The sequence below is a fragment of the Hippocampus comes genome, unplaced genomic scaffold (genome assembly GCF_001891065.2).
Source record: "Hippocampus comes isolate QL1 unplaced genomic scaffold, H_comes_QL1_v1.1 scaffold66, whole genome shotgun sequence".
NCBI lineage: Eukaryota > Metazoa > Chordata > Actinopteri > Syngnathiformes > Syngnathidae > Hippocampus > Hippocampus comes.
The window spans coordinates 357,675-495,708 of NW_017805003.1; the positions used below are offsets into that span (position 1 = coordinate 357,675).

At 41.3% G+C, this 138,034-nt stretch overlaps 12 protein-coding genes and 1 long non-coding RNA gene across 23 annotated transcripts in view; 8 read left to right on the plus strand and 5 right to left on the minus strand.

The window, feature by feature from the left end:
- The window catches only part of gabrb4 (gamma-aminobutyric acid type A receptor subunit beta4), a 148,392-nt gene extending 121,523 nt beyond the window's left edge, over positions 1 to 26,869 (minus strand). For both annotated transcript variants that reach the window (XM_019858658.1, XM_019858647.1), the window contains exons 1-2: positions 26,648 to 26,869; positions 26,367 to 26,461 (exon numbers count right to left, since the gene is read on the minus strand). The gene's annotated coding sequence lies outside the window, so the exon portion shown is untranslated. The remainder of the gene's footprint in view (positions 1 to 26,366; positions 26,462 to 26,647) is intronic.
- gabra3 (gamma-aminobutyric acid type A receptor subunit alpha3) lies at positions 6,129 to 16,775 on the plus strand. 2 transcript variants are annotated; one of them, XM_019858666.1, is made up of 7 exons: positions 6,129 to 6,604; positions 7,543 to 7,625; positions 7,762 to 7,905; positions 9,354 to 9,506; positions 10,359 to 10,564; positions 16,007 to 16,045; positions 16,185 to 16,775. In XM_019858666.1, exons 1-7 carry the CDS (start codon positions 6,450 to 6,452, stop codon positions 16,506 to 16,508), a joined length of 1,104 nt encoding a protein of 367 aa, XP_019714225.1. In that variant the 5' UTR covers positions 6,129 to 6,449; the 3' UTR covers positions 16,509 to 16,775. The 2 variants fall into 2 exon arrangements, with proteins under 2 accessions (XP_019714225.1, XP_019714228.1); XM_019858669.1 differs by lacking the exon at positions 16,007 to 16,045.
- A 132-nt stretch (positions 26,870 to 27,001) lies between the features above and the next one.
- tmem164 (transmembrane protein 164) lies at positions 27,002 to 38,471 on the plus strand. The gene is made up of 6 exons (XM_019858688.1): positions 27,002 to 27,759; positions 31,315 to 31,364; positions 32,740 to 32,806; positions 34,496 to 34,574; positions 36,014 to 36,114; positions 37,052 to 38,471. The coding sequence occupies exons 1-6, from the start codon at positions 27,322 to 27,324 to the stop codon at positions 37,256 to 37,258; spliced, it is 942 nt and encodes a 313-aa protein (XP_019714247.1). The 5' UTR covers positions 27,002 to 27,321; the 3' UTR covers positions 37,259 to 38,471.
- Positions 38,472 to 41,222: 2,751 nt separating this feature from the next.
- On the minus strand, positions 41,223 to 51,525 carry ammecr1 (AMMECR nuclear protein 1). 2 transcript variants are annotated; one of them, XM_019858675.1, is made up of 6 exons: positions 50,061 to 51,522; positions 46,240 to 46,350; positions 45,100 to 45,214; positions 44,900 to 44,990; positions 44,072 to 44,168; positions 41,223 to 43,390 (listed from the first exon to the last, which is right to left on the minus strand). In XM_019858675.1, the coding sequence occupies exons 1-6, from the start codon at positions 50,543 to 50,545 to the stop codon at positions 43,276 to 43,278; spliced, it is 1,014 nt and encodes a 337-aa protein (XP_019714234.1). In that variant the 5' UTR covers positions 50,546 to 51,522; the 3' UTR covers positions 41,223 to 43,275. The 2 variants fall into 2 exon arrangements, with proteins under 2 accessions (XP_019714234.1, XP_019714239.1); XM_019858680.1 differs by lacking the exon at positions 44,072 to 44,168 and having other exon boundaries at positions 50,061 to 51,525.
- LOC109508692 (uncharacterized) lies at positions 46,407 to 48,552 on the minus strand. Its single transcript, XR_002166739.1, has 2 exons — positions 47,898 to 48,552; positions 46,407 to 47,811 (listed from the first exon to the last, which is right to left on the minus strand). It is a non-coding gene; the product is annotated as an uncharacterized LOC109508692 (long non-coding RNA).
- Positions 51,526 to 54,849: 3,324 nt separating the features above from the next.
- kif4 (kinesin family member 4) lies at positions 54,850 to 67,651 on the plus strand. Of its 2 annotated transcripts, none has more exons than XM_019858983.1 (31): positions 54,850 to 54,947; positions 55,076 to 55,135; positions 55,578 to 55,719; positions 56,697 to 56,811; positions 56,901 to 57,091; positions 57,220 to 57,309; positions 57,768 to 57,934; positions 58,156 to 58,250; positions 58,374 to 58,493; positions 58,806 to 58,981; positions 59,087 to 59,148; positions 59,241 to 59,373; positions 59,539 to 59,597; positions 59,688 to 59,793; positions 59,919 to 60,026; positions 60,204 to 60,386; positions 60,689 to 60,792; positions 61,162 to 61,306; positions 61,517 to 61,627; positions 61,705 to 61,788; positions 61,902 to 62,015; positions 62,187 to 62,342; positions 62,446 to 62,543; positions 62,742 to 62,871; positions 63,188 to 63,358; positions 63,455 to 63,577; positions 63,654 to 63,722; positions 64,123 to 64,200; positions 64,392 to 64,517; positions 66,949 to 67,038; positions 67,145 to 67,651. In XM_019858983.1, the coding sequence occupies exons 1-31, from the start codon at positions 54,931 to 54,933 to the stop codon at positions 67,358 to 67,360; spliced, it is 3,639 nt and encodes a 1,212-aa protein (XP_019714542.1). In that variant the 5' UTR covers positions 54,850 to 54,930; the 3' UTR covers positions 67,361 to 67,651. The 2 variants fall into 2 exon arrangements, with proteins under 2 accessions (XP_019714542.1, XP_019714549.1); XM_019858990.1 differs by having other exon boundaries at positions 60,701 to 60,792.
- Positions 67,652 to 74,360: 6,709 nt separating this feature from the next.
- adssl (adenylosuccinate synthase, like) lies at positions 74,361 to 79,530 on the plus strand. The gene is made up of 13 exons (XM_019858950.1): positions 74,361 to 74,640; positions 75,069 to 75,171; positions 75,513 to 75,581; positions 75,662 to 75,712; positions 75,787 to 75,853; positions 75,971 to 76,078; positions 76,548 to 76,629; positions 77,174 to 77,300; positions 77,388 to 77,542; positions 77,706 to 77,830; positions 77,905 to 78,002; positions 78,534 to 78,683; positions 78,805 to 79,530. The coding sequence occupies exons 1-13, from the start codon at positions 74,419 to 74,421 to the stop codon at positions 78,855 to 78,857; spliced, it is 1,410 nt and encodes a 469-aa protein (XP_019714509.1). The 5' UTR covers positions 74,361 to 74,418; the 3' UTR covers positions 78,858 to 79,530.
- A 3,577-nt stretch (positions 79,531 to 83,107) lies between these two features.
- Positions 83,108 to 89,224, plus strand: kcnk4b (potassium channel, subfamily K, member 4b). Its single transcript, XM_019858593.1, has 8 exons — positions 83,108 to 83,644; positions 84,939 to 85,059; positions 85,199 to 85,475; positions 86,659 to 86,773; positions 86,850 to 87,010; positions 87,097 to 87,283; positions 87,799 to 87,941; positions 88,015 to 89,224. Exons 3-8 carry the CDS (start codon positions 85,287 to 85,289, stop codon positions 88,585 to 88,587), a joined length of 1,368 nt encoding a protein of 455 aa, XP_019714152.1. The 5' UTR covers positions 83,108 to 83,644; positions 84,939 to 85,059; positions 85,199 to 85,286; the 3' UTR covers positions 88,588 to 89,224.
- A 4,138-nt stretch (positions 89,225 to 93,362) lies between these two features.
- On the plus strand, positions 93,363 to 104,008 carry esrra (estrogen-related receptor alpha). 2 transcript variants are annotated; one of them, XM_019858937.1, is made up of 8 exons: positions 93,363 to 93,627; positions 94,921 to 95,002; positions 98,892 to 99,275; positions 100,746 to 100,862; positions 100,981 to 101,094; positions 101,563 to 101,730; positions 102,062 to 102,331; positions 102,907 to 104,008. In XM_019858937.1, the coding sequence occupies exons 3-8, from the start codon at positions 98,897 to 98,899 to the stop codon at positions 103,158 to 103,160; spliced, it is 1,302 nt and encodes a 433-aa protein (XP_019714496.1). In that variant the 5' UTR covers positions 93,363 to 93,627; positions 94,921 to 95,002; positions 98,892 to 98,896; the 3' UTR covers positions 103,161 to 104,008. The 2 variants fall into 2 exon arrangements, with proteins under 2 accessions (XP_019714496.1, XP_019714500.1); XM_019858941.1 differs by lacking the exons at positions 93,363 to 93,627; positions 94,921 to 95,002 and adding an exon at positions 96,305 to 96,498.
- Positions 104,009 to 106,983: 2,975 nt separating this feature from the next.
- prdx5 (peroxiredoxin 5) lies at positions 106,984 to 109,343 on the plus strand. Its single transcript, XM_019859007.1, has 6 exons — positions 106,984 to 107,264; positions 108,156 to 108,290; positions 108,376 to 108,507; positions 108,624 to 108,662; positions 108,739 to 108,803; positions 109,009 to 109,343. Exons 1-6 carry the CDS (start codon positions 107,169 to 107,171, stop codon positions 109,112 to 109,114), a joined length of 573 nt encoding a protein of 190 aa, XP_019714566.1. The 5' UTR covers positions 106,984 to 107,168; the 3' UTR covers positions 109,115 to 109,343.
- A 1,261-nt stretch (positions 109,344 to 110,604) lies between these two features.
- banf1 (barrier to autointegration nuclear assembly factor 1) lies at positions 110,605 to 112,759 on the plus strand. Of its 2 annotated transcripts, none has more exons than XM_019858998.1 (3): positions 110,605 to 110,725; positions 111,862 to 112,021; positions 112,386 to 112,759. In XM_019858998.1, exons 2-3 carry the CDS (start codon positions 111,896 to 111,898, stop codon positions 112,530 to 112,532), a joined length of 273 nt encoding a protein of 90 aa, XP_019714557.1. In that variant the 5' UTR covers positions 110,605 to 110,725; positions 111,862 to 111,895; the 3' UTR covers positions 112,533 to 112,759. The 2 variants fall into 2 exon arrangements, with proteins under 2 accessions (XP_019714557.1, XP_019714560.1); XM_019859001.1 differs by having other exon boundaries at positions 110,624 to 110,791.
- Positions 112,760 to 115,278: 2,519 nt separating this feature from the next.
- gng3 (guanine nucleotide binding protein (G protein), gamma 3) lies at positions 115,279 to 118,666 on the minus strand. Of its 4 annotated transcripts, none has more exons than XM_019858576.1 (3): positions 118,565 to 118,666; positions 117,685 to 117,784; positions 115,279 to 116,516 (listed from the first exon to the last, which is right to left on the minus strand). In XM_019858576.1, exons 2-3 carry the CDS (start codon positions 117,781 to 117,783, stop codon positions 116,388 to 116,390), a joined length of 228 nt encoding a protein of 75 aa, XP_019714135.1. In that variant the 5' UTR covers position 117,784; positions 118,565 to 118,666; the 3' UTR covers positions 115,279 to 116,387. The 4 variants fall into 4 exon arrangements, with proteins under 4 accessions (XP_019714135.1, XP_019714140.1, XP_019714137.1 ...); XM_019858581.1 differs by having other exon boundaries at positions 118,558 to 118,651; XM_019858578.1 differs by lacking the exon at positions 118,565 to 118,666 and adding an exon at positions 118,410 to 118,551.
- A 4,601-nt stretch (positions 118,667 to 123,267) lies between these two features.
- The window catches only part of LOC109508512 (uncharacterized), an 18,910-nt gene continuing 4,143 nt past the window's right edge, over positions 123,268 to 138,034 (minus strand). Inside the window, exons 1-4 of one of the 2 annotated variants that reach the window (XM_019858556.1) lie at positions 132,050 to 132,623; positions 126,867 to 128,947; positions 126,408 to 126,710; positions 123,268 to 125,495 (exon numbers count right to left, since the gene is read on the minus strand). In XM_019858556.1, the coding sequence (XP_019714115.1) occupies positions 125,230 to 125,495; positions 126,408 to 126,710; positions 126,867 to 128,931 (2,634 nt within the window). In that variant the 5' untranslated portion in view covers positions 128,932 to 128,947; positions 132,050 to 132,623 and the 3' untranslated portion in view covers positions 123,268 to 125,229. Of the gene's footprint in view, positions 125,496 to 126,407; positions 126,711 to 126,866; positions 128,948 to 132,049; positions 132,624 to 138,034 lie in introns of those variants that run through there. The other variant, XM_019858549.1, reaches the window with a different exon arrangement.

Here is a 138,034-nt window from a genome sequence, read left to right on the forward strand (position 1 = left end):
TGATAATGGCCAATGGCCAAGTTATTTTTACCTTTTTTCATTTGATTAAAGTGTAGTAGGCTATGGAGACAATGAGCGTTTAGGCACTCACAAGCAATCGTTTCTTTTCAAAGACAATGCATAAAAATGAAAGAAATTGTTGGCTGCAGCATTCACACTTAAATCTCAATGTGGAAAGTATTTATACAAGGCTGCTTTTTTAAAAATAAACATTTATATACCAGTATGTTCCTCTACTGCTTTAAAAACAAGTGTATATTGCCTGGCATTTTCTCCCTGAACACTCGATGCCTTAGATATCTGAAAATCTGCGCGGGCTTTTTGCTGATGCGGTGAATTTCCATCGTATGTCATATTCCACTCGGCGTTTCCATTTCATTTCCATTTGCTTTATTACTGCAATCTTTCCACCTGAAGTCAACAACGATGTCGCAGTTTCATTGCTACGAATCCAGAATGCTTTTTTTTTTTTTCCCAGTATTTGTGGCACCTTCAGGAACAAAACAGAAAATGGCCCTGAAAACAATTGTGGTTAGACACAAACATTTTTCTGGCTAAGCGAAAATGTCATTGCGCTTTATTCAAGGATTCATCCTCAAGTGCACTATGACCGGTTGTACTAAATGGAACAATCTCCCTCCAGCGACACAATGCCAGGCATCAAACGCTTGCAGAAATTGTTGAAAATGAGCTCCGCAAACAGAATAGTCTTTATCCCGGGATCTCTTTTTTTAGGGGGTGGGGGGGCATGGATGTACAGTACGTACATCCACTGATCCAATTACCCATCCCCAACCTCAAATGTTCTAGAAATGCATCACTTTGCACCCGTAGCCTTCACCGACACCCCAATATGTCACACGTCTCTTCTAAAACAAACCAATCATATCATGGCGATGAAAGTGGCTCTGCAAATAGTAACCAATGTTGTTGAAAGTCGGGGTCCATGAGCTTCGGGTTTACGACCATGCCAAATCTCTGCCTTATGTCAGAACAGGACCGGGAATGTAGGTTATGATCTTGACACTGATCTTTCCTAAGTAGTCAGGGGCGTGCTCCTTCATCTCTAGAATCTATGTACGTTTCTGTCCTCCTCCCTCCCGATACACATTCCATACACAAGTATGCATGTTGATGCATGCTGAGTATATTAACATTAATATTATCTCCCTTCTCTGTTGGGCCAAATCATATAATTTAAAATTGCGTTGTGACTGACTAAAATGATCCGGAAAAGTCTTTTTTTTTTTTTTTTTTTCATAGTTGCCGTACAGTGCCAGTCATTGTTGAGTCAGTGTTGCAACTTTTCTGACCCCTCTAGCGCCAACTTTGATGGAAAAGCAACATTAAACTTTACCGACCACTAAGAAATAAACATGAGTGGTATCGATTTTGAATTGTTGTCCGTTTGACAAGAAAGGAGACCAGTGGAAGCAGACTCAATCGCGTTGAACATTTTCAAATAGACGACGCCCATTTACTGTATGCTTTGCTAACTACCAAATAGACGGACAACCAAATGGAAATGCGGAGTGGCATAGACAAACCAATACATTTCGAACAGCACGCTGGGGGGGGTGGAGCAATTCTCTGTCAATTTCGCCAGTCTCCAGATGTCTAATTCTACCCTTCAGGTACAGTTAGCAAGGCAGCTTTACTTATATAGCATGTTTCATACACAAGACAACTTAATGTGCTTCACACAAGCAAAACCACAGCATGTAAATGCTGATACAAACAACCAGCTATCGACATTCAAAAGCCAAAGACGAGAGAAGAAACGTAGCTTACTAAGAACTACACGTACATTGACAACAATTAAACACATTTACAGACAAGTCTTACAGGCAATCAAAAACACAGTAAAGACATGAAAAGTAGCTTTCTAAAATTACTGACAGTGAAATTGATTGTGATGTTCAAAATACCTTAATCAAAGGTATCAGGAAAAAATAATGGTTTTTATCCTGGATTTAATAGCATTTACTCTTGGGGCTGACTTCATTTTTGCAGCTATTTGATGTTTTTTTTTTTTTTTAAATAAAAATCAAGTCTGCGGGAGATAAAAGCATAGATAAATGTCTCCTGTTCTGCTGAGAGCATCCAACTCTTCAGTTTGGATATATTTTTTCAGCTGGTAAAAGGCTTAAAAGTTTTTTGGGTTTGTTTGTATTTTTCAACAAAAACGATTGGAGGCTAATCAGGCGGCGGGGTAATGACAGGAAAATGCGTAACAGAATATTGATGCAACCAAAAGACCATCATTCATTTCTAAATCTGAACTTGCATTACATTTGAATGTCTTTGTCAATCGATTGGTGTTGATAGTCAGCCCCTTTTCTCCTTTTAGCCCATGTGCAGGAATCATCAATAATACTTTGCTCTGTTCAGTTGGGGTTTTTTTTTTTTTCCTGGAGCACAGAAAATGTTGCTCTCACTTTTATGATCAACATTCCGCTTCAGACTCCCTGAGCGGTTCAAGGACTTCTCAGAATTAATAGAAAAGTTGGTGTGCATAAAATTTCAAAATGAACCGAGCATTAAATTAATGACGGAACTAAAGGCTTTACATGCTGCAGTACGTTTTTTTTTCCCTCAAAAAGGTAGTTTTGCAAGGATTAAAAAATGGAATTCTGTAGAATTCCTGATTGTTAGGGTATTTTTATTTTTATTTTTTTTTAAATTATTGCGGAAGTACACGCAGATAGTAGAACATGACGCCCTCATTCTTGTGTGTGATATTGAACCTAATTTATATGATGCAGTTCTATTTTGCAATCTAACCAAAGCATGTTATGACTAAGTAGGACCAACTGGAGAAGTCATAAAAGAGTGATCAAACCAAACAGGATGTGTTTACTTTTACGGTTATTCATGACAACAAGTTTTAGGAGATGCCGTTATGGACATTGTCCTTCATTTGTTTACTGCGTTGTGATTATATTTGTGGAGCAAAACGCGCCTTTGGCTGAACACAGTGAAGTGCTAAATGTGTTTACGCCTCAGAGCAGAAAGATGAACACTGAAGATAATTGCAGTTGGAAGGCGTTTCACAATTAGTTGCGACTCGCACACAGGTTTCACACTCGGCGGGGGAAAGATGAATTCAGCGAGAGAATTAGCTGCGGCAGAAAGTCGAGATTGACCACCTGACATCAATCAAATCTTTGACTAATCATCGGTGACGCTCAAAGGAAGGGAGATAACGGATGTGCTGCCTCAAGGAAGTGGTGTGTGTCATTATCACGCTGGCGAATGTCATCTCTGGCCTGCTGCGTATTGTCAAGAAGACGACATTGTCACATATTTCACCAATAACAGTGCACAATGAGTTCTAGGGACAACAGATCTTTTCTGGGCAGTAAATCACAACTGCCCCATGAGTTCATTAACGCAGATAAACAGTGCTGTGTCAAGTTGTCATTTTACACCGAACAATACATTTGCATTACCGTATTTTCCTTTACCGTAAACTCACTTTTTGCCTGTATTAAAAAGAGAAAGGAGGCTGACTATCTACACCCATCTATTGACAAAGACATTCAAATCCATCCATCCATTTTTTGAAACGCTTTATCTTCACAAGGGTCGCGGGGCGTGCTGGAGCCTATCCCAGCCGTTTTTTCGGGCAGTAGGCGGGAGACACCCTGAACCCGTTGCCAGCCAATGACAGGGCACACAGAGACGAACAACCATCCGCACTCACACTCACACCTAGGGAGAATTTTGAGTGTTAAATCAGCCTGCCATGCATGTTTTTAGAATGTGGGAGGAAACCGGAGTACCCGGAGAAAACCCACACAGGCCCAGGGAGAACATGCAAACTCCAAATGTTACAGTGGAAATACCTTGCAGTGTGCATTAAATGACGCTTTGGCTTTTGAACCTCTTTTTGAACCCAAATATAAGAGACTGAGTGAGGTGCGATTTTGGAGATGTTTTATTTTTCCATCAAAACCGGGGAGTAATACCTGACAGGCGTGCATTACGCCTGTAGAAAAGGCAGACCAAACTGCAAAACAAGTCTGACAAGAAGCAGGCAACAATCAAAAATCCAATAAATGTAGGTATTGCCTCTTAGGTAGCAGAGGTGCAAGATATGGAGGGTGGAGAGCAAGTTGTAGCAATATAACTATCAGATTAGAGTTGCTAGGTCCAGGGGCTGTAAATGTGGGTGGCAGGTTCACACAATAAAAAAAATAAAAAAAAAGCATACGTGCATTTTCATTAAGGCAAGCTGCCAAAACGATTTATTGCACACGTGTGAACTGGCTCTCTGCAAACTAAAAGATGATAGAAGCTAATAAACAAACAGCAACATAATAAAAGGTGCATGAGAAGACTAGAAAGGCGCAAATGAACAATTAGGCAATCCTCGGTTAATTCTGTAACAGGATAAGACTCACAAAATGTTTTCGCAGAGCAATCCCGACGTTACTTTTCGTTCAATTTAATTTGACGGTAGGAAGTAGCGCTGGATAAAATGTCAGCTTTTAAAATGGTTGAAAACGGCTTGACCGATCTGTTTAATTCTTATTGAATACTCTGTATGGATTGGCAGGGCCATGGAGAAGTCTTATTAATACTTTCAGAACTTCAATCATTTCTACAGAGGGCACGGCACCAAATAAATTCCGTTTTTGATCGAACGTGTGCTATTATGTAAATATATGTACGAATGCAAAACTGAAAGCTCGCATTGACAGGCAGGCGAAAGGGAATGTTGTTTTATGTGGTTGGCCCAGTTCTGGAATCATAGCTGAATTGAATGGGGGGGGGTGGGAAAGCTGGCAGATTATCAACCTCCGTGAGCTGTGAGAAAAATAGCCTAACAGGGAAGGGAAGTTACAAGTGAAACGGGGGGGGTTGTCAATTTATTCAAAGAGACACGGTGACGAATGTTACCTTTTCGAGATACTGTAATAACTGCAAGTTAGTGTGATTGCAATTGGGTTTAGACAAGTTACACAGTACTTATGCATACTAGTCCAAATAATTTTTTTTCAAGATTCATGCCTCATGATTTGCAGACGTAGGGGAAAAAAAAACTTTTGTAATTGAAAATAATTTAATCTAGAAAGAATCTAGAAAAAATCATTAGCACAACTGCCCTCTGGTGTCAGCGTGTGCTCATCTGTTTCTGCTGGCCTGTAGCCATCGCTTGTTTGCGCTGGGCCAACAACCCTTATCTTAATCTGATGTTATTATCATAATAATTGATGGATTACGTTTGCTTTTTATAGGTATACATGAAGTGATTGCAAAAAAAAAAAAAATGGATTGAAGGTTTAAAGCCAACATTTATCACACTGTTCTTTTTTCTTCACTTGGCTCGTAACACCAAATTCATGAACGTGTTATTTTAAAGGCTCGGTATGAGACAAAGCAGTGTAACCGTTTTAAATTGGTTGGCAGGGCGACGCAAGGTCAGGCACAGCAATTAACATCCATCCCGCACTGTTTAGAGAGGCCATTCTGATGTGTTGAGTAGAGGCTTTCCAAATCCCCCTGCTGAGGACGGCCTTGTTTTGAAGCCACTTGGAAATGATGGCCGTGTTTTTTGATTTTTACCCACGGAGTAGTCAGTTCCGCATCATTGCTCACCAAGAAGCCTTTGAATGTACCAGAAAAAGCTAAATTATCGATCTCCCGTCTGCACAGCTGCTATACACAGCTAATGAGCGGCTCTGTTGCCAGGACACCAACTCCTTTAGATGGAACATGAAATACATTGCCATTTCCAGTGGCTCTGTCCTACTTTGTTCTTATTTTATTTGGAAATTATATTCACCAACACATTCAGACATAAATTGTTTGCCCCCCCCCCCAAAAAAAAGAACTGCAACGTGTGGAGCATAAGGTGAAGAGCAACTTGTAATGAATCAAATGACCACCAGGGCAATACTGAAAACTTGGGCAAGCTAAGCAGCCACCGCCATCGAAAAAATATGACGTTACATTCATCAGTGTGCACCGCAACAAACTTGACCGATAAAGGACGCTTCAGATACACCAACATTGGTCAGGTTATTGTCATTTTAAGAAGATCATGTGTCAAGCCTCTGCTGAGTGATGTATCACATGAACATGGCGAGGCCAGCAAATGTTATTGGGTCGGGGTGGGGCATTCCTGATCGGTATCAGTTTGGAAAAGCAAGAAGGTATCCGTTATCGGTATTGTTATTAAATAACCATATCAAAATCCTTTGCAACGGCCTTGCAATAAACAAAATGGTGTCTCCATCGTTGCTATGGCAATAACCTGGCTGCGTGTGACACTGTACCTTGTACTGTATCTCTCAAGAATCCGTGCCAGACCAGCGATTGTCTCACTTCAGTTGAATGCTTCGCCTGATTAAATCTTTACTCTCCGCTCCCCACAGGAGTACACCATCGATGTATTTTTCCGTCAGAGTTGGAGAGATGAGAGACTGAAATTTGACGGGCCCATGCAGGTGTTGCCCCTCAACAACCTCCTTGCCAGTAAGATCTGGACACCTGACACATTTTTTCACAATGGAAAGAAGTCTGTGGCCCACAACATGACAACCCCAAACAAACTTCTGCGACTAGTTGACAATGGCACACTTCTCTACACGATGAGGTAAGACGCTATGTTTACATATATATAAAGCATTGGCTTCATCGACATCAATTCTTACAGTATATGAATGTGAGGTTTAGTTATTCTCTTTGTCCACGTGTGGTTGTCATTCACACATTCTTCTACATCATGGTAAAGAATGCGCCTGTAGTCTGAATGATGTGGAAGTGAGCGTTAGGGATTTACTACATCTTGGCTATTTCCTGGCTGCATTAGCCACTGTGGTATATGGTGACGGTGCCATTTGAGGTTACCTTTTGATTGCTGTATTTTGTTACTATTTGATTCATAATGCGAATTCAAAACAGCAACAGTGGCTGTCTCCATCTGCCCTCTCTGTACTTCCTAGATTCCAATTCATTATATCTGGTGGTGATAGGCTATATTCAATTAGCAAGCAATGTTTACTTTTACTTGAAAAGTGCAGCTGAGTAATTGTCCAGCACTGTGCTGTGCTGTATTGTAATGTACTGTACCGTACTGTACTATCCGATAAAACAAATCCATGATGCAATGAATAAGTGCATCCCAATACAGCGAGGGGCGATTGTGTATTTTTAATCAAATATACACTACCGGTACGTTTGTTCCAAAAACAATGATTTAACACTCATTTAATGCAAACTTGATTGAAGCCAACACCGCTTCTAAAAACTAAAACGTGGGATGCTTTATTTTATAAGGATTGTTTACTTTGATGAATTGTTCCATAAACGGATTGACACATTCCTGACACAGCGTTACAAGTCTTGCCAGTGTGTGTAATCAGTAAATAGCGCATTGACTTGTTTATATTGATTCCCATTAAACTTAAGGTTGACAAATAAAAGTGACCATAAAAATGCACAGCAGACATTGTATATTGACGAGTGCGTATCTTCTCAACCCCTCTCGACTTCACCCTTCCTGCCATCACCCCCCATCCTTCGTCCTACAAGGTTGACCATTCACGCCGAATGCCCCATGCACCTGGAGGACTTCCCCATGGATGCGCACGCCTGTCCCCTGAAATTTGGAAGCTGTAAGTTACACTCACAGCAAAAGCTATTGCAGTCAGTATACAGTGTGCGGACTATCTGGGTGTTTTCACATTCAAGTCCATTTGAAAAACAAACTAAAGTCAGCCGTCTGTCTCTTGACTCTCATCTGCTTCCCAGATGCTTACACCAACAATGAGGTGATTTACCTCTGGACACAAGAGGATGAGCGCTCTGTTTCTGTGGCTGAGGATGGTTCCAGGCTCAACCAGTATGACCTACTGGGACACGTTATTGGCAAAGAAACCATAAGTTCCAGTACAGGTACAGTGCAGAGAATGTAAGGAATATACAGCACTGGTTAGCACGGTGCTGTGGTTAGTAGTCACTGCCACATCAGGGTAAAAAGCTTTGTGTGGACCGTGTTTAAAATCTAAAGGCCGTCTGGTTAGCGGCTCGAGATTGCCAAAAAACGTGACGTTTCTCTGTGTTATTTCAGTAATCTGTAAATGTCAGGATGGGGACTGATTGTTGAAATCTGGCAGAGCACACCGTCAACACTTCAAAGATGGATTGCGCTGATGGGAAATAAGTTCCAATTTCTTTCTATTTTCCTCCGCGATCCAAAAATCAATCCATATTTCCGTCCAATAACGTGCAATTCTTCCTCAACCCTTTGACAACCTCTGCAGGACGGCAAAACTATTTTTATAATCGAGGATACTGCAGTTTTCAGTGGGCTCAGAGTCCAGCCTCAGAGCTCAGGACTGATTCTCACAAATGGGAGAATGACCATAAAATTTGCCCAGAGTTCATCAGTGGATAAACAATCAACAGTAAACATGATTATGGTGAACAGTATACAGTTAAAAAGTCTTACTGGAATGCCTACATAAACAAAATTGTTTTGAACTTTTTTTTTTCAACAGAAAACAATATCAGGCTCTGTTTTGAATTGTAGCCTAAAATTAACAATTCCAAGGACAACAGAATTGGCATTATGTAGCTTAACCAATGGGATCTAGACAAAAAGCCTTGCGGCGGCACTCTGTTGTTATCTGCGCTCGCTCTGAAGGGGCCAACAATAAGTCAGATAAACGGTATAAAAATGGGAGGGATGGATGGATAGATGGAAGCCTAACGTCACAGACAATTGTAAGATGGGGAAAGTTTTTTGCTACTTGTGACTCTCAGGAGGCAAGTCACTAGGTTACGGAGCTGCGGCAGGTTTCACTGGCGCTTTGAGACTAAACTAACAATGAAACCACTTTCTTGCAGTGCCCTCTGGCCTGTTTTTCCTTGAAGCAAAAGCTGTGCTGTAGGTGGTCAGAAATTCTACTGAGAACTCTTTTGTTTGAAATTATCATTATTGTTGTGCTGTATGGTGGTTTGAAGGTAAGCTACACCGAGTACAAAGGCTTGTTGAAAGAAGAAAAGTGTTGCTACTAAAGGCCAGCGTGAAGGTGGATGTTAAATGATTGCTTTAATAAACATTGCACAGGCCAAGAAATGCTTTGCTCTCACAAGGCTTTAAAAGAAAAGTCAGCCAGATTTCTTCTCTTAAGTACCTAACGGGGAAATAGGGAAGTGAGAATGCTATGGTAACCACGGCATTAATATACTTCATTGAATATGTAGAAATGTTCCCGAATTAATGAAGCAGCGTGTCAGCTTGTGTTGCCCGACTATGTCATATAACAGTTTTTAATGATGATCTGCTATGTCTTCATTTCTCTTTTTTCCGCTCTCTCTCTCTCTCTGTCGCTTCTCAGGGGAATTTGTAGTGATGACAACATATTTCCATTTAAAAAGGAAAATTGGCTATTTTGTGATCCAAACCTACCTTCCCTGCATCATGACAGTCATCCTGTCACAGGTGTCCTTCTGGTTAAACAGAGAGTCGGTTCCTGCACGCACCGTATTTGGTGAGTGCCATCTTGTTTTTTTATGCAACTCAGAATGCACTAAATAATAACTGAAGTCTGAGAGGCTGATGGCCGGGTGAGTATGGGGCTTCGAAAGGGTGAGGTAAGAGCAAAACAAATGTGCAGGGATGATTTAATTCAATAGGTGGCAATGATCACATTATACAGTCTCCAGATAATCAATCTAATCGAATCCAAACATTGTCATCACTGTCCCAGACTCAAAGATGGGATGCAATTTTCTAATCCCACTTCCTTTCTGTTGCTGTTGTGCTGCTCCTATGCGCGAATTACTTTTATTTTTTATGTTTTTTTTTTGTTTTGTTTTTTTTAATAAAGTACAGTTAAATCTGCAATGCATTATTCTGAACAGGGAACAATATTTGGTCATTATTTGGCACAACAGCTGACTATAGTTACCAGAATGATGACATTTCAAAATAAAACATCACAAAATATAATGACAGTAACCAGTGGAACTGTCGACCATGTGGCGAGCACGCCTGCCTCACAGTCGAGGGTTCTGTGTCGGAACCTTAGCTCGGGAACTCTTCCCTGATGTTTTTTTTTTTTTGCAGCTCGGGAGCTTTGCATTTTCTCCCCTTGCTTGTTTTGTGCAGGTACCGCGGTTAGTGAAGGCTCTAAATTGCTGATACTTGTGGGTGTGAATCTTTTTTTAAAAAGTCTGCTCGGTGGGAGGCATTGTTTTTGATGATAATGAAATGTTGATGGAGACAAAATTGCAACAAACGAATTTTTTTCAAATAGAATAAATGTTATTCTTTCCCATTTGAGTGTTTCCCTTAGTAGGAACTCTTCCCTGATGTTTTTCTTTTTTAATTCTTTCCTCAGGGGTCACCACCGTCCTCACCATGACGACCCTAAGCATAAGTGCCCGCAACTCCCTCCCTAAGGTTGCCTATGCCACAGCCATGGACTGGTTCATGGCAGTGTGCTATGCCTTTGTCTTCTCTGCCTTGATTGAGTTTGCCACAGTCAACTACTTCACCAAGCGCAGCTGGGCGTGGGATGGGAAAAAAGAGGGCATGGAAGTCAGGGTGAGTGATTGCTGTTTGAAAATTACACATAGATATGATAGTGATGAACGTGTACAGCAAAAAATGACAGAATTTAGTCTTCTCTCCTCTCTGGGTCCCCACGTTAATTCCGCCTCGAGTACTCCCATCTTTTACCTTTATATTTTTGTTGAAAACCCTCTCAGAGCTGCTGAGAATGTTGTAAGTTTACACTGGTGGAGGAACAAGGGCAAATTGGAAACTCGGAGCTACCCCTTAAAGTAACCCAGACTACTCTATAAAGGAGCTTTTATTTATTCATTAACAACCAAATGGAACAAGGACAAGTTGGGCGGACCATGGAGAGCAGAAACAGAGGTAAACTCCCAAAGACACTAGCCCCAATTTAGGATGGCAGCATATGTTCAAGCCCCATTTTAGTCCGCTTAAACCCATTCTGTCAAGATGAGACAGCATCTTGCCGTACAGCATGCTCATTAAAACAAAACGGGATGCTGACTAAAAAAGTGAGAGTGCATCGAAATGAATCCCTGGAGGCCAATATTACTTTCACGCACAGATTTGTCAATAGCTTGCGCTCTTTTGTGTGTGAGTGAGGAAGACGGGAGAAGTAATTGGATCAGAGCAAGAAAGTTGAAATATAGATGAGTGGAGACCATTTTGCTGGAAATAGTTAGCCGGGGAATGCTTTTGTGTTTCAGTCCATTTAGGAATAAGGACTCTGTTAATGCAAATAACATGGATGCAAATAATAATCATAATAATAATAATAATAATAATAATAATAATAATAATAAGAATAATAATAATAATGATAAATAGGGTTCAGTAAAATTCAGAACAAAAACAGGAACTCAATAATAATAATAATAAGAATAATAATAATAATGATAAATAGGGTTCAGTAAAATTCAGAACAAAAACAGGAACTCAATGTAAGTAATTGGCACCACTGTTCCAACACTTATGGAGAGGAGTGTATTTCTTCAGTCACTAATAACAATAATAATCATAATAATAATAATAATACACAAACTCTTTATCTGACCTCATCAGTTTAGACCTTATCAGTGTGTTATGAGTTGTCATTTGGTGCTCTGAGAGGTTGGCAGGAGATAATATTGTGGCAGAAATATTTTTTCAGTTTTTCGGAATGAAGCAGAGATAAGGAGTCGGGCATGGGGAGAGCTGTTTCTTGTTTTCGTTCTGGGGCTTTGTCTTAATGGCAAACGTCTGCGCTCTCTGGGACAATGCTGAGAATGTAGTTGTCATCATAGATAAACAAGAACAGGGTCACAATGGTTGACAAGACACGCTCACCCTTAATGCCCCACAAGAATACACTACTGGAAAGCAAAATGCTCAGACTACTACTATTTTTTTTAACCATCTTACAAAAAAAAAAAATTGAAACAAAAAAATTGTACAGGGGGGGATGGGGCTGTAAGGGGAAAAAAAATACTGTCCGCAGTCATCAGAAGCCGAGTTTCAGCCAACGGAACCAAATGATGACTTCATTTGCCGCAGGCTCTTTCTTTTTTCGGTCTGATATGGTGAGCTATAGTCGAGTCAGCGTGTACTCATTTACTTTAGAGGTTACACAGCTCCAGTGGCATGTAATTCCCTGTGGGTCGCTAAACAATCTGTTTAACCAACGGGCTAATTAGCTCACCTCAAGCCAGCGGACGGTGTAATATGGCAGGATGGAAGTCTGCGTATTCTTTGATGAAACAAAAAAAGCAACTTGGGATTCATCAGAGCCGATAGGCGCATTTGGCCATTGTGCAATGGGGATGTCCAACTTCAAGCTAGTCTCACATTCAACCCTTGGGATGTCAGACGGGCGACGAAGACATCGATGCTTGTGACCGCTTCGGCTAGTTGGCGCCGTCGACACTCTTTTGCTGAAGCCTTTGTTGCTGCACGTCCTTCTACTGACATTGTACGGGAATAACCGACAAACTCAGCAGACCACGGACGCTATACTGTAGCTACAGACAGCAATACAAATTGTAAAATGATGTCTATTTCACCAACATTCATTGTTCAGTAGGAAAGCTTTACTTGATGCGTGTTGAAGTTAAATTGCCTTATTTAAAAAATGATAAACGTGACCTGATAAAAATACAAAAAAAGTCGAGAGAAATCACCATTCAGTTTTTTTTTTAAACCAGAAAAATGTCAAAGGCTCCACAGCTACCAGCTTTCCAATAGCCTAAAATACACCAAATTAATGACACAACCTACACTTGTAGATCAGTACTTGAGGCAATCAAACATGTCAACACGTCATCTCGAATCATAAAGAAGGTCAGACGATCGCGAGGCTCGGTCTAACACGTCCACACAAAGCCTTGCAAGCAACATGACATCAAGTGGCACAATCGCCCCCAGGATGCTTAATCACCCCGCACCCCAAAAAAAAAAAAAAAAAATCTGACATTTGCAGATGCAGATGCATTGGATTTACTTTATGTGCCAGAAAACAACCAACGTACAAGTACACAAGAATCGTTGGCTGAAAATATGTAGACTAATAAAATCTATAATGTGTCGAATTCCGTAAAGCTCATGCGGTATCACCAAATGATGACATTAGTGATTCCCGACTAGGGTGCCATTGACTGCACACCCATCGTTAGGGGTGCCGTGGCAAATTATAAAATGTCACTTAATTTGTCCCAAAATTATCATTCCTTTACCCATTACAAATGTGTTCATCTATCTATGCCAGCGACATAATGTGACAGGCAGCGCAATTTAATTCTCTTCCGTCAGGTGGCAGAAGACAATAAAATAAGTCCTGTCTTATTGCGAGTATATCAACTGTACATGTTAGTTTGTGGCTAAAACTGCGACAAGATTACCGTTTTCCCAGGATTCAAAATTTTGTGGTATTTTTGTGAGCTCGTTCGGATGAATTGGGTGCTTTGATTCAATCATGGTTGGAAAACACTGGATTAGATATCCAGTAAATTACAGCAGAAGACAACCCGGATTTACAGAAGCGGAAAAGGACTATGTGGCTTGTCTGCTAATTTATTGTGCAAAGAACATTTCTAATGCCGTAGACTTTCAGTTATCTACGAATAGAGCCATATACTGTATCATATTTCAGTGCCATTAGTTTTGCTGCTGAGTAAGCCATTTTTGTGATACTCCCCCACACCTCAAAAAAGGCACTGCGGTGCTTTTAGGTGTAGTGGAGTCAATGTCCTGGAAACGACATTGGTTATCTGGAGGGCACCGGTGTGACTTTTGTCTTCTTGTCCAAAATTGACTTGAGTTAGACCCCTTTTGGCCTCCTCACTTTTCTTGTATTCAGTGTTCTTCAGTTTTGCAGAGGAAAGTGGAGGGTCAAAACAATGGCAGCGTGAAGGGAAAACAACAATTTCATGGCATGGTGATGTCTACTGCTGATAGGATTGTCACAACAGCCATTCGAAAGCGGTCTATTTTTTATTCCCCTCCCGGTTGATTTCGGAGTACAGTTTAGAATAGTAAACCCCATCGTGTGGATTTCAATAGCTGTGTCATGATTATTATGTTAAGCACCGCCCCATTACCTGACTCTAAGTACGCTGCACTCACACTGACAGAAGGGTGGGCTGAATGCATACCTTACAGGTCAGTTGTTGCGGTACCCTTTATATTTTTCAGCAATGGGAATGCAAATATTGTGTAAAGAACTTTATTGTTGGTAGAAAAGGGGCTTCAGTTTTATACATGATGGTGAAACTTTGTGGCGTATCGTCGTGGCCGCATTGTGGCTTTTCAAGATTAAATCTTTTGAGTCTATACGAATATTAGGTCGGAACAAAACATTCAGTGATGAGAACCGCATAAAGAGATGCGCCATGAAGCAATCGGCAGCGGAAGCAGGGGACATCAGTTATGCTAATGAAAAAGATGGAGTGAAGGAAGGAGAGGGGGTGGGAGGGAAGGAAAGTCAAATGAAGCTGAAAAAGTAGAGCAAAAATTAAAGCTGTGGCCTCAAAGGAGACAAAAATAGGGAGCACTGAAACACCAATGTACCAGGGACTTTCTTCACAAATGGCAAGAGTGGGGAGTAAAGGTGTGGATTGAATGGCCACCTTATTTTATGGGACTTTTGTTTCTCTTTTTTGGATGCCATCTGTTATGCCTTGAACACTCCATACAGTACTAGCAAATTTACCGTTAATGCATGTACTTAACATGAAATAGTTGCATCGGAATGTGCTGTAACCCTACATAGAGTGTTGCACATCTGCCATGTTGTAAATATTTAATATTTAGTACATGGTCATCAAGAAAGTTGTAAATGTTCTTTATTGCATAGCATAATTCATATGACACACAGTACAGTGGAACTGTGGTAGAACACGATCCAATTCAAGGTCGTTGTTTGACCTCCGATTGGTTCAGGCCAGCTTGTGTCCATTGTATAACTTGCATGAACTGGACAGGCGATGTTTTGATTCTTGTAAAATGTGAACTTTCTCATGTTGCTGCATAAAAGCAGTTAACCAGTGTTAACAGTTAGCATGCGAGACATAAACACTCAGCTGTAACTGTAATGATGTCGGTGTGATGCCCTTGGTGACTTGCAACGCACGTCACTGGAGAAGGACGTACATTCAGCAGGGCTGAGATTTTTTTCAATGTTAAGGCACAAATAAGATGTTCTTCAATTGAAATTCTCATGGGTGTGAGGTGCGAGGATATCCTGAGACTCAGTTACAGCCTCACACACACACACACACATGCACAAGCACACACACACACACACACACACACACACACACACACACACCCACTGTATTCACTATAGAAAAGTAAAACTTGCGCCGCCATCAATCTTGCTGCCCTACTTGCCCCCCCCCCCCGACGGTGTGTGCAGCCCCTTTTTAGGGCTGCAAGGATGATGAAATCATCCTATGCTAAAGGTTTGGTAAATAAGTGTATCCGTGTGCAAATTCATCATGACAGTCTGAAGCTTTCTTTCAACAGAGAGTGTAATGGTTTCTCCGTACAAGTACAAAGATGTCAGCTTCTTCTCTCATATAGCCTGTGCCATGTTTGTTTTATCGTGAGTTGTTTGCCTGAAGAGGCCTAGCTGCGTTCATTGATTTGTCAGACATGACTACAGGCATTGTTATCCCCCCGCCCCCATTCCTCCTTTTTTTTCAACGCTCTATGCTGCAGCTGACAGCAAAGTCACACGCCGGCCGACCCAGTACAAGTGATGCAAGCGTTTTTTTTTTTGTTTTTTTTTCCCAATGGAAGCACTTTTTAAACCATTTCACAGCTGAATAATATGGTCATGACCTCTCTTTTTTTTCTGCAATCAAACCTTGTGTGATGCAGATTTAATGGACAATCGTGGAAAATGTACAAGCTAGATTGATGAATAGAGCATGTCATTTGGGTAACTTTTAATATAATTGGTAAACTTTTTTTCTTTTCTACTTTTCTTTTCAGGAACCGTTTCAGGCTAACATGGCCAGGATTAACGATATGGTTAGGCTTTTGTTTTGCTCTTGTGTGTGTCGTGTCTCGTGGTGTTGCTTCTATTTCCTCTTTATGAGTTCAAATGGAAGTATTGTGGAGTCCGCTGCCTTTTCTCCTGACAACTATTGCTGCTTTCTCTTCTTTTCAGAGAAGAGAATCTGCAAGTCTCTCCAAAAAGGCAAACAACACTTTCAACATTGTTGGAACAACCTACGCCATCAACGTAGCAAAAGACCAAGGTTTAACAACCATTTCTAAGAGTGCCGCTACCGGGGCATCGGCCAAACACTCCTATCTCCATAAAATGGATGATCCCTACACAGAAGCCAAGAAGTCTTACAACCGAGTCAGCAAAGTGGACAAGATATCGCGCATCATTTTCCCCATCCTTTTCTTCATCTTCAACTTGGGCTACTGGGCCACATACGTGAACAGGAAGCCGGCCATCATAGAGGCAAACAACCCCAACTGAATTTGATCCAAAATCAATCTTGAATGGGTTTGTCAAGGAAGGAGAAAGGTTTGATGGAAGCCATGAAAATCTTAACGTGTACGTGTGCGTGTGCGTATGCATACAGTGGTACCTAATTTGCGAGTGCCCTCACTTAAGAGGGGTTCCAGGTTGGAATGTGGCTTGGTTGATTTATGTTTTTGTTTGTTTATTTTGCTTTGTGTTGAGTGTCAAAATTTCCACGATATGTGAGCTTCAAACACACTGTCACTCAAGTGAAGTGGGAATTAAAAAAATAGAACATTTGAGGTACAGTAATGCCCGCAAAGCTTACATATGTGAGCAAGGGGGGAGGGGGGCACAGTCACTTTCTGTCATTTATTGAACATAAAAATTGAACATACAAATACAAAATGTCTCATTTTCAAAACTGACTCTGGCTCCTGACGTCACTCACGAGGCCGTTTCCCTTCAAGGCCGCATTCGACACACGAATACTGCAGTGCGTACAGTAATTACACTTCATAAAGCGAGTTTGTTTACTTGCCTTGTATTTTTATTATTTTATCCCATACGGGGGTTAATTAACGTGCTTTATTAATATCACGTTCAAAACAAAATGTGATTTTCATTTAAAATTCATGTCAAATACAAGATGCAAGTCAATTCAGGTGCAAGCTTGGTCACGGAATGTATTGAACTCATAAGTCAAGGTACCACTTTATATATGTGTATACACACACACACAATATATATATATATATATATATATACTGTATTATATAGAGTGTGTGTGTGTGTGTGTGTGTGTGTGTGTGTGTGTGTGTGTTTAATCTCATCAAATCCAATAGAGGAGCTGCCTTTACGAAGATAATCTTGCAATTGAGGGTGGTGGTTATGAAGATAATTGTGCAAAGGTTTGTAGTGGTGGCAACATGCTCAAATTGTTTCCCCCAATTTTGCTGCTGTAGACTGCAAATTTCCCCAGTGTGGGACAAATAAAGGTTATCTTATCTTATATCATTTCTCTCATGTATCTTAACTCATTCACTCCCAAAGACGTTTTTAAACGTCTTTTCAGACTTGGTCTAGAATTGGCTTTGAGAAAAAAAAAAAACATCTATTTTGCATCACAGCAAACAGTAATTGCCGACATGTTGGTGTGTGCTATCACCTCTGATGTTGTCAATTCAAATTGACCTAATTGCCTCCGACAAGCATGAAGGCTTTTAGTATGGTTCTGATTGTAATTTCTTGATGAGTTCGTTAGCGCCATTATGACCCCCCCAAAAAACCTGCACAAAATGTTCTGTTTTGTTTTATGGAGTGTTGCTACACAAACTCTACAGCATCATGAAACATTTTGATGCTGACCAGTTTTGTTTGAACAGTACTCAGTCAATATGTCATCGAATGGAGCCATCTTCTGGGGCATCCAGGAAAAAAAATGTCACTGCCCATTATTTGTACAGTGTCACGTCACTGCCATGAAGTGGGAATTCCCATCCTAACTACCAGAAATTAGCATGCTAACTAACATACGGGCATACTAGTAGATATCTCTGTAAAGGCAGCATTTTTAAGATTGAGAATTAACATTCCTGTGAGTGCACATTCTGTGTTTGTGTTGTGATATTTTGCTCGTCCATGAACACGTTGGGGCAAATGCTCACATGAAGCTACCTTGGCTGTTATTTTCACGATACCCTCTTTTACACAGTTCACTAATTTGCTGTTAATGTGTTTCCAAGAGAAAGAGGCACGATGCCAACAAAAAGGGAAGGAACAATACCTCTCGGTCTGTGTAAAATTCTACAAAGGACAAGTGGAATGAGTGGAAATATACAGTACGCAATCTAAAGCCCCCCCACTGGTGTGGCATCACGCTAGCTTTGTTCCGTTCCGTGTAAACAAGCAAAGCGGCGTTGCGGCAGACTCATTTCTACTGCGATGTTATGCAATCTCTGCGTCAAAGAGGTTGGTGTTACATTTGTTTTCTTCTCTCGTTTACAGTAGCTCTGGCCCTGTTTCCTGTTGTGAGTAACAAAGTAGTCCATCGCTGTATCTTGACTGCTTGTCATTTTGTAAAATAGTGAAAACTGTTTTCTCTTTCTCTGTTTTGCAAGCTCGTGGTTTCAGGTTGTCATCGTTGCGCCCCGGTGAAAACAGGAATTAATAACATGCATGCACATACGCTTAGATTATGCAGGGGATGCAATCGAAGACATCCAAGGAGTTGTTCTATGGTTGCTTAAGTGTGGTCTGGGAGCAGGGGGCAGCCCCAGTATAGTTCCATATAGGAACATCATTAATAATCTTCGGTGTCTGGCCTTCAACTCAAGCTGAATCTCATCAGAGCCAAAGTGGTATCATCCAGAATTGCTTTCGCATCCCATGCGGTAGCCCGTGCATTTTCACATCCAGTGGCTCTAGCTTGCTGATTATGGTTTTGGTTAAAAAGGGAGCCAAGTGCCTTGGTGAAAATACGGACAACATAAATGGGGTGGGGGGGATTATCTTTTTGTGCTTTTTTCACACATTCATAACAAAACGCCATCATTAGCTAAGACTGTAGCCCAGGGTTTTTTTTTCTGTTTGTCATAGAAATTAATACAATTGGGTGTTTTATACATTCAATGTATATTGAGAGCGAGAGAGGAAAAAATATTGAGTATATTTTTCCTTATAGTTTTACAAAATTTCATCTGCTTTGTCAGTGGTTACTTGTGTTTTTCTGCCAATCCAAAAAGCAATGTTTTTACTCATGCGAATTCTGTACTTGTTGAACAACGTTTCTTTTTTGTCATAGACAAGCGCTTGCCAAATATACAGATAAGGACTATAAATTTGTATCATAGTAGTGACGCCAGACCTAGTGGGGGAAAAATACACGGTAGATTGCTCATGTACTCCACTTTTTTTTGTTTCAACCAATAGAACTGAGCAGCAAAGTTGCCTTTATGTTGATACTAAACACATATTATGATCCACTATCAGTTTTTCTGGAAATGTTGCACCATGCTATATTTCAAGACATCTTTTGAAACAATTTTCAGGAGTGAATGAAAGAATAATTACAGTAGCAGCCTGTGCTATGCTCTCTCTTAAAGGAGTCTTACTGTCGCAAAAAAAAAAAAAAAACAACTACAGTGTCTCAGTTAAAACTTCATGCAATCTGTACATGTGTGTCCTCAAAATGCAGCCTCACCTAATGTTATATGCAGTATTCCGCTCAAGCAGCTCTTCGTGTCTGTGTTCTTGTGGTTCAGCCAATTTACTCGCCGCTGACCCACTCACAGCCCCCGAGACACCGTCATAAATGAAGAATGCATATTTATGTGATGTTCATTTACACCAACAAGGTTATGAAAGTGCTTTTACCCACATTTGCCAGCATGCAAATTTGATGAGTCTGCTTTACCTGCAGCTCGGTAACAAATGTAATCCCTTCATGAAAGTTCGTTCCTAGGTAGCGTCATTCAGAGCATATTTTAATAAGTGACTACAGGGTCAGCATAAATACAACATAGAAGATATTGTCAGACTACAGTGATCAATGGCTGACTTAGATTATTTACCAACATTTTTTTTTTTTTTTTTTGGTCACATCATGTTGTGTCAGGTGGCACTGGTTTCAGCAACTCCACCCCTGCAGGGATTTTAAATTATTTGACTGTGGTTAATTATGCATTGCGGAGGACTGAAATGAACCATTCCATCTCGGAGAGCAAGTGTCAAAAGTCTCTGTCCTCCAAGGGGATCACAGAAGCCTGTGAGTAGTAGTAGGAGTCTACGTATTCATTTCCAGACAAAACGGAGTCAAATAGAACAGCATAAAAAAATCATTGTAAACCACTTTTGCATCATGGGGGTGATTTAAGAAGCTGTTCAATATTCGGGAAATGCCTGGGAAATAAGTCATATGTGTCGAACATAATCAAGACTTGCATTCAATGATATATGACAGCCCGAGAAAAATAATATATGACAGGGATATACGGATCGACGCTTGTTAAACGTTGTCACCAAATGTGCATTTACATCCCACCCCCAGATGCTTATTAACATAAAAAGTAACAAATTGTGACTCTAACCACTGACAGCTGTATATATAGCTTTATGCATTCCTGATATTTTATGCAGTATTATTTCCACGGATATGAAGTGGCGTATCAAGAGACGTGTTCAGTTTGCGATGCACTTGTTGACCGAGCGTAACCTTCGTTATGATTGCAGTCTTAATGAGATCTAAAAGCAAACAACTGACCTCTACAAAGATTAGAGTTCCGCGTCATATGTACCTGGACCTTATTTGGCTTCGTAAGACGGGAAAAGGTGAGCGGTACCTCTCAAAAGGCGGGTGAATAAATTGAGAGAATTTATAGATCGACTGGGCAGGCAAAGAAAGATACCGAATGAGGACTTGGTTAATACTCTACATCACAGAATATTCAGGCAATCTCCAGATGCTGTACTATGCAAACATGCCCCCTGGGGATCACAACAGAAAGAGGATGGCATCGGAGCGATCTCATTTGACACGTGGTACATTTATAATGACAATGACATCACTTTCATTTTAAAACATGTGGAAGAATAACATCTTTTGACACCCACTGATGTGTGAAAATATCATTCTTTGGTAGGTTTTTTTGATGTACAGATGTTGAATTAGAGATCTCACTAGATTGTGCCAGTACACCAAAAGATGGGTTGGCAAATGTACCCTGATATCTGCAGTATGTATGTCTGTATGCAAACACACAATTATGACGTAATTTTGAATTGGTCCAACTGAATACTTTTTGTTTTTCCTCAGTACAGAATCCCAGATTAGCTTTTGCTGCAAATCGTGTTTGTCCATCTGTGCACTGTGTTGCAACACTCACTCAACATTTGATTTTTTTTTTTTACATCTTTTTGCACGCAGTACACGTTTGCTTTCGACCATGGACATGTTTAGCCCCCGAATTATTGTATTGATTAACATTGAAATGTCCAAACTGAACTGAGAGTCAGCGTTCGTGATCAACTGGATTCGACTGCACTGTTGACATGCTACTTTTGAGTTTGGTGTGTTTTGTCATGTTATTTTCCCAATAGGGCCAGAGTTAACTATAATGAAACCATGTCATTGCACCGAGACATATATGAAAAGTATATGAACATATAGAGATATTTATGCTATTTAGTGCCGCTTACGGGTTACACGACCTAACCTCTAAAATGTTGATGCAATTCCGTGGATGGGTAGCGCAAATACAGTATACAAATACAGTATATCAAATAACAATACCGGATAGCTGAGAAAAAAAAAATGTTGTGAATTTGTAGATATTGTGGACTCAATTCCAATAGTTTGTGAATATGGATATGTCACGTCATTTATTTTTGAATCGGATAACCGTAGCGCTGTCTCATGTTCAGCTCTGTAACACTGGGTGTTATAGTGTTTTTTTTATGACGTGCAGTAGATACGATTCACGAGTCTACTTACAAGATCGGTATCTTGTGTGCACTTTTTTTTTTCAACACTTAACTGTGAATTAGCAGCTGTTTGCAAGCAGAGTTGTACATGCTGTGTTCTCTCTCCTGCAATTCCACTGCATGTCTCTACGCATTGAGCGATATAAAGACTTCCTCCACAAAAGACAGCTCCAGGAACATACTGTGGTGGACTCTGTATTGCTGTTGGGAAGTGGCTCTGTCTATGTGCTCAGTGACTGGACTCTGTATGTTGACTTTTCTCGTTCATGTGCTTACTGTTATGAGATGTAGCAAATGGAAATTGAAATAAAAGGATGTTGTATTTTGTCTTGGAGAACCCCTTTTTTGGTCACTATGAACACTTTTGAGTCATGCGAAAGGTACAGTATATATTTTTTTCTGCTGTGCATCACGAGCATTTTACCACCTGACATCGATTAATTAAGGAAAACTATACAGTGTAAACTGAAAGCTTCCTACATGGAACACAATATGTAGTGTACATTTTTCATGAATAATATAAATCTTAAATTATTTATGGTGATTCCCTCATACACTTGTAAAATAGGAACAAGGTGTGCCCGTTATTAATCATGCTTTTACAAATGAAATCGTAATAGAAGCACAAACTAAAGGTGGCGCGAGATTTGATTTTCATGACTTCACACGATAAGATTTGATCACAAGCTGCTGCATTTTAAGTCAAAACTACATATTCTCGACACCTTTTCTGTGACAAGTATGGATGAAGTCAGGGCAAAAATTGGGCTTGGTCCCAGTTAATCACTCCGATATTGAGACATATGGAGGCACAGCTGTCACACTTCACACCCAAATTCACATCACTAACATCCATCCATCCATTTTCAACACCACTTAGCCTGAACAGGGTCGAGGGAGTCGCTGGAGCCTATCCCAGCTGATTTTGGACAGGAGGCAAGCTACTTCCTGAACTGGTCGCCAGTCAGTCGCAGGGCACATATAGAGAAAAATGACCATTCACAACCACACGCACACCGAGGGAGAACCGATCCCACGCTGCCTGCACACAAGTCAGGTCAGTGTACCACTACGCCATCAGCAACCACATCACTAATACTTCCCACTAAATACGAACTGAACCCATCAAGCAAGAGAACTACTGCACTGTGATGGACAGCATTCAAGTAAATGGCAAAAATAAATTAAACCTTTGTTGTCATTTTTTCACAGTAGAATGTTATAATTGTATTTTTTTCATTGCTCAGAGTACAGATGACTACTTTGTTCCAAAAGCAACTCATGAGCCAGGTCAGACCAGAGCGTGGACGTAAGAAAACTGACCTGATCGCTTACAAAAGACCAACAGCATAGGTTCAAGATCCAATTTCATCAACAAATTGGATTTGCCTGCAGAGTGGGGCGACGGGGGCGGGACGAGGCAAGCCAACAATAACAGCTAAAATTCAGAACACAACAAATCAGGATCGACAGGACTGAATGCCTGGCAAACAGGTGAAAATAATGAGACAGTGAGCTGCGTACAAATGAATGAAAATTGTGACGACAAATAGCCAATAGTCGTGATAAACCAAAAAGTGTCCCACTGTCATGGGCTCAATGACACGTGACTTTGAAGGAGAAGAAATGAATTGTACTATTTCAGTTAGCCAATGGAAGCGTAGTCAGACTGTACATGCTTGACATTTACCGTGTAATTTCCTGCAAGTAATGCACACCAGGGGGAAAATGTCAGTGAAACACAGTGCTTCTAAAATCACATTATACACAGCGACAAGACGTGCTATAACCGCAAATACTGCCTCCAAAGAGGCTGCAATCTCATCGAACGTCGTCAAGAAAAGTAATGGCATGACTCACACAGGAAATTCACATGAAGAGAGATGGCCGCTCTATCACTTTGTGAAGCGCAACAATGTGGCATCTACTTGAGCAAATGGGTAATAAGTACTAAGGAACAAGAAAAAAAAAAAAGTTAATGTTGTCAAATCATCACCGGAATGACTATATGAAGTAGGCATTCAAATATTAGTTTATGTCACACTTATCCTCCTTACTCGCATTCCGTCCCCCACTCATTTTTACCAGCTCATTGTTCTGAAGGTACCGATGCAGAAAAAAAGGGCTTGAAACTGGCCTGCGGGTTTGCCTTCTTCCAGGCTCGCATCAGAAAGCAGTGTATGTGAGAGTGAGCTAGTCGTTCTTCCAAAAAAAAGATTTGCATAGAACGACATGAAGACACACAGCAGACAAAAATGACAAAGAAGGCAACAAATCCGTGAATCAAAAATTTGTGCCCCTGACAAGTGGAAAAGGGAAATGCTCCTGAATCACATTCTTGTAAGTTGATTTGAGTAAATTCTGAACTTTGAATCGTATGACAGACAAGGAAACTGAAGTCTTAAATCTCAGTGGTCACCCTCAAATTGAGATAAATGTTCCTCTGATTTTGTTTATTGAAGAAAACTGGCATACTTCACTGCATTGCTATTAGCTCGGCAATGGGATTTTTTTTTAATTCTTCACTTCTTTCATGTCAAGAGGATGATATGTCAATGCAATAAACAGTCCTGTGGGGTAATCCAGTGCAAGAAATGAATACATTATTGTTGAGTAATAGTAGCAATAGTCGGAGTAGCAGTAGTTGGAAGAGTCGTGGCCTGTTGGCAGTTATTTACCACACCGGTTCTCTTTGTCCATGAGGTCTGTTTGAATTGATAACTTTTTTGTTTCATTTCCTATACCCCACCTCAAATGAAACAACTGTCTGGATTATCATTAAATTTAAAATAATTGTCTCATTGAAATTATTTAATTCTCTCAAACCTACTCGAACGCATGTTTGATGGCTTCCCATTATGTCTGCCTGGAATTGCCTCATAAAGTCATAACCATAAACCAGGGAAATAACTGGAGTGCAGGGATCATGCAGGAGATGACAAGTTCCCAATGAAAGTAATTGCTGGAAAATAATTACTTTGCACAGAGGGCCGGCAGTAAGCAGTGGCAAAGAGTTCAAACAAGAGAAGAGAACCGGGAGAAGTCCGAGGTGGGCAGTCACTTCAGAGAGGAATTTTAAATGAAAAATATGAATGTTAATACAACTGGCATTGTTTAGGTTGCGTTGACTAATGAAATGTATTGTTTAGTGTATTGTATACAGCACTCGATATTAGTACGTCAATCCACCAAATGCAGCTAAATTTCAGCAGTCGCAGCTCTACCGACTAGCCACTTCAAGCAGGTTGAATTTTATGTTCATATTTAATTCTAGTGTAAAAGGCTCAGCTAATCGATAAAATAATCGATTCTGAAAAGATTTGTTAGTGACAGCAACTACTTCATAACAAATTTCTTGGCTGGAGTTTGAAAGTTTCAGCCATGAGTATATACAGACTGGGATTTTAGTTGCCGGCACATTTTTAGCTCCTTGGGAAGGGAAAAAAATACACCTCTTCAATTGATAAATTGCATTTCACCCTACAGAAGCCATGTTGTTAATTAACTAATTAAATGAAGATGTTAAAAACATAAACTGCATCATGTTTGCTGTATGCTACAATGGCTCGTCAATGCTGCTGATATGAGATACAATGACACGTCTCTTCAAATTTCATTACAATCACTCACATTATATATATATATATATATATAATATATATAATGTGAGTGATTGTAATGAATATATATAAGATAAGATAAGAAAACCTTTATTAGTCTCGCAATGGAGAAATTCCCAATTCACAGCAGCAAAGTTATGAAATATATATATATATATATACACATACATATACATATTGTATACAGTATATATGCTGCCAAGACACAATTTAGCAGTGCCATGCCACAGAGGCTAGGCACGAGGTGGGTCCCACAAGGCCCACGTGTTGTCTGGGTTTTTGTCGGGTCAAGACGTGTTTATCAGGACTTGTTTCCTTGCCAACAAAACAGCCTGTTAGTCTGTTCACTGACAGTTTTAATTTTCATTTTTCTTTTCGGAACAGTGCGCATCTTTTTGACAATTTGCCAGGTGTCAGAGCCTAGATTATACAAAAATGGCACGTTCCATATTCACTGTTTAAAATTTTTAAACTACGACAACAGAGGAATAATTGAAGTGTGCCAATTTAAAGTTCTCTTGATGTTAAGTTTTGAACCATTCTGTTTTCGTCATTCGTGTGGGTTGGCATGTTGCACCATACAAGTTTAACAGGGCTGCAAGCAGACTGCCTAAGCAATTCATGAGTGATAGTGTACTTTTAAAGGTAGAAAAATATTTATTTGAGGTCATGTTTTGTTAAGCAGGTAACCATGTTGAATAACAAAATGTGTGTGTGTACTTAGCTATGGTTTATGCTGGTATGCTATGTATGTTTGCATTTTCACTTTTACCTGTTAAATTATTGGTGAGTTCTTAAAACTCGGCCTGATGACAGCACACTTGTTTGGCGAAAGGTCACCAGACGGGGCATCTGTATCTTCTGTCTCTAATAAAAGTAACATCACATGTTACAAGTAAAGTGAAACTTGCATCTGCATCAAGACTTTCAAAATAAAGCTTTACATTCCATGAGATGTATTTTGTTTGCATCTCATATACATGTAATTTGATGAAATCACGAATGGTTTTCTAATACATTTGCTAACAAAGTAGCAGTGGTAGTAGTACATACCTCTTCCATTTCCGGAAAACCCAAACGCAACACCCGTTGCGTTAGGAAAATAATTTATGCCCAAGATTTTGTCTCTCAGGCTAAAAACAAAAAAAAAAATCGACTCATGTCGAAGTCAGTTTTACACTTCTCAATCACATTAAGAAATGTAACAGATTACAACTCGATTACGATTTGAAACCGAGGGCACGGCACTGATTAACAGAGAGAGGGATTGAAGTTGCCTCGGGTTTACGTAATCATATTGCAAAAGGGCAATGAACGCTGCACAGCACGCCATGGTCAATGGGATTGTAGCTCAGTCTGAGAGCTAAAATTCAGGGTTTACTTTATTTACCATTGGTGGCTAAGCTAGCTCGCTACCTGCCGCTGATGATGTTGCTAACTCGGGCTCAGACTTTCTGAGAGCAAGTAAGCATGCTTGCTTCAAATAATGTCGACGCCATTTAAGGGAAGGTGAGGTGAATGAGGAGGCAGGCTTCCCGGTTATCCCGGCCGCACAACTATTAACCTTGATGTGATCAGCCGCCTCCTGCAGCTAGCTGGAAGTTTGTCATCCGCCCCAGGAGGAGGAGGAGGAGGAGGACTTGGGGGGTTCGACTAATTAGCTAGCTGAGACAGGGCAAGTACATGTCTTCCTCTCCACTTACTGCCAAAGAAAAATCTTGCAGTTCATGTTTCGCCAAGAAGTCAGTGTGACGTCTTTCATTCCGTCTTGTTCGTATCTTTTCCACCACGAGAAGAGGAATATGTCCAGGTATAACATATACAGCCTGTTAGACTGGGTCTACGGCGGGGTGGACCCGAAGTTTGAAGGCAACGGGGGCCCAGAATGTGCCGCCTTCCTCGCGCCCCAGCAGCGCATCAGTGAAAGTCTGGTGGTGCTCCTCATTTCCATAGTGGAGATTGGCGTGGCATTGAAGAAAATAAACATCTCCAAAGAGCTCAAAGTGGTGGGGAAAGAGTGCACAAGATCAAAGGAGGATAGCGTAGGCAAGAACTTGTTGCTTGTTGCACTCTGCATGACTTTTGGAGTAGAGGTGGGGTTCAAATTCGCGACCAAGACTGTGATCTACCTGCTCAATCCGTGCCATGTGGTGACCATGATCCAGGTAAGGATAACACTGCTGGTCAGTAGCTGACTTCTGTGATCAATGCATACTTACATTTACGTTCATGTAACACATAAAGTGTGCAGTGTGGTGGTGTCCAGTACTTGAATTCAATCACCCTACAGGTATTTTAATATTTGGTTACCTGATTTAGAAGACTGAGTATCACAAACACCCCTCCATATTATTCATTGCAAAGCCATATATAACTGTATTGTTGATTGATTTACCGAATGTTTTACCCTCTGTCGGAGTTCCTCCTTCCCCAGAGTGAAAGTTTCCACAAACTTCCCTTCTCATTGACATCGTTATGGTCTTTTGCAATTGCTCTTCTTTCTTTTTTTCCACTTCCTTGTGATTTACTGTAAATGGGACTCATTTGAGTCCTCTCAAAAAATTGTGATCATCAAACAACAATCCAGACTATCCCTCGACTGAAGTATTGTTTGTTTTGTAGGTGTTGGACAACATAACGTGGGGTGTAGTTTGTACCATCTTTGCCTTTGTATGTGGATAGCAATGATTCATAAAAGGATTATGCATCGGGTTTATATATTAAAAGTGGTAGGATTTTGTACTGCAAAAGGTAAATGTTGTCAGGCCTGTTCTCAAGCCAGCTGTTTTCTATGCACTGTTGCCATGAGAATGGTTTTCGTTGGTTCTACCTGACTGCCTGGCCTGAACCGTACATGATTGCATTTTGTTGTGAAAGGTCATGAATATAACACATTACAGTGGTAAATGAATAATGTGGTTATAATTTCATTGAAATCGCACATAGTGATTGATTGATAGTGTACAGTGATCAAATAGTCAAGAATGTTAGTAGGCTTTTAACTTTGAACAATGCGACATCATTGACCGGATCTGCAAAATAAGAAATTATAGCAAACACAATTTCGTTCACTCCAGGGACATTCTGTGCTGCCCATAATAATCCAAAATTTATCATCTTATAGAGTGACATTTTTTTCCCAATTTTTTTGGGGGGGTGGGGTTGTGTTGTTTATCTTGTATTTGGCAGATTTTTTTCCCCACTGTATTTCAGTGGACATCAATTCTACTCAAATTTTGGCTATTCGTGCATAGGGTAGAGGTCACATTAATTGTTGAAATCAGTTCTGGATGGATTTATTCTGTTTTTGTTTTTTTTTTTTGTTTTGTTTTTTGAATCATCAAAAACATTACATTTTGTGAGAGGTGTGTAGACTTTTTTTATATTCAGTCTAATAATTCAGCTACTAAAATGAAAACGTGAAGTATTCCCCTTTGTGCAAACCAGAGTTATGCTCTCTTTTCATTTTTCAGATTGTTTGGGGTGCAGAGCTTCACCATGTACAGGAACAGAAACCCAAGCATTTATATTTTAGCTGTAAAATTGGTTCGGGGGATGCTACTATTAAAGTTAATTGTATCTTTTATGCTACATCAACAGCGCCACGGATAGTTTGCCAACCCTCACGCTTGTGGACAAAACGTGGTCGAATTGTTTACTGGAGCTGCTGATGTTCATGCGCAGTCGTGATAGAGTTGGTTAATGGTTGCTGAGATGCTGATGGCTTTTTCCTGAGTCCTGCTCGTGACTTTTTTTCAAAGAAATGCCGGCGAAGTTGTACCATTTGGAATCTGACACAAACATTTATTATTGGGTGTTATTTATTTATTATAATGTTCAATTAATATTTCTTGAATATCTGAGGGCATGGATATATTTGACTCTCTGTTGCTCTTAAAAAAACAAATGTACATCATTTTATATGTTGGACAAAACGTGAGAATAGCCTCTCGGGAGAATATTCTATCAAGGTCATGTGATTCACAAGGTTAATATCAAGGTCAAAGTAGAGGTCAAAAGGTGACTAAAATATACACAATTCTTCTCAATGATAGCCAAATTGGAATCCTTGTTGAATTCCTTTTCCAACAATATCTGTTTGATGAAAATTGACCCGGTAGTGCCATAGAGCTCAGGCTTCAAAGGAAGGTGGCCACACCCCGATTTGCTAAAAATGTCAAAATGCGGCGGGCCATATCTTCCATACCCCGGCTCCGATTGACCTACAATTTGAGATTTCGTGTTGTGCCTTCGCTATCAACAAGTACTCTAAGTTTCATTCAAATCAAAATCTGCTTGGTTCAACTGGCTGTGTGATTTGGCATGCAACGACCCCTTGGGGATTGCGGAATTCCAGGACAAGACAATGAAGTTCAAGGGGATATGTGGTGGGAAATGTACTTTTTGATTGCTTTCACACAGATTGTTGGCTCAGTGGAGTGCGAGCCAATCTTTTGTGTGCCGCATATTTCTGAAAATGTCTCTGTGAGCAAAACCGCATGAAAGTCATTCCATTTGAGATTTTTTGTTTTCGGTTCTCAAAATTGTCGCATTGTGTTTGAACGCAGTGGTTTCCATGTATTAGAAAAATGAATAAAATAGCACCCACACATCAATGTTCAGTCAATCCAATGACTTCACTGCAAACAAATACCACATGTGGGATGTACCGGTATTCATCCTGACAAATCACATCCAAATATCACATTCACACCTGTGGACCATTTTGAATTTTCCACTGACCAACCATGTATGCTCTTTGGAGAAAGAGAACTGGGGCGAGCATGCAAACATCCACAAAGGCGTCCCGAAACCAAGATGCAAACACAGAACCCGTGAGACATGCTAACTAATCCGCCATGCTGCCTACTGACAAAACTTTACATGAAAATCCCTGACATCGATATTCTCGTCTAAGCATTTGTTTGACTTAGAAACGGTGTTATCCTGTGAGTGAACACACACACACACACTCACACACTCGAAGTCATTACAACTTCATGCGACAGCAGCCTCGTCGGGGATTAATACAAGCTATCACATGATCTCGATCTGTCTTTGCCGCACATCATTTGGAACAGGCAGATTAGCCTCATCCTTAAAAAAAAAAATACCACTTTATATAGCGTCTTAGTTCTTGATAAATGTGTCAGCAGTGACACATGAATCTTTAAGCAGTCAATTTGTGAGCAGACAGGCAAACATCTCTACTTAGCCGGGACCTTCTGACTGAGAATCAACTTGCGTAGTCATTTGCATGAAATCCATTTCAGAGTGTAATCTCTTGTGTGTATGCGGAAAGTGTGTGTGGGGGGGGGGGTGATGCCCTCCAGGCAAAACCCGCAAAATCCCAGACTTCCATTGGCATCATGCACTGTTAACATGTTGCTATCTCTTTTAAGAGCTGTGGTTGAAGTGATTCAAATTTCAATATCAGACTGAGCACGACCACTGAACAGTGAGCAAACTGACATACTGTATCACATCAGAGTGCATTAGTATGTCGATCCGTTTTAACATGTTTGACAACAGGTGAAGCTTTGACCTGCATTCCAAATCCCTTTTTTTTTCCAGCTCCACAGCACTTAATGATTTATTTCCACCTTTCCCGTTCTTGTGACTTTGTCACGCACACGTTACAAGCCATGTTGTCCTCGTCATCTGTTCCGCACTGATCGGAATGTGCCATGAGTGTGTAACTTTGTGTTTCTCTTCCATAGATCTTTCTACTGGCCTGCCCGCCATGTAAAACTGCAATGGTGGTGTTTAGGTGAGCTCACCGTGGAAACTCATGCAGATCACTCTGCTCAACGGGCCGAAGCACGAGGCCCCCCCCCCCCGGTTGCACAATCAATTGAAAGCCGATATAAGAGCTGCATCAAATGTTCTACTTTGACCAATGCGGAGTTAGCGATTAATGAATCGTCTCTCAACAGTCTCATGCAATTTCTAATTGAGATGGAAAAAGAGCGATTTTGACGCACGGTGTTAATTCATATAAACCAAATGAAGTGGCTGGTTTTTGCGGCCTGAAAATATCCAGCCACCCAAAAGGCCACGCTTGCATTGCCAAATGGCGTGGTTCTAATTTTGAATTGCTCCCCGACTACAATAGACAACACGAATGTCACCGGCACCCACCACGGTACAGAAACTGCGCAACTTGAGTTGCAAGCCCCTGTCGCTTGCTGTTCCGTCAGCTCTGCAGCTGAAGTGTGACGCTTCTCCACCCACCACACTGCAGCATGCCGCTTCGCTCTCAGACAACCGTCTCCCCCCCCCTGCAGCAAGATGAAAACCCAAATGCGGCCCCCGATCTATTGGACCTCATGTGCAAATGAGAACATGTGACACCCGTGGTTGGAGAGAAAAGTTGTTGGAATCGACACACACATTCAACCCCCCCCCCGGGGTTTGTGTTATTGTCTTAATGGTGGAGCTTATGCACACCCTTGACACATCCTCATTGAACCTGGAATGCGACCCGGGTTTGATCTCACAGCTTCATGTAAAAACGCGCTAACTATGGATGCAAATAATCCTGCATGCCTTCAAATCATTTGGTTTTCTACCGTTTCCTTGTATTATTGCAAATATGAGGATTTGCGTGTCAAAATTCATCCTATAGATGCAAATTAGAACTAAGTCTTAGTTCCCCAATTTTTTTTTTTTTTTTTCATTTTCAAGTTAGGCCGTGCATCTCTAGATCACACCGTGTCTGCATACAGGCAGGATGCTTGTTTTAACCGCATGGTGAGTGAGACAAAAGGCTAACTTCAGGCTTACACACACACACACACACACACACATCCAATACATTACTACTTGTTAATCGATAGCTCCAAAGAACACGAATAATCACCATCATCATCGCGATGGCAATTTAAGCACATGGCTGGACCAAGTAGAATCAACTGCCCCCCACCCACTCATACAGGCTGCATGAATCTGAACTGCTCAACTCAAACGTGATGCTGTGACGGGTGCAATGCAGAAATAGATTTGCAGAAGTGGTAGACGGGGTCGGTGAGTGTGCAAGCTGTGGTCGGATCTCATGGCGTCTGAAATCTGCGCAGTTCATTAATGAGCACCCGAGAATGTAATCGTGCAAGCCGATTGTCATGATTGCTTGTGTGTTTTTCTAGGCTGCAGGTCCATATGTTGAATGGCGCTCTCTTGGCTTTAATGTTCCCTGTGGTCAACACCAGGCTGGTAAGCAACCATTAAGCTCAGGCAAGATTATATACAGTATATCTGAATATATATATTTTTGCTTTTCCATGGTAACCACGACCATTGTAAATGGTGTGGGGGGATAATCAAAATTACGTCATTCTTTTCTCACAGCCCCCAGGGATGAGAACCAAAGTTTCTATACTACTTCGTCCTTAAGTGTGAGGCAAACACGTCTTGATACCATTATGCCAGCCTTTGTTTGTTCCTACTTCTGTCCCTAAATGCGTTCGATTGGGCATAGCGTAGTGGCGCTCCCTTTTCTATGGCGGCAACATAACCCGAATTTGTATATTAGTAGTAAGGCACCGTGGTCTTAGCGCAGACTTATGCTTACACAGTATAAAAGTCATAATCAGAATAAGAATAATTAGTAACACCTAGGATTCATTTTAATAGAAAATGAGTGAAAGACAAAAAAAGTCCATTATGGGGCGCTATGGCTCAGGTGGTTGAGTGGTCGTCTCCCAGCTCAAAGGTTTTGGGTCCGAACCTGAACCCCCGTGACCAATTCACAAAGATATCATGATTCCCAAAACCTTGAAAATGAGTGACCAATTTTGCAGTGATAGAAAACACGCGAAAAATGAGAAAAGCAGTCAAATGTCCCGGAAAAACTCCAAGTTGTGATTGATTCTCTGCTAGGTGGGTGAACACAAACGGGTTGAACAGAAATGTCTCTTTTCAGCTGCCGCAAATAGGCAACATTGAGCTATGGTGGTGTTTCGCATCATCTGTGCTTCTCGCCGACACAGTGTCCCATGTGACACAACCAGCCAATCAAATTGCATCTTCCCTTTGAAGAGTTCTACTGCCCAGTGTTTCCATATGACCTGTTTGCTCGATTTACCGACTTTACAGTCCCAAGTAAGGATTTAGTTTCTCCAAAGAAGCTACGGAACTGGCAACTTTCAGTTCAAGGGTCTTGCTGTTGCACTCGATATCAAGTGTGAAGTTTGTCTCCTCCTCTATTATCTGGTCTGTTGAGCGACAGAAAGCTGTAGTGGGCGTGCCGTCACTTTTGTCTGCGGGCTCTGAGGTGAAATCCATCTCTGGTTTCGGTAGAGCTGCAGCGACCATGACAACGGCTTCGTGATAGTGACGGGAAACAGTAGATGGATTGGGTCACATTTCACTCAGTATTTCATCTTTCATCGTCCGACAGCAGAACCAGAAAATATGTGAATGGGGGTGGGGGGGGGGGCGATTCAGCTCTGTTAAAATACTAGTATGTGCACAGAGAGCACAGCTCCGACTTTTTGTGCAGGTTTTAGCTCGTTTTAAGGCCCTGGGTCAGTCATATTTTCAAACCCCCGGGCTGTGGCGGCGCCATGATTGCTACCGTGGGCTTTGACCTCTCTCCAACCCATGGGCAGCTCATGAGTCAGTAAGCCGTATTCCAGTGTCTTGATTTACTTAGCATTTAAAGTCATTTAGATGTCAACTTCCAAATTAGATCTTATAATTGTGTTGTGGCGTTTGCGAAAGAGTCGTTCTTTTGAATGGTTCTTTTGGTGTGAACAATGACAAACATCCATCGGTGTGAGCTACAGCTGCTTTAGCTTTGTTGCAGGCTGCTGTATCATGGCAGACGATGACATAAAACATTCCGCGGCATCGTTTCTCCTCGCTGACATTTGTGAGTTCTCCTCTCTGTTGTCTCCTCAGCTGCCATTTGAAAAGGAGATTTACTACATTCAGCACTCCATGCTGTATCTGGTGCCGCTTTACCTTTTCAGGAAAGGAGGTAAGGTGTTGACCTCCGCTTGCATCCTCCCTTCATTGACGCCAGACTTTTTTTTTTTTTTTTCCTCCCTCTCTCTCCTTTGACGTCAGTGCCTGCATCGCTTGTGTCAGTTCAACTGTGGTAGCTGTTCCTCTCCGTGTGCCTTGTTTATGTCTCTCTTGACCGCCTCCTATAAAGGTTACCATCCTACTTAGGAACAAATGTTTTCGGGCTTCACGCAACATTAATAAGATGCCCGGAAGAATCGCTTTACCATTTGCAGTGGTGAGAGCTACTTGGGAGTTTCTCCTTGGCGCCTTTATTTTTCCCTTAATTAACCTTTAGGGAAGCTCAAGCAACATGGAGGCCTCTCTGTATCGAGCGGGAGAACTTCATTGCGCACCTTACTAACGGCAGCTTTTTGTGTCATCTAAACTGGCGGTGGGAAACTTTTTGTCTAGATGGCACCACCAGGGATTTACACTTGTTCATGTGAAAGTGATTTTAGAAGTGCTGTGTTGGCCAGTTACATCAAGGCTTGTGAACAGCGCAGAATTTTTTACAGTGTACTTAATTACGCTAATGCCCTTCCGTGTGGGGAAAGGAGAGACACAGTCACTGACGCCCTTTTCAGCCATGGAGTCACTAAAAATTACAGTGACCCCACTCGTGCAGGATTAGCTGTCGGACAGAGATCTCGCACAGACACAAGTACACATTGCAACCAGGTTTAATCGTTCAGGCCGCAAATCTTCTTTCGAAGTTGGCAATTTGGAAATCAAGGGATGGAAAGCGAGACCAGCCTAAGCTTCATTTCAGACATTTTAATTGTGATGCAGCTAACATTAGTAGCAGTATTTTTAAATCTTGCACAAAAGACATGCGGAATTTAAAAAAAACTAAAACAAATATTAAATCCAATAAAATACTAAGCTAAAGCAAAGCATTTTGGGGGGGGGGAATCAAAACTGACTGGATGTACAGGTATAAGAGCTATTGTCTAATTCAAAAAGCTTTTTGACAATAAGTTTGTTGTGATTGCAATCATTTAAAAAAGTGCACTGAATCATACAGAGATGGGTCTGTAATATTTTGGCTCCCTTCTTTATATTCTACAAAGCCTTTAAAGTCACTCTTGGTTGTGTGTGAACTGTTTTCTAGTACAGTACAATGAAACAATGATGTGTTGTTGTTGTTTTTTAAGCCAATGGCATATGATACCTTGTACTTGCTACCCTTTATTTTGTAATGCAATAAAACTAACAGGAATAGCCAGTTTTACAACATATCCTCTCACTGCTACTTCAGTGTGTTGTATGGAATAAAAACTGGCTGAAGATGGACAAATATGTTTTTTTTTCCTCGCTGCTTCACAAACATGTCTCATCCTGCCATGATGAATTCATTTCTACCCTCCAAACACAAATTAATTTTTTTAATATATGTGTTTCTCTTCATAGGTGTGTACAAGCCCGAGCCCCTGGGGGACATATGGTGGGCGCTGTTGTCCACAGGCATCCTCTTCCTCTATCACTTCCTCTTCTTACAAGTTCTTGGCCTGGTAAGAGGGCGACCCCTGCTGGTCGACTGTGATAGTTCATGGTCGGCTCTCGTTCTTATATCTGTCCTGTTGTGCGTGTGACCCGGGTCATTGCTTGGTTGAGGGGGGGGATAATGTCACCATACAAATGAGATTATTATTTATTCAAAGTAATTCATCATAGAGACCTTCGCTGAGCTGTTTTCATCCTAATATGTGATCTAAACTGCACCTCTGGGAACCTAATAAGAAATAATTTTTGCATACAATGGCTGGGGGATAGAACAATGCCCTCAGGGGAATTGATCCTACTCAAATCGTGGACAGTGTTTGCTTTCCAATTATTTCACAAAGCGTGGGCAACGTATCAAAAGGTTCAAGCTGTGTGGGTGTAATGGTTCAAGGCGCTATACATTTTTGAATGAATCTTCATGTATGTGACTAAGCACTGGTACTTAAAAAAATATATAAAAAGAAAAAAAATCAAGTACGCTTCAGAAAATAGTTTCGAATCATTAAATATTTGCATGATGTGCATTTTTATATCTAAAGGCTCCACTTTATTTACAAAAAAAAAAGAACATTAAGCTCATGTATGTGATGTCGTGGGAATTTAACATTTAACAGTGTTCATTTATATCTTATCATTAACTGGTAACTTGTATCACACATCCTGCTACTGTAAGTGTTGCAATGCAAGTTCGTGGCTGTGCTAGCTTGTGCGTCAAGAGTTTAACCCCCTCCCAGGAAGAAAAAAAAAATGGTATAAGTCGCTCCATCACAGATCTGTCAATGGTGTTTCTCCATCAATTGTAGCCGAAATAAATCTCGTTGTGCAAAGACGTCCGTTGTCTTGGTTTCCCTGGACAAGACAGTAACAGCAACATTATAACCAGTTGAAGAGAATTTACCCGAGAGCACTTTGGCATCATGTCCCAACCTGTCTTTGCTCCCCCAGGTCACAGAGGTGAACCTCAACAACATGCTATGCCCGGCTGTGTCTGATCCCTTTTACGGACCTTGGTACCGTGTGTGGGCAGCGGGCCACCAGACCCTCCTGACGCTCATCCACGGGAAGGTTCTGACACTGCTCTCGCAACACACGGTTCCCATATGCAGACACCTCCTGGATACGCTGCGGCTGCGCAGCAAGAAAGTCGATTGAACCACCGATACATGCGAGCCTTTCACTCTCAATGCCTTTTATGTTGCTTTTAGTCCCCATTTTAGTACATCTTTTACAGCGTGTTTTACTGTACTCGATCCCACGTGTCGTCCAAATGTACGCAACTTGCACGCACGAAGTTATATGGGTATTTTAGGGCTGGTCATTGGGTGGGCTGGTCCTCAGTCCGCTTGATATCTTGAATCATTTTTCCAGAAAAATGCAGGAGATCAAGTTTTTTTCTGATGCTGCCTTTTTTTGGGGGGGGGGGGCACCACTTATCTGCTGTTGTCATTCTTCAAGTGGTGAATGTGCAAAAGTCGTGTTAGTTAATGTATCTGCCATTTTATTTGTATCGAGTGTATTTGTTGTGCGCTGTAAATGTGAATAAGTCATTACCTGGGTATAGTGGGAGGATGGCCATCAATGATCTGTCAGGGTCGTCATCACTGACGCCACCGTGTTTATGTTGAACGGAAGAAGGGAAAAACATTTTTGTAAGTCAACGTACATTTTTTCCCTTCCCCATCGGCCATCAAGTTAAGTGATGATAAGGGAATATCAAGTGTATTATTTCAACACTGTGCTGACTGGAGTTTAGAAGGAGCTTGATCAAAAATGTAAGCGCCATGTTCAAGGTCATTGGGTGCACTCAAACTTGTGTTGTAAATTAATGTCTAATTCAAAAACATTAGGACCACAAAAAAAAAAAATCAATTGTGCTGTTTTTGTTTGAGATTCTACTAAATTCCAGTGCAAACATTCAGTCGACGTTGAGATGAATGAGGAACGGTCGGATTATTCTGGGATGTCCTCTGCCGAGGAAGTTGTGCTCTTTTGGTTGATTTTTTGACACGTTTGTCGAGAGAAGAAAAACTGCAGTCATGCCTTGTGAAACTTGAATAGCGCGTTGCTCGATGCTCCTGTTAACATTCGCAAGGAACTGTCAGACACTCCGCCAACAAACCCCAATTATCTGATAATCTGCATGAGGTCACTTTGGGTAATTTATTGACGATGGAAAGAAAGTATTAATATTTCATCAGTCACGTTGTGTATCATTTCAAGTGTGTGTGTATGCGTGTGTGGGATACATCATTGTAGCATATAATACAGTCCACATATATTGTACTTCAATGTCAAGAAGGGATGCTTTTCTACTCTTAAGGGATTATGTTGGTTCTTAATTAAAGTTTTTTTTTCAGTTGCTCAATGTCTTTGTAATGGTCTCTTCCGGTCCAAATTCCACATCACGCGTTTTAATTGTTCCCATTTTTGAGAGTTAACATTTTACACTGAAATAGTAACTATCTTGTGGTGCAAAAAAAAAAAGTGAAAAAATTGGCTAGATTTTCATAAAAATCGGCACGTTTGTAGCTTCATTTTTGATCACTCATCCTTTTTCAGGGTCATGGTGACACCTCGGTGAGGGTGAGAGGCTGCTTACGCTGCATCATAGTAAAATTTGGGGGGGGAGGGGTCCCACCCCCTCACATAAACATGCAACATCTGTGCTGAAAAACAACAAAACACACTCGAGTTGACTTTTTATTGAATAAATGATTTTAAAATGTAACAGTTTAAAACTACATTTTCTTCACATCCACTGCTTACATACTCAGATAACCCATCTATGTATATATTCTTTCACCCACCCCACCACAGTTGCATTTTTGTTTGTGTTTTTGTTTTTTAGAAATGTTGCTTGTGTTTTGTATTGGTTTTGCTTTTTTTTTTCCTGTTGGGGTCTTACTATCTTGATAAAAACGCCCATTTCAAGTCTTACCACACTAACAGCAATTCAAGGAGAGGAAAGCTCTAGTTCTACAGGGGGTGTTTTTTTTTTTGTTTTTTTTAGCTTTCCCGACTCTTTTTTTTTTTTCTCCATCAACATTTTCAAGTTACTAAAGCAGAGTAAAAACAAGATTCCAAAATCAAAATGACAAGAAATTAACATTGGTATGAGGAGTTACGCCAGGCAACCCTCCCAGCCCGTCAGGCCACTGGAACTAAAAAAGTTCATTTTGTACAGTGACACACCTTTGAAGTCAAGTGTCTCAAAAATTCATAACATAGAAAACCACTCAAATAATTTTGAAACTAGATTCAAAATATTCTTTTGAAAAGAACTTTTGATGTACAAAAACAGTCACTTTGTTTTTTTTTAAATCTCATAGTAAAAAGTTTCAAACAAGTTTATTGTAGTTCTTATTTCATTTGTCATTATTGATTTTTTTTTCTCTAACTACTCATCTACTGTATCAGTGCGATTGTACACCAGTGCAGCTACTGGGTCCAGAGTAAAGAAAACAGGGGTTTTCATTTTTCATGGCATAAAAATAAGAAAAAAAATCCATCTTTTATACAAAGTATAACTGCTGGTCTTGTGGGGGGGAAAAAAACATTTATAAACCCATAAAGCTACGAGGCACACCATGGGAGTTTCATTTTTTTTTTGAATTAGAGCAATAACAACAACAAACAAAAGTAGAAAGTAACACATTTGCAACCATTTTAGACCATCCTTGATGCCATGAACGGCTTCAGAAATATTTTCAATGATAAGTCATTGAAACATAGGGTTGCTTAACAAGTCCAGACAATTGAGCGATCGATACTCACACGCACAGACACACAAACGAATGTTTTTTGTCAACTGCAGATGTCTTTTTTTTTTTTTTGGAAGGACAGGAAGTCAGGCTTGAAGAGCAGCATTTTGGACATGGCCGCTAGCATCTTTGGTTCAGTCAAACAGAACATGAACTTCAGCATTGCGCTGAAAAACAACAAGCCGAACTCTGAAGCCTCCCTGGGGAGCCGACGCACACACCTGCTACACCAAACTACGAGAAGGAAAAAAAAAAAGTCCAATATCCAATGAGGTATCAATGCTTTGAAATTGTTCAACAGTACACAAGCATTGTGTCAAATGCAAAACTCGCTTGGGCCTTCCGGTTGGGTTTGAATATTTGGACTTGTCATTTCACAAACGATTCAGCAGCTAGAGCAGGGGTGTCAAACTCATTTGACATTGTGGGCCACATACGGCCTCGGTAGACGTCAAGTGGGCCGGACAGTTAAAATTAGACCATACTCTGCTATGAATAACCGAAATATCATGTATTTCCTTTGTTGGCAAAAGCTTGTCGCTTCTCAGGATACACCAGTTGAGCCGCCTTCATCATGCATCGTTTCACAAAGTCACCGTCGGAATACGGCTTTGATGCTAATGCTATTTCGCTAGCAATTCGGTAGCTGGCTTTTACTGCTGTGTTGGGTCTGTCTCAGTGACCGACTTGAGACTGCTCGTGTCTTCTCCTCTGATCAAAACAGGGTTCCCTCTAGTGGATGATCCATGAATTGCAGCTTATGAAAAATATTCATTCCGTGTCTTATGTATTTTTTTTTTCACTTTTAAATTATCCTGCGGGCCTGATCGAACCTCGTTGGGGGCCGGTTCCGGCCCGCGGGCCGTATGTTTGACACCCCTGGGCTAGAGAATAACAGGATGTGCTCAAGAGTTGTTGGGTTGTTTTTTTTTTTTTTCTCTTGTAAAAGCAACATCCAACCTACTGCAAGTGGCAAACGACGCATCAACATGTGAACAGACTACATACACCATGAGGTTGGGCCATGGCGTGTTTACGGGTGGGTAAAAAGAGGTGGCTAACGTGTGACTTCTTGTCCTTTCAAACCTGCACGGATGTTGACATTGGTAGGGACAACGTACGAAAAAAAAACAAAAAAAAACGCCTGTTGAACAGATCTGCATATTTCAAGGAGAGTAAAGGTAACACATGTAAGATTCTCTCACAACAGATCTCAGTTGAATGCTCACATTACATTCTGTAGTCTGCTGCTGGGAGTCATCCCGCTTCATTTATGTGAAGGAATATCCGTTTTTCCCATAGGGAACTCATCCCAATAGTTACCCACAATGGATTTGATGAAAGCAGGGGCTACGTTTTTTTTTTTCCTTCAATGTTAAAATGTGCCGCATTTCGCAGCCATGTACGGAAGAGAAAATCTTACATGTAACATCTTTTTTTTTTTTTTTGATGATATGATGGATGAGTCCGCATGACCAGTCACAAGCTGTGACCACCCCAATATGAGGTCTGATAGCACCATATTTGTCTATTAATGCTCTTAATGGTTCATAAGAGTGTCCAAGCATAATATATACTGTATATCATGGAGAAAACCATAGGTCTCATACTCATACATACATGCAACTTAACACATTGCATGTGTACAAAGACATATATGTTTAAAGAGCATGGTCAATTTGGTTTTGCAGCAGATCATTTCTGGTTGTGCCGTGATCAAATGGAGCAGGAGATTGATGCTCGGTTCAAACTATTGGCTGCTCTTCCCATTCTTTGACTTTCCAAAGTGGGTGGAGCGCGGTGGGAAGTGTTCAAGCGGCGATGGACAACGACAAACCATCGACCAATCCAGAGGTGCCATGATTGGAACGAGCAAAGTCCGAACCCCAAATGACAACAAGAACCGAGCATCCTCTCCTGGTCCATTCGTTGTTAACGCATTCATTTAAGGCAACACAACTTTAAAACGTCATTTCAGGTGAGCTGTGGATGGGGAGTGCCAAAAGCCCTTGACGTTTTTGCATAAAGAAAAAAAGTGACGAATCTGCCAGTTGGTCAAGGCTGTTACAAAAGATGTTGGTCAAGTAACAAGAACCTCTCAAAAAAAAAAAAATCCAGTCGGTCAAACCAAATCAGTCTGCAATGTGACACTAAAGCCCCAGTGGGTGCGCATGTGTGTGGACGTGACTCGCAAAAACAACAGTTTGACAGGAAAAGTGTTCTTGGGACTTAATTGACTCCAAGACCCCGTTGCAGACATTCTGTTCACTCCAATTCTGTTGTATTTACACAGCTGACAAAATGAAGCGTTTCCTATGTAGAATGTAAATGACACCTCTCAAAATTAGCTTTTGGATATGTCATATTTAGAACGGCGCATCTTGAATGGGGAGACGAGGTTTCTTCCGGTACACATAGACAACATACAAGACATGAGAATGAATAGTGAATGCTTGATGGAGAGTATATGGCTTTAAAGTTTCCCTGTCACGTGGCTCCCTAGCAGTAGACCACTTGCGCCATTTGAGAAGACGAAAAAAATTATTTACCGCGCATATCCTTCCTTGACCGATGTAGAACCACAAAATATATGTACAGTGATGGGGAGGTCAACCTCAAACTACCGAATAACAATTTGAAATCCAATACCTAATTCACTTCACTGTTTCTTCACTTCGGGGGGCTAAAAATCAATGTCGATATCCACGCACAAATCCATAAACAAAAACTGAGAGCTTAAGCAATGAATGCAGCCCAAACGTTACTCAGAGGGCATCACTATCATGTCCTGTAGTTGACGCATTTGGCATATAAACAGGCCAAAGCATCATTTCTTGACTAAACTGCCAGTCTACAAAGCCAACACAACCTCAGCATCAGTCTTTTGCCCCCCCGTCCCTTTTTTTTTTTTTTTTTTTTGAGAGGGATCAAAGTAAAGACAACACAGCCGTTGAGAATAATAATTGCCCCTGCTACATGATTGGTATAAAGTTAGGAAAAGAAAAGATTAAATGTAAAATACTCGCAAAGCCCGAACAATTTCATAAGCAGGGTTAATCCACTGAAAGAGACGTCCTTCCATCCACAGAATCAAACACCTATTTAGGTTTGCTGAGCAGACATGATAATCAAGGTTATAATGTTAAGAATACAAATGAAGGGCCTTTGTATGCTGCAAAAACCACAGGGCAAGAAAAACAACAAAAGGAGCTGATTTTTCTTGCCGTAATCAATTGATGCTTTGTAGCAGACCGTTGCCAGGTCGACGTCTTGGGAGACAGCCAGCATGGCAACGGAAACTATCATCATAAAATGGTACAGTAGTAGAAATAGCTAGACCAGGAGGGGGCGGGCTCTCCTGGGAAAAGGTCTGCGGAGAGGTCCAATGATTGGTCATGCGGCTCGCTGTCAGGAATAATGGTTGTAGGGTGGAAGAGGGTGCCCGATGCCATTCTGGTAATGATGATGTTGGCGGTGGGCTATGTATTCCGCATAGCCCATTGTCATCTTCTCGCTACGGTACCTAAGAAGGGGAAAAGACGTACTTTCAGAACAACTTCTTTGAGTGACTTTATTCTTTCACGTTACAAAAACAAGCATGACTTTTTATGGGAATACATCTGTGATGTGGCATGCATTTTGTCATCTCGTATCAACAGGCGGGAGGAGGTAAGACATATTGGGGATATGAGGCAACGCTCCTCCGTCTTCTCATTTCACGGAGACACCCACTAAAGGTGATGTCACGTAATTTTCCGTGCATGGTAAATTAACCATCTGCGTGGCGGAATTGCTACAACCACAAATGTTCACTTTATGTTTCAAGTGGGATTCAAATCAAATCTAAAGATCACAACTCTGAATCAAAACAACTTTGCAGATTCACGGATGACGTCAGTAGTCTCCCCAGAACTCTCTCAACGAAGTCATGAAAGCCAGACTCATCACTGACACAGCAGTATATGAGGTGGGAGGGGAGGCTGGCTCACTTGCATGAGTCAAAAGTACGCCCCCACCTAAACAGGCTCATTCCAGGAGGACAAAAAATAGGGTGTGGAAAGCGTGCCATTATCTTTTGACTGTTGTGGTATTTTGACAGAAGCGTGTCACAGATGTGTCCAGACACCCAGTAACTGTTTGTAACCTGTGTAGGGAAGCGGATGTCCCCTTTACTGTCCATGCTGGTAATCTGACGTGAGCTTACCTGGTTAACTTAATGGTCTTCCTGAAATCATTTGTGATGGGAGCTTTGTAACCTCCCTTTCGTAGTAAGGAATCTATGGTTTGAATGTGGTCCCAACCTACGGGAGAAAATTGCTTCGGTCCATGAATAAGAGGCACACAGGCATGATATTTATCCATGATCCCAAGTATGTTAAGTGACTTCAATTTTTCATTCAGGTTTCCATCGACACTTAATTCCACTGAATGTGTATTTTGATCGTTTGTTAATCTTACATGATATACAGAGTGAGAAAATTGTTGGTACACCTCTGGTAATGACATTTAAAAATAACTGGTCACATTCATTTACTGAAACAGTAACTACTTGCCACCCTTTAAATTGGCAAAAAGGCAAATTGACTGATTCAAAGTTTGAAGACACGAGTGATGCTGATGAGAGGACACGCCGTAATTTAACACGTCCCTATGGTCAAATTATTTTCAACCTTTTCTAGTGGCACCATCGTTGTTGTTCGGGCCTTTTTCATTAGTTTGTGTTTTGAGAATGATTCTGTTGCGTATGTTTCAAAAGCCTGACTTTCGTTAGTTAATTTTCAGGAAATTTGTATTTTACTTGTGTCAGTTTCAAGAAATTTTAGAAACCATTGGAGGTTTTTCCTTTCATTAATAGAGAGGGGTACCAAGATTTCCACGTGTATACTATATGTATGCCACCAGTGTTGACAATTTAGCCACCTTACAGACCTAAAAGAGTAATCATCTTCAAAAAATACACAGTACATTTTGTCACATTTTTTTATGACAAGAAATTGAAGAGCTTATAACAAGAAACAAAAAAAAATCTTACCTTGCTCCTTTGCAACCTCTGGCAGGTAGGTGGCGGTGCGCTTTGATCCTTTCTCATTGAAAAACTCTATCCTAATACCGTGAACACCCACCTATGAAGACAACACAGACATCAGTTTTGAAAACTGTTTTTTGACAGAATCCATTCAAAAATGACAGTGGGAATCATATTGCCATACTCACAAATACTGTGGCACTCACCTCCCAGTCAAGGTAATCACCGACGTCTTCAAAGTTGGTGAGAAGTGACACTGAGCAGAAGAGGCGAGGCAGCTCATCCCTTGTCATGGGGGGGAAGCGGCTGTCTTTAAGGGCACTGCAGTCAAAATAAAAAATAAAACAAAGAAAACACCATGGGCATCCAACAGATTCACATTTTGATCACATCTCTCCATTTTACTCCCAAGGGATCGTCAACACAGTTTGTTATCTAAAAACTTAAGTAGGGTGTGGTCACACAGCATTGGAAATCTGGACACAATCCCAGCAGGCCGAAATGGAGACTGGAGCTATGTGTTTGGAAAATCAGATGACCTAGATCGGTGACTGAAAGTGGAGAAATTACAAACAGTGCGTTCATAGACGCAAAGACAATTTAAAAATATATATTGTCCTAATACATAAACCCAGCAAACTAACAAAAGGCACATTTTGATTCATCTGCACTATGGAATCGACTGCAATTTTCGAGTTATACCATGTCTGGAACATGAATACTGAGTATGCTCCCAGAGATCACATGGGGGGGGGGGGGTTTGAAGGGCAGCTCTTACCACATGATTTCCCGATTCGAGCAGATCATGATGAGATTCACTTTGTTTGTTGGTGATTCTGTCTTGTGGCGGTTTGGTGGAGATAACGCTAGAACACTATAACGAGTACCCAAATCTTCATATCAACGAAAGACAATAAAAATACGGCCTGGTGAGAGTGGTGAGCACTGCTGCCTTGTGACAAGGTCGCCGGTTTGCTTCAAACTTGACTCACTCAAAAAAAATAAATCTAGTTCCCCCCCACTGACTTTAAAAAAAAAAAAAAAACGGTGATGTCAATAACAAGTGCTTTACCTATACAAAGAACGCACTTCTCATTTTAATAAATAAAAGAGGAGCTTTCTGTCCAATTCACAATATTTCATGATACAGCACAAAGTACGGTTTTTCGCTGTCGACAGGGATTTGAGGGCGCCAAGAATTTTCTCGGCATGAACACCGCAACATGTACAGTAATGAACAATTGCAATTGTCATATTGTGGCTTTATGACATTCTACTTTTTACATTCAATAATTACCAAAAATGACTTCGAACAACCGATAGCGACATTCGCTAATATGACTCACCTGGTAAGGGTGTACTCCCTGAGTCCTGAGTGCAGATTCATGGCAGAAAATGTACCTATACAACCCCTCAACCGCTTGTCTCTGCCTATTTTCCATGTGACAAACAGCGGGCTGAAAAACAAAATGAACAGTATTCATGCATTTAAATGGGGATTTTTATACTTTTGGGGGACAAAAGAACAGATCACTGGCCCGTAAAAAGATCTGTTGAAATCACAGTGCTCATTTAAAAAAAAAGGGCGGACTGAGAAACAATTTGCACTTGTTTGGGTCGTTTTCTGTGAATGAAATATGTAAAAGCAACTGTGAAAATGTAGAGTGAATGAACCAACGCCGCTGGTATATCCAAGCGTGCACATCTGACTTCATGTGACTGAATGAATAGAGAATGCCGTGCCACAAATGCTCATCGTGTGTTATTCCGGAAGAACGATAACTCTGATCGAGGACTGCTTGTGCTTTAAACAATCGATTCGCTTCACAGTCAATGGCACAACCCACAGTGAATTGCACACTTTAAACTTTAAAATACTGTAAGATTTACTGGCACATGCCAAATTTGATTCAGCAAATGCTCGTGTGTCATACTTGGCTGCCGCCACAATTTTCCATAAAATGAGCCAACAACCGAATGTTAATTTGAAACTCGGCGTCATCGCACTTTCATGGTCATGTCTTACAGGTTGACCCTGTCCTCATAAAAACAAACTGGATCCATGAAATTGAATTTTATTCACACTAGGTGAGATCCTTGACTGCTGACCGACAAGTACCGGTACTTACAATCAGAACACAGAATTCAGTCATTCATGACAAAACATCTAAAGCCCAAACCACACAATGACGCACTTAACATGATTACACAGATGAAATTATGTGCTGTTTATTGAGGCTCTTTTCATACAGTGAGCGCTGGGACTTGCAGGGAAAATGTTTAACTACCACGACGACTGAGACATGGCCTCTGTTGTTCTTCAGTCTTTCGTTTGTGGGAAAGTCAGCGGATTTTCCTGTTTTGAAAGGTAAAATTAGTCACGCTTGCAAGGTCTGTCGGGGGAAACATTAGGAGCCGTGTTTTCATGAGGAATGGGAAAATATTAAGTGGTAACGCCCATTCGTTGATTCCAGAATTTTAAGCTTGTATGTGCAAAAGCATTTTAAAAAAACTAATAATCTTTAATAATCTTGGTTGTCTGTGACGGCATAACAAACACCGACATTTTATTGGTTTTACTGTATTACCTCTTCCATACTGATTTGTGTACACACCAGGGATGCAGTGATGCCTATAACAGTATTGGTTTTGGTGCAGTCAAACCGTCTGTAAGCACCAAGTTTCTCGGGCCCCGCTGGCTCTGCTCCGGCCGAGCCGGCCAAGCCAGCCGTGCTCCCGTCACGAGGCCGTTGCAGCAGAGGATGTAAAGAGAAGCAAGCGATGGTCTGACTCTGACAAAACATCACTTCAGATGGTCAGTCGCAGTTTTATTTTGGTATTCTTAAGCAGCAGTCTTATATTCATACTCACTTTACACAGAAGTCACATGGAATGGTAATAGTACCTTTTCCAAGGTACTCAAAGCACTTAATACATCCTTATTCAACTACTGATGTATCAGGAGCAGCCGGCTGTTCAGTATCTTGCTCAAGGACAATTCGACATGGTCACAAGAGCCGGGGATCTAACCCACACCCTCTGGGTTTGGAGGCAGGCCACTCTACTACCTGAGCAATCCACATTCTTACTTATTACGCAGCAGGCTCAGGTTTTTCTGTGTCTCTAATTTCTTCTTTATCTATGTATTCGTTTTACAGACTGAGAAACGACATAACTGAAATGCCTTGTTTACAGGCTACATTTAATGAAATGTGTCTCTGCAAAATATGCAGTTGAAATGGACTACAGTACAAGCTGTTACTTATTTGAGTGACACATTTTGTGTTTTGAACAATATTTGATTAGTTAAAAAAAAAAAAGCATTGTTATCACAATTGCAAGTCATAATGGCATTATCCAGTATCGGTGCATACCCAGTATGAAAAAGTGGTATTGTTGCATCCCTTGTATACATTCAGCCAAATTAACCCTGCATGTACTATGCTAGCATCTGACCTGACAAATGAAGGATAAAGGCAGTCTTATAAATATGTGGTTCGTTTGTCTGTGTGCACACTCTAATTCTAGTTTGGGACTCTACAACTTCGTCACAAGTGCTTTACCTGGATACAGTAATCTAAAGGACACATTGGGGTTTGGGTTTCTATACAGTCAGTAACCTCTTACATTCATCAGCAACAAGATTGTGTAACAAAAAGCTAGTACAGTCAAACCTCGGTTTTCGAACGTCTCTGTTCTCGACCAAATCGGTTGTCGACCAAAAATTTCAACTTTTTTATGCCTCGGATGACGACCGAAAAAACGGTTCTAGAACAAACTGAGCGCACTTGAATGCGTCACTTGACTCCTCTCGCCTTCCTTACACGAGGAAGTGACGCTTCCTCGGGTAGTGTTCCATGTGAACAGACGTGTTTAATAAAGTTTTTTTTTTTTTAAAGAGCGTGGTTTCGGTTTTCGAACAAATCGGTTTTCGAACAGCCTTCTAGAACGGATTATGGTCGAAAACCGAGGTGTGACTGTAATTTAACATTTCACACATCATTTGACAATCCATGATAAAGTATTCCTGCTCGTGCACTTTTGGCCGAATTCATTCCTGAAAACAGACGCAAAGGATTTTGAACAGCCTCTTCGTGATGGTAACCCATTGCAGACTCAACATATCAGATTACAATGTTTGAATGAGGCGTGCTCAAAAAAATGTCTCAAGATCATAGTTAGCTTGGTCAGTATGACATTTAAAAAACTCCAAACGATTAAAACCACGATTGACAGTTAACTAGAGTTACTCAGCACTGTACATACTCATATTAGACAACATGTTGAAATCGGCAGATCTTAAAAGTGCTCATGTAATCGGCAAGAACCATCTTTCTTTGTTGTTGACGCTAACGGTAGTTATGAGCTCTTTGATTCCACTTAACTTATCGAACACAATACTAAAGACAAAATATAGATGAATTTGGCGATTTTAAAAATTGCACTTTTAATATATTGAATGCTAGTTAGCTATCGGTTAATAGTTACAATCTCATTAAGTGCTTCCTCGTCGAGCTAGTGGCACCTCTGAGCGAACCAAAGCAAGCTTTGAATGTAGCAATGTGGAGTTCATTGAATGTAGAGCTAACGGGATTAATAGGTGCACGAAGGCTAAACGTGAATATACCGTGGTTTGATATATCAATAAAAATTGTAGGCGTTTGTGTGCGAATGGGCTTCGATGTGACTGAATAAATTACAGTGCAATCTTGCTCGTTCCACCCTTTTTGTTGAGGCATGCTAATAATAGCTAGTAGCCATCAGGTTTAGCTACATTAGCCGGCGATAAAAGAGTTAAAAGGGAACACTATAAATTTTGTCTGGAAGCGACCAGATATCCGGATAAAATATTAAAGCTACTCTTTCGCGTGTATGTATATGAGTGCTCGTCAAATTATTTTCCGATGATTTCACGATGAAGTAGTATCGGTCAGTGCAGTCAGTAAGGTTATCTTCGACTAGGCCCAAAATTCCAACTGGCCACAGTCAAGAGGTTTTCACATTAAAATCGTTCACGTCAAATAATTCTCGGATGTGACAGTTTGTGTCCTGAACTACTCGGACACAAAGGCTAGGAAAGCTGCCGATTAACACATGTCTCGTGTCAGAATAGCAGTTTTCTTTTGGGCATGCAGCAAAACCAACAAGACAATAAGTTGTGACTTACTAGGGATCGTTTGTAAACCTGGGTGTTCTTGGAGGTTGGTATCCGTACAGATGGCAATAAAGCACGTCAAAGCAGAAGCAGCACATCTCCGCCGAAACGACCATTTTTCTGCCTCCACTTCCCGATCCAGGTCCTGGGCTAAGATTCGGACTGAGACCGGATGAGGTGTAACCGGCCGGGGCTGGCGACAGAGTCGACAGGGCGCTTGTGCCGCCGCTAACACTATTACTACCGCCGCCGCTAACGTTACCCCCGGGTCCCCCCAGGCCGTTCGCCCTGCTCACGTTCGGCGCTCCTGCAACAGTCGCCGAGGAGCCAATCCCCAACTCCGATCCACAATGTCCGGTTCCTGCCACCCCGCTTCCCGCCCCCACCCCGCCGGGACCCCCCGACCCGGGCGATCCCGACAGTTTCTGCTTCTTCACCCCGCAGCACCCGGCCGCCATCTTGGAACAATCTGCACCTACACACCGCTTCCGACCCATAACCGTCACCGCGGGAAGGGTGGGGGGGACGCCGACCACACGTACAAATCCCACTGCGTTGATACGTATGGCGGACGATTCCCTACTCCACTGTCACGCTGAGTTTTTTTAAGTCGAACGTCGAAATGGGCGATGTGGTGAGAAAGACTGCAGTGTCACCCTAGCGCTGCTTTAACTAAGCGCGACTTTACAAAGCGAACGCAACCATTTTTTCCATATCGGTTTGCTTCGAGCCAAAGCAATACAGTCAACACGACACCCTCCGAGGCTGTCAAGTCCGTTGTCAACAAGCATGTAAGTTTAGGCCGCGTTTGACAGCAGCCGGGCGGTCCAGATGTCAAGCCGACAGGCAGCGGAGCCCCACAGCAAACCTCTTCAACTGGAAGCCTGGAGCTCATGTACGCCGTACCCATAAAGCTTCAGCACCGATTGCGCACAGTGTCGTGGACGCTCATTCCTATTCCGCCAGCTTGTTTGCTACTGCCTGGACAACTTCTAATTACACAATACTTCGCTGGGATTCCAGACGCTGTGACCACGCAGACTAAAATGGCATCTGTCAATGCGGGGCTGCCATGGCACAATGGACCGCGTCGGCGCAGAGCAAGACATTTCAGGAACATTAGCGCTCAGTTTGCACCTGCATCACGGTCTGCTCTTGGACCTGACTCAACAGAACCCCCAATAACACATCCGCGTCAAACGCCGAGCGGAAAGTTTGCGCTAAAGGTTTCTCTAAAGGCTGTCATCCGTTTAAGTGGGTACATAACGAAGCACATTCTCGTCCTTGAGCCGTTCGAAATCCTCGCTGCGCACCCGTCTCTCGACTGCGACCATTCGGTACCGTTCGGGTAAAGAGAGCCCCTGTGATCGGTCTGTGGGCACAGGCGTCGGTGTCGCTGGCACGACGGAACCGGATTCAGGAAAATAGGTTGCGTCCCCTCGGTACGCAGAGTGCGCATTCTTTTTTGGGGGGCGGGTGGGGGGGGGGGCGAGTTAGGAAACGCGCGTTCCTCAAAACAGCGCGTCACTCTTAACTTCCGCGCACGTCTTCACGCGCGTGCACGAAATCGTACTAAAATCTATTAAATACTCAAATATTCGTCTCACTTTACTCACAAGCAAGCTTAATGTGAAATCTGGGCCTGTTTAATTGAATGCAGAACTGATATACTCACAGGAAGCCATGACTTATTCTGCTGTATGAATGGCAACACACATGTATAGTACCTTCTGCTATTTTATGGAATAAATGTTTTTTTTCGTGCCTGTCGCTATACATCACGGGCGTAGATCGAACAAACATTACTACTTTAGATATGAGCTGTTTTGTGCTTTTGACTTGCCTCTGGTTGTCTCTTCCCATGGCAGGTAATGTTACTTTCCATTACCATTGCTGGTATGAATTTCTGTGTTACAGTTGATTCACACATTGTTTTTTTTTCATGTACGAATATACTATCGTTCAGATTTTCATGCAAAATTTATGCTAGTTACAGTAAATGTTGTAGGAAGTAGCTAAGACATTTTTTACGGTTAATCTTAGTAAGGATGGGGTGAGATGAAATGAGTTCTCTTTTTCCCACTCCTTGTCAAGTCAAGTTATAAATAAGTATTGAAAGTTATATTTTGGTTGTCTTGCTTGGGCAGCACGGTGGTCGATCGGTTTGCATGTCCGCCTCACAGTGCATAAGTTAGGGGTCCCGTTCCGTTTGCATGTTCTCCGTGTGCCCACATGGGTTTTTTTCAATACTCCGGTTTCCTCCCACATTCGAAAAACATGCATGGCAGGTTAACCAAACACTTTAAATTGTCATTAGGTGTGACTGTGAGCGTGAATGGTTGTTTGTCTATGTGTGCCCTGCGATTGGCTGGCAACCAGTTCAGGGTGTCCACCCCCTACTGCCCGAAGACAGCTGGGATAGGCTCCAGCACACCCACGACCTTTGTGACAATAAGTGGCTCAGATAATGGATAGATGGTTATCTTGCTGATGTTGATCGGCGGCCGCCGTCTGAAACAAACAAATAAATGAAGATATATTTGTAATGAATAAGTGATCATTTTGAGACAAGAGTGAAATTGTACCATGCCGTGACAACCTGGTTTAAAATAACTGCATAACTATAATATTCAGTAATTTTAGAGGGAACAATTTACATTTTGATGCTGGTTATAGCGGTGTGCTGGAAAATGTTAACACGGAGGCTTTATTACGTATACTTACACACTGTAACGAGATCTAATTTGAGAACTGCATCAAAACAATTCTGTGTTCACACACATAATGTTCACTTTCAAAGGTCAGATGTTTTCAGATTTATCAATATGTTTATTGTGGGGGTCGTAGTTTGCAATGATATCACACTGCAATGCATCATGCTGAGAAGTATTGCTAACATGTTGGCAACCTAATTATAGTACAAGGGCTACACAGTTTAAACATCTTTTATGATGCAGCAGAGCTCTACACCACTGCAAACGAGAGCACAATAAAACACTCCTAAATGAATACTGTACCTCTCTCGCCGTGAAAATGAAACACAAATCACAATTGTATTGACAATTTCAGTAAAGTGCCAATTATAATTCACACAGATATTTAAATGTAGCCAGGTCATCCACATTGGCGGGATACACATATAGATGAGGAGATAGGCTAAGGCACAGGTGTCAAATTCAAGGTGTGGGGGACCCTCTCATGTCACTTTTTGTGGCCCGCTTAAGCAAATGAGGTTTGCCTGCTTCATCTCTCTTGCTAAATGTGTTTGTCTTTCTCATTTTGGCAGAAAATGTGGACCAGAATTGCACAATTTTCATCACTTTTAACAGCTATTAGAAAAATTTTATTCACCAAATCTCCTCTTAATGTACTGTATATTCATAGGATGCAGTTATATACCTGTAGGCTATACAACTGTATATAGTTGTATAGCCTACTTACAGTGTGTATATATGATAATATGGCATCCTTGAGTATATAACGCATGCACATCTTACAGAGTAACTCATTAATCTCATTAGGTTGTACTGGTATACAGTACTTGATGCTGTCCTGTGACTGTATACATTTTGTACCAAATTAAAAGAACAAAAGTACTGTCTCTAAAAGTAATCTCTAGTGACCACTTCTTTCACCTCAACGATTCACATATTGCTTCTTCAGCTGGGTTATTTCTGAGTGTGACTTCTCCCATTTCCGTGAAGGGCCTCCTGCCATGGCACATTTTCAGTGGATGACCTCGACAGTATCAGATGCTCGGTAGCGTGCTGTTCATAAAACTCAGTCACCGGGATCAAGGCATTTAATTACAGTGTTTCACGCATCATATAAGGCATGTCCCTGAAAAAAATTACTCATGTGCTGTCATCTCTCACACCATGCGGAAATATGACTTCATTGCTCGTTAGGTGGAGCTCAAAAGTGCCTGTCACAGAAGAGAAGGCTGAGGCATACATCTATCTGGTGAATAATGCTGCAGGTCATGACACAAGGTCATGACAGCGCTGTAGCCGCCTGATTCATTAATACATTCCTAAAGAGTAACGTACTGGTGCAGCAGCAAACCCGATGCAGCAGAGAGTTACAGAACATGACAAATGTTGAACATAAATGTAGTCGTTTGTAATGTATGTAGAACTCTGTTTTCTGTTCAGAGACCTTGTCATCAATTTAACCGGACTCAGCTGTTTTCGCTTCTGGCTTCCAGTGTAATGACCTTTTTCCTCCAGCCAGAACAGAGAGTCACTCTCCATTTTTCATGGTAGGGTGAAAACCCATTTCATCAAAGGGATGATTTGTCACCCACTTACTTCCTAACAGATCTTTCTCCTCTGTTTGCACTTACATATATATATATCCAGAGAAATACTTCTTTTCTTGGCATGTCTATTTTAAGGCACATAAATGTGACCTGCAAAGATTAGAATGCCCACCACCTGAATCATTTTGCTCTAAATGTAATCTGCCCACCATCTATATTCTTCTCCTTCACCCTTTGTGTTTTAAGAAAATGATGTTTAACTCTCCAGATTGCCCTAAAATGTATCCTTGAATTGTTTCATCATAATAACAAATGCTGTTCGTTTTGAATGCTTTCAGGATTAAATGAACCCTTTTAAAAATATTTAGAATTCCCAAAAAAGACCAGGGCTGTGAAATTTTCAAATCTGCTTATCCTCACAAGGATCGCGGGCGTGCTGGAGCCTGAATGTCTTTATTCTGAGAAATTTTTAACATCAGATGCTTGTGATTTTACAGGGAAGACAAGCTGTCTTTTTCCGCTTGACCGTTTAGTATCAGTCGTGAAACAAAGCGGCACCTATTCTGCCTCATTTTTAAGAGAAGAAGAAAACCACGAAGAAGAAAAAAGGGGCGGAGCTTGATGTTTGAAAGTCGCGGGTGTGAACTGCACCCAGTTCAAAGGCACTGGCCAATTTACTTGGATTAATAATATTTCGATGATTCAGAATAATTTCATGGTAGACTTTCGTTTCGTGAAGGTTTGGTTGGTTGTCTGACATCTTTAGACGTATCTGTTGGAGAATTTCCGTGAAACTTTCAAGCGTCGCTGGAGAAGAAGCGGAGAGGTAATGCAAAGTTATTGTCTTGTGTTTTTTTCAGCACCAGCACTGCCACAAGTGACAAGTGATCTGTTTTTCCTCTCTCTTTTCCATTTAAAAACACAGGAAAACGTTTATACATAAATTCATTCACTAAAGTAATGACTATCATCACGGTTGTGAAAAATGTGTGAAAAGACAAGCATCCCGTTTTCACCCCCGACTTAATAGGTTAAAAATATATAAAAATTGTCGTAAGTATATTGTATTTGTTTGTATTTAATGCTTGGATATCTAACTGCTTTATTTTTCTGTTGGGATAATTATTTGTATAATTGCCACTATTTTTCTCCCCGATGATAATATGGCCTCCTTCAGTAGTTAACATGATGTATCACAATGCGAGGGAATCGATGTCTCCCATTTAGAACGATATCCTAACTCAATGGCCTCTTGTGTGTTTTTAAAGATTATCTAAAGTCTCCATCATGACCAACGAGGATGCAAAGGTGATACCAGTACGGGTCGCCTTGCGCTGTCGTCCTTTAGTGTCAAAAGAAATCAATGAGGGATGTCAGTGCTGTCTCACCTTTGTGCCTGGAGAACCACAGGTCTGTATTCGAAGTTTTATGAGCGATATATTAAATTTTTATGTTAGTGGTACAATGACATGTACTGAGCCTGATTGTAATCATGACTCATAAAAGAATATTCACAGTGAAACACCAGACATGATCACCATCCATTCGTTGTCTGTAGCGCTTGTACTCATGATGGTCATGGGGCTATTTTGGTCACTTTTGGGTAAGAGACATTGTACACCTTGGAATGGTCGCTTGCCCTTATAGACAACCATACTTACAGCCACGGACAGTTTAGAGTCTTCAAATAACCTGACATGCATTTTTGGGGGGATTGTGGGAGGAAGCTGGAGTAAACCCACAGAACATGCAAACCCCACACAGGAATGCTTGAGCCGAGATTCAAATTAAACCTCAGATCTGTGAGGCAGACATGCTAATCATTAAGAATGTGACTGTACTCTGTAAAATTAGTACGCTCTGCACAGGACAATTTGTACTTATGGACTGAGTTTTTTCACTTTTGCGATTCATTTAGCATTGATTCTAGGTGTGTGCGTGCCTGTTGCATGTTCACTCGCTGACAGTTGTAGCTGTATCAAGCTACAAAGCATACCTCAGGACTAGTGGTAAAACCACTTATACCAGCAGAGGATTGTGTGACAGCATATTGTGTTAAGATAGCTGACATCAGAACACCTTTTTTTTGTATATGTAAAAGTATATTCCGCCACCTTATGTTTCGCCTAAGAGCTCCATGGCTTGTTTTGCACGGTGAAGATGGAAGTCGGGCAGGTGTAGCGCGGCGTCTGGCATGCGTTCATTGAGCCAAGTTTCAGTACAGAGCGGCAGAATGTGTGAAGACTTGTCAAGTGCTGGCGCTTGTGAGAAGCTCATCCAATTTGGTGGGCAGGGATCATAGATTTGCAGGGTGAATCTATGGGAGCATTGTTCAAAATTCTTTCTCGCTAGGAGGCGTCTAATTTTTTTATTTTCGTCCCCCCCAGGTGGTGGTTGGCACAGAGAAGGCGTTCACGTATGACTATGTATTTGATCCCACTGTAGAGCAGGAAGAGGTCTTCAGTACTGCTGTGTCCCCTTTATTATGTGGGCTATTTAAAGGTAACTGCATCTTTAAAAAAATTAAATTAAGGGGGAGAAAATTACCAAATCAGCCAAGAGGTTTAGAGTCATGTTTTTTTCTTTTGTAGGCTACCACGCCACCGTGCTTGCATATGGACAGACAGGGTCTGGAAAGACCTACTCTATGGGGGGAGCGTACACATCGGCTCAAGAGAATGATCCCTCTGTCGGCGTTATTCCACGAGTTATCAGAACCATCTTTGAGGAAAAAGAAAAGAGGACAGACTGTGAATTCTGCATGGGAGTATCATATCTGGAGGTTGGGACTTTTTTGTGTTTGTGTGAATGGAGATTTCTTTGATGTTCGGAAATGTGTTTTTTTTTTTTTTGTTTTTTTTTTTTTTTTTTTTTAACACAGCCATTTTTGGTTTCCTTTTCTAATCACAGATCTACAATGAGGATGTTTTGGATTTGTTATGTACCTCTAAAGATAAACCTGCTATGAACATCAGGGAAGACCCCAAAGAAGGTATCAAGGTAAATGTTGGACACCCTTCGTCAAAAGTTTTTAGTCAAGTGGTAACAGACAATTTCCAATAATAATAATTTCCAATACAGTGATCCCTCGCTATTTCGCGGTTCGTTTATCGCGGCTTCAGTGCATCGTGGATTTTTTCAAACATATTTTAAAAAAAGTTTTTTTTGTTTTTGTTTTTGTTTTTTTAATATACATCGAGTACAGTACTGTATATGTGACTCAGTGTTGTTTTGCAGCTTCTCGCGGATCGTTTCCGGACTTTTTGCGGACTTCAAAAAATATATATATATATATAATTTTTTTTTTTTTTTTTACCCTGTATATGTTAATTGGTCGCTACTTCGCGGATTTTCGTTTATCGCGGGTGCTTTTGGTCCCCATTAACCGCGATAAACGAGGGATTACTGTAGCTATGTTTTGTTTGTCTGAAAGTCATGTCTTTCATGTTCATTTCCAGATTGTTGGGCTAACTGAGAAGCAGGTGGTCTCTGCTCAGGAGATGGTAAGCTGCCTGGAGCTGGGCAACTCCGCTCGCACTGTGGGCTCCACGGCGATGAACGCGGCCTCGTCACGCTCGCATGCCATCTTCACCATCACACTGGAACAGCGCAAAGGGAAAGACAAGTCAGTGTCATTTTGATTGTTTTGTTTGATTCTCAGTCACAGTTGTTCATCCGTATGTTGTTCACTTCAGATTTTAAATTACCTGGACAGGTGCAAGACACAATTTACTCAATCACGAGTCTAGATCAAGGGCTGGATTTATATTTGAAGAATGACAGATGACTCTGACTATTATTCAACTGGGTTTTTAAAAAATTGCATCTTTTATGTTATCTTTGCAGAGCCGACTCGGTTGTTTCCAAACTGCACCTTGTGGATCTGGCTGGATCAGAGAGGCAGAAAAAAACCAAAGCGGAGGGGGATCGTTTAAAGGAAGGTACAACACCTTGAAGCCTCTGCCTAGCGTAACCTTGAATTAGATAGTCACCTCGGGATGTGTGCTGTAGAATAAAATGACTGTGCCTTCAGATTGTGTCCCCAATAACATTTTCATTCTCAGGCATCAGCATCAATCGAGGCCTTTTGGCTTTGGGTAATGTGATCAGTGCCTTAGGGGATGAAAGCAAGAAAAATGCCTTTGTCCCTTACAGAGACTCCAAAATCACGCGCCTGTTACAAGGTAGGCTTTGATTTCTTTTCAGCGTCAGAAAATATCCTCCCTTTGAGGACCTTCGGATCTCTCTGCAAATATTTGGAACCAGTGATATCCATAATGCCCGTGTTGGCTTAATTGACACTTATATTTTTCATCTTCCAATTGTGTTCACTCAACAAGGGAAGCATTTGAGTTGGCAATTTGTTTTTCCTAAACTAAAAATGCATTTCTTTAACATTTTAAAAAGTGACAGAAATAACTATGAAATTTACAGCCACATTCACAGATAACCTACAGTACATAAACATAAATGACCTATTTGTTGTGTGTGACCAGATTCCCTTGGAGGCAACAGTCACACACTGATGATCGCGTGCATCAGTCCTGCAGACTCGAACTTGGAGGAGACCATCAACACGCTGCGATATGCTGACCGAGCTCGGAAAATAAAAAACAAGCCTGTTGTTAACCTCGACCCCAGAGTGGCAGAAATGAGCCGTTTAAAGCAACAGGTGCACCGAAAGCAGCACACATAGTACACAAGACATTCGGACCCCTTGCAAATGGCCAATGTGGTGGCCATTGAGTGAGAGTCCTAACAGTCTTTTTGTCCACAGGTTCAGGAATTGCAGGTGATGCTTCTTCATGCCCGTGGAGGAGTGGCACCAGTGCTCTCTGGGTAAGCAGGAGCGGAATTGTGTCATGATGGATATTGCTTGACAAAAGCTCATGTTTACTCAGTTCTGCTCATGTTTTCCCCCTCCCACACAGGCCAGAGTCTGGCGAGAACGTGAAAAGGTTAGTGGAACAGAACCGCAGTCTGCAGGATGAGAACAGCAAATTGAGCAAGGAGCTGAGTGAAACGGCAATACAAACCGCTCTCATGTTTGAGAAGATCATTATGGTGAGTGAAGAAAGTTATCTCCAAGGTTGCCGACCAATTAACAGGAGACTGTTGCAGTGAATTTGCATAAAATGTGATTAATTTGGGACATTTTTTCATTGTGTATTTAAGAAAAATCCCGATTTTTTTTTTTTTTTTTTTTTTTTGGCCTGTATTTTGTTATAGACTGAACAAACAAATGAGAAACTGCAAAGCAAACTCGAACAACTGCAGCGCCATGCAGCGTAAGATTTTCAATCTATATTGTGTATTTTCATTCATTGACTCGAGTTATTTTGTAGATGTCTCAAGGATGTGCTTGATCAATATTACAGCTGCAGAGTCGATCTTGAAAAAGTATTGGAGACACTTGAGGATCAGGAGTTGAAGGAGAACGTTGAGGTGATGAAGAACCTGCAAGATGTTATCTTGGAGCTCAAGGTATGAACATCGCCACTAACCACAAACATAAACATACTGTAATTTTCTTGTGTTCAGAAAATTGGTGAAAGAGAAGGATCTAAAACCAAGTTTAATAAGTTCGAATTTTTTTTTCTCCCTCTAAGCGCGAGAGTGCTGGCATTGCCGCCTCTATCGATGCCATGGCTGCAGGAGCAGACGCACCAGATGGATTGGGCACGAGCTGTACAAATGGAGTACACGAGTCCGCAGCCGTAAGTAGATACAGTATATATATATTTTTTTGTTTCTCCCTCTCCTCCCTATAAAAATATTCTGTGTTGTTTTTATTCCATAACCTTAATTTGTGCTTTTCAAAGAATACCTGTTTTTTTTCCCCCCGGTGTTTTCGAAATGGAAAGTACACTGTGTCACCCACCTTTTCACATTAGGAAAGCAATGCAACGGCTGGCAAGAACTCACTCGATGGCTTCACAGCCCATCATGCGCTGCAACAGGCCCAACTGTCAAAAGAGCTGATCGAGCTGAACAAAGTGTTGAGCTTGAAGGAGGCATTGGTCAAGAAGATGTGCCAGAATGATAGCCAGCTGGAGTCTGTGCAGTCAGAGCAACAGGTGAGAGAAGTTGATCGACTGGTGATGTCATTCTGCATTTTAAAGTTGGAAGGGGGGGAGAATGTTCACACAGTGTATGATTTTGTGTTTTTTTTTTATTTTTTTTTTTTTCACTTTTATACTTTGAGCAACAGGTGAGAGAAGTTGATCGACTGGTGATGTCATTCTGCATTTTAAAGTTGGAAGGGGGGAGAGTGTTCACACAGTGTATGATTTTGTGTTTTTTTTATTTTATTTTTTTTCACTTTTATACTTTTGGGAAAGATCACATCAAAATTTGACATATGACATTTAACCCATAGAATAATATGCAGGATCTGCAGATGGCTGTGAATTCTTTGCAAAAGGAGAAAGAGGAGCTTGTTTTGGCACTTCAGTCCGCAAAGAAAGACACCAACCACGCTAAGTACGCTTTCAGATGGGCCACCGGGGATATTTATCCAAAGGCATTACATTTTCACATCCTGAAAGCCCTTATCTCACTGAGCGGCGAATGTTTTTAAAAGGCAGCAAATGTTGCATTCTCGCCCGTACTTTTCTTGTCTCCAGGAAATTTTGAACAACTGCCTTGCAATGAGAAAACTCACCAAAACTGTTGGCGAACATCTGGCGAATGTTTTGCAAATATTTGCAACCTTGAACGCACCCCTGAAGATCTCTGACCTGAATGTGCATTTTGCTAATTGTTTGCTCCTCAGTGGGACAGTGGCTTTCGTGATGGGTTAAGACTCTCCCACTCTTCCATCCTCATCTGACTTGCACACTTCTCCCGTAGGCTGAGCGAACAGCGCAGAAAGCGCCTGCAGGAGCTGGAGGGCCAGCTGGTTGACATGAAGAAGAAGCTTTTTGAACAGTCAAAAATGCTCAAACTCAAAGAGTCTTCTGTTCAGAAAGTTAGCAAGCTCATGCAGGAAATACAGGTGAATTAACACACACACTAAACATCAACTCATTGGGGTCTGCGGTATAGTATTGCAATCATATATAGTGCTGCTTCATTGTCATAAATGGCAATAGATGGAAGTCGTGCGTTTTTTTTTGGTTTGTTTTTTATTTAAAAAAAATTTTTTTTTAATTAAGTGACTCAATTTCTCATGGTCCAAAAGTGAACTAATATATTGTCCCTGCAGGCGATGAAGTCCCAGCGTACACAGCTAATGAGGCAGATGAGGGATGACTCAGAGAAATTCAGACTCTGGAAGAGTAAAAAGGACAGAGAGGTGCTTCAACTGAAAGAAAAGGTACAGTACATGGATTGTCTGCCATAGTGCCAGGATGATCACACATTTTAATCAAAAATAATGTCTACTTTTTACAGGATCGTAAACGTCAATATGAGTTGCTTAAACTCGAGAGGGATTTTCAGAAACAGGCCAGTGTCCTGCGTCGGAAAACGGAGGAGGTGAAGTTTGCTGTTTACTGTGCAATTTCCCATGTGTGGGCTGCACAAAATTACACATTCAGTTAACGTGTTTCGGATAACTGAACAGCAACTGTGAATGGTTTGACCAACAGGCTGCAGCTGCAAACAAGCGACTGAAAGTTGCTCTGCAGAAACGAAGTGAAGTCGTAGAGAAACGTAAAGACTCTCAGAACAGAGGGATGGAGGTCGCTGCTGTCAGAGTGAAGGTAGTATTTGCTCCTCAACATTTTGTGATGATACTAACATCTTTGATGAAATCATTGCTGCCGCTCATCATTGGAGTAAAGTGTTCCTTCGTTCTGTATCGATACTACACTGCATGTGTCTTTTCCCCGTAGTTAATGTAGCCCACGGGATGTGTTTCTTCATGTGATCAGAATTGGTTTCTCAGTGAGGTCGAGGTTATGGTTAGCACAGAAGAAGCCCGGCGTCACCTTAACGACCTTCTGGAGGACAGGAAAGTCTTGGCTCAGGAGATAACGCAGCTCAAGCAGCAGATTGATGCCGGCGAGCGACCCGCTGCCAAAATCAGGGTGAGTTATAAATCCCTTGTGTGGGGTTAGATGTCCTTATGTGACTTCCCGTTTTGTTTTGAGATGCATTTACTATATTATCCGGTGTCGTCTTTCCGTAAAGCGTCGGACGCTACTCATCTCTGAATTGGAGACCCAGGGGGCGCTGGAGACACCTCTGACCAAACAAGTGGAGAACTTGAAGACAGAAATGGAACTCAGGTGAGTCGTCAGGGAAACGGAATCAGTGAAAAATGAACTACAAATCTGTTCATTGGATCAGAACTATTTAGTCTCAAGTGACGCCCCCGAGGAGATGCGCAAAACAGGATGTTTGCTGCTCCATGTAAACACGACTCGAATTTATTTAATTTATGACCGATTTGCTATTTAACAGAGTGCCATTCATTATTTGAACAGGAATGCCCAGATAGCTGACCTTCAGCAGAAGGTCCTTGCCGCAGACACCGAGGGGCGTCTGAAACAGCGCATAGATGGCATCACAAGCATTGTTGATGCCAAGTGTGCGGTCAGAGTCCTGATGGCGGAGGTGAGGCTTGCTGGTTGGGGAGCGAAAATAAAACAATACACGCAGGCATTAACCTGTACAAAATGTCCTCGTGTCCTTTCAATGAGGACACATTTGTTTGCATAATGTAATAACTTCTATTATCAGACTATAATTTAGTTTTCAGGATTTATGTAATCATGAAATTCCCCTTAGGTGTCAAATGTCCTTGAATGTTTTTTGCTGGGGGGGGTCTGCCATTTCTTGCTTGGTATTTATTCTCTTTTTTTAATATCTGTCTTGAGTGAGAAATGTATTTAAAAAGAAAATTTTTAAAAAGCGTGTTTTTCTTCTTCAGCTGGTGTCGGCAAAGACGGTTGCAGCCAAGCTGGAGAGTGACCTCCATCAAGAGAAAGCCAATGGACAAGACCTGAGCAAAATGTTGGCTGATGAGCGAGAGGTGATGTCCACCATGGACATGGAGCACCAGCAGCAGCTTGTGGAATTAGAGCAGAGGCATCAAGACAAAGTACTCATCCTCCTTTTTGTTGTGTTTTTTTTATACATTTTATTTTTTAAAATCTTCTTTGTCTCCAGCATTTGTTTCTTCACTTCTTCCCCGCAGGTTCAGTGTCTCCTCAATCAACTCCAGAACAAACCTATTTGTCGAGAGTCAGATGAACCAAAGCAGAGAGATGAAGAGAACAACACAAAGGAAAAAGAGCTCCTGCAGCGTCTCAAAGTTCAGGTTAGTCCCTGCACAGTCAGAATTGTGAAAAAGAAAATGCGCAAGCATTCCTGAATAATTGGATTCCTCGCCTTAGGATGAGGAGCTCCACAAACTGCGTGTTCTGTGCGAGCAGAACCAAAACCTGGTGTTGGAGTATAGACAGGTAAGTGCACAATTTTATTCCAGGTTGTTATTAAGGAAATGATGCAAAAGAAAAAATGCTTTCAAGGGAATTTTGTATAGAGTTGGGGTATGGAATTTTAGAGCAGATTATTATTTTTATTTGTTTTCCGACGCATTGTTCCAACTTCGAAGTGGCTAATCCCTCAAAGAAAACTTCGCTATAGGAGGAGGGTGTACAATATGGCGATGAGCCAAATTGGGATTGTTCTTCTTGGCAGAGTGTCTGCTCTGCTGACTTCCAATCTAATGGCTACTGCCATGATGTATAATGATTTCAACTGGCAAGGAACTCACTCAATGATGGGTAACATCTAAGTGATCATAAAATGAGTTTTAGCCATAGTGAAGATTTAGTTTTTTGTTTTGTCCCCCCCTCACAGAAAGAGGAGGAAGAAGATGACTGGCATCCAGAGAAACCGGAGAAGGCACGCAGGACATCCAGGAAACCGAGAACAGGGGTAAGGACTGACTTAATTGCTTTGAGGGTGCTTTCAGGGAATGCTTTCACAAAGAGGTTATGCATTAGTCTGCATGTCTGTAAAGTCAGAAAAGTGACGTAATCATGTGACTTTCAATGTGATCACTTACATCAAAAAGTCAATGCGTATTTTTATTTATTTATATTTTTCCCCCTGTTTGTTTTTTTTAGTGTTCCTGCAAAGGCTGCTGTAGCAACAAGCACTGTCGTTGCCGTAAAGGGAAGATGACGTGCAGTGAGAACTGCCAGTGTGACCACGTGAAATGTCAAAACATGGACGAGCAGATTGTTGCTGAGGTTTGTCTTGATACAGTGATAATACACTCCCGCAACTCAACATTGGGTGCACCTGCAACACTCTGTAACCTCTTGGTACTAAGTTACCCAAAGAGGAACAAATTATTTGACCAGTATAATCCACTGTCACAATAGTCAACCTACTCTTAAATTACTGTTTTGTGAAGGCATTTGACATTTGATTAGCTTAACATTTTATTTATATAATACATACATACACACACTGATATGGCTTTCTTTTTCCATCCATACATCCATTTTCGGATCCGCTTATCCTTACAAGGGTCGCGGGGGTTGCTGAAGCCTAACCCAGCCGTCTTCGGGCAGTAGGCGGGGGGACACCCTGAACCAGCTGGCTGCCAGCCAATCGCAGGGCACACAGAGACAAACAACCATCCACGCTCACATCACACCTCGGGACAATGTAGAGTGTTCAATCAGCCTGCAATGCATGTTTTTGGAATGTGGGAGGAAACCGGAGTACCCGGAAAAAACCCACGCAGGCCCGGGGAGAACATGCAAACTCCAAAACAGGGAGGGCAGAGCTGGATTTGAACCCGGTACCTCTGCACTGTGAGGTCGACGTGCTAACCACCTTAGTACTGGGCCACGCTGGCTTTTTTTTTTTTTTTAAAACCTTTCAAAAATTTTTTAAGGTGGCCCGCAGGTTCAGTGTCTCCTCAATCAACTCCAGAACAAACCTATTTGTCGAGAGTCAGATGAACCAAAGCAGAGAGATGAAGAGAACAACACAAAGGAAAAAGAGCTCCTGCAGCGTCTCAAAGTTCAGGTTAGTCCCTGCACAGTCAGAATTGTGAAAAAGAAAATGCGCAAGCATTCCTGAATAATTGGATTCCTCGCCTTAGGATGAGGAGCTCCACAAACTGCGTGTTCTGTGCGAGCAGAACCAAAACCTGGTGTTGGAGTATAGACAGGTAAGTGCACAATTTTATTCCAGGTTGTTATTAAGGAAATGATGCAAAAGAAAAAATGCTTTCAAGGGAATTTTGTATAGAGTTGGGGTATGGAATTTTAGAGCAGATTATTATTTTTATTTGTTTTCCGACGCATTGTTCCAACTTCGAAGTGGCTAATCCCTCAAAGAAAACTTCGCTATAGGAGGAGGGTGTACAATATGGCGATGAGCCAAATTGGGATTGTTCTTCTTGGCAGAGTGTCTGCTCTGCTGACTTCCAATCTAATGGCTACTGCCATGATGTATAATGATTTCAACTGGCAAGGAACTCACTCAATGATGGGTAACATCTAAGTGATCATAAAATGAGTTTTAGCCATAGTGAAGATTTAGTTTTTTGTTTTGTCCCCCCCTCACAGAAAGAGGAGGAAGAAGATGACTGGCATCCAGAGAAACCGGAGAAGGCACGCAGGACATCCAGGAAACCGAGAACAGGGGTAAGGACTGACTTAATTGCTTTGAGGGTGCTTTCAGGGAATGCTTTCACAAAGAGGTTATGCATTAGTCTGCATGTCTGTAAAGTCAGAAAAGTGACGTAATCATGTGACTTTCAATGTGATCACTTACATCAAAAAGTCAATGCGTATTTTTATTTATTTATATTTTTCCCCCTGTTTGTTTTTTTTAGTGTTCCTGCAAAGGCTGCTGTAGCAACAAGCACTGTCGTTGCCGTAAAGGGAAGATGACGTGCAGTGAGAACTGCCAGTGTGACCACGTGAAATGTCAAAACATGGACGAGCAGATTGTTGCTGAGGTTTGTCTTGATACAGTGATAATACACTCCCGCAACTCAACATTGGGTGCACCTGCAACACTCTGTAACCTCTTGGTACTAAGTTACCCAAAGAGGAACAAATTATTTGACCAGTATAATCCACTGTCACAATAGTCAACCTACTCTTAAATTACTGTTTTGTGAAGGCATTTGACATTTGATTAGCTTAACATTTTATTTATATAATACATACATACACACACTGATATGGCTTTCTTTTTCCATCCATACATCCATTTTCGGATCCGCTTATCCTTACAAGGGTCGCGGGGGTTGCTGAAGCCTAACCCAGCCGTCTTCGGGCAGTAGGCGGGGGGACACCCTGAACCAGCTGGCTGCCAGCCAATCGCAGGGCACACAGAGACAAACAACCATCCACGCTCACATCACACCTCGGGACAATGTAGAGTGTTCAATCAGCCTGCAATGCATGTTTTTGGAATGTGGGAGGAAACCGGAGTACCCGGAAAAAACCCACGCAGGCCCGGGGAGAACATGCAAACTCCAAAACAGGGAGGGCAGAGCTGGATTTGAACCCGGTACCTCTGCACTGTGAGGTCGACGTGCTAACCACCTTAGTACTGGGCCACGCTGGCTTTTTTTTTTTTTTTTAAACCTTTCAAAATCTTTCTTAGGTGTGTTTATGCAATAATTTCCCTTATACATGTATTTTATTCCAGGATGAAAGCCTGAGCGAAAATGTTTCAAGAGACTCTGCCAGTCCAGACACCACGTTCTTCAATCCGCCATCTTGCACACCAACAAAGAAGGTCAGTGATTGCAATCTCAAACCTCAGCTACACATCATAGGTTGATGAAAACGAGTACCACACACACAAACACACTTGTAAATGATTGATGTAATCTTTCTTTCAGGTATTAGAGGAAATGGGAGACATGGGGCACGACACCACAGACCTAAAACTCGTACGCAAGCCTATCTTAAAAGAGGAGGACCAGGATGTGGATCAGGAGGAAGACAGAACTACAATAAGAATCCTCAAGAAGAAGAAACGACTCCTGACAAGTTTTCAGAACAGTTTTTTCTCTGGCTGCACTCCAATCACAGAGGAATCTTCTACTTCTATTTAGTTATATAAGTTACATATGTCTTTGTGAATGTGATCCGTCCTTTTATATGTGACTTGCAATCTCGCCGTTTGATTTTGTGGGTAGCAAAATGGACTGTGAGCAGTGTCCAGTTATGGACTTCTTATTGCACAATGAGATGATCGAGAAAGCTGCACATTTGAGGAGGGATGTCATGTAACAATGAGCACTCAAGGAATTTAGCCTTAGGTTTGGACTTCCAGTGGAGGATTTTTTTTAAATCTTTTTGATCAACTTGTACTTTTAGCGACAAAGGTTAATAAAATCTAACGGGTCAAATCTTGGTTTATTTTTGATTCTTAATAATGTTCAGGGTTTTTTTGTGATCTCATAATTTGTTCAAGTCTCCTTTTTATGACTTGTTTTTGACTAGCATTGAAAAACTAGACCCTAACTTTTTTTTTTTCCGAAATGAATATTTAGTACGGGCAACAGAGTAAGTGAATCTAGTACAGTACACTATAATGCAGTAGTATCTAAACAAAATACAGTGCAATTCAGTTTTGATTGAGGGATTCATTTAATAATACGTTTGGAGCGTACAGTGGCGCAGAACTGGACTGCATCATACCGAAAGCTGCTCCTCATGTATTTCCTAGGCGTGGAAAGGGGGAAAAAAAAAGCATGAGTCATTTATGGTTCAGTTATATCGTACATCACTGCAACCACAATAACAAAACATTATTTCAATGAATTTATACCTCTGACAAAAGCAACATACACTTTTTTTAAAACATATCCACTCAGATGTCGTTTTTTTTGTCATTGCTGTGTAATGTGTTCTGATCACTGACTGAGCAAAAGATCAGTTTGCATGCAGTACATATACCGGTACTGTATGTCTTAATGAGGCTCACTGACTATTTATTATTTGCAGGCAAAGGTTTAAGTCTATATCTTCCAAATTTTGATTAGTTTGTTTACATTTGAATATTCCTTTCATTTCTACATCCGTTATCCTGCTTGCTCTCCGGCAAAGTTATGCACCGGTAGTATCTATCTACGCCTTTTTAAACACAATTCAATCCGACTGTGATAATTTTTCCATGAATCACTTTCACTTTGCACACAGCTAAAGAGAACATCTGTTATTAGCTGTTGTAGATAGAATGAAATTAAACTATTTTTTAAAATAACCATCACTTAAGATATCGCACCTTCAAGTTGTGACCAAGTGCTGAGTTTTGTGAGACCACAGATACCAAAAAGTTTGGTTGCTGCACCACCGTAACCTTGAAACTTGTTATATTAACTCAAACCATCAACTCTTAAGTACAGTGTTTGAAATACTTAGAGTGAACTGCAGGTGTCATGAATTCCCTTTGCTTTTCATAGCAATTGTAATGATTAAGTGTAAGGTGAAAGGACACTTTTGATTCTCTCCTCTTTCATCTAGAACTCCTTCAAATGACAGAGCGCATGAGGGAAAGGCGGTTAAGTTTGCACGACTGTCCGTGTTTTTATGTTATGTGTTGTGTTTATTATTTGACTTTATGTTAACTGTTTTGTGAAGCGCTTTGTTACAGCTGCAACTGTTGTGAAAGCGCTATATAAATCAGGATGTAATGTATTGTAAGTTTGACATGACATATCGGCGAAAGTCCTCATACAGTATTGAACATTCATGCCAGGGATCTCACACAAATCTTTTCACCTATGCATTGCTAGATAAGATACACAGTAAATATCTGTCTTGTACACAGCAGACCACCATACAGTGCCTGTTAAGCACATTTGCTCATTGCTCAGAAAATTACAGACTTACTGATGTGATGCGGGTGTACGCCACTGCTAACTATATCTTGTTTCCTTTTGGAAAAAATGAGCTCATTGAGAACAGCTCTGATTGGAGTGACACATGTGACCTGCTCAGCAAGTTACTGGTGTTATCTGGTGTAAATTGCATCTGAAATGATGACCATCAATCCAAAGGTGAAAGACAGTGATTTATCAGCGTCACACATTATTGCTGTGCACATAATCCCTCTCCTCAAGGCGTTGGACTCTGCACTCAAAGCATTGCCATGCCTTGAACTTAAAGATAAGATAACCCCGAGAATATGAATGAATATTTACAAGAATGTGTAAATATGACTTCACTTTGAAGGAAAACATTTCAAATTTGCCTCGGTGTTTAAGCTCCAGCTTTGCTGCTTTTGTTTTGAACCGTTGACTTCATCCACCCTGAAGATAGAAACACAGTCTCCTGTTTATGACAATATACATTCTGTTTCGTTATGACTTTGGTGGAGACTTTTTATTTGTTGTGTCATCTGATAACAACTCAATCTTAGGCTGCAGGCGCTCATCTGACACGTTTAATATTAATAGCTGAGACACACCTTGAACTCGTGCAACTGTAAAATCTTGTGTTGACTCATCATTTTACAGCGAGTGTGTTTTAGTCATTCGTGGCTTTTTGGGCTCTAAAAAACAACAACAACATATTTCCACATCCCCGAGCAAACTAGTTAATTGCGCGCCGTTTGAAACCTTTATACAAGTGATCGACCCAAAATGGCTCCATGACCGACTTTTCGATCTCAACCTACCTATTTGGAATTATTGATCTAAAGGATTACCCTCATTCTTTTGAGTGGTTTTACTTGATTTTATTTCTATTTCACGCGGCGGAATAGTGATGACGACGTCTGCCTCAAGGTTGGAATCTCTGTGGAATTTGCATGTTGGTGCTTGCGCTCCAACTTCCTCCCACATTGAAAAACATGCATGTTAGGTTCATAGAAGACTAAATTGTCCACCGGTGTGAAAGTGAATGTGAAAAGTTGTTTCAAGCCTGCGATTGATTGGCAACCAGTCCAGGGTGTACCCCATCTCTCCCCCACAGGCATGGATCCCATCTCACCTGTGACAAGGACAATCCTATCGAAAATGAATGGTTTTGATGATATAAAATAATCATCAATGAATTTGAAAACTGCTTAATTGTCGATTAATCAATTAATTGATGCTCATCAACTTTAATAGTGTAAATAGTGTTTTTTTTTTGTCGTTTTATTAGAATAACTTGGAAGTCAAACCACCGTCACAGAGGAGATCGTGTTCAACTTTAGAGGTTCCATCAAACACCCCCCCCTACCCCCACCCAACACAATCTCATCAATTTATTGTGCTCAGTGATCACAGGTCACTTTAAATTGATATGATGTCGTGCCCCCAATTGACCATGGGCGTTCATGGGCGTACAAGAGAGCCCAACGCAGCAAAAATGTGGATCATGGGCTCAACTCACATGCTAAGTGGCTGTAAAAAAAAAAAAATAGCATGTTTGCAAACATCTACTGAGCTGCGATAGCCCATCAAATGACTCCTGACAGTGGATGAACTCGTGAGGCGTTCAGTGGATTTTTTTACAGCAAGGACAAAAGAGATGCACTTGAAGCTGGCCCTTCCCTGTGTCAGTCAGCGTGGAATCAGGATGTTGGAGAGGGGCAGGGCACAAGGCCTGTCAAATATTTACAGCTCTTGTAATCATTAACCTCCCACCAACCCCTGATATCTTAAACCGGTGCCTCGGCCTGGTTGTCATTCCTGCTCTGCCATGACTAACTTTGACACCAAAATGGCAGCTCTTCCTTCACCACCTACACCCTTGTCCACCCTTGAGCTTGCCTGTTCAGTTTTCTTCATCTTTTTCTTCTTCTCTCCAGTTTCTCTAACCTACTGCTGCGGCCTAAATGTGGCCGTGGGGTAACACGCTGCTACACTCCAAACTTTGGCCTCATGTAACACCTCTCGGTGAGTACAACTCAAATCGTTTGTCAGCATTTCAAACTAACGTGAACACATCTGATTACTTTCTTCACAGGGATTACGAACAACGTTATTGTTATTATTTTAACATGAGAGATTTTTTTTTTGTATGAAAGGAAACGTGTGTAACACAGGATGTTAAATTAAAAACTACATAGTAATATTTCAGAAATAATATTTAATTAATGTATTATAATTTTATTTTAATTGATTGGCCTGTGAACAGTTTTCAGGGCTTACCCCGCCTCTCATTTGTTTTAAAATCACATGGTGTAGCTTCACTCGTTATCCTGAACAGAACAAGCTCTTGAAAATAAAGAATGATTTACCGGTATTTATTTGCTTTCAGTTGCATTTCCCCTAAATACATCATGTTTGTTTTCCTCAAAGGAGAAGTAAGCAGATTAAAAAAACAAAACCGACAAAGAAGCAAAAGTAATTGTACCATTTTTGAACAATGTCAGCAGACTGAGTTTTTGACTGCAACGTCATCAAAGATATTGAGCGGGACAAAGAAGTAACATGTCACAGGGTTTCAAATAGAAGCGATTGAACATTGTAGAGAAACATAAATGTCAGCAGGAAGTGCAAAGCCTGCAGTTCACGGGTTAGACACGCCCTTATATTCACATATTGACAGGATTCCTCATGACTGCCACCATAAAATGTTATCTAGTCAAGCTTTGGCCCTTTGGCCACGCTGTTGGTTGACGTTGTCTATTTGAGGCAGTAAAACGGGGAGGAGGAAATTAGCAGGTCAAAGTCACCTACCAGAGGACCATCGTCGAAAGCAGATGAAATTCTGACTTAACCTCGGCGAATTTTGAACTTTGGTCTTCATGCGCTTGGTCTCCCGCTCTCCTCTTGGGTTTGTGGCGGGAAAGGGCGGCCTCGGTCTCGTCACAGATTTGCCTGGATGAGACTTTCGGTGCTCGCTGGATGTAACAGCAACTCCATGTGGATGTTGGATCAAGTTCCAGTGGAGGTGCTGTTACTTGCAGAAAGTTACCACAGATGACTACAGCGATTACTGTGAGCTAATTTGTTCAAAGGGTATTTAAAAAAAAAAAAAAAGAGTAATGGGGCACAAGGTGATGACCTATGAATTGACAGCCAGTGATGAGAACTTCTGCCTGTCATTTCTGTAGGCCACTGCTGTGTTTGTCCTTCAGAACAAAGAGTAGTTTCTTGCATTATCATTTTCCATGTATGAATTATCTTTGCAGGCCTGCGAGGAGGGCAGGAAGACGTTGCGTTGTCCTTGAATGATTGTTGACCATATCCCAATAAAGTTTGGATATTTTCCTTTCTGAGCTTTTACTGTATTTGTGTGGATGCAGGTTACTCCAATTGACTTCATTATTTTTCATATATTTCGCCCTGTTTGGTACCAACCCTGTTACAAATACTCAAACACCCCAAAATTTTTTGGGGAATATCGTTAACCATAATCACGTGAGTCACTTGCTGTATACAGTCAGCTTTGTGTGGAGAGGAAAGAGACATGACTTCCTTCCGTTTCCTTGTCCCGTCATTTACCTCATCTCTGCAGTACACGGGCTTCAAAAAGAGTTTTCGACTGGCTTAATGCATCCTGTTGACGAAAGTGGAGAACACAGCAAGAGCGGGCAACAGCAAGAGCACGCAACATTTCCCAACATGCAGGGGCCCTAGACGTTCACTGCTCTTACTTACAAGTCACCGGTATTACATTTGGTGTGGTATTCTATGTACATCTTTACATCCATTGTGCACAAGCCAATTATAATAGAATTTATTTTGGGTGTTTAGGCTGCCTCGGTAATCATTTGAATTTTCAGAAAATCTGAAGTTCGTAAATGTCTGCAAATTGCAGAAAGAAGAGTCATGAAAGAGAAATAGTTGTGATCAGATGATGAAAAACACTAAAATGCTGATTGAGGCAAACGTGTTGACATTTTTGTTCTCCAACTTCTGATCAAATCTATAGTTACAGTTTAGCATGCCTGTGGGGTTCATCGTGAGATGTGGAGTAAGCAAATGCATTCCTGATATCTTTAGTAAATATATCGTAATTATACTGTACTGTGCATCCACATACTGTACTGGTTGCCACTCAATTGCAGGAAGTGGTAACAATAAAGTACAGGGCAGGTGATCTGAACACATGCTATAATATGGCATTATAAGCACACACATGCAATTGGGGGATGTAAAGGACATGTTTTTTTTTTTTTAGTTTGTGGCAGAAATTGCTCTTGATATATTCCACAACGGGAATAACAGAGGGTTTTGGGGCAGAAAAACTGTACAAAACTTGGGGATATCATACCTGTGAATCTATCTATTTGCTTTTCTGACATTTAGATTACCTGAGTGTCGCAATTTAGTTCATTTCAAACAAAAGAATGCTCTTTGTATTAGAAGTGTGCTTGATAGGTAGATCCAATCACAGCACAGAATTGTGTTTACATTTATATAAATCATTAAATATCACAAAGTTTCTCCTCGGCGATCCGGTGGCCGAATGGTTAGCACGTCGGCCTCACAGTGTAGAGGTGCAGGATTTGATTCCGGCTCTGACCTTCGTGTGTGGAGTTTTCATGTTCTACCCGTGCCTGTGTGGGTTTTCTCCGGGTACTCTGGTTTCCTCCCACATTTCCTCCATCCAACAGTGGCAGGTTAATGGAAAACTCTAAATTGTCCCAAGGTGTGAGTGTGAGCGTAAATGGTTCTTCGTCTATGTGTGCCTTTCGATTGGCTGGCAACCAGTTCAGGGTGTACCCCGCCTACTGCCCTAAGACATCTGTGAAAGGTTACAGCACGCTCCACGTCCCTTGTGAGGATAAGCGGAAGGATGGGTGGGTGGATGGGTGGATGGATGGACCTTTCTCTTTGCCTTTATTGCAAGTGTTTTTGGTTGTCTCATTTTCCTGGTGTTGTACCATTGTTCTTTGTTGAATTTTGTTTGTCTTTCGACCTATTTTTGTTCGTAAACCTTTTTTGTCAATGTTTTTCGGGTTCACGTTTCTGGAATCCAATTCTGTCCGGATCTTTCCGGAAACCTGACAGGCATTTTATGAAGTTCGGTCCATTGACTTGCATTTGTTTAAGAGCCTAATTGACACACTCAATATGGCAGACGTGGTTACGTATGCCAGTAATGGCGCCGCACATTGCACAAACGAATTAGTAGACGACATCTAGTGGTAGAGCGGAAGAGGCGCATTTCCCGTCGATAAACGCGGGTAAAACGCAATTCCGGTTTTCAGAAGGAGGGCAACAGCATGGCGTCCAGCAGCGACATGCCAAATGCTAATGGACTAGAGAACGGGGAACCGGTGGTTAAGCGGCCACGAGAAAACGTCACGCCGGAGTTTCCGTTCCGTTCTCCGAAAGAGCCTGCGAACAAAGTGACTGTGGTGCTCGGAGCTCAATGGGGGGACGAGGGAAAAGGAAAAGTTGTGGATCTGCTCGCAATGGATGCGGATATTGTGTGCAGGTGTCAGGTACCAGCTGCGTTCATACTCAATATTACACTTGACACATAAACGAAACATGACATTCATATATCCTTCGACGAATAAAACGGTAAACGGGTAGAGGCCAGAGAAAGTCGTTTCGGATAGGCAGTGGTTAAATATTCCTGACGTCGTTCGGAGGTTCCGACACGCTGCGATGCTAGCCTGGTTTGCTACCATGTGTTCAACGGTAGATCAAAGCCGCCTCGTTTGAGGGAAACGTGTTGTGCGCAGTGCTACTCTGTCCAAAGAGTGTCTTGGTAGAAGTCATATTGCACAAAGTGCTCCCCCCCCCCCATACGGGTTCTGTGAAATGAAATGACGTAACACAGCGTGCTTTCTCAGTTCCCGTTGCGCATGATGTGGCGTTTACGTACCCTTCGTGATCGGAACTCTGAATTTTTGTTTTTCTCCAGGGTGGCAACAATGCAGGTCACACTGTGGTCGTTGACTCGGTGGAGTACGACTTCCACCTGCTGCCCAGTGGCGTCCTCAACAAGAAGGCTACCTCCTTTATTGGTATATTGGTTCTCTAATTTATTGTGACTGACGTTAATTTTCAGGGAAGATGAACACACTACTGTACAAAAAAAAAAAATCCCACGACCCTTCATTGCTGACACAAAACACACTTCATTGAAGACAAAAATATTTTAAAGAGAATTTTTAAAGAAAAACTACATTAATCTGGTAGCATAAAACCTGCATACTAATACGTAGTTTTTTTGTTGTTGTTTTGTTTTTTTAGAAAAAGCAAACAGGACACTTGACAGTGCGTCACCATGTGTTATGTAAAAAAGATTGACACAAATGTAGCTGTATTTCTTCTAAATATTTAATATAAATATTTAATGTTGCAGGCAATGGAGTTGTCATACACCTCCCAGGGCTGTTTGCAGAGGCACAATCTAACCTGAAGAAAGGCAAAGGTAGTTTTCAACCGTTTGTATAAATATGCATTTGACTAGTTGTCATGTTCAGTAAAGCATTTTTTTTCCTTCACATGTAGGATTGCAAGGATGGGAAGATAGACTCAAGATTTCTGATCGTGCACACATTGGTGAGTATATTTTTTGTCTGAAGTCTTTTTAAATGTAAAAGTGTCTTATTGCGGGTCCCTCGGTCCACCTCCAGTTTTCAACTTCCATCAGGCTGTCGATGGCATTCAGGAGCAGCAGCGACAGCAGCAAGAAGGGAAAAAGTAATTTTGCTCATTATTTAAAGCACTGATGCCTGAATATGTGTCATGTCTGCTGGAGGGAGTATTTTCTAAATTGACTTTGTTTTATTTACTGTTGCGTGTTTATCTTTGCTGCAGTTTGGGAACGACCAAAAAAGGTATTGGCCCTGCCTACTCCTCCAAAGCTGCTCGGAATGGCCTGCGTGTCTGTGACCTTGTCTCAGATTTCAAAGTCTTTGAGGACAAGTGAGTAGCAGTGTGTATGCATACAGTTGGTTCAAGTTTGGGGTTTTGGAACACTCAGAGACCCCACACATGAGGAAAAAGCCAAAGTCTGTTCCTATTGCTCTGGAGTAGTAGTGGTAACTGAAGCTAGGCTAATTATTAACTGTAAAAAATACTCTAATAGATGTACAGAATCAACTTCTTTTATTATAATACAAATTCTGGAAAGTAAAACATAACTTCAAACTTTTAACATGTACTTTGGAGAGAAAAATAATCATACAGAGCTTTGTTGCTAGCTTTTTTTTTTGCGCTATTAATGATGATAATAATAATGCATCTGCGAGGCATCTTGGTTGGCATAGCATCGCTTATACTTATATGAATACGAATGAAGGCATTAACTGGAATGTGTGTGTGTGTGTGTGTGTGTGTGTGTGTGTGTGTGTGTGTGTGTGTGTGTGTGTGTGTGTGTGTTTTTTTTTTTAAGGTTCCGCATGTTAGCAGAGCATTTCTTGACAATGTATCCAAACCTGAATGTGGACATTGAAGATGAACTGGAGCAGTTAAAGGTGAGAGGTGATGGAGTCATACACAGTTTTACTCTGTTGTATCGGGGTTCATCATTTGCGTTTTCATTTGATTGTAGCTTTTTAGGCAAATGTGTTTTTGTGTGTGTGTGTGTGTGTGTGTTTTTTTTTTTTTTTTGGTGGGGGTGGGGTAGTGTATACAGGCAAATATGAATATAGAGTTGTGCGCTTTGAATGTACAGTCGAACCTGTTTTCAACATACCGTTTGTCATCGGCTGTGTACGTAAGTGACTGTTTTACAGTAAACTTCAATTGGTCGTGTGGGTAAAGTTGGAGCGCCAAAACCAACAAAATGTTTTGATGTATGGTCTTGAGAACCCTCGTTTCAAATGGCGTTGAGATTTGTTGTCCAAACCTTTTCAAAATAACTTGCGAGGTACACTCTGAGTTCAGTTACTGATCATTACCTCCTTTATTTGTACTTAGCAATGTATATTACTGTCGTTGATTTGTGATTCCAGTAAGATCAGAAATAAATTTCCAGACATGTTACTATTGGGTCTTTCAATTTGTCAATTTCTTCAGGGATATGCAGAGCGACTTCGCCCTCTAGTGACAGATGGTGTGTACTTTATGCACAAAGCTCTTACTGGCCCCAGTAAGAAAATCCTGGTGGAGGGGGCAAACGCCGCACTGCTGGATATTGACTTTGGTGAGTGCCAGGAGGATTGAGGATTTAATCGAGCTGACGTATTAGATGTTTTTGGCTCCTTTAGCTAATAGACATGTCTCCACTCAGGCACATATCCTTTTGTGACGTCGTCTAACTGCACCGTCGGAGGAGTGTGCACTGGACTTGGCGTGCCGCCGTCACACGTTGGAAGAGTGTATGGCGTCGTCAAGGCCTACACCACCCGAGTGGGCGTTGGCGCGTTCCCAACAGAGCAAGATAATGTGAGTCATGATGCATTTGAGGACTGGTTTTAAAAAAATATATTCTATTACGGTGTGTAGATGGGGTTCCTGCGGATCCTTAAAAACTGCATCACATCTATGAATCTAAAAACAAGGCCTTATTTAAAATGTCTTCAAGCCAACAGTGCATTTTATCTTACAGGAGACAGGGGCACTTTTACAATCGCGAGGTCGCGAGGTTGGCGTGACAACGGGTAGAAAGCGCCGCTGCGGATGGCTGGACTTGATTCTGGTCCGATATGCTCACATGGTCAACGGCTTCTCCGCGTAAGCACGCGTCACTTCTATGAAATTTCTCCTCTTCATTGTCACAACTGAACTCAAGAGCCTTGAATTTGCAGCATCGCCCTGACCAAACTGGACATTTTGGACACCCTGGCGGAGATCAAAGTGGGCGTGGCCTATAACGTCAACGGGGAACCTCTGCCAAGTTTCCCAGGTAAGTGACGAGCCCTCAGATTAATGTCTGCCAGCAGTAGGGCTGGGCAAGGCAATGATGTAAAAAACACTCACCGTTATTTTGATAGATATTGGAATCACATTTAACAAACACCATTATTCATTGATTTCAAAACTTAGTATTTATTCAACTATTTGAATAATATATTCAAATCCAACTTCACAAGCTGTGTCGCCTGAAGTGCGCATTTTCGCCCGCATGATGTCTGGTGCGACTCGACCTCGCATGGTTTCTAGATTCACATTAAGCCTCTGCAAATCCGCCACTGTTTGTTGTCCATGAATGCTAAATGAGGAGGAGCTATTAAAGGCGTCGATGGATCCTCAGCCAAATTGTCTTTCATTTCATTTCAATTGTCTTTGGATCCTCAGCCAAATTGTCACCACGCCATTCAGTGCATACATTGTTATTATTCTAAATGCTTTCCTTTTGAGCTCTTTTTTTGCTGTCTGACTTGCATGTCACAAAGCGAGCCTTTATAAACTTGGGTGGTTTTTGGTCATGGTGCAGCAAACATGGACGTTCTGACGCGTGTCACCGTGGAGTACAAGACCTTCCCCGGCTGGTGCCGCAGCACAGAGGCGGCCCGCAGTTTTAGCGAGCTGCCGGTGCAGGCGCAGAACTACATTCACTTCATTGAGGACTTTCTGCAAGTGCCAGGTTTGTAAAATCTCGTTCTGCATTACCGAGGAGGGCCACAGACGCCGATGCACATTCACACGTTTATTTGACGAGGCAAACGGGTCAAATGCAAATGACCTTTTGTTCCTTCTTGTTTCAGTGAAGTGGGTTGGAGTGGGCAAGTCCAGGGAGAGCATGATCAAACTGTACTGATCTGTGGACACAGTTGCTGTCTTCCATATTTGTGGCCAAGACGATGTCGCTTTGCCATCATTTTAGATGTTAACTCCCATCATAATGGAAGTCTTTCACCAGCCAGGATCCAAGTGAAACGTTTCTGTCTCGCAGCTATCAATACTGTAATCCTTCACGAGTGAACTTATACGTTCCATCTGATGTTTCTGTGTTTTCAGGGTGTCAAGTTTTAAAAGTGGGTCTTCCCACTCATTCCTTCTCCTGGTGATTAAACCCCTTTTTTTCCTTTTTTTTTTTTTTTTTTTAAAAAAGCAGTCTGCTTACCCTTTAACAAATGTTCACACATTTACTGGGTTGTTAGGAGTATCAGACTTTTTTGTTTTTAACTGGGGCGCATTAATGGCAACATGAAAACCTATTATGGAATATCTGAAAAGTTTTTCCGGGGCTATTTTAAATACATTGAGGTTGTTTGTAACAGTGATTGTTGGAGTGAATAGTGTGATTTTGGAAATCATCCTTAGTACAAAAAATATATATAACAAATGATGGTTTCAAATAAAGCTTTCCATGCCATAATTTTTGACAAGAAAAAATGTTAATGTAAATGTAAAAACAAAGAATGACTTATAATAGTTCATCCAAATAAGTTTCTTATGCCATTGTCAATAAATGGAAACTTTAAACTCTTTAAAGGTCTTATTTCTGGTTTGAGTGATTTAAACCAATAATCCTAATTATTCTTCTTAAAAGCCCAGTGTTTTCTTACAAGAAATCTGTAGAAGTATTCACCCTTCCAGTATTTTTCTCCTTTCAAATCCTCATGTGTAAAGCCCTCTGTGTAAAAGCTTTTCGATGCCTGGAGGAATTAGATTAAACCCTAAAGTGGTTTCCTCTGGAGATCGATGCCGAGGTGTAATTTAGTCCCGTCTCTCTTAATGCAACCAAGGCCCAATACAGACACATAATTTATTTTTTTTTTGCACTAAAAGTGATTCACTCTTCAGTTTCGATCTTAGTTAATCGTTACAATTGAAACTACTGTAAATGTCTTTTTCTTTTGTTTTTTTTTGCAATTGAATAATTTGGTCCTTTACAAGTTTTAACGATAGTTTTACCTTCGAATTGTATTTAATAATCCTGAGGGGGTAATTGCACTTAATTTCAGAAATATTGTTTTCTTGTCATTGGAGCGGAGAAACAATACACACATGCATCCTCCCAGAAAAGCTTACCTTTTAAAATCCCCGAAAAGCAAGATTCAGTTTTGTCACACAATACCATTAGGAAAATGGTCTCTTCATGCATTTTTTTTCTTAGTGCACCTTCACTTAAATGAGCAAAGATGCAGACGTTTGCTAACCAATCAATTTCCAGCCTCGAGAAGTCTGCATCATCAAAAATGATAGAAAGAAGAGCGCACAGTTGATGTCTTAATTGAAAATAAAGTGCTCCTAATTGCATGGTCGTCAGGGCCGCCCTCCTTCCTCTTATTTACCGCCATCTTCCTTAGTAAATGTCAACACATTTCTGAATCGGCTACCATTTTTTTCTAAAATTCCTGTCGAGCTTTTTCACAGGTGTTCTTTGAGCATCATTTCCGTTTCTCTTCACTGGATGGACTATAAGCACAAGCGTGTGGAACTGAAGCTAAAAATCGACAAGTAAGGATATTTTTTTTTTCATTTGTTTCATGTGGGATGCCTTTCTCTGTGTCCTAATTGCAAAAACAAATACATTTGAAGATATTGCCGCAGTACAAGTTGAATACTGTAGTTGGTACCTTTAAGGGACTTTTTATCTGTATCATATACATTAATCGATTTGCATTTTGACAATTTATGACTTCTGAAAAGGACCTTTACAAGAAGTGACGGTCTCTGCTTTCGTGTTTTTGTCCTGCAGCATTCCCACAATTTCCATTAATTTTCTATTTCAGTTCAACTGTATTGTATTGACCCAACTTGCCTCAGCTCTTTGCACTTCATATGGACTTTTGTGAGAAGACAGAGAGACAGACAGTCAATCAAAGGCAGACTGGATGAAGTCAGATAAATGTATTTGTCTTGCACGTGATCTGTTGAGTGCATGAAATAAATCCAATTTCATCTAAGTACGGTGCCAGGATGGAAATAACATTTTGTACAACTGCAGTGCTGTTTTTGCAGCCCTAGATTTTGCTTTATATATGCGCATGTGGGATCACATTGGTAAGCTTTGATCACTTTAACAGTATTGCAATAAGAGCGATGCGATACCTGGGAAATCGTTGTCATCCAAAACATAATTATGCTTTTGCAATTGACAGTAACCCTAATTTTGGATCAGCACTGCCAAAGAGGATTTCAGCTGAAAATTTGATATGGTTCTAGTTTGTAGGTCAAAGTTTACGGCAGAAAATTTGCATTTAATCATTTGTTAACTTTTAAATAATGAGTATTTGAACAATCACATTTAAATTTACCATTCTTAAGCAAATAATCGTATCCTAAAAATGGTTTAGTCCTCATACATAGACTTTGACACGACTGTCCTTATCAATCGGTCCTACTACGCTCTCCATTTCTCCATATATGTACAAATTTAGGCTCGGCCTGCGCCAGTTTATTACACAGCACAGGAGATGATGTTTATAGACCTGCATCTGACATGGGGTGGGTGGGGTGAATTAATTGTGGTAAATTACTAATTTGTGGGAGGCCACAAAGTAGGTATAATGTGCACACGAAATGTTAATTTGTGCTCCTGAAATAGCTGTGACATTGTATTAGACAGCTGGATTAAAAACAAAAACAAAAATCAAATGCTTCATCTCTGGAGATGGTAAGGTGGAGGGAGAAGCTGGGGCTAAAAACGATGGACGGAAATAGATATGATCGAATTTTATTTTCGGCTGGGGATAAGCAGCAGAGACATTTTCAAAGATCTGGAATTGCAAGCCATTGATGGGAGGAGAATAATGAAAGAAACTTAATTTAAGGACATCGTGAACTGGAGTTGCTGGTGTATGAGGTGCACTCCATTTGCGGACACAGACAACAGAATTTTCTGCGCACATAACGTCTCACAGCCAAAGAACTACATTGAAGTCAGTTGATGAGTTTCATTTTGAGAAAAGTAAGGCTCAGTTCCTATTTTAGGGCATACACATTGATTTGGTTATGGTTAAAAAAGAAATAGAAATATATATGGCACTTCAAAAGTTGTTTCTTGTAAACACAAGGTCGCAATTGTTCTTTGGCAGTGTGAGGGTCAGTCGTGTGATGTGCAGAGGGGAGTCAATTGTGGGGTTTTTTTTGGCTTTTGTCCAGTTCAGTCAGGCCTTAGAAGCACGACAGTCACCAACTTATCAGCTGTGATTGTGCTTTACATTTGACACACACACACTCACATTCTGGTTTCCGTATGTTGTGGAGACCGTAGGGACACATTGGCGCTCTTTTGTGGACAGCAGTCGTTCTGCTTTTTTGAGGTTACAATGCCGGCTTGAAAAGCGGGCGGGACTTTGTGATGACTACAGCTGACAATGACAGGCTGTGGCCATCGCGACGTTCCGGCCTCTCTGCCTGCTGTCTTGAAGCTCAACATTGGAAGTCTGCCTACAGGCTTCTTATCCTGGACACTTTGCACACTCACACACAGACAGCTACTAAAATAAGCGTGCGACTCACTGAATTTGCGTTCAAGCACACTTTGATTGACATTGACATTTAATTTCTCATTATTGTACGGAATGCAGTTTACAGAAATAAACAGTAGTACAGTAGTAGTACTCTCGACCAGATGAACAGCTTAATGCACTCAATGCATTTCAAACGAACTGTCAATGGTTCTTGTGAAGAAAAACAAAACAAAACAGTATTGTTTCTGTAATTTTCGGCCGCTCTTTTGTGTTCAATTTAAATTGCGCATTGTTCACATGAAACTGACTGTGACTTGAGTGTGTGAAACAGTCGCATCCCAGTTAGTTTGATTGAATCTTCTCCTCCTCCATGTTCTCTATGTTGAAACATCCATCCCTTAATTTGAGCGTCTGCAAAACGACACACACACACACACACACACACACACACACACACACACACACACACACACACACACACCATGCATGCTACACTCTGACGACACACACACACACACACACACACACACACACACACACACACACACACACACACACACACACGGCATGTTCCATTCTGCTCTCCCCTCTGGAGATAAACAGGTGGAAGAGCTACTAAGTGATGTCTGCCATCTAGTGGTGAATGGTGATATTACAATATTACAACTTAACAGGCATGGTGGGGGGAAGCCTTTTGTAATGTTGCCTGTCCCTACACACATGCGCGCACACACACACACACACACACCCCACTACAGCAATTCAATCAAGCAGTATGTGAGGTTATTGAGACAGCGAGGCTGAGCTGGCTCCTGCAGTCGACACCGATCAGACCCCAGTGAATCCCGGCATCGATCCTGCCCAAATACTGTATCGACAGCCAGGCAAAGAGGTGACCACGTGATGCAATGTCCATTTCGTCATTACATTTCATTGTGTGGTGCTTTTTCTCTCTTTGAGCTCACTCTCTTAGTCTCTCATCCACCTCGTAATGTCAGCTTGATTGAGTATTTTCTCCTCCCTTGTGGGTTCAGCAACAGCCTCCCTCCTCACCCACATTCACGCACACACACTCACGCTGTCTGCGCAGGCACCCAGCCCATATGTGACCGCCTCAGCTCATCAGTTTGTTGCTGCATGAGGCGACTGCAACTCTGGCTTCTTATTATTCTTCATTTTTAAGGTAGGTGCACTTGTAACAGTGTACTGAGCACATTACGGAACCCCTCAGGTGTTAATAGAGGACTATTACAGCCATGGCTCGCATGCAGCTGCATCAGCAACATCTGCAGTGCTGTTGGCACACAATACGAGCCACATTGTAATTAGCGTGGTCGGGTGGTGTTTAATCCCATTGTGTCACAGGCTGCTGTATATAATTGCTTTTGGTGAGAATGTTACACTCATGACATGTCATGAAGCTGCCTGGCTGTGTGAGTAGTGTGATGTGAACTTTTTTGCTGTAATCTGCTCTATTTGATGTCTCTTGATTCATGTTATCAAGTTGAGAGAGCTGCTGGCTAAAGAGTGTCGGTTTTCAAAGACGTTCTGGATATGATCTAGTTGTTCCTGTTTGAGAAATGTACATGCATTCTCAACTGAAATTATTCTCATATTTCCAAGCAGGGTTCTCAGTCAAGACACTGCACAGGCTTCCTTTTACGCAATTTCATGAACTCCAGCTAACGTCTGTTGATGTCATTACTACACAATACACATGGCAATGACCAAAGATGCTTAAAAGTTAATATTGAGTTTGGAATGTAAATATCCGAAGTTGTATAACAATAGGCTTATTTTATCATCATTTGTGGTAGCGTGGAACTCAAGTGGTGTAATGGTGAAATACTCATGTCTTGTCAGTAGATGAGTGTCTTGCATTGTTGCGTTACAACCAAAAGGTGTGTGAGTTCAAATCCACACTGTTATGTGTGTGACATTGGAATATTTATCCCCCCCAGCAGTCCAAAACATCTGTCAGGGAATTGTTTGAGCCCATACGTCACCTTACGTTCAGCGCCATTGGCTCTGATACGCCTCCTCCATTCCAACAGTTGAAATGGCCGAGTGTGACTACGCCCAAAGACTGAGAATTGTCCATATTCCGAATGTCATTTGAATGGTTGCCTATTTGTGTAAACCCTGTGATTGACTGATGATCAATACAGGGTCAACCCCACCTCTCACACTTTGTCCAAGAATAGGCGACTATAGACAGTAACAATAATGTAAAAGATGAATGGAAGGATTATTAGCCAATTAATGGATGCACCACAATGCAGTGTCATTGTGCTGCAAGCGCAATGATCAACATGCTTTTAAATGATTGCCTTTCTGACTATGCACGTTAAAAGTGAGTATTATTTTCTCTCACGAGACATTTTTAGTCAGATCTGATTGCGTTGCAATAATGTATTCGAAACAGTGTCCAAGGAGTGCATCTCTGATTCAAAATCTCCTTTATCCCCCGTCTGTAGTGTCCCCTCCAACAGAGTGTGATGTGGATGGGCTCCCCAGTGGTTACGGATCAAGGGAGTCCATCCTCAGGCCAGGTGAAAAGAAAGACTGGAAAAGAAGAAGGCGTGGTCGCGATAACAGGTTTGTCGAGCTACTACGGCGACCTGTCTTTGTTTTGCATGTTCGTGACCACGTCCGTTTGTTCATTTGAGCGGTGATGATGTTGCTTCTCAGAAGGGCGGTAGCGGGCTCGAGTCATTGCTTTTTGGGGGTGTTACAGCTGCAACGGCTGGGATCCAGGCCACCCCAACACAGATCCTGGCAGAGGAAAATCGGGCCCCACATTTGAAGTGACCGGAAGTGCAGCCATGCGCTGCTCCACCCTGCTTGCCATCCTCACAGGGGTGCTACTCTACTTGGTGCTGGGTGCCGTGGTGTTCCGCGCTTTGGAGGCGCCGCTAGAAGAGGGCAAGCACAAGCAGCTGCAGGGGACATGTCAGGAATTCCTGATGAACTTCACCTGTGTTGGTGCTGACAACCTGCAAGCTCTCATAGAGGTATAGTGCAGATCATTTTATACTACCTCCAATCAACCAAATATAAACTAATGACAAAACATCAGTGAGGAGGGTACACCCTCGGAGTACCAGTTCAGTATTTAGCCCATTCTGTCCTTCAGAAGAACCGTAGTTCTCAGTTGTGTTCAGCAATGCAAAGTCCAAGTCAGTGTGGCCACACCACAATCGTTTGTGGCATCATGCATTCACCGTTCCTCCATTTACATACACACATAATGGAAAAGACTTTCTAACAAGGAAAATATTATTGAGTAGAAGAAAGCCAAGCAATAATTGGAATTTTTGTATTTAAAAAAAAAAAAAACATTTCCTAAAGTTGAGTTTGTATCAGGTTTCACCAAACAGGGTCAGCAAATGTATCAAGAGATCTTTCGTGGATCTAAAGGATTCCAAAGATGATTTTTTTTCTCATCTAGAGTAATATCTACAGTTTATGTAGGGAGTATAGAAGTGACCGTGTGGAAGTTGTGTTGTATTATTTTCCACTAGATTCAGTTCTGGACACATTCGTTATCTCTAGAAGAGTGGGTCTCATTTTGGGGGTCTGTGAGACAGTAGTTAGCGCTCGGCGAAAGACTCTGGAATAGATGATCATCTTAAATGGGATGAGGATTATGATGGGCTCTGCCCTGTAAGGGACACCATCATCTGAAAAGTTCAAGAATTGTTCTAGATCACAGGTGTCAAAGTCCAGGCCCAGGGACCAGATCCGGCCCGCCACGTCATTTTATGTGGCCCGCGGGTGCAAGTCATGTGTGTCAACTTTCATGATCCTTTGCTGAAATTTGTCCCGAAATGTCAAACTGTCATGAGTAATAAATAACGTTGAGATATTGCATCTGCCCTCCGAGGGAAGCCGTAACTCCGAAGTGGCCCGCGACAAAAAATTAGTTTGACACCCCCGTTCTAGATAATATGACACCATGTTTTAGAACATAATGGGTTTCAAAATGGCCTCTTCTCATTATACGACGTGCAAAGTGACATACACACACACACACACACACACACACACACACGCACACACTGTAATCAGAAACGTGTCTTTGATTGTAAGTAATGATATTTGCCAACTGTGAAATTCATCAACGTCATTTCTGGGAAAAAGCAAATAAATCAGGGAATATTATTTTTTTTTTTTCCCCCCATAATTCCATGGTAGGAAGTAGCAGAAGCCATCGGTGCAGGTGTGGATCCGAGCAACAACGCCTCCTTTGTCAGCCAGTGGAATCTGGCTAGTGCCTTTTTTTTCTCTGGGACAGTCATCACGACTATTGGTGGGTATACGCAAGGCCGCTAGAGACATCCTGCATGGCGACACGATAATTGTTTATTTTGATTGTACATATGCAGGTTTTGGAAACATCTCTCCAAAGACAGAAGGCGGCCAACTGTTTTGTATTTTTTACGCCTTGGTTGGAATTCCGTTCTTTGGTATTCTTCTTGCTGGAGTTGGAGACCATCTGGGTACCGGGTTGAGGAAAACGGTTGCCAAAATAGAGAAACTCTTCCTGGTCAGAGCCCAAATGGAACTTGACTTGTTACACTGCGTGTTGGTTTTGTTTGATCGACTGCACTGTGGTTTCTTTTCTACGGACAGAAATGGCGCATCAGTCAAACCATTGTGCGAGTTATTTCTGCCATCTTGTCCATCCTGCTGGGCTGCCTGCTGTTTGTTGCAGTGCCAATCCTGGTTTTCCAAAAGGTGGAAGGTTGGACACTGCTGGAGTCTGCATACTTTGTCGTCATCACCTTGACGACGGTGGGGTTTGGGGACTATGTGGCAGGTAAACTACACTTGGATGTTCGTACTTTTCGGACATATCCATTTTGAGAGACCGATCTCACTCTTGCATATTTTGAGTGATGGAACCTCAGCGAAAAAGTCATTTAAAGTACCAGCTGAATAACAAAGACATAGAGCTATCCTTCTAAGTCTGGCCTGCATAGTGCGACCATGACTGACAAGCATTTCAGGCTAACTAATTAACTATGAATATTTTAATTTTAAATAATGTTGCTTTGGGTAGAATGTCTTTACATATTTGAACTTAGCATGCCTCTATCTGATTTTTTGGAGCTGATGCACAGAGGCTGGTTAAAATCTTTACAAGTTAACTCTTAATATGGATGCATTTATTTCACTTTGCATTGAGAATTTTCATTCGGCCATTGCATTATTTTTTTCTCGTATGAGATAAAGTATTTTTGGTTCCATCTGCTGTATTGGTCTCTTCTGGATCAAATTTGCATTCGTGCTGCATGGAAGCATCACTATAACCCACTGACACTCTTCTTGAAGGGGATTCAGGGCTCGAAGGCAGCGACCACTGGTACAAGCCTTTGGTGTGGTTCTGGATCCTGCTGGGTCTCGCCTACTTTGCATCCATTCTGTCAATGATAGGAAACTGGCTTCGAGTTCTCTCGAAGAAGACCAGAGCTGAGGTTTGAATTCCTTCCTGTTGGTTTTAGCATTCTCACTGGTTCCATCATTGCTAATTTTATGCTTCTGTCTTAGATGGAGGAACTGCGAGCCCATGCCACTGACTGGACCCAAAATATACAGAATATGGATTTTCGGATCTCTGGAAAAATTGATGATCCCTTTAGACGGCGCCGGCGAAGGCGGCGCCATCGCGCTCGCAGCCACGGTCATGGTGCTTCAGCTCCCGGGGCTCCCGAGGGAGAAGATCAGAATGAGAGTGAAACGTATTCAGAATCTTACTCCTCTTATACATCCTCCTATGAGTCAGAGTCTGGATCTGAATCTGAAACCACTCAATCCGATCAGGTGCCCGAAGAAAAGAAGGACCCCCTCTTTTCTCAGCCTCTTGACTTTTTTGGGGAGAACCTAGCATTCATTGATGAGTCATCTGATGCTCAGAGTGGTCATTTACATTTAGATACTCAATTGGATTCAAAACCACCAAATCCGAAACACGTCCAACCACACAAAAGAAGGCGTCACAGGAGGCCCGTCCCACAAGGAGGCCTCAAAAATGATCGTAGCAAACGATCCAGTCTTGACATGAAGGAGCACAACGGAACCCCACACCCAGTTCCAAATATACCGCCGAAGCCTCAAGTATAAAAAAAAGCATCGAAAAATATGTTGCGAGCACAAGAAAGGCCAAAACAATATATCCCCGTTGTGGGACTAATGATGGGATATATTAAGGCAAAAAGTGTGACCAGAACAACAATTTGTTTGTTTGTATTGCATAATACAGGCAAATGAAACTGAAGTGTTGAACAAGCTTTGGCCGCATGTGGATTGCAGATGATGCCCGTTTACTTTAGCACGTATGCCTTAATGTGAAAATGATGAAACGTCTCAATGCCTTTGCTTTCGTTGCTGTCTGTGGAATTGCTGCTCTCTGCTGGGCTGAGAGAGGATCAACAGTTTCTATATATATAATTTGTGTCATTATTTATTTATTATGTAATCATTCCAAACAATGCAAAAAAATGAAAAAAAATCAGGACGGACAAACCAAAAAAAAAAAAAAATCATATTACTATTTTGGTGGCACTGACCACAGACACTTGCCTGCCAATGGACTTTGAGTGCTACAGTTGTAGATGTTTACGGTGGTTCACGCAACTTTTAAAATGACTACAAAAGACAACATTTGTATTTTGATGGCCTTATGCGCCAGTGTTACTGCACTCCATATACTGTACGTCCTTTTTACAATAAAATACAACCACTGTGTTTTACAATGTCACACTGTCTACTGTGAAAACAAAGTTCATGATGACATTGCTGACTAATGTCATGTCGACTAGTGGACTGTGACTGTTTCTCATGTATTGTCCAAAACACTCCAGAGATTCCACATGTCAGAGCAGAGTTTCTTTTTAAATTGTAGATCATAATATCATCATGTGATCATGAGGCATGGCATATATTATTCAAATAGATGTAAGCCTGAGTGGACAGTTCTCTTCTCCCAACTTTATGAGTTTGAAGAAAGACTGCCTCATGCAGTGCACAAAGCAAAGGACCACAAAAGGCATGGCTGGATGATGTGCAAGAACTTGAGAACCCTTCAAACAAATATAAGTAAATTGGCAAACATTCCGATGTATGCCAAAATATTACTTCTGTTATGGCTAAAAAAAGGTGAGACCAACCACGTAATCCTCCTTTTTTTTTTTTAATTCCATGTGGGTGTAACACCTAGATGTTCCAATACTTTTGTCCACATTGTGTACGCTGGTGAGGACAAATTAAGCCCAAGCTGCAAGACTGGAATAGCACGCATGCTGACAATAACCACTCACGCATCGATGGACTCAAAAGACTTAGAACAATGCAGTATCAATCACAATGCTCTTTCATATTTATATTTTTAAAAAAAGGTCATGATAGTCAGGCACTCCGGAATGAACAGACAATTCCAAGAGGAGCTTGGCAAACAGACTGGAAGCTAAGTGCCAAGAATAAATCGCTAAAACTCATACGTGGCGGGTACAAGTGGCACATGGAAGAGGGAGCACACACACACAAACAGACTAAATATACACAAGAGGTGCATGTGATGATGATTGCAGACAGGTGAAGCACTTAGAGCCTGGAAGAGAACACAATCACTACGCCTGGAGATACATTGAGAGAAGTGAGGAAAAAAATACAATAAAACAAGAAATGAAGATAAGCAGCTGAATGAAATTGACACTCAATTGTGTGGGTATTTTGTAAGTACCTTACTCGGGGATTTTTATCTTGATAGAATGTTATTGCTGTGTCTCAATGATATTCCACTTTAAATCTGACTTGATAAAACTGGCCAACATTTTCTTGTAATCTATTTATTTTTAATCAGATATGCAAGTAATTTTTTTAGAATTTTTTTTTTTGCGCTGATTCCTGCCCTTGTTTTTTTCTAGCACATCAGATTTTCCCCAAAAAATCAATAAATCATAACAGGAATGTAATATGCAATATAGGCATACAGTATATTAGTATTATTTCTGAATTAAGGATTAGGTTCAGCAACAAGTGGATTTTTTTTCTGAAATGTCATAGCTAGAAATTAGGACGGATGGTAAAATCTGTATTGTGCATTGTTTTAAAGGTCAAACTTAAAAACAAAAAATGAAAAGGTCTCAAAAACTGTGCTCGGAAAAAAGTCAAAACATTTTTTTTAAATCAGTGTCAAAATGTTTCCAGACACACAAAGCCACCTCTGATTAAAATTTGCTGTTAACCAGGGTCATTTAAGGGAGTAATTGTCTAAAATTGACTTACTACAACTAATGTTAGTTTTTTCTACTCCTTATGCAAGCGATATAAAGTGGCGCTTGAGATAAGAGTTAAATGAATTCTGTGATTGTGCTCGTAACTCAAAACACTCAAATCACCAGTCCGCACTGAAATAAGTGCAAATGCCATTATTCTAGAAATGTATCCTCCTCAAATACAGCAAAATGTGCATGTGAGCCTGCCTTGGCCACCGAGAGGCAGTATACCACAGTCATGAATCCGCAAACAAACAAGAACAGAACGTATTCAACTACTGTAACTGACTTAGTAAGGTGATATAATATTTGGTCATTTTTGTTGTGGATAAAGAATATCAGCAGTTATACTATCGATCTTCGTGTGTTGCTCCACCGTTTGTATTCAAATATCCAACCATTACAATATACAGTATAATATGAATAATATTCATCACAAATGCACATAAATTAATCTCGTCTTTATTTGCTGCTATGTTGTTGAATAAGAAGAATGCTGAGATGATGTGAGTAATCGGGTATACCCCCTCCCTCCAACAGCAAATGGGACAGTTTACTGTAGCATGTATAAAGATGACAGGCAGCCTTCTGGCATGGCGCTCAGGAAGTCAGCAGGCTGTGATGATGTGCGCTGGCAGTGGGTGACCTTTTACTGGAGGACACACACCAACGCACGCGCACACACACGCTCCGCCGCGAGAATGCCATGAATACTACTGCTGCACTCTCCGCGCTGCTGCCACCAGAGGGAGAATACTGACTCGTCTGTACACTTCACTCCTGACCTGCAGTTCGAAACAATATTCTGTCTTTGCGTGTGCATTATTTTAAACAAATCTTCAACCCCGTAGAGATAGCCTATGCTGTCAACTTGCATAGGCTGGGGCTACTGATATCTTTTTTAATTAACTGTTCAAATCAAGATCAACTCCATGGAACAAATCTCGCTGACATTGCAGTGTCGGTCATTACTGTGAACTGACATGTTAGCTTGTGTAAATAGTAAAAGCATTCTAATCAGCAGCAAACGTTTAACAGAACACTGAGCTTTATCTTCTCGTGTTCTAGTTTATTTGTGTTGCTTCTGTCTAGGTTAGGAAGACTGCAGTGCCTTAAAAGCTTCAACGTATGCGCCTACTGACCGAGTAACAATTTGTGTCTGCTCATCAATACGTGTGTAATGTAGTGTATATAACATGGATTCTCTGGTAGCTTTGCTATTATGACTCATTGATGCAGTAATGTGCTTTTCCTGTACAATGGCGTCTTGGTATTTATGTAGTCTATCAGCTGACACCTGTCTAAGGTCAGGACCTGCTGTAAGAGGCACCCCTGGGACCCCAGATGGCATTCATAGTATGTGGTGCCAATCTATCTTGTGGCAAAATAGATTGTATAATGCAGTCTGTTAAATTGTCAAATTTTAGGTAATTTTGATGTCATTCTATAAAACCTGAAGCAGGACCGGTTTTGCCAGGTTTAGAATTCACACTGCACCAGCACGATGCAGTCCCGCAGAATTGCAGTGTCTGCAGTAGAGACTCAATGACCTTGCTTCAAGGTCGTAATGACACCACCGTCAGTTTTTCCTCTCGTGTGCGCGCGCCACGACCATCCTGCACCCGCAGCCCATTTCACGCGTGACCACAACGAGGCGCACCTTTGACGCAACTACAGTGTTCAGGGAGGGGGATTAGTTAGTAACACGCAATAGGCTAAATACAGACAAATGTACATCAACGCATGTTCCTAGGTTGCCTTTTTAAATCAAGATATGACTTTTTTGTTTTATTTATGAAATGGACAATAGTGCCAGTATACCCAAATATTTCGGCTTTTGACAAAGCATTACAGTGTTTGGAAAAATATACAGGTACCTCCATTTATTTTAGTGAAACGGTTGAGATACTTGCAATCGAATCTGTATTAAGGGGAATGAATTTCATGTTGCCTTTTTAGCCACTGCGGTGACGGGGCCAGTGTCACGAGACAGACTGCATAGTTTTCACAAGTGCTCTTTTTGCAGCTCTCCCATGTCGATTGTAACAACAAGAATACAAAAAAAAATCTTACGGTGGCCTACGTATAATGTGAAATAATCAGGAAGTACATTTATACATGTTGTTGCAATGTTGTGTAGGTTAATTAATAACTAGGAGAAATCTGCAGAAATGAGGAAAACACATCTGAAATTACTTCACCGCCATACGCGTATTTTTAGTTGATCTAAATTTTTCTGCAGGAGTTGCTCGCCCTCGTTAAGAAGTCGATGACGCTAGTGGATGACACGTACGTGGAGACGTAGCGGTAAAAGCAGACGCAAATTGCTCAGCGGGAGGAGCCGGGGCACGGGACAAGGTCTGACGTCACTTAGTGTACCAAGTTAGTAAAAACCAAGTAACACCGGAAGTTGATGTTACATACGCTAAAATAAAAAGTTACCCGTTGCAATTGTAATTGTATTAATCGCTAGGTAATACAGATGTGTGTACAGTATAAATATATATTATAGCATCTAATTAGGAATACGTATATTGCCAACCTGACCAAACCAAAACCTTTAGCGTTAAGCATCGTCTGGATTTTATTCTGAATTGGTCGTAACAGGATGCAGTATTGACTTGTTTGAAACTGGACTATGTAAAGACAGCTTCAGCTGTGTGAGTCGAAGGTGAGGATTTTAATACCTGTGTCTTGGTACCAAGCAGGCGAAGAAGACCGTGTCGCTCGGAGCTGTCATCACGAATTCCTCGGCCAAGTCACCGTCAGGTGTGACAAACACGATATTGCTTAACAGTGCCGTCAGATCGCTCAAGCGAACGGTGGACTTGCTCGTCCCGCAGAGCTGCTTGGCCCCAGATATAAAACCCGGTTTCTGTTGTTCCTGGTAAGTATCAGAATAAATAGCGGGAATCGGAATATATATTTGTGGTTATCTGCTAGTTATGCATGTGCTGCCGTTTTTATTCCACGGTAGCTTGATTTGTATGCACGCTGGGCAGAGTGAAGTTGGCGTGGTCACGTTATTGGGGGTAGGGGGCACTAGCCGCTCGGGAATTGATCATTTAGTTGTCTTCCCGTCGATAATTTACTGCAGACACCACATGTGCCTGTGCACAAAAGCACTACTTCTAGACGTCATTAAAGGCCTTAAAGTTTCACAATCAAGCCACAATGTCTTTGAAAGCCCCCATACAATATTTAAACAGGATGTACTGTTACTAGGACAAAATATGCAGCCGTTTGATTGCATCCAGATTACGACTAATAAAAATGCAGCGGGCCATGATTTCCATGCACTGCCCACTTCTACAACAGTCCAGAGTTGAGGGTCCTTAACTTTCGCGTGTTATCATTTTCTGAGTTAATAGACTTCCTGTCTCACCACACTGACCTCTGAATGTAACCAAGCCTGCTAGTCTAGGATTGAGATCACTGATCTGAACGTATAATCTACTTTGACAATTAACCTTTCACCGGTTAGAGATCAGTAGGCAAGGTCACCCCTGGGTGCTGTTCCTGGTGCCTGCACGGTGCACAGCATATGCAAACCTCTAAATCACTTTTAAATGCATTTATTTGATGCGTAATGACCGACAAAGACCACTATGCGCCAAGTCAACTTGCATCAAAACAATGTCTCACCTAAAGGACATTGTACTTGACACACATGGAGTTTAAGTGTGTCGGCTTCAGCGTCAGCATTCTGATTGCGTATGCTGCACATGAGGTATTAAATAACTGACATGAGAGTATTTATGTGATCTTTTGTCACATTTTTACAACCAATTAATGATGCAATCCAATATTAGACAGACCTATGAGCAAACTTCAGCTCCCAACTTAGTATGAGTGAGAGACAAGGTGTTGGCTTTACTGTCTGTCCTTGAAGCATTCCTGTGACTTTGACCTTTGGAGTGTATCACGCAGCATAAGGGGGGCGGTTTGCTGAGTCTTGTTCATAAATCTGAATACATCCTGCGTGTTATATGTTTCAGGGATTATGTCCCATTTTTTTCTATTCACGAGTGCTTTCATTGCCTCTGGTCACAATTGATAATGTTTTTAGTGGCAGGATTCACGACTACACTTACGATTCCTGTCTTATGAAACACAAATCTTTCTGCAGAATCCCAAAAACCTATGTAGCATTCAATACAGACCTTCATTTACTTTGCAGGTGTCCCGACAACAGCTGTCGACAACCTACAGCAGACCCTGGGAATCGCTTACTGTATATAGGCTTCCAGTCCAGCAAACAGGTAATGAACGCTCTATCTACCAGTAGTTGTGGGCATGCCATTCACAGTTTTAAAGTTGATGAATCATTTACGTCACATTTATGTTGTAAAGTGCAATTTAAAGATCGGAACTGGAAGCGGGGGACTGAGTCACAGTTGAGGGGTTCCTACAGTGGCTCCCATTGTTATGGTATATTGTGCTCTTTTGGGTTTGTTTGTTGGCAAATGATTGTGCAAGGTATTTGTGTTAGGTTGCTGTCTGCATTGTTTGCGGTCCAAACACTTGCAGACCCGTATTTCTCAAGTAGTATTAAGACCTATTTGAATGATGTCCCGTGTTGTAACTTGTTATGATATTATTGCATAAGTCTATTATTTCACTGGTGTTGCATACAGACTGTGAAATATAGAAATATAAATCATGTCTATTTCTAAACTAAAAATTGCATTACTCTTCAAAATTGCATATACATGCTCAGGAATTGTGGCAGTTCAAATAAATAACTCCTGGTTTATGCACTACAAGGTATAATAGGAATCCTTATCTCTGCCAAATAAGCACATGCTGGACGGCTCAATAAATGCTTAGTAGCATATGTTTTTTTTTTTTGTCAACAACTAATACACTAAACTATCTGGTACTGAAAATTCTCTCTCTCTCTCTCTCTCTCTCTCTCTCTCTCTCACACACACACATTGATGATTTAAATATATAGATTTATGTTTAGCTTTAAAAAATATATGTCAAGTTCGTCATAAAAACTGCTACACTGTTGGGGAATGGGATTTTTGGGGGAAGAATTTGCAAGCTACCCGTGTGACTCCGACACTGCTGCAAATATATGTTGATTGCTGCCCACTTAGTGTTATGGATTCTTTCAGAGAATCCATGACATCATTCCCTTTCTGTCCATGACATAGCCTTCTTGCAGCGACTTAACCATCCTTAATGTGCTGAGCATTTTATTATTTTGCAGTTCCATTCATTGAGAAATTGTGACACGGTTATTTGGTATGAAATGAGGTAATCAACAGTGATCAAACAAATTAATGTAATTCTTCTGTGAACGCTTCACAATTAGCATTCATTGTGAGTTCCCATTTTCCTGCGCAAAACCACATTCAGTGTTGTCTTCATGTTAGCAAATACAATTTTAATACTGTGCCTTGTAAAATCCAAGTTAGTGAAAGAGATGCAAAACTGGAATGTGTAATTGAACGACGTGATTCATTTGGGAGTTATTTGGATATGTGAACCGTGATATTCATTCGCGCATTTATTCATTCACTCATTCGCAGCATTTAATAACGGCGTCAAACGGCAAATCTGTATTCAGATTGTTCTAATCGTCTCGGAAGTGTTTGTTGACCAAACAGCTGTTTGACTGGGGGACGTAGCACCGCTTAGCTTGGCACATAGCAACATTGGAGCTCGTAGCGGGCAGCGGGGATACTGCTTTTCACTCTAGTGGAACGCACCCCGGGGACTTAAGCGCCACGCCGGTCTTCCCTATGAGGTAAAACGTAGCCTGGTCTGGGTTAGTGACCAAAATAAATCTCGGGCCAAGAGGATGTAGCGTTGTCACTGTGACTTAACCCTTGGGAACTGCTCGCTAGTTAGCAATAGAAGCTAACTTCCCCGTTTAAAGTGCTCGCTAATGTAATCGCCAATGCTAATGTGTTTGTAGATTTCCTAGGTTGTAGTTTCTATGGCAAATCAAAACACCCGTCAAGTGAATGGAACCGTTTTACATTGAGTGAGATGCAGTGAAAGTGCTTTACTTCGACGGCCGCATTTGATTCGAAATGCTTTTCTGTTGGAAGATGTTCGTCTCTGAGCCAAACAGAACGAGGTCGGTGTGTGCAGCGATGCACATGGTAAAGCGCCGACGACAGATTCCACACAAATTCACACTGGTTGTAATTTGGAATAATCCATTTTGGTGGGACACAGCCACTTTTAAATATCTCGGTTTTTTGCAGTGAGACCCACCTCTTAACTACATTCACATGTCTGAGGAGGCAAACTCCAGTCGAAGTTACCAGCTGCGATTGCATGGGATTTAGTGCTGGGTTGATATATGCAAAACATGCAAAGTTAGTTGTGATTGATATTTCGATTTTGTTGGGATTTAGCATCTAGATAAATCCTTGGGATTTTTTATGTGTTGATATGACACACTACCACCACGGCTAAATTTGTCATTTCTATGAATGACTAGTTTTCTTTGGCCCATCACGAACTTGTTTTTAAAATGCCACGTCAAGTAAATGCACTCAGTGTTGACGTCGTAGGCAACGCTGGATGGAATAGTATTATTGTCATGGATTGGATGGATTATCAACACAACTATAAGACATTTCCTGCACAGTGATTTAATTCACTAAAGGCTCGTCTCATCCTCCATACAGACTGCCATTTGTCCAAACGTATCGTGTTTATATTGTTTTGAAAGAGTCAAATAAAATAGTTTTCGGTAGAATATTTCCAATGTCTAAACTTTGGTTCAAACACATCTGGTTCTTATTGCAACATTTTTGTCTTTGTTTGGCACTGTAGTCTATTGAATTTTCAATCAAACACAAATTGGAGCCCACCTGCTTGCCCCCATAGTAGATCCATTAGATTTTATTACCAAAGACAAGTTTGTCCTTTGCCCATGTCTCTGGAATTTAACCACCACTATTAAGACCACTAGATCTTACTCAAGGTGATTAAGCTATACATAATAGTCAGTATGTTTATTGGATGTTAAAAGGGCGACGTGCTGAGAGACTAAAATGACAATCGAGTTCAGTTTTGCATTGTGGCGTTGTCTGTGCTTCACGCATGTCTCCACTCATGGGCACTATAGTCTTATTAAAATGCAATAATCCACTGACCCACATGATGGACAATACTTCCTCTTTTAACTGGCCTAAACGCTTTCATATTTCTTTTGACCATATTTTTAACGGTGAAGTTTTGCTGTGCAGATGTCCTTCTGCGTCTTATCGCATCTACAGTACGGACTTTGTGTGCATGAGCGTGCTTGCTGTCATTTTACTTTTCCACCCAATGGCAGTTATAGACATTGAGAGTAGGGAAAGTGTTATTGCCGCAGCACTCTTACAGCTTCACACATTATAACATTAGTTATGCGTCTGGAAAGTGAAGAGCGAGTCTGCTTTACGAGCAGCGTGACCTTCATCCAGTCACCTTGGCTATTTTAATTTGCGGAGATGCCAGTGACAAAGACTTCACTCTGGCCTGACTTAAAGAAAGTGCAGTTTTAATAGGCGTGGAAGGTTTTGGGTTGGCTGAATCCAATGCGTTGATTTCCTGGCTTTAAAGTAATAGTTGAGAAGATACACAGAAACAAACGAGGCTTTTCTGTGCCACTCTATTTATTTGTTACTTAAGTGGCAACTCTCGATGAGCGCTATGCCAAGTAATTCAGTAGTGATCAGTATAGTTTGAGGGAGATAAGATAATCCTTCATTAGTCCCACAGTGGGGAAATTTCTAACAGCTTAATGTGGCGAGAGTGCTGCTTGGATATTGGCAGGGTCCTGTCGCTCCTCTCGGGAAGCATTTACACTTTGACCGCAGAGGCTGCCGTCTTGATGATAATGAAAATGTCAAGTTAAAGTTAACCTATTGGACCGCAATGCAGTAACGGTGATTTAATTGTATCATATTGTTTGTTTATCTATCATAATTCAATTTTCACTCTGCAATACATTTTTGTTGCACTCCACACACCGAACCAGACCACACGTGCAAGCACAAAAGGAGAGATGTCAGTGTGATGGGCTGCAATAAAGGGTGCTGCACCCTTGAGCTTTAGTTTGTCTCCTGCAGGACTCCTTACTGCTGCGTCAAATACTTTTAAACTGTTATTTACTCTATATATTTTCTTGCCCTCTAGACAACATGTCTTCCAGGGATCGCCGGTCAGATGTCTACATCAAGGCAGAACCGAGCAGTCCAGAGGGAGGTGGTGGAGGTCGGACGAGTCCCGGCGGGGCCTCCTCTGACTCCTCTCAAAGTGGAGGTGGAGAGGCCAGAGGAGACGGTGCTAAACGCTATTCGCCGCCGCTCTACACACCAGCCTTGCGTTGCCACTTCAAAGACGAGAGTGGAGATGGAGCAGATGAGGGATCCACTGGAAATGGAGCCGGGCGGTGCAAGTATGCCCTGAGCACGTTACCCAAGAGGCTGTGTTTGGTGTGTGGGGATGTGGCTTCAGGCTACCACTACGGCGTGGCTTCGTGCGAAGCCTGCAAAGCATTCTTCAAGAGAACCATCCAAGGTATGGCTTGAGCTGTAAAACAGCTTTGCCTCGTTGTTGATTAATTTTTTTTTCATGTTGGCAATGTCAAGTAAAATATAGTGAAGACACAATTTTTATTATTTTTTTTTCTTTATTTTTTTAAAGTTTCGTATGGACAGCAGGCCAGTTCAGTAAATGTGCATTTCATAATGCCCAAGACCAGAATATTTACAGTTTTCATGTTTCATAAATAGAAGATGGTGTTTATTTGATGGTAGCATATGTCACAACATCACTCCCGGATAATGCCATGGGGGTAAACGGATAAGTTCCACAAAACTCAGTTTCCATAATTATATCAGATGAATTGAAGCCCAGAAAATGGAACTCTGAATTTTGATAATTCAACTGTCACTTTGCATTGGATGTTCTTAACTCGGAGATGCAGAGATGAACAATTCTTATGGTTTGCAATTGGCACCTTCTGAAATTTTAAGCCACGAAACAGCCGAAGGTTTAAATGTGGAGCCTTTTCAATACATAATTTGAACAGTCCTCTGATTCCAGCCTAGGCTCTGGCTTGCCATTTGACTCAGTCATCCTGAAGCAACTCCTTTGACATCTTGGATGTGTGGTTAAGGTTGTTGTCCTGCTGAAAGGAAAGATGAACCATCACCCCAGTCTGTAGAAAACTCTGGTGCAGGTTTTCATCCGGGGTGTCTCCGTACATTTCTGCATGACTCTTTCCCTCAATTCCGACAAGTTCCCCAGTTCCAGTTGGTAAAGAACATCCCTGCAGAAGCATGCTACTGCAAACCGTGCTTCACTTTAGGGATGGTTTTGGTCAGGCAAATTTCAGGCGGACGGTGTTGTGGCTTTTACCAACGTGTGGTAGCTTCTTTCTGGTTTCTAACCACCACACAGGCCTGATTGGTGGGTTGCTGCAGAGATGGTTGTCATATTGGAAGGGTCACCTCTTTATACAGATCAGCGCTGGAGCTCTGATAGAGTGAGCATTGGGTTCTTGGTCACCTCCCTGGAGAAAAAAAAAAAAACCTTCTCCCCAAATTGATCTATTTGGACGAGCAGGCCAGCTTTAGGTACATTCCCAGTAGTTCCAAACTGCTTCCATATTTGGGCGAGAGAGGCCACTGCACTCATTAGGAACGTCAAAGCAGCAAGACATTTTTGTCCACCTGTCACCAGATCTGTGACTTGAGACAATCCTGTCTCAGTCTACAGACAGTGCCTTGAATGTGATGCTTGGTGTGTGCTGTCAACACTGGGACCTTATCCAAGCAGGTGTGCGCCTTTCCAAATCAATTCCAATAAACATACATGCTATTATGCATTTTAATCACAAAGTTGTAACAATTGTTCGGCTTGTTTATACGCACGTGATGTATTTTGCATTCTGGTGATTGGCGAGGATCATTTTCATTCATTTGTTATCCCTTTATTAATGATTGATTACTAAAACATCTTCTCATTTTCTGTGCTTGCGTGAAGGTAACATTGAATACAGCTGTCCCGCATCGAATGAGTGTGAGATCACCAAAAGGCGCAGAAAGGCTTGCCAGGCATGCCGCTTCACCAAGTGCCTCAAAGTGGGCATGCTGAAAGAGGGTGAGCGGGACTTCCACCAAACCCGGAGCAGATTATCTGACTTTTCACCACTAGTCTTTTATTTCAAATTTGTGTTTTCTCAGCATAAAGCATTTTTTAAAAAATTGTCCCGGTGCAGGAGTTCGCCTTGATCGGGTCCGAGGTGGACGGCAGAAGTACAAAAGACGCCCTGAAGTGGAGAATGCAACATACCAGAGTGTCCCTCTATCATTGACTAAGGACAACGAAAAGGGTTTGTTGCAACCAAAGCTCCTACAGAAAAATTAGAAAGTGCAACGCTATTTCGCAGAGCATAACAAACTCGGGAACAAAACACAACGGCAAAAACGAATCCGAATTTGTTTTTAAGCAGTGCCACCTACTGTACTGCAGTTGTCCCCCCCCAGGCCCATCATTTTATCTTATGATAGACTCGTATAGATTCATATCATACGAATATTTCACAGTTGTTTAAAATATGATTGCACTGCATACTTACCGCTAGCTTCTCTTGTAATATACCAATCAAGCCAAGTCACTGTTTGATATTCTTAAAAATAATTGTATTGAATTTGTTACTTTAGCACACAATTTGGCTTTGGATTTTCACAAATGTTATCCTGATATATTCTGAGTTTGAATGCCTCCGCTACATTTTAAGGCACATGACTTTCTACCATGAGAATACTTATTTTTCTGTTTGTTTGTTTTTTTGATACAGGTTCTTCAAACATCATCGTGTCCCACCTGTTAGTCGCCGAGCCAGAAAAGTTATTTGCAATGCCTGACCCCCTCCAGCCTGACACGGCCCAGCGCACCCTTACGACCCTTTGCGACCTTGCCGACCGTGAGCTGGTCGTCATCATTGGCTGGGCCAAACACATTCCGGGTAAGTGACGCAGAGAGAAAACCGCTCACAACACCATGGTTTCTGGATAACCTAGCTCTTTCACATCCAAACAATGGCAACGAGAACAATCTCCTTGGCGGAGTTATATGATGGGTACGTTTTCATTCTGTAAATGTGCTGATAGTTCTACCACAATGGCTTTAGCTCTTCTGTATGCCGGAGGGGGTTTTCTTATCAAGTGGATCACCGTATGTGGAGCTCTATAGCTCTGCTGCCAGGATTGACTTGTTGTTCATATTAGAGGCTGCTGCCAGTTGTCCTCCTTAACATTCAGAACCTTCACTCTCACTTTTTGTATTTCCCCCGCCAGGCTTCTTGTCTCTGTCGCTAGCAGACCAGATGTCTGTGCTACAGTCCGTTTGGCTGGAGGTGCTGGTGCTGGGAGTAGCGTACCGCTCGCTTGGCTGTGAAGACGAGGTTGTCTTCGCCGAGGATTTTGTCCTTGACGAGGAAATGTCTCGCGTTGCCGGCCTAACGGAGCTAAATGCGGCAATCAGTCAACTTGCCCGACGTTTCCGTGCCCTAAATGTGGACAGAGAGGAGTTTGTCATGCTAAAAGCCATTGCGCTCACTAACTCAGGTACAGTGATGTCGTCGTGTTGTGCAGATGGACGCTCGCAAACCAATTAAATGAGTTACAATGCAATAGCTAGGCATCGTCAGACTTTTGAGAATTTTCTTGTTCTAAGCCCTCTCATAGCAAATTAACCCTTTCAGGGATACCAGTCACCACAGTGGACAGCTTATCATGTTACCACGGTACAGGGTCAATGAAAGGGTTAATGGAACCCAAAATTACAAAGCACCTCTGTTATATATGCTGCTATTATATATGCTGGCAACAACGAGCAGTAAGCACAATATTAGTATGAATTGGATACTAATATGAAACAGGCACAGGAGACGCTTGGTTAGTTGTATTAACAGTTTCCATGTGAATACAACAACATAAGCATAATTCCCCCACCCGCCCGAAAACAAGTCTTCGAGGCAGCTGAGCTCTGCATGTTTTTATGTATAGGTGGAAGTATTCAAGTTTACAGTCAAGTCAGCAGGCCATTTAGAAAAGCAATCCGGTGTTTAGTAAATAAAGGTTAGGGAAAGTTGAGAGACAAAACACAGTGGCTCATTCCATCCTCCCTGTTGCTCTGTCAGACTCTGTTTACATCGAGGATATGGAGGCTGTGCAGAAGCTGCGGGATCTCCTCCACCAGGCCCTACTGGAGCTGGAGTGTCAGCGGCGTCCGGACGATCCCCAGCGAGCCGGGCGCCTCCTTTTAACGCTGCCACTACTCCGGCAGACCGCCGGTCGGGCTCTGACTACTTTCTACAGCATCAAGACCCGTGGCGGTATACCCATGCACAAACTATTTTTGGAGATGCTGGAAGCCATGATGGACTCACCCTAAGAAGGGAGCAAGCGGCAAACGTAGGATGACGCAGAGAGTCGATATGAGTGGGTGAATTGTTTGTCACAAAAGAGGTTTTAATAGAGAATTATTCATGAGAAAAGGGATTCTTTTTCCGTTGTAGCCGACACGAGAGAAGAAGCGGGGTTTAAAAATAAAGACTGTGCCAGCGCTTAAGTTGTAACTGTCAAAGCTTCGGTGAGCACTGTCAAGTTCCACATTTGTGTGGACAAAAACAGAGAAGCGATACAGCCTGAATGCCAAGTTACTTGCTGTGGCCTCCGTGATGTTTCGTCGTAGCATCATTCTGCAGTTGCATAACCACTGGAGAGAACATGGAAGGCGTCAAGAACTGACTGCAGTCATGTGGCTTTTGAACTTTGGAACGAATGCAACAGTGACTCATGAAAGCCATAACATATCCGGAAAAAGACTTGAGGGTCCACTTTAGTACACAGGGTGCATTAATTTACTATAGCTTAGTGCCGTTGAAGGCAGTTTTATTTTATTTCAAAGACTTTTCTCGCAATATGCTCAAAGCAATATAATAATTGATTCTTGTCTGTCACCTTAAAAATGAAATATGGTGTAAGTTACTTCCTAGTTAGTCATGGGCTGGTAGTTTTCCACTCTCAGGACCCCAAGTACTTTTATTTCAGCCACGGACGGGTTTGGACCTGGTATGTGGTGCACATTTTTGGCCAAATCCCAATTATTTTGATTAATACTGTAATCACAATTATTAATCACAATTATTCATCATGGTAGGGAAAATATCAGTATTTTGACTGCACTGCTTTTCAACAAACGAAACAGCTTTTTGTGCAAAATTAAATATATATATATATATATATATATATATATATATATATATATAATTTTATTTAGCAAGGGATAAGTGAATAAATATTATATTCCATTACTTGCCCGGAATTCGAAAATAATCTAGGCCAAGGATGCTGGTCCCTTTCAATGCTTTAGCTCCTCCTGATGGTCTTCATCTCAAATTTTTGCTGTACGTTCTTCTCTTGCCAAGACTCAGCAGGCTTTTCTCACTTATTTCAGCATCTTAACAATGTCTAAACCATGCGTTCGCTCCCTGCTGGTTGGCTGACTATTGGTTGAAAAATTGCTTGATAATTTTGCAGCAGAGCCCACCTTTTTTTTTTTTTTTTTTTTTTTTGCTGATGATCAGAGTCATTTCATCCCGGCAGGCTAAATTGTGAAATTTGATTAGTTTTGCAGCCCTATAGAGACCTATTAAGAATGTGAGAATTTTTGGAACTACTGGTTGAAATGTTAGCAGTCATTTTAAATGTATAATCTAGGAGAAGTGCACATGAAAAGCATGCCACTAAAATCCGCTACTTGGACGGTAAATAAAATACCTGTATCCATCTTTATTTAAACAGCGCTTTCACAACAGCTGTAGCTGTAACAAAGCGCTGTAACAAATATACAACAGAACATAAAACATGGACTGTAATTCAATCAACAGTAAAGGTACTAAAATGTGTTTGTTAATCCTGTTGGCACATAAAAAAATGGCTTCCATTTGCGACCGATGGGTTCCACTTTTTTGAGTGAAACACTGAGGTTGGACAAGAAATTCATCTGCCTCATTTGCTGTTTTTCCATACTGTTGTTGTCTTGATATGTGTTCTGGACCTCAGCCATGCTGCTCTGAAAACTGGTCTGACTCGTTCCATCCGTGTGCTGTAAGATTTGGTACGTTTTGTGCAGCGAGGAAGTGCATTGCAAAGTACCAGTAATCGGTTGTTTCAATGTGTGGTCTACTTTGTGTTTGTCCGTGTCTTTAACTTGTAAAGCGCCTGTAATGGGCTCAGGGCAACTAGAAATGCAACATATGCAACATTGTGTTTTGAACCCATGTTTTGACTACATCCCTTAATCCCTACCCGATTTTAATTATTATTATTTTTTTTTTTGTATGGTAGACTTCCAAAATAAGTGACTGTCGTCATGAGGTTCACATTCAATGCATCTGCTGTCCAAATCTGATTCTCCTGAAACCCATGTATGTATGTATGTATATTGGCCAAAGTGCCATTAATCCTTCAGCCATGTACAGTTACAGTAATATAACTAGCAACATGCAATTTATAGTGGAAGGTGACGAAGCCAGCAATGTGACAATTTCTTCTTTACAAAATGTACAGTATTTGTGCTGCTTATGGTGTATCGAATATTAACAAAATATTTTTTTTCCCCGTGTTCCTTTATCTGATTTTTAAGGTGTTAATGACAATGAATTGGATTTATACACTAAATAATTTGTGAGATGGAGATTAAGCTGTTCATTTAGGACATTAGAAGTCCTTTTTTTTTTTTTTTAACTGAAACTTTTTTTTCTGAAAGTTGTCTTAACAGGGATCAAAATAAAGTTTCCACCAGAGTAGTGAGGCTTCATAAGTGTAAGAGTATGCCAAAAAGCCAAATAACTGTGGAGACATTTTTTTTTTCACATTTGTGACTTGCTCATTTATATTAACGATTTGGGGGTACATAAACTGTTTTGCAGTTCCACAAACCTGTTTTTAAAGATATTGTCCCGTAAAGTTGATCTCCTTTTTATTGGTTACAGCTTCTAATTTGCTTACTAACCAAATTTGGAGATGCGTGGAAGAAATGTCATTTTACATGAAGATAGAGTGTCTTCATATTATTACTGTATATTTTAGGTCCATGTTAAGATGGTCATAGGAAACCAATGTCAAATGGAATGGGAGTCATTTGCAGTGTTGCAATTGCAATTATAAAGTCATGTGTGGTTTCTGTGTACATTTAATATAAATTAGCAATACAATAAGTTACCAAAACACACTTGTTTCCTTGTATAGCCGCTGTGAATATTTAGCATTGCCAGTTCTGAGAAATAGCCACTAAACATTATTTAGAAGCTCAAATCAATGTTTGTATTTTGACAGACTATTTAAATGATTAAATTCTATTTTTTACTCAATTTACTATTTGTTGACACTGCTTTATTTTGATGTGTGTTGCTGGTTGTGCATTTATGTGTAGGCTTTGTTTTCTTTTGAAATTAGATTAATAGTTTTGATGTCCTTGTCTAAACATGTCCACGTTAAAAATCACTGTGAATAAAAGTGATATATTCCACAGTTTGAGGAAACAGGAAGTGGATTATTTGAGGTGCTTTGTGCTGTGAAATAAATGGACACACTACCCACCTCATTTCATTGGTCTCATTTCTACTACAGTTACTGTACAAGTGATTACAAACTGCCGTTTTAGCATCATACATGCCGGCCATGTTCAGTGCAGATTTACAGTAGTATGTTCCTGGTCAATTTTGACCTGGGCCAAGAATATCCTGATAATTTAACTTTCACATTATGCACCATGGAGCTTTTCAAAATGTATTTAAAGCGTATTTACCAAATGGATGAGTAATCCTTGATCGATTCAAAGGAATTGTATTTTTGTTAGCTACATTGCAAGTATTTGTTTTTGCAGGCGAGCTTCCCAACAAGTTTCCTGTTTTTAAACATAGTGGCAAATCTTAAATTTGAATCACAACAGCCTCAGGATAATAACACCCGTACAAATAAATTACGTTTTAAAATATATTCATGTTTCTGTATTTTGGATCAGGGTCATTAAATGTCTGGGATAACGACAGACATTTAGAGTCACAACACGCTAATCGCATGCTTCGTGTAGCTAAACTTTGAAGACATTTTGCTACAACATAATATCTTTACGTTGAAAGAATAACTTGCTGCGTTCAAATGTTGTCGAATGTTTTGGTACTCATCACACGCATCGGCCTCCAGGTAGCAGATGGCGCAGTTAATTAGGTTTTAGCGTGGGTCTGGCCAAGGCCCGAATAAAGGTAAAGGTGCAGCTATAGTTGCCAGTTCTCGTGTGAAGCCAGGTTGGAGGCGTGTCTGCCCTCTCGACAAAAATCTTCATCTGGACACGCCTCGTCGTCACATAAGCTTTATTAAACGCAAGCTAGCATAAATGCTTTCCCTTGCTACTACTGTCATTAAACGCACCCGCGTAGAATATTGTGTGAGGTTGATCCACTCGTCTTCGTTTGTCAAAATGCCGATTAAGGTAAGATGTAAATGAACAACATAACAGTTGCTACTTGGCAAATGTATCGTCTTGGCCAGTAACGAACTTGTGTGAACACTGTATTTTGGTAGCTCGTCATGCTAATGACAATGATGTCGCCATGACAGCATTTGCTTGCAATGCACTTGTTTACTACCGTTGTTGAGGGTTTACCTGCAGTTTTTCTTCACCAGCCACCTAATATATGACGTAAACGTTGCTCAAACCAGTATATCCGTACTTAACACACATTAGGGGTCTCCTGCACGTCTCAGCTAACGAGCAGAGATCGCATTACACGTTACGCACATTTGTTCAACATTGTATTGTCATGTGTCGTATATTGATCACAAAAAAACAGTTTCACGGTACATTAGTAGTTTTAAGAACGTCGAATCATTTAACTCGAATCACAGATATCAGCGCTTAATAAATTGTCAGTCTATGCTGTGCTTTGTGCATCTATGACAGGCCTGGTCAGAAGAACTTTGAACACTCAAGTAAATATAATGAAAAAAAACTGTACCACTAATTCCTCAATGTCTGTCTTGATATTTCATAAAGCCTTTTCGGCCATTTTTAAACAGAGTTGCTGCTTTTATGTTTGAGTTTTGTCGTCCTCTAGCGACTTTCAATTAGAACTAACACGATTACGAACCGAGTCCACAGCAGCGGTTCTCAAGCTTTATACACAAAAGAACCACCGAATAACAACGCAACGTTGTCATATTTACTCGATGAAGTGACGAAAACCCAAATCATTTCAATACAATTCATTTAAATAAAATGCATCATGTCACAGACGATTATATGCAGATTGCTACAGATTATGTTTTGCTACTCCAATTTGGCTTGCTCCGATCAACCAAATTTACTTATTTGTGCTCCCAGGTGGGCGACTCTCTTCCTGCAGTGCAAGTCCAAGAAGGTGAGCCAGGAAATAAAGTGGCAATGGATCAACTCTTCAAAGGGAAGAAAGGCATCCTCTTTGCTGTACCAGGAGCTTTCACCCCTGGCTGCTCCCAGGCAAGCACAAACAGAATTTGTCATCATGTCCTGGCTGTCATAATCCTTGCCAACAGACTTGACTGTTCTCTGCTTTTTCTTTCAGACTCACCTCCCAGGTTTTGTGCAGCAGGCAGCAGATTTGAGGAGTAAAGGCATACAGGAGGTGGCCTGTGTGTCTGTGAATGACGCTTTTGTCATGGCTGCCTGGGGAAAGGAGCATGGAGCAGATGGCAAGGTCCGCTTCAGAGGAAACATTGTTTTCAGCGCTTAGTCCCATCTCACTGCCCTTTATTTTTCACTGTGATCAGTAGCTGTGGTTATTGATCGAAAATGAATTTATTTATCCCATAGGTTCGAATGCTGGCTGATCCGACTGGAGCATTCACAAAGGTAAACCAATCAGCCTTGTTGTTGAATACAACTTTTTGGGACCACATTTGCAACACGTTTCTCTCTAACTTTGTAGGCTGTGGACTTGTTACTTGACAGTGATCAGATTGCGCAGGTACTTGGAAACAAGAGATCGAAGAGGTAAGGTACACATTGTTTTAGTTTTGCAACAACACTGCATTTGTCAGCTTCTTTTTGTTAGTTAAATTAAATATAATATTGAAACCATCACAAAAAGATGGGATTGTTTTGACACCAGACTGGACCGTAACTTAAAATACTGTATACCCACTTCTTTCAGTTGCTATTTAAGTCCAAATGAGTACGTGGCTCATGTGTGTTGCAGATATGCAATGCTGGTGGAAGATGGAGTTGTGAAGAAGATCAATGTGGAGCCAGACGGCACAGGGCTGACCTGCAGCCTGGCGCCCACTATCATGTCTGAACTTTAAGACTCTTTTCGAACTTGTCTTCCAAACTATAAAAGTTGCACTAACTAGTCCAAATCTGCTACAGTGCTTCTCCCATATCCCAAAGAGTACCACAAATGTTACATGAGTGTTAGCTTAAAAATGGAGACGCACGGTCATTAATGCGCACAAATATGACAGAGAAGATTATGCAAACTTTAATTATGCTTTGTGCTGTTCTTGGTCATGAATAAAAATTCCCGAACAGTGACTTCTACATTGTACTTAAATGTTTTAGTGAATGTTAAATTGGTATGAGTAAATGCATGATCTTAAAATGGAGAGCACACTGTGGAGCGAACTCAGACAGGGTCAGCATTGGAAGAGCAACCCATGGAAAAGTGCTGCAGAGTCTTGCATGGGCACGTCGTGGGTAACCTGTCTGGTGAGGCACTGAGTCATCAGGTAAACCTGAAATAGGTAGGCATACAGGATGGCTGAGTGGAAAAATACTGGTAAAGTGCACTGGTGACTAATGGCGCCAAACTATGACAACTGTAATAAAATACAAGCACTGCTCTCAACAAGAAACAATAGAACATGTTCAACTCCAGTGCAACAGATACCATTACACGACCAAGAGGTGGTACAACATTAATTTCTTCCAGAGACTGGATTGGCAAATAAGAATGTATAATAATAATTATTATGCAGTCCATATTTTAATAGCACTTTCACAACATCTGCATCTGTAACAAAACGCTTTACAGAACATTTAACATGAAATAACACAACATTGACAGTAATACAATCGCAACATATTTTTGCACATCTACCTTTTAGTTTGAAGCGGTTATGGATGAAAGAGGGAGAGATTCAAAGTTTCCTTTCACCAGTGTTCATGGAGACGTCATGATTAAAGCAGGCGTGGCGTCACACACGTCTGCTACAAGCTAAGTTTGAAAGTAAACAAAAGCTGTAGCGTCCATCGACAACAATTAAGTTTGGTTCAATTCTCAGGTGCTATTTAGATCCGCTTCAATTGCAAGCACCGCCACTCAGTTTCAAACACATCCGCGCTTAAGCGGACGCTCCTCTCTCTCCTCATCCTCTGCTTCACCAGCCATCCCTCCAGCCGCACCAACAGCATCAACATTTCCGCTGAACAAAACGGGGCAGTGAAAAACGCACAAAAAACGCGGCGACGACAGTATATTAGGGCCGACCCTGCGCCCCCCTAAATTCAGTGATTGTCCACACGTTACCGACAAAGGCGCAACCATCAAGCACAGATTTTTCTCCCTCGACGAATGACACGGCCAAAACCTGAATTATTATAATCATTTGTCCATTCTCTAATGTCCTTATCCTCACGAGGTTCGCGTCGTCATCATCACATTATTATCAGTTAGCAATTGTATTTGCTTTTCTTCATTTTTAGTATTGTTTTTTTCATTAATTTATTTCAGCACATTTTCTGTTGCCACTCCAGTCCAGTTAGCGGCGGTAATGAACAATTAAGCTATTTCGCCAACTGCCAATTACCACCAAAGAAGAAAAAGACGACGAAGAAGACGACAAGCAGGAAAAAGAAGCGCGTTGCAAGCACAACTCAGCCAATTTGAAACTACGACGCGACATCGGACCCAGGAGGTAAGATATTGGCCTCCAATAAAAACCTTTATCTCAACTGCCTCCTTTCGACGTTTGACATCAACGGTCATAATACATGCACGTTTAACTTCGTTTACAGCTTAGCTAACATGGGAAGCTCATTCAGACATTATCGTATATGGCGCCTTAATGTGTTTCAGGCTCACTTAAACAAGACTTTCTACTCATCGAGTAAAAACATAAGTCTGAACATTAAACATGCTAATAGTCTAATCTTTTCCCACCAGTAACTCTATTATATTGTTGAATTCAGCCAGTGTGATTTAATGTCGGCGTTGCAAATGATTGCGCGCGCAATTCAAGATGACGACCCCATTGTTGCTCGATCTTAGACGCGAACGAACTTGTCCAGCTTATTGTAAATAAAAATAAAAGGTGATGTCAATTCTATCTTGGTGCGTGTGTGTCTGTGTTCAGGGGTATCATTTTTCGTTTAGCTGCTAACTTGAGAAATTATGTTCAATAATGACGTGGCCCATGTTGGTCATTGATTTAATCACCCCTGGTATCTCCGCCATTGAGAATGAATGGGGAATTTTTTTCATTCTTTCAATCCGACCAATATCGGTGATTTGTACACTGATGATTTACAATTTTGGGGAAATGTATTTATGCATTATAAACGTACAGTTAAGCAATTGCACAAAAAAACATCCAAACGAAAAAGAGCTGCCACATTTATTTGTCTTTCAAAAGACAAAAAAAATGCTTTGTTTACATTTTTTTAAAAGAAAGGTAATCGTACTGCGTTATGAAATATTAATACACGAACATAACAAAACATTATAAAGAGAATAATACAGAAATAAATTGGATTTTTAAAATTTATCATTTGGTTTGCGTTTTTGGGAGGCAGCCCAGTGGATCTGCAGTTAAGTCTGGTCGGCCGCTTATCACATGGTTGCTTGCGATTGTTTTCGTTTTATATTTTTATGTTCGACTGTCACGTTCAATAAATAGCTGAAAGTGCTCTGTGACTCTGGTGCTTTGTTTTTTTTTTTTCAGTTCGCTCGCAACACCAAGCAAAAATTCATCAAAGTGACAGCTCGAAACTCGTAAAACCCAAAGGTTGGAGCAAGCATAAGTCAGCTGTATTTGTGACCTTTGTCTTGTAGGTTTGTTTGATTTGCGACCTTCAACAAGGCAGCCATGTCTTCAACATCACAGAAACATCGTGACTTTGTGACCGAGCCAATAGGAGAAAAACCTGTGTTTGCTCTTGGCGGCATTGGTGAGGTCCTTGGCAAAAGACTGGAGGAGAAAGGTTTTGACAAGGTAACACATATTCAGTTTGATTCATAGTATTTTTTAATCTTGTGTATGTACTATAGTCATGGAGAGATCCTTGGCTTATGATGGAGTTCCTTTTTTTGTTCCTGTGGATCTGTATAACTATTTTTTGCCACAATTTTTGAGTGTGCAACAGTTTGATAGACTCTGATCTGTGCTTATTTATATTGTAATGGATCTTTACCTGAAAAAGCCATCAGACAGAATGAGGTTTGTGAGGAGACAGATGGATGACGGATTTCTTTTCGACCTCTATACATGTTAATTTAATAATAACTATTCAAAGAGAGAGGGAGAGACACACACAAATGATTTAAAACCGTTTCCGTTTCTATTCTGTGTTCACCAGGCATACGTCGTCCTTGGACAGTTTCTGCTGCTAAAGAAGGACAATGAGCTTTTCCGGGAATGGCTTAAGGACACTTGTGGCGCAAACTCAAAACAACAAGGTGACTGCTTCAACTGCCTTAAAGAATGGTGCGACGCCTTCCTATAAAGCTTCGTCTGTTTCTTTTATATTGTTTTTGTAGTTCAAACTGGCCATCAGCTCTTCGACAGATTTAAATCCACGATATATACGAACAAACACTGCAACACACGTGTGAGGTTTATTGAAGTAAACTTTTAATTGTGCATCCTGTTGATGATGTCATTTATTATTCATCGTCTGTATCACATTTTAATGAATAGCTCATGAATGATCGAAATAAATTTGGAAGTCAAGTTGTTGCTTAAGTTATTTTACCAGACTTTTCAGGTTTACTTCTGGCATTAGACTTCCCATTTGATGAATAGTGTAATTCTAGACCGTTGTTAGTTAGCCTGCAAGCTCTTCAGCGAGTTTTGGGGCGGTGATTGCTGCATTTATTGACAAGCCCACATCTGTGTTCGCAAGTTTGGCAAATTAGCTATAAAATAATTTCCTCTGTTCGAAAAAAACTGACACCCTATTCTCCCTTTCTTCAGTGTGCTGAATTAGTTGGTTGTTCATGCAGTCTTACTAAGCTTTAGATTTTCTATTTACCAATAGATTTGTAAGCAACCTGAAGCTATTAGCACATCATACTACTGTTATCAACGTGCTCTCGTTACACTGCCAATATTTGAGATTTGACAGATTGGCTGTACCAGCACATTTGTAAACTGCATTTGAAAAAAGGTAAGCTGACACTTGGCTGAATTTTATGATTAACTGTTATAATTAACGCAAAAGTAGTTTGAGTCTGAGCCTCCAACTTGCCTGGTTAAAAATGTAGACAAAATAAGATGCTGATGAATGTGTTGAACTTGAAAGCAATGGACTGCGACATTAGTTACACCTTCACAATATATGATCGAGTCCCAAGAACTGGCTGATGTCCTGTCACCATTATAATAAAGCTATCAGTACTTATTTTGAAGTTGCCTAAAACAACACTGCGTCATAAAGGGAGCTTATGACACGAGGGCCTGCTGCATGTGACTGACGCTTATGTGTCCGGCTGTGAATTTTATTTTATTATATGCGATTAAGAAAAAGGGAAATTAATGAATTTGGACCTTGTGAATGTATTCTTTTACATGTTCACTGCAGTGGCTGTTTGTCAAATAAAATCACAACTGAAGGAACACGTTCTCATCACAGGTTTGATTTCAGTGTTAATCTTAACCCATCAGACAAGGCAGGTGGACCCCACCTGTAAATTGAAAACAAAATCCTCGAGATTGGAAGAAGAAACGGAGGTAAAGAGGTTGCATTAGTGTGCACACCCTCACAACTTGGTATGTGGTTGTTTCAAATGAACAAGTCGTCATCGGCACACACCTGCCCTAATTAACATCTAATAACATTCAGCTGTTCTAGTAGGCTTCTCCTGACATGTGTGGAGTCACAGCACAAGGATCTTGTTCAAAGACAACAGTTTGGAGAAAGGTACAAATTACTTTCCAAGGCTTTTGATATACCACGGAACACTGAAGACAGTCATCCAGTGGATAAAACATCGCACTAAAGTGACCAGTTGATGAGAAGATAACTGATCAGGGACGCCGTGAAGAGCTCAACAGCAACACCGAGGAAGCTGCAGCAATTTCTGGCAAGTACTGGCTGTTTAGTAACATATAAAATAAAGTGGAACGTTTTGGCCGTAATCGTAAGAGCTATGATTGCAGTGAACACAACATGGCTTAACAACGAAAACATCATGACACACTAGTTACTTTGAAAACATGTTGGCACCATCATGCTCTTTGGCTGTTCAGCTGTAACAGAGGGGCGCGCGCACACCGATCTAAATATTGTCCTCGGCTGACAACCGCCCGTTTATAAATTCTCCCCCCCTCCGAATGTTGGACTAACAAATGTTCAAAATTATCTTGCATGTGCGCTCTTGCTTATTCGTGCCCTTTTATTTGTGAGTGTATGTAGTACACGAAGTTGTCCACCCGATGTCGCTGTTGTTAAGCCAAGGTTGTAGTTGAGACACATGCACGTTATTTAATTTGATATCACGTGGCCCAGACCAGTAAAAATGATTGCATCACTGAAATAAATAACGACGGTGATATTTTTCACCTTTCTTTTAACGCATAAAAATACTTGTCCAGCTGTAAAGTCTCCCAAGCAAGCAGTTTACCTGTCAATGTCATACACACGCCCCCAACGAGTAGATTTCTGTTTCCGCAATGTCAAGCTTGGCATGTGCTCGCACTACCCCGATTTTTAACCTAATTGAAGGATACCGCAACAATTCGCCTGGACCATTCTAGGTTCCATTCTCAACGGCGCCAACGCCACGTTACGCCCAATTCTACCTGTGCAAATTACTAAAGGTAGAAAACTGCATCCACGTGCAGTCCCCGCAATGCCCCCTTTTTAAAATAAATTCAAAAACAGTTGAACAAATAAATTACTGGCTTCTGATTTGAAAACTTGTTGTCCATGAATTTTGTTGTATATATGTGATTATTTAAGGCAATCATATAGCTTCACAGTCATAACGACCGCTGACAAAAATCATTTTGACACCCTTGCTATAAAGCATTCATCTTATTATTATTATTTATTTGGTGGTTCAAACTGCATATCACATGTAATTTAATTCAGTCAAATGAACTCTGAAAGGTATGTGCATGTGATGTAAACCGTCGCTTGTTACTGATGCTGCTGTGTTTGGCTGTGAAACATTTTTTCTGCAAATGATTGCATTTGTGCATGTCCACTGCAGTAGCTGTTTAACAAATGAAACCACAAACGTTTGGAATGCTGTTTCACTACAGGTTTTATTTCAGCGCTTCATGTTCTTTGGTGATGATTTTCCTGTCAAACGTTGCCACTGTCATACAAAATGTTGAAAATATTCGCACAAGGATTCCAAAAATAATGACGCCAAAATAACAGTGAAGGGTCAGATGTGTCATTCTTGCCTTTTTAAAATAATCCGAACAAGTTATAAGATGTTTTCTTGGTGAAGCTGTTGAAGGATGGGAATGACACAGCACCTAGATTGTAACTGCTCTACCGTATTTAGTTTTAACATTCTGAATGTATATTTACCCTCATGATCCATTTTATGAGGCACACCTACAGAAAATGATCAGATGTAACACAGGAGCTGTATCAAAAGACAGTTGCGCTATATTGGCGCGGCAAAATATTGCAACGGGCTTCATTATGATCCACTGACTGTGACATAGCTACAACTTACAGCCACAACAATAAACACTGACAAAAGCAAAAACAGAGGGAAACGTGGACCGTGAACATCGATTAACAAATTCAGGCATATGCAGAAAATGGTTTATAATGTTAGCAATTTAGGATTATAGTGTATGGCTCATTAGTTTGTGTGGGTGTACCTAATGTAGTGGCGATGGTGTCTGGATGCACGTTTGAATGTTTTTGGTGACTCCGGTGTTTATATAAATCAGTTGACCTTTTGCGCTATACCACATATTGGTTAGCAGCAAACAGACACACACGTGATCCGAATCCTCTTTTGACCTGATTACAGCTCACTAATGTCTTTAAAGAACCAATAGCCATTCTTAAAAGTCTGTCTGACTAACGTCCCAGATAAACATTTATAATGCTTCCACATGAATGTATCCTCTGAGGTATTGTTGATCCAAAGTGAAATTGACATTTTTATAAATGATATGTTTTCTAGTGGATGACAGTTTTTTAAATATGTTTATTTTTCTTTCGACCTGGCAACTTTCACTGATGGCTCTTACTCATAATCATTTAAACGATGTAGTTCCTTTTGTGCTGGACTGTGTACTGTACACAGGCACCATATGCAAGTACCGTAGTCGGTGGTACACATGTACTCTCCATTTGTACTTTTTTTGAAACAAGCCCTGATTGAGCTCAAAGCAGAGCGCAAAAGAATTTCTTCTCCCTGAAAGGGTTCTCCGAAGTGGGCACGGGTGTGATCAGGGGGTCGTCGCAAGCGTGGGCGTCGCAGTACGCCATCAGGTCAGCGGCCGCCTTGGATACCTGCAGAGGGTCAGAGTAGTCCTCATGGGCCCGTTGTTTGACGACACTTGCTACGAATTCATTCAATTCGTTGTTTGTGTACATTCAATGCAAAGAAGGAAATCAAATTCTATCCCGCGTTTACCAGGCTGCTGATTGAAATCTACATAGCATCAAGACATTGAAGTTTAGGCTCGCATCAAAGCAAAAAAAAAAAAATCTGCCTATCCCTCCAACATGAACAATGGCCTTCAAGGTCAGCAATGTCAGTGTCAACATGACACTGTTGACAAGAATTTCAAGAGCAACATCAGCAAAGGCAGACTTTGTCTAAACTTTCATTTATTTACTGCAGTCAAGTATAACTTGGAAGGTGTAAAAAGCATGTGTACTAATACAATACAGTATATACTGCCTGGCCATATTAGATCATATATGACGTCTTGACATTCAATATACAAGTTACGGAGGATTTATTCTGCTTTGAACTACACTACAATTTGATGACGTTTCTAATCATTTGGTTGGCCGCCTTGGATACCTGCAGAGGGTCAGAGTAGTCCTCATGGGCCCGTTGTTTGACGACACTTGCTACGAATTCATTCAATTCGTTGTTTGTGTACATTCAATGCAAAGAAGGAAATCAAATTCTATCCCGCGTTTACCAGGCTGCTGATTGAAATCTACATAGCATCAAGACATTGAAGTTTAGGCTCGCATCAAAGCAAAAAAAAAAAATCTGCCTATCCCTCCAACATGAACAATGGCCTTCAAGGTCAGCAATGTCAGTGTCAACATGACACTGTTGACAAGAATTTCAAGAGCAACATCAGCAAAGGCAGACTTTGTCTAAACTTTCATTTATTTACTGCAGTCAAGTATAACTTGGAAGGTGTAAAAAGCATGTGTACTAATACAATACAGTATATACTGCCTGGCCATATTAGATCATATATGACGTCTTGACATTCAATATACAAGTTACGGAGGATTTATTCTGCTTTGAACTACACTACAATTTGATGACGTTTCTAATCATTTGGTTACCTTATTTGGATGCATGAGCCGCAAAATATCAGCCCTCTCTCTGATTCTGTGCACTTCTCATTTGTAAACGCAAGGTGTGCTATGCATAAAGTTACTTATGGTTAATATCGTCCGGTTTGTGAGGAGCTCCGTGTTGCTTTACCTTTATCCTGCAGAAACTAGCCTCGATCTTCAATTGCTCAACCAGCTTCCTTGCCTGGCCGACACTCATGGTGCTGTTGACTGGGGTGTCTCCTTTCATTCTGAAGACAAACATAGCAAAAGACAGTCAGGCTTTTCGGAAGACACAAACCCACAATTTTGTGATCATTTTTTTCTGTTGAATTGCATTGATTTATCGCCGCAATGCACAAGGAAGTGTTGCCTTTTCATTGATCCTGTCATATTTGTAAATGAACTCTGTATATAGTAGCAACTTGTATCGGTTTAACTCAACCACACATCTCAACGAAGGGCTTACACAAACAAAACAATACACAGCACATAACTCCACTGTTTCGGCTCAAAAATCTCAGTCATTACGGTCAATGTGTCATATCGCAGCTGTTACATTAGTCACCTTGTGCCTAAAATTAATCCCACCGTTTCAAATCCAATACGTTACAGCAACAAGGCTAACTGCTTGAATTGCATTCACCCTGGCCCGCACAATTTAACCACAAGCAAGAATAACCACCAGGATGAAATTAACACCCCCGCTGCACAATCCCTCCTCAATGACTCAAAAACATACCAACGTGACTGCAAGTAACAACAGCCGGATTGTTAATAAGGAATGCCAGACGTGAAGTGAATCTGTTCCAGCCATTGTGGGTCTTTCCCCTATTGTCTTTTCACCCCTCTCCATCCACCTATTTGTCTCCTTACCCGTATGATATTCCTCTTCAGGTGCAATCTCTTCCCCCCCACCCTCTTGTCTCCCGTTTTGTGGGTCTCTATGGCCCTCTGTCAGATTGTGTGTGTGTACGCGCGTGTGTGTGTGTGTGTGTGTGCTGTCAATGTAGCAGGACCCCACCCCTTACAGACGACTGCCTGGATGCTCCCCTGCTCTCAACAGTCCAGTGCACTGCAATCCCGCCACAGTAAAATCCGGAGGCTCATCCTCTCCGCAGTGAGTGGTATCTGCCAGATGGAGGAGGGGGAGGCACAGCATTGATGAGGTTTTCTTAAGGGGCCGGTGGTGGAACTGACCATGTTTGTGGAGGGGAATCTGGAAAATGGGGGTAATTTCCCCGTCTTACATGCTGGATCTGCCATGCACCAAAATTGTCTTTGCGGGCTTCAAATGTTTGTTATTCGGTGTGAAAATGCAATGTACTTATTGATGTCAGTTCAAAAGGTCTGAATCATCACTGCCCCCCTTCCCTCTCTGTAACACCCTCCCTCTCCTCTGTTGCTATGGGGACTGCTGCAGTCTACTGTAATGGTTTACAATATCACTTTGTTTTTTTTAAACCTCAGGAAATTCTTCTTGTGAGGCTTATTTCAATTATTTTCGGCACACACGTGAACTAATTAAAATCTGGCTGATGATGCACTGAAAGACTAAATACCATTTAATTCATTTTATCATGAATATCCAAAGTAATTCGGCAGGGGCTCCTTTACATCGCGAAATAGTGCATACAGCTCAAGCACTGTCGACACAACAAATGAAAAAGTAAATAAGACAAAAGTATTATTTCTTTTGGGGTTGAATGGCTCTGATTATGTCGAGCATGTTTTGTCTCTGTCAGCGAAAACCATTTTTCGCGTGACGAGATGTCGCTCAGAATTTACAAGCGTAGCTGTTTTTTCCTTTGCTGTCGTAAGCCATAGACATACAGTATTCAGCTTAGTGTGTGCATCGTACACCAATTATGCCGCCATATTGGATGTGGTAATATGAAGCGATCGGTGAAGAAGCGCCTTTCGTTTTATTTTTCTCAACTTTGTTTGCAGCCACCAATGTATGCAACACTGTAACAGTGATCCTATATGACTAACACTTTGCTGCTGTGAATTGGGAATTTCTCCATTGCGAGACTAATAAAGGTATTCTTATCTTATTTATAAACGTCTAATTTTAAATTCCTTGTCTTTGATGCTTTGTTTAACAAAAACAAATGCAAATGTCGTGTTTAGCTGTGAAACAAAACGGAATTCCATTAAAAAAGATAATTCCGGGTTTTGTTAGCCCGATTATATTATAGTTTTTTTTTAATTCATTCATTTACTCCTAACATTGGTGTACACCGCCCACTGCCTAAAGACAGCTTGGATAGGCTCCAACACGGCCACGACCCTCATGAGGATAAGCGCCTCAGATAATGGATGGGTGGATGATTAATAATGGTTAATTAAGCAGAACTTGATTACCCTGTGACATATAGAGCCCGCCATCCCAGAGACTCTTGAGATGAGTGATTATCTGACTTTTCCATGCTTATTTTTGCCTTTACATTCAGACAAAAATAAACAGCTTCACTTTTTAACAAAAAATAAAATGAACAAGTCTAAACACAGACTTGTTATCTCTCTCTGAAATACTAGCCGTACGTTTACGCCTCTTCGAATAGCTGTTTTAGATCAAACTTGTGTAAAAGGTCAACATATTGTTGACATTGTGAATCCATGCAGCAGATGGTGCACATCTCTGCCTCGAGGTTGTAGTCAATAAAGATTAAACCGTATTGTTGAAAGATTTTCATTTCAGCCCATTTGGGCCATTGATTCTATGATGACTGGTAGAGCACTGACATACTGGATGGGTTTCGGGTGAGTTACTGTTGTGACAGGATTGACGAGAGAAATAGAGGGAGTGCCATTCCACTCACTCAGACCCATTTTACAAATAGCTAAGTGCTGATCATCATTCCAGGTTAGGTAAAACAAGGAGAAAGTCCCAAGTCACAATCTACATGTTAACGTAACCCCGTGATTGTTCAGAAGTTAATTCCAACCAGATACTGAATAGGTCCTGTATTGATGTGCCTGCAGGGGCTTGATCACACAGTTGTAAGTACCAACTTTGTGTTATGCAATTCTAAAGCAAGCAGATGTGGGTGGCATGATGATGATCAAAATCATCAATTACAATTGGCTGTCTGTATTGATGGCACAGTTCAATACGAGACTGTTGGCTCATAGGACATGATTGTTGAGGATGTCCATATCATTATTTTTTTCATCTTAACTTCATCCTCTCCTTCAAGGAAAACAGACAAAATAATACAAAAACACATGTGCATTTCCTTCTTATTTTATTATTACAAGCGAGAGTTCCGATGTGTTCACGAGAAATGAACATGAGCAATGTCCTCATCCAACCATCCTCTTTTGCACTGCAATCTGGTAGGATCCTATCTGGTTTATTTTATTCATTTAGAATCGAGGAAAAAAAAAAAAAAAAAGAGGAAGTCCTCCGAGAAATCTTCAGCCGCGCCACAAACATTGGTGCCAGTGTCATTAGAGTTGCATTTAAAATGTCATAACCTTGCCGGTCAACATACAATGCAGTAGAACAGCCACTGTGCACCGAGCAAGCTGGCATGTTGCACAACACATTCACCCCCCCCCCCATGCAAATTTGGCACTGTGCCAACCAATTGCAGTGAGCAAAGAGCCATTTGGACTCGCTTGCCCTCTACATAGGAACAAGAATAATAATACAACATTGATGCTAAAAATGATATTCAAAAGCACATAGGCACCCATTTAGAATTCCTGGATGCATCGAAAATTTAAAACGATCCGGCATGACTGTGTCCCAGTTGGTGTGGACGAACTTGTGTTACTGTCGACGCTGTGTCCCGATGCTTTGATCTCAAAAGTGCAAACTGTATCTTTTGTCCATCAAGACCCCAATGAACAAACCTCCTGTTTTGGGGCCACTTTAGAGGTTTCTTAAGCCAATGGAGGTTCCAATCTGGGAAAGTTGTTACAGTTTCTTCCCCTGCTCCAATTACATTTTTGATTGATGTTGTCTTTTTTTTTTTTTTGGTTCATGTGCGGACTGCATGGCTCTGGTGGAAGTGCTGGCGTCCTCAGTGTGCGAGTTAATGAGCTGGCTAGTTTGCCTTTCTTGATGATAATTTGATGCTGAAAGAAACCACAATCCCTAATGTCTGCTACATCAACACATTTACAGCAAAAGATTTATCTCGCTCAAGCCATATTACGAGCTTCAAGAAATGTCCCAAAAAAAGTCTCTCCTTCCCTCCTAATACCTTTTCAAGGAAGACGCTACAGATGGTCCAGCTGCGCAAGTAGTCACACTGAAATGAACACGCAGCTTTGAGGCAGCACAAGTGAGTCATGTGCATAAATTGCTACACTTGCGCCCTTTCCAAACCTGCGCCGCTTTTTGTGATAAATGTGACATACAAAGAAGTCTTAGTGATATAGCAGCATCGTATCAGTCACAGTGCACGTGAAATCATTATTGTGAAAACATTGTCTTAAATAGAACGACTGAGTACTACAGGGTGAAAAGCGAGACAATCGGAAAGGATTGTATTGTAATTTTCAGTCGCAGTGGGGGTGCAAATCAGGAATGTCAGAAAAGGAGTTGTCCAATTCCAAAAGGAAACGGGTAATATATATATATATATATATATATATATATATATATATATTTTTTTTTTAACCCTTCAGTTTCAGCCAAATGTGATATCTGGTACAGAAAAGTAACACATTGATTCAAGATAGGCAAAATTCAAATACAAGTATAACAGGTAAGCAATGCACTGGTTTACAATGTTCTCAAAACGGGTGTCAAAGACACATCGATACCTTGCAACTCTTTCGGCTTTACAAATGCAAAACGGATTCGCTCACATGAGACTGCGGCCCAAAGAGAATATCTCGACAGTAAGTTCATAAAGCATGAAATTAAACAACTTCCTTCTACCGCCATTTGCATATAAAGTCTGTAAAAACCATAGAGTGAAGACAATAGGCCCTTTTCCAATGCGGCCTATCAGCTTGGGGAAGACGGAATTGTTTGGTTGGTTGGTTGATGTCTCTCCAAGTAATACAAACACTAAATATAAGAAAAGGTATGACGAGAAGAGTGGTAATGTAAAAACAATAGTTAGCATGATGAGGAAACATAACCGTAGAAAATATATGCAACCTATATAAAACTGACATTATTAATAAACACAATAAAAAAATTAATACAAGTATTTCCCGGTCATTGTTCTAACACTGACACTGGTGAAAGAAAGTGAAGGCGGTTTGTTTTATTTTTGAGAACTTTTGAATGGGATTTTTAACATCCGATTTAAAATAGTGCAGTATATACCTGCTGAAAAAAACATGCTAAGCTTTTTATTGTGTCCCTCATAAATTCTCAAGTCATTTGCGGAAAAAAAACAAACAAAACAAAACAGAATAGATCCCAGCAAAAATATCTTTCTTGGTTCAATTTTAGAATACAGCACAGTGTATGGCATCGGAAATGTGCAAAATAATTAGCATGCCTTATGAGCAGCTCCGAAAATATCAATTCTGTTCCAATACCAAATTCTTTCTATAAAACGAGTTTACAGTATAAATACATGGACTCACAACAGGAAGCAACTACGGTAGGCCTATATATGGCAAACTCCTGCCGATCAACGCTAAATACAGTTAACACTAAATACTTTATAGCCCAATGTTTCGATATCACAAAAGGGGGCTACAATTGTCAGCTTTCTATGAATGTTGAAAATGAAGACGCCGTGTCTTTTGTTGGTCCTTTTTTTTTTTCTGACATGAGACCCATAAGATGATGCCGAATGGACCCGATTAAAGTCTCGTTCACAGTAGAAGAAGCGTTCACAGTGAATCATACCTTCTCTAATCAAAGCATCCGTCCGTTATCCGAACGGCTTTAGCCTCACAGGCGTCGAAAAAGCCTTCATAAAACAGTGATGCATCGTCACGAGGGCCACAGTGAGGATAAGGCAGGAAAAGGGCGTCACTGGAAAACGGATGATTCTGGCTCCTTCACTTAAAGATAATGAATTAAATACAAAGCGCATTTGTTTTGCGGGTTGTCAATAAGGGGGACTTGTAAGCACCCTTATCAATACATTGTAAACATTTGAAATGGCTCTTTTACTCTCCTCTGCTATGAAATTCAATTTAGGGAGCACATTGGAGTTGAAATTGTCACCAAGCAAGTAAACAAAACAAAAAAAAAAATTACAATGAAAGGTGGTTACATTTTGTCCAGTGTGACTGTAGTACCAGACCTTAAGTGTAACTGACCACACCATTACACCAGCGCAGATCGCATAATGTATCCAATATCAGTTTAGGATACAGCTTCACAATTGATTTTCCAATAATATTTTATCATGTGATACTACATTACAATTATACCGAGGTCCTTTAAAAAAAAAAAAGTATATTCAGCCCATGTATGTACCAGTGACTAAAATACAATGTACACCCAACAGTAATCAGTTTGACTGCAAACTACAACGACAAAAACATTCTTTACAACTGTGACAGTGTCTTCTACACTGAACAATACTTAACATGACTTAATTCATTTTATCTTAGGACAGAATTCTTGATAGAACTTTGTATTAGCTCATATAATGTTGGGCAGACGGACCTAATATCTGAATGCGTTTCCAAATGACATCACTCGGATCATCAACCATCCTGTGTATCAAGTCACTTCCCGAAAGAACAAAAATCTTTCAACCTTTGTTTGTTGAACCGTGCAATTGAGGATGATGTTATTTTGGTGGTTTTACCTGCCTTTTGGCTGCCTCATATTTAAATATCAGTGCACATCCTGTACACTTTTAGCCATTTTTAATGAGATGTTTGTCTCTTCTTCAATATAGCTCCCAGATTAATGCTACTCACATCTGTATTAGGTCCATGTGGCATTTTAGAAATGACAACTTGATCAACCGATGTGTTAAAGTGCATTGTAATAGTGTTGCTACATGTTGGAACGTATTGTATTAGAGTGACAATGCAATTTTGCATGCAAGTATGGCTTCTGTTAGGCTACGTTTACACACTGTTCCCCAGTGACCAAGGCAGCACCGATTGCCCAAAATGTAGTGCATGATGGGAATTTAGCCAATTTTTCCCCTGTGGATTCAAGTCTTGTTAACTTTTCTGACAGTCTATCTATCCATGACAAGTCATGTGGGGAGAGCACGACTGAGTCCTGGAGGCTCAAAGGCGCATGGACTCCGATACGATCCCTCCCGGTCTGTCCTGTTCGGATGGGGACCCTCCCATTTGTTAACGTTGTGTCAAGGCTTTTTATGGCTAAAACCTGAAGAACATGCAGTGTTGGAGCTCCCCTACCTAGCTTAGCTCCAGCCCTGTTTCAGACCACCATTTTTGTCAATGGTGGCCTGAAACAGGGCTGCCATGGCCACCTGGGACATAATGTAAACGTAGCCTTAACAGTGTTTGTATGGTTGTTCATGTAAATGACAGGAAGAAATAGGCCTGAAGGGGAAAAAACTGAGATATTTCAATACAATGTTCCATCTATATTGGCACATTATCTATAAACAGCATACTGGATGATGATCAAGTTAAATAGCTACTTACATGAGGTCATTTATCAGTTTGTCTCATGTTTCACAGTATAAAAGTGCATTAATTGCCAAACATACCCCCATTTTCCTATTGTAATAACCTGCTCCTCAAAGCCAAATTTAGTGTGCGCCAGCCCCTTTCACACTTGGGTCTCGACACCATCAAGTTTAGGCATCAGGATGCGAGGAGTCAACCCGGAGTTGAGGTCCCTCTCAAACTCCAAAAGCTGCCCCATGAAGTTTAGATTTGGGGACACCACAGGACGGCGGCTGCGCACGTATTTGTACGCATCCGTCATTGTCATGAGGGTGTGTTTCATTAGGTAGGCGATGACGATGGTTGCGGAACGGGACACGCCCGCCTGGCAGTGCACCAACACACCCTGTCCACTCTGATATGCTTCCTCTGTGGATGATGGGGAAAAAAACAAGGCAATTATACAGTGATAAGGACAATCTGTCAGGGGACACAGACTCGCGCATGCACATTTATATGTTCTCACAAATGCAATACGCAATCCGGTCTATCAACATCTTCATTGGCTTCCACCCAACCCATCTCTATTGCTCTATTATGGTGCACCTGCAGAATGGGATGTGGTGACGCCCTGTTGGCTGCGAAGCCTGCCCTCTGCAGAATGGCTATAATGCTCCCCCTCCCTACTCTTCATTTACTCCAAATCTATACTGTGCTCCCCTTGCAGGAGCTCAGTCTGGAGTTGTTATTGCCTCCCCTCCCCCTTTTTTATGTTTCTCTTTTCATCTTCAAATATAGTGCAATGTAAAAGTGACCTGGAGCACTCCTGTTCTGTACGCACACTGTAGACCGAGGCCAGTTTTTAATGCAGTGGTACTTTAACTTATAGTCCAAGCAGAGGTGTCAAATCCAGGTCAGAAAGTTAAAAACCCTTCCACAGTTTGTATTTAACTATGGGTGGAGACCAAAGGTTAGAATATAACGAGCCAGCTCATTAACGTGCACAGTGAGGAGACGGCACTCCCACTAGACCCTTGCGGTCTCCGCAAGTGCTTCTCCTCAGCCGGGAGGTAAACGAGCTCCCTGGGAGGTCATTAGCCTGCCGGTTGTGTAGAAGCACCTGTGGCTAAAGCCAAAGTGTTGCAAAGTTTTTACTTGACACATTTGAGTAGGAGTGTTCCAGATCACAAGTTAAGAGCTGTCCATTAATGGATTTTCTTTTTGCTTTGCGTTATATGCCAAATACTTGAAAAAGGAGCATCCAGCTAGAGTCAGACACGCTATTTTGACTTATGACTGAACAGGCGAAACAGTCAAATGAAATTAGTAGAACCATCTCACCGATAAACTCAAAAACCTCCTCGAAGTATTGTCGAAGGTTTTGTTTGCTGTTGTCTGTGGCTGGCAGCCTTTTGTAGTGCAGTCCTGATTTGAGGTGGTAGAGGGGGAGGTGCGTGGTCACATTGACCACATAGCCGATGTTGAGGTGCAACAGCAGATCCAGATCTTGAGCATCCCTCTCATTTCCAAGATACAAGAATGGCAGGATGGCACTGACCACAGCGTTCTCCGCATCAGGAGTCATCGCAGACTCCTCAGACAGTGAGGCAGGGAGCGAAGAGGAGAGTGGCAGAGAAAGGTGCACTGTGGAAGGACAAGATGACATCTTGAGAGAATTGTCCTGCTCAAGTTTGGATACATGAAAGCATATTTTCATCAGTGCTTACTAGCTGGAATTTGATCAACAAGTCAAGTTTTTTTATTATGACCCTGAACACAGAATGACGGTAAGAATCTTACTTCTGCTCTTCTCCTCATTTTGCTCTCTGTTGAGCGAGTTCAGAGCCAAATGAAGGGACTGAGCCGATGGTAGAGAATGTCCCCCGTCTCTCTGCCAGGGTTTGGGTTTGATGAGTGTGCTGGGAGCGGACGGAGGAGGCGAAAACGAAACCGGCGACGGTGGAGAAGGGGAGCGGGGTGAGGGCGAACAAGGATATGGTGTCTCTCGATTGCGTTCAAGAGTGCCCGCCATTCCTGCATCATCTGCTTTATTAAGAAGCCTCCTGAGTGAGCTCCGTTGTTCGTCATATCCCGGTCCGGACCTGCAGCCCAAAAAATCCAGGGCAGCCATCTTGTCTTGTTGCAGTCTCCGCCGGCCAGCGTGGTCTGTGAGCTGAGCGTGTGCGTACTCCTGCAGGTTTTCACAGTCGAGGCGCATGAGCCCAGTTCTTTTGCTTTCATTTTGGATCTGCCTCGAAGTCGTCTTTCCAACTCCTATTCCTATTCCGGCACAGTGATTCTGTTGGGCTGTAGAATGGGTCATCTTTCTCGCCAGTTCTTCAGGCCAAATAGTTCTTACGCTGTAGTCATCATCGTCAGCTTGAAACATAGAAGCCGAATGAGGTGCTCCAATGCTTCTTCCTGGGGGTTTACCTCTGCGAGGATTAAATGTTACCACGATGGGGTCGCTGCTGCAATAGCTGCAGGTGGAGCTACCTGTGTGTGAGGCTTTGGGATTACAACCCGTGACGCAGCTTTGTATTGCCCGAAGAGGGGCAGAAGAGGATATTGGGGTACAAGGCAGGCATCCCCCAACCATTTTCTTCCGAAGAATAGCGGGGCTCTCAAAGTTTCCAGCCTCACTGGAGCAGGAGGCACAGCGGATCGGTTTGAACAGGCTTGTTCGGTGTTCAGACACAGTGCTGTTGGTTGAGGAAGTGTTAGAGGTGGAGGCGGTGGAGAGACACCCTCCCAAATTTCTCAGGCCCATTTCTTTGCCTCCTTTTTTGACTGCACCAACGTTATGAACGCAAGAAAACGAGGTGGAAGAGCTACCTCCGCCTCCTTGGCAACTGGAGGCATGTCCTTTAGACCCTCTGCAGCGTACCAACCTCCAGCAACCGCATCCGAAGGGGTGGGTGCAGTCGATGGTGCAGGTATGGTCAGGACTGGGAAACCCTCCTGTGTGGGAAGTGCACGGGGATAGGGGAAGACCATGAAGAATATGAGGATGGTGGTCCCTGTGGCGGGATGGGCGAGGCTGGCTAAATTGTTGGAAGGAGACGGGGATGTGCGCGGGTTGAGCGGGGGAAGAAGAGGGATGGTTGGAGTTTAGGACGGATGCATGGGGAACAGGGACGGAATTGTGGTGGTAGGGAAGACTGTGATGCACGGTGCCCAGCTTGGAGCTCTTGTGATTCAGTAAAGTGAATTGAGGGTCAGGTCTGTTCAGAAGAAGAGTTGTGGTTTCGTTTTCTTTTACATCCCTGAGGTTGTACGGCTGTGCCTGCGCAGGGACAAATTGCAGAACTCCGCCGGCTGACGGCAGCTGACCGTGTCGACTTCGCTGTAATTTGTGTTCGCCTCCACCTGCCCGCTCAGCGCCGCCAGTTCTTCCCCCAGTCTGATCTGAATGCGAAGGGGCACATTTTCGCTGCGTACCTTTGGCAGTTCCGCTGCGGCCGAGGGAGTTGCTGATTTCTGCTCTCCCGCCCTTGTCCAGAGTCAATCTGATATCAATTGTATGCGTGTGGGATGGCAGTCGGGGGCTGAGAGTTACGGTTCCATTGCTGTGGCAGTGGCTTGGGATGTTCCTGTAACCCGGCGGCACTCCGGAATGATCGCCCGGGCTTCTCTGTCCACGGGAAGATCTGCGTTTGCATTCCAAAGTTAGAGCTTTACAGGTGGGTGAGTAGAAATGAGGCTGGGAAAAGTGAGGGCGAGGAGCACGGGTGATTTGTCCATTGGAAGAGGCGGATATCTGAGACGAGTGATGTGGAATGGCTTGCGGGGAAGCCTCGCACAAGGCAATGTTTTTAGGCCGCTGGATGACCACTATACGCTCGTCGAGAGGAAGAGGAGGCATCTGGGTTCATGGGAAGCTGTCCAGTAAAAAGGAAGAGAGGAGAGGCCAAAGATTAGTCACAACGTTATTGTACATTGATAAAAATAGAAAAGAAAATGTGGGTCAGACTTTAAATCCCATTTGTTTTAGTCCAAAATTAGGATCGTTTGCCTTTGGCGTTTAATATTTCAAAAGACCCGTTGCTGTTTCATTGTTGGCACAGCTAGTCAATTATTTATGAAATGTAAAGTCAAACCCCACAAGCACCACAGACAACACAACATTGGACATTTTTTTCGTTCTTATGAGTCACCTCTGGTATCCGAGGCAAATGAAAACATACCAAAGGATCAAACGGTAACAATGTCACATCTCATATTGAATATGAACTTGTCACACAGAATTCTTTCATCATTGGCATCACAAATGCGAGATGAAAATTACACCCACTGGTTCGACCTTAATGGATAACATTGCAGCAAGGAACGACTACTCCCCTTTGCCATATCCATTTAAATGTGCACATCTGGTTTTTTTGACTCGCTTATACCCGAGCCACTTGCCAGAAACGGAATATTCATCGATATATCCAAAAAGTTGGCAACCCAGCAACAGAGGGTGCCTTCATAATGAAACAGTAAATCAGAAAAGGTTGCAAGAGTATGTTAATCAGGATGGCAATTGGCTTCCTAAAAGCTTGTTTACAAACATTGTGATGAACTTGCAACAACCTTCATCCCTCAGAGGACTCATCAAGTCTTAGTAAGACACATTTGCTGATGTAAAGGAGAATGCCGGGACTGGGGACGGGGGCGGGGTAGGCAACTCTGCTCCGAGTGTGCCGTTTTCTTGCTTGTTTTAGAACGGGGGGGTCAAACTCATTTTTGTCGCGGGCCACATTGTGGTTACGATTTCCCTTGGAGGGCCGTTATGAATTTTGGGAAATCATATAAATGTTGAATCCCATCCACATATTATATACACAATAAATTAATGAATGACTAGTTTTAGAATCTGAAGTCAAGAATAATGACTGTTGTGGATTACATATGACAATTTGAAATGTTGGTTCAGACTTTAGCAAGCATCATGGAACTTGACATGCTTGATTTGCTTTCGCGGGCCACATAAAATGAGGTGGCGGGCCAGATCTGGCCCCCGGGCCTTGACTTTGACACCTATATTTTAGAAGATTCCCTCTTCCACCACACACCATTCAAATGAACAGCTCATCGGCAGGCTCTGTAAAAGCCCGATAAGGACGCCGATCGTTTGAATCAAGTGTGTTGGAAGAGGGAATCTTGTGAAACAAATAGGAAAACGGCTCTCTTGGGCCGGAGCGGCCATGTGATAAATGTCTACTCCTAAACAAAATGGACTGTTTGCCGCTGTGGAGAAGGTGTGCCACACATAAATAGACATTGTTTATTTTTGACAAAATGCTGCCAACTGATTGGCTCAATCAGAAATGTACATTTGTCTTGGTATGAAACAAAAATAAACACGTCACCACATACACAAAACAATTCAACTTTTTTCCCCCCACCACGACACGGCACTAATAGATCACAGCTCATTAAAAGGTCACTTCCTGTTTATTTGAGCCATTTATTCACCGCAATCATCGTCATTAACATTTAATGACTTGTTGCTACAACACACAATAGAAAACCCATCCCGATGAACACACACGCTGATGAATGGGGATTATCTGTGATATGAAATGACTCCGGAAGTCATTAATCTGTCGATTAAATACTTTTATCTACTTTTGACCACATTGGAAAGCGGGACCAGTTTCCACGCACTTCAGTTGGGTGCAAAGTGTACAGCAAGCTTCTGTACACTCCTTGAAAGGGCAGCTTTTTTTTTTTTTTAAATTCGAGAGGGTTACTGGGCCTGGTATAAAACGATGTTTTGACTGATACGGGTGGCTGCAGGTTTTACAGGTTTTAAATTCCTTGTCACATTGTTCAGAAATAGCTTTTCTGATGAGCAAACCGTGAAGCCAAATAGAGACCAGCATGACTCTCTGCATGAAGTTTTTATGATGAGATGGTGAGATTGACAGAGTGATATGACAGCTTTTTTTTTTTTTTAAATGCTTGTGTTGAAAACGTTATCTTTGTGGTCAAATGCTCAAACATGGCGCAGAGCAGGGGTGGGAGGAGCAAAGCCTCTGGATACTCATGATACGATAAAATTACAATATTTTTTGACTGATAAAGGAATGCTAATTTGATAGATGGTAAGCAAACCATCAATCAAATCTATGGAACTGAATAGAAAATCGATATACGAAAATTGGTATTTTGCCAACTTACTGAAGAAAAAAAATCGAAAATACATTTTTAGAATATTTTGTGTCATGTTTTTAAGTGGACATGTAAACATACAAACACACCTACAGCACATTGAGGAGCCGGGTCATAATAATGTCACCCTGAATTTTTAATGAAAGAAAAGTAAGCTTTGCAACATCAACCTTTTTTTTTTTTTTTTTTGGTCATATCAAAACATTGCACTACTTACTTATTCAAGATTGTTGGGACTTTGTTTATGACAACAAACTAATGAAGATGGGCGCCGGTCATGACTGTGCTGTGATTTCCTTTTTCAGCAATAAAATGAACAATGTGCATCATAGGAACAAAATGTTAGTTGTTACAACTGCATGTTTAGTTTTCATCGACCGGTGACAATTTCAATAGTCAATGTCGGCGTATGAATACTGCACGACATTGATGATGAGATGGTCATAGTCTCCTCTGTACTATTGTCTTTGGATGCCTTTTACATCTTTAGTTGACACGTAAATGCAAAGAACATTACTCCATTGTTTGTTTGTTTGTTTTTTGATCAGTTTGACCAATACAATCAATTTCAACATTCTCTCAATTCCAATATTTTAACAGCATGTGTGTACATCAGGTTAATTTTCAATTGTTCCCCCTTGGGCCATATTTGAAATGATCCTCTCATGGAGTGTAAGACACGGGGGAAATGTGGATAGTGGAGAATAAATGGGGAGAGATTTTATCACACTGTAAAAAAAAAAAACAACACACAATGGGGGAAAATAAACAAATCTCAACTAGTCTGGGGATGCCCTTCATCCCCACACAAAACAGATACCGACCCAAAGAGAAGGCAACCTGATCTTTGGCGTCCTCATGATCACGTCCATGCACACAGTGTGCCGATGGTGTCCTCATCTTTTGTGTGTGGTTTTTTTTTTTCCTTTTTCAGCTTAGCCTGTGGTAGAAGGGGGTGGGGGTTACATTGACCCAGATTTGTCATGGTGGAAGCCGCTATCTCTCTGATCGCCACTCTCTCACACACTGCCACTGAAGGCCAGTTAGTGGCCTTTTCACTCCCTCTTCGCTGTATATTTAGCAGACAGTCATAGTCCCTGAGACAAGGAACACACCAAAAAAGGAAGAAAAAAAAAAGGCAATCCAAGCATGCTCTTCGTGTCGTCACTCATGTGACACGGTGATGCAATTAAAGTTGGAAGGAGCGTATTTCAATATGTGAGTGGATAACTAGATTTGCCAGAAGAGTTTCTCTGTTCCATGACCAGACAGCTTAACAAATCAACTCTCAACATTCTTTCAAATCTGCATGTTTCATCCAAATAATGTGATTTCTTTAACCACATGTTAAATATTTAGACTAGAATAGAATTCGTTTGAATGTCATACATACGAGCCCACACGATTGATCTAAATTAACAAGTTTAAGTTTGATGCATGGATAATAAACAGTCAGTTAGCAAATAAATAGCTTTTTTCCCCCCATTTACTCGCGAATGTGCAAGTCAATACCCCTGTGGCATTATAGGAAAAACATGTTTGTTGCATTTATCTTGCAAGTGCATTCAAACAAAAATTTGTCCTCCTCAGTGGCATTTTCACACCTCCTTAGGTTTAACATTTGCGTCATAACTCTAAAAGGTATTTTTGAGGCAAACGCAACACTGCTCATCACCCCCCCCCCCAAAAAAAAACCCTCAAAACAAAACACCATATTTACAGTAAAGAATGATGGGACAGCTCCGGAATGAATTTCAGTAGATGTTCTAAGTGTTCCTAATGTTGTGGCAGTCATAAACAAGTATTGCAGTATACAAAAGTAGAAAAACTTGACATTTGAGGCATCTTTCACCGTCGCCGGTGATAGTGGTTCCTTGCCAGCTATCTTGCCACCCTAAGTAATAATCTCGCTCCGCTTTAATGGTGCCTGAGTTCCTCACTAGAGTCTGAAGTGTGTTTATTTATTTATTTCATATATTTTATTGCTTTGCCAACAACAGAAGCAAGAGCAGAACTACAGTGATTATCTCTGTGCACTTGGAGTCATCGATCACAGTGCCGATTTCTTGTCATTACAAGTGCGCTTTCAGAGACGGTGCAGTGTTTGGGAGGAGAAGCTGTTTTATTTTGGGAACCAAAGCTTACCGGGCTTTAAAAGATGAAAGACAATGTTTGTGTTTCTTCGCCCTGCGGCTAAAAGACATTTCGAGTACCTGAATGCGCCCAGCATGAAACAGAGGACGCACTATGTGGCTGCAAATAGCAAAAACCAAGGATGTGTTCAATCAATAATGGAAGAAATTACACCATTTAGAATTTTTTTTTCTTTTTTTAATGATATGCGATTAGTTATTTATTTATTTTTCCCCACAGTGGAGGCTTCTTGAGTTGTTTGGAATGACATTAATCAATGTTGCCTGTACTTATTGTGTAAGCGTGCGTATGCCTCAAAGCAAACTGGACTGACGAACGTGTCCTGACAATGACCAAAGGACTAAAAAAAAAAAAAAAGTCTCTGCATCCCCATGTATGAAATGACGGCACCGTTTGTAATCTTGCACAGTAATCAGCCTTTGAAAAACACAACCGCATGGAAGAATTTGAATATTCGATGAGCTACCATAGCAACACCTTTCCGGTTGTGGTTAATGAGCACTTTGATACTTTGATGGGGTTTGTTGCAAAATCTCCTCTCCTGCAAAATAAACAAAACACCTGCAAGAAAACTTTACACCGTTCAGTTTATAAAGCAAAAATTATTCTTCCAGGCACTGTGACAAAGCTTCGCCTTTACACCGGTGTCACAGCACCGTGTCAGGTCTTGACCCAAACATTCGAAGAGCTGAAGTGTTGCTTGCAAAGGCAGTGGGATTGTGTGCTGAAGGCCAAAGGCAGCTCGAAGAAAATCGGTAAAAACGTAATATAAATGGTAATAAAAGCCTGGCCGCTGTTCGGCAACTGGACAAAGTGGATTTGGATCAGACGTTGCATCCTAAATGCCTTTTAACTCTTGGGTTCCCAGCATGTCCCAACCACTCACACTGTACATCTTTTCAGTAATTTAAGTTGAAAGCGGAAACAGAATATTGAAACGCAATCAGCGCTGCACATTTATCTCGTGAGCCGAGCGCAATGGATGCACATAATCCGCATCAAGTACAAGTGCAGCCGCGATGACACAAAATTGCAAATGTTGATATGTTGAAGATGTCAGAGAGCTTATCAGAAATGCACCGAGCAGGCCGAGCAGCTAAATAGGAACCAGTCTGTCTGCAGGCCAAGAAGGTGTGGCCAATGCACTATGAGTCACTTTTAATTATGGCCGCAATTAATCATGCTGCTGACTTGCCATCCAAAGCCCGCGATAATAATGCAAGGAAAGTCGGTATTTTCTCATACCGGAGTAAGCCGCATTTACAAGACGTTTACTTATTATCTTTCGACTTCAGATTGTGCTATTACAGCAACATGAACAAAAGCGAAATGACTGACACCAATGCTACGGGCCACTTTCTGAACGTGTTATGATAATCAGCCCTTGTTTGGCTGCCTCATCAGCACTCGTGCCCCCCATCCCAGGCGACTGAGAGGAAGTCAGAATAATTACATCACTCACTCCGCCACACTCTGCAGACAATGTGATGGACGTGACAAAACAAAATGACCAAATCTTGTTGTCGCCTCATCCGTACAGTCATCACGGACACAAATTTTGAAGTTATTCAAATGTGCCCTGCCATTGGCTTAGAGACAAGTCCAGAATGTGCCCTGCCGCCCACTCAAAGTCAGTTGTGCGTCATTGTATTAAGCACTGATGGAATGGATGAATATGACTGATTAATATATACAGTGGTACTTCCACTTTACGAACGTCTCTTCATATGAAATTTTCAAGTGACGAAATGCCTCAACAGGAAAATATTAACTCTAGTTACGAAAGAAATTTCAAGTTACGAAGAGTAAAAATACAGTATGGGCTGCTGCTCGCAGCTCTGAATTTCCTGAACGCAACATACTTAGAGCTGCTCTGCCATTGGCTATTACCGAGGATCATCCTGACATCCCATTGGCTAAGAGGGACCTCTACCGTATGTGTCTAAATAGATAGATACAGTATGTGTCGATGCAGCGTTCGCTCCTCAGGCCATGAGGTGTTAGGATAGTTTTACGTAAATGTGACTCAGCCAGAAAAAGTGTTCACCAGTCGGGCGATTGCTCGCTATGCTGATGTTTGCCTTGGGCGTTTTCAAAGGATTCTTAAAAGCCGACAAAAGCAAAAGTCCTTCGATCAGTTCTTTACAAAACGCCAGGCAAAAACCACTTCTGAGAGAGACTTAAGAGGGCATAAATCGAGGACGCAGTTCCGATTGCTCACTATGCTGATGTTTCCCTTGGGCGTTTTCAAAGGGTTGTTAAAAGCCGACAAAAGCAAAAGTTCTTCGATCGGTTCTTTACAAAACGCCAGGCAAAAACCACTTCTGAGAGAGACTTAAGAGGGCATAAATCGAGGACGCAGTTAAAAGTTCAATGACCATCATTTTTATTCTTTATTCTTTGTTTTTTACATTATGCACAACTCATGTATTGTGCAATAATCCTAATTGTAACATGTATTTGTTACAGATTTTGATGCATTTTTATGCTTTAGGAAACATTTATGTCTGAATTTGGGGGTGCTTGGAACGGATTAGGGCATTTACGAGGAAAATGCGTCTCTATTTACAAAATTTTCTTGTGAAGAAATTTTTTCCAGAACCAATTAATTTCATAACCACTGTATTTTAAATAATTACCAGCCGTAGTAGTAGAACCATTAGGCTTTTAAAATAATTGGTCTTGTGACCTCAGGGTGCTGAAACATCAATTGGATGTCCAATACATTTAAGTCACAACTCGATTATTCTTTGCAACCCCTTTTTGAGATGCACTCCATAGGAAAAAAAAAAGTATTACATCTTGACATTATACATAGGCGATCGTAAGTGGAAGATCATATGAGTTGGTGTGCGTAAAAAACATTTACCGCTAATTTATAGACGAACCACTGCTGGCCAGTACATCTCATTTAAACCAGAAAAGGGTGACATTTTATTCCCACGAAGAGTTCTGATTTGTCTAATCCGTGGCCATGTTCATAAGAAGAAGGAAAAAGTGTGGCCTGATATAGACGACTAAGAATAGCAAGAGAGGAAAAGCTCCTTAGAAAAGAAACGTCGGAATTTTGAGTCCTCTGTCAGATAAAGAAAAAGAAGCCCACAGTCTGCTTTAAAGACTAATGTCCTCTAGGAATGGGTTTCTGAAGCCCCGCTGTCATGGCAAGTTATTGGGAGTTATTGTAACGACTTGACAGTTTAAGTCACAGCGCCAAATGCCAATAATGTTGATGCTTGCAACAAAGTGCTTTCAGTCCTCAAATCTATTGCATGGCACACGTTGGATACAAACCCCAAATCCCAGAAAATTGGGACATTGTATGCAAAATAAAAATAGAATACAATGATTTGCAAATACTTTCTGTCAGCCTGTATTCAATTGAATACATTACAATTGACTAATATTCAAACTGAGGATTTTTTTTTTTCTAATTATAAATTCATTTTAAATTTGATACATTTAAGGCGCTCCCCAAAAAACTGGGAAAGTTGAGGAATGTTTTGGAACCTTGCACAGGTGAACATGCTTTTTGGGTGAGTGTCATGATTGGGTTTACAGTGCTGTGAAAAGGTATTTGCCCTATTCCAGATACAGTATCTGTGTTATTTGCATATTTATCACATACAAAGGCATCAAACCAATTTTAATATCACACAGAGACTACGCGGGAAAATACAATATGCAGTTCCTAAATGCTAATTTAAATTATTAAGGCACAAAAAAAGTTTGTGTGGTCATGGAAACTCTGACTTTCCAAACATGGACCTTGTACGTAGAATGACACGGACCAATCTACACTCAGCAGCCGCAGGGTATGCAACTGTAAAATATTGCATGAATGTGATGACTAATTGAATATATTTATGATGATGCTTGCAGTTTGTCGTGGAACTGCACTGAGGAGTTGATTAAAAAAAAAAAAAAAACCCAAATAATTTGATGCACAAAGTATTGTCTTCACACGTTCACTTGTGGGACCCCCTCGCAAACGAGATGTTGGGGTTCATCCCACGTTAATAAAGAATTGTCATCATCTTATGGACAATGTAGTCTTCAGTTAACATGCTGACAACCTTCGTGCCCGACATTTGTAACCTTTGTTAGCATCAATCTATCCTGGGCAGACATAGACAGAAAACCAACCAATCATATGCATAACCATAGTCTTCAGTGAACCAAAAAGTCATGTTTGTGAAATGTGGGGAGAAGCCAGGGTCCCTAGAGGAATCCCATGGAATCATAGGGAAAAACGCGCCATGCTCACAGGAAGAATGGAGATGGAATTTGAACCCGGAAACTCAGAACCAAGGAGGAGACGCGGTAACCCCTTGGGTCCACTGTTTTACAATTGGTAACCTTTGCAGTGGATGTTGAATGACTGTTCTGGCAGTCGTGTAATGAAAAGCGCTCCGAGAAGCAAGTGTCTATCTAAGAGGCTTAATCTCCCCAAAATAATTGGATCCATCTCCCTTTTAGTTTTTCTCCCATTAAGCTCCTTGTTGTGTCTCATTAGCATGACCACAAACATAAATAATTTCAAACAATTACCTATTATCTGTTATTCATGGGAATACAGTACAGTAAATTGAACATATTTGGCTCCTTTTCACACATCCGCTAGGTGTCCCACTACCCGATTTTCCAGAATTAATTGC

What these genes read in the sequence shown, in the direction of transcription:
- gng3 (XM_019858576.1), bottom strand. Translation starts at nt 117,783, where the DNA reads ATGAAAGGAGACACCCCAGTCAACAGCACCATGAGTGTCGGCCAGGCA. An exon ending in CTAGTTTCTGCAGGATAAAG is followed by an intron (nt 116,517 to 117,684) that starts GTAAAGCAACAC and finishes GACCCTCTGCAG; the next exon opens with GTATCCAAGGCGGCCGCTGA.
- banf1 (XM_019858998.1), top strand. Translation starts at nt 111,896, where the DNA reads ATGTCTTCAACATCACAGAAACATCGTGACTTTGTGACCGAGCCAATA. An exon ending in AGGAGAAAGGTTTTGACAAG is followed by an intron (nt 112,022 to 112,385) that starts GTAACACATATT and finishes TGTGTTCACCAG; the next exon opens with GCATACGTCGTCCTTGGACA.
- esrra (XM_019858937.1), top strand. Translation starts at nt 98,897, where the DNA reads ATGTCTTCCAGGGATCGCCGGTCAGATGTCTACATCAAGGCAGAACCG. An exon ending in AGTGGGCATGCTGAAAGAGG is followed by an intron (nt 100,863 to 100,980) that starts GTGAGCGGGACT and finishes GTCCCGGTGCAG; the next exon opens with GAGTTCGCCTTGATCGGGTC. An exon ending in CATTGCGCTCACTAACTCAG is followed by an intron (nt 102,332 to 102,906) that starts GTACAGTGATGT and finishes TTGCTCTGTCAG; the next exon opens with ACTCTGTTTACATCGAGGAT.
- gabra3 (XM_019858666.1), top strand. Translation starts at nt 6,450, where the DNA reads ATGCAGGTGTTGCCCCTCAACAACCTCCTTGCCAGTAAGATCTGGACA. An exon ending in AACCATAAGTTCCAGTACAG is followed by an intron (nt 7,906 to 9,353) that starts GTACAGTGCAGA and finishes GTCGCTTCTCAG; the next exon opens with GGGAATTTGTAGTGATGACA. An exon ending in TCCTGCACGCACCGTATTTG is followed by an intron (nt 9,507 to 10,358) that starts GTGAGTGCCATC and finishes TTCTTTCCTCAG; the next exon opens with GGGTCACCACCGTCCTCACC.
- tmem164 (XM_019858688.1), top strand. Translation starts at nt 27,322, where the DNA reads ATGTTTCGCCAAGAAGTCAGTGTGACGTCTTTCATTCCGTCTTGTTCG. An exon ending in ATGTGGTGACCATGATCCAG is followed by an intron (nt 27,760 to 31,314) that starts GTAAGGATAACA and finishes TCTCTTCCATAG; the next exon opens with ATCTTTCTACTGGCCTGCCC. An exon ending in CTGTGGTCAACACCAGGCTG is followed by an intron (nt 32,807 to 34,495) that starts GTAAGCAACCAT and finishes TTGTCTCCTCAG; the next exon opens with CTGCCATTTGAAAAGGAGAT.
- prdx5 (XM_019859007.1), top strand. Translation starts at nt 107,169, where the DNA reads ATGCTTTCCCTTGCTACTACTGTCATTAAACGCACCCGCGTAGAATAT. An exon ending in TTGTCAAAATGCCGATTAAG is followed by an intron (nt 107,265 to 108,155) that starts GTAAGATGTAAA and finishes TTGTGCTCCCAG; the next exon opens with GTGGGCGACTCTCTTCCTGC. An exon ending in TCACCCCTGGCTGCTCCCAG is followed by an intron (nt 108,291 to 108,375) that starts GCAAGCACAAAC and finishes TTTTTCTTTCAG; the next exon opens with ACTCACCTCCCAGGTTTTGT.
- kcnk4b (XM_019858593.1), top strand. Translation starts at nt 85,287, where the DNA reads ATGCGCTGCTCCACCCTGCTTGCCATCCTCACAGGGGTGCTACTCTAC. An exon ending in AAATAGAGAAACTCTTCCTG is followed by an intron (nt 87,011 to 87,096) that starts GTCAGAGCCCAA and finishes TTCTACGGACAG; the next exon opens with AAATGGCGCATCAGTCAAAC. An exon ending in CGAAGAAGACCAGAGCTGAG is followed by an intron (nt 87,942 to 88,014) that starts GTTTGAATTCCT and finishes CTTCTGTCTTAG; the next exon opens with ATGGAGGAACTGCGAGCCCA.
- adssl (XM_019858950.1), top strand. Translation starts at nt 74,419, where the DNA reads ATGGCGTCCAGCAGCGACATGCCAAATGCTAATGGACTAGAGAACGGG. An exon ending in ATGGTCAACGGCTTCTCCGC is followed by an intron (nt 77,831 to 77,904) that starts GTAAGCACGCGT and finishes TTGAATTTGCAG; the next exon opens with CATCGCCCTGACCAAACTGG. An exon ending in ACCTCTGCCAAGTTTCCCAG is followed by an intron (nt 78,003 to 78,533) that starts GTAAGTGACGAG and finishes GTCATGGTGCAG; the next exon opens with CAAACATGGACGTTCTGACG.
- kif4 (XM_019858983.1), top strand. An exon ending in ACCCCAAAGAAGGTATCAAG is followed by an intron (nt 57,310 to 57,767) that starts GTAAATGTTGGA and finishes GTTCATTTCCAG; the next exon opens with ATTGTTGGGCTAACTGAGAA. An exon ending in TGCAGCGTCTCAAAGTTCAG is followed by an intron (nt 63,578 to 63,653) that starts GTTAGTCCCTGC and finishes TCCTCGCCTTAG; the next exon opens with GATGAGGAGCTCCACAAACT.
- ammecr1 (XM_019858675.1), bottom strand. Translation starts at nt 50,545, where the DNA reads ATGGGTCGGAAGCGGTGTGTAGGTGCAGATTGTTCCAAGATGGCGGCC. An exon ending in AGGTTTACAAACGATCCCTA is followed by an intron (nt 46,351 to 50,060) that starts GTAAGTCACAAC and finishes TTTGTTTTTCAG; the next exon opens with CCCGCTGTTTGTCACATGGA. An exon ending in GTGATTACCTTGACTGGGAG is followed by an intron (nt 44,991 to 45,099) that starts GTGAGTGCCACA and finishes TTGTCTTCATAG; the next exon opens with GTGGGTGTTCACGGTATTAG.